This window comes from Notamacropus eugenii, chromosome 5 (assembly GCF_028372415.1).
Source record: "Notamacropus eugenii isolate mMacEug1 chromosome 5, mMacEug1.pri_v2, whole genome shotgun sequence".
Classification (NCBI taxonomy): domain Eukaryota; kingdom Metazoa; phylum Chordata; class Mammalia; order Diprotodontia; family Macropodidae; genus Notamacropus; species Notamacropus eugenii.
In genome coordinates this window covers 447,380,768-447,524,946 of record NC_092876.1, presented here as the reverse complement: position 1 = coordinate 447,524,946, position 144,179 = coordinate 447,380,768, and the positions used below count along the sequence as shown (strand labels likewise).

General features: G+C 36.4%; 1 long non-coding RNA gene across 1 annotated transcript; it reads left to right on the top strand.

Moving 5' to 3' along the window:
* Window positions 1-30,729: 30,729 nt before the first annotated feature.
* LOC140503125 (uncharacterized) lies at window positions 30,730-95,317 on the top strand. Its single transcript, XR_011966710.1, has 4 exons — window positions 30,730-30,882; window positions 80,946-81,002; window positions 92,805-92,890; window positions 94,600-95,317. It is a non-coding gene; the product is annotated as an uncharacterized lncRNA (long non-coding RNA).
* The last annotated feature ends 48,862 nt before the right edge of the window (window positions 95,318-144,179 follow it).

Genomic DNA, 144,179 nt, shown 5'->3' with positions numbered 1-144,179 from the left:
TACATATAATAATAACCAACATTTATATAACATTTACTATGTGCCAGGCACTGAGCTAAGCACTTTACAATTATTATTTCATTTGATCCTCGCAACACCCATGGGAGGAACCTACTATTGTCATCCCCATTTTACAGATGAGAAAAATGAGGCACACAGAGGTTAAATGATTTGCCCAGGGTCACATGGCTAAGTATGTATATGTATGTATATGTGTATACACATATGCATGTGTTTCGATTCATATATATTACATATATATGAGAAATGAAAAAAATAATAAATTCTATATGCCAAATTCTATGCTAAACATTAGGCATGCAAATACAAAAATTGAAATAGTCTTTTCTTCTGCAGGAGTTCATGATCTAATAGAAAGAAATAAATCAGGAAAAAGGTTTAGTGTCTGTCCAGATGGAAAGGCCTAGAAATCCTAAAGGGTCAGCGGAGGGGGGCATTAAAAAAAATCTCCCTACTGATATAACAAGGTATGCCAGTAGTTCAGATGCCAGTGGAAGGTTTCTGCAGGGCACTGATGTAGATTTCAAGCCTAATTGTCCTCCATACCTCTGGAGAATATAGAGTGGGTGACTCCTACCTTATCAAAACCCTGTAAGCAGTCAGTCAGGACAGATTCTAGGCTATATAAACAGGGAGAGTGGGTGAGAGGGGAGGGTGAGGGATGTGATCTTCACTATTGCTCTAGAAGCTAGGGACTTTGAGACCAGATCTTCTGTAAAAATGTCTTAACTTATTATCTGGATCTTTGAGGGATAGCAACTCCTTGAGTGCTTTTGTTCATATGAAAAGTACTGAGAATACTTGTTGCTTTGGTTTCATCCAGGAAGTTCTGAGTGGTACCTTAGATGACCCTTAGACGATAGCACCAGGGAAGCAGGATGCTGTGAGAGTTAGAAGGAAAGGGATTTTATGGTTAACACACTCTTTCTTCTACCCTCCAGAAGGGATCATGTAACTTTAATGCTTTCAGCAAAGGTAAAGGGATGGATCAGCCCTTGCCTACCTTGGTGTTATTGTGACTATTCTCTTGTGGGAACAAAATAAAAAGACCCCTCTGATTAAGCATGAGCCTGGATCTCTGATGGCCTTTTTCATTTGCATTTCCCTTCCTGAATATGTGACCAAGAATTAACTTAATAGGAGCCATGACTTATATGAGATCCTAAAAATTCAAGAGATTCAGAAGTTCTAGATATCTTGAATTAAACTTACTGGAGGTAGGGAGAGTTTCTTTACTGGAGATAATGACATTCAACAAGTAAAGAAGACTTAGTCCCTAGCCAGTATTGTTAGAAAGCTTTGAAGAAGACAGTACAGATGTAATCTTAGGTGAGATGTAAAGTGTTTCCTCAGTGGTCTTACAAAATGTTTATGTTCTGATGGGGATATTTTAGGGGGGGAAGGAAGGGGAAAGAGTCTGGGTCAGAGATGAAGAATGGAGCAAAGATTTCTGATGTTCCATGCCCAGTGGATATAGGTGATATATTTAAGAGAAAGGAGTGGGAGATTAGGTAGAATTGGTGGTTTGGTGGAAATAATGAAAGGTTTCATTTTCTTTATTATGAGCCTATGACAGCAGAAAATTATATTCAGAAGAATCTATTCAATGATGAAAGTAAATGTTTGCTTTCTTAAATACATTAAAAAGAAGTGACAAAGGAAAACTGTGAAGTCTAGGTTAAATGGGGTCTGAAGACATTTTGGACAACCAAAGAAAGATCTTTCCTGTTGACAGAGTAAGGAGGCATAGATAGTCCAATGGCTTACAGCTGGGCAGACCAAGAAAATCCTTGAGGTCTTGTTGTGGACAAAGCAGGAGGGATCTGCCACTAACCTGAGATCTTACATGTGAAGGGAAAGTTGTAAAGCAGATGTCATAAAGACTAAAACATTTTGCTAAATGAAATCCACTTCATCTTGATCTTGCATATGAACTCACGTGTAAAACAAAAGTTAAACCTTGAAAGATAGGAATTGATCTATCCAATAAATGAGGAATAGGAAAGAAAGATCAAGATATAGTTACTTGTATATGTAGGATGTGGAATAATTGCTATGAATTTGTAAATATTGTTATTTTGACATCTTGTATATTCTCTGCCATGCTTAATAAAGAAGCCTTAAAGAGAAATAAAATAAAACTTATGTTTTGTTTTCAGGGAGAGAAGGAATGTTGGCTGGTTAGGAATCCAGGGCAAAAGAAGTGATAAGAAGGAGGAAACATAAGTGAAACTAAGATGATGGAGTAGAAGAAGAGACTTGCTACAGCTCTCTCCCCAAAACCTAGCCAAATACCTGTAAAAATAACTCTAAACAAATTCTAGAGCTACAAAACCCACAGAATGAGGGAGTGAAGCAAATCTCCAACTCAAGACAGCCTCAAAGGTCAGCAGAAAGCATCTATCACACCAGGCTGGGAGCAGAGTACAGTCTAACATGGGCTGTGCTGGCAAAGACAGGACCTGAGCAAGCCTCAGGGGGACTGAATCTCTGGCATCTGTGGCATTTTCCAGACTTCACAACCCGAAACACTGAAGACAAATTGGAAGGTCAGGAAAAAAGCTTTCACACCTGTGTAGGAGAGTAGAGTGGTCTGGCCCAAGGCCCTGGGAGGTGGAGGGGTGGAGAATCCTGCAACAGCAGCAGAATCAGAAAAGGCAGTGACAGTGGCTATCTCAGGATCTCTAAGTCCACAGATTGTAAGGGAATCAAGGAGCTGACAACACACTCCCCTAACCCTACTGGAAGCTGGGAGCTACCTTGACAAAGAGCTCAAAAGTCAAGTAAACAAATGGGGACATGAGCAAAAACTGGGAAAAAAAATAAGACTATGGAATCTTCCTTTAGTGACAAGGAAGATCAAAATATACAAAGAGAAGAACACAACAAAGTCAATGCACCTACATCCAAAACCTCCAAGAAAAATATAAATTGTCTCAGGCCATGGAAGAGCTCTAAAAGGTTTTTGAAAATCAAGTAAGACAAGTAGAGGAAAAATTGGGAAGAGAAATGAGAATGATGCAAAAAAATCTTTAAAAAACTGTCAACTGCTTGCTAAAGGCGACCCAAAGAATGCTGAAGAAAAATAGTGCCTTAAAAATAGATTAAACCAAATGGCAAAAGAGATCCAAAAAGCCAATGAGGAGAAGAATGCCTTAAAAAAGCAGAATTGGCCAGATGGAAAAGGAGGTCTAAAAGTTCACTGAAAAAAAAGCAATTCCTTAAAGATTAGAATGGAGCAGATGGAAGCTGTTGACTTTATGAAAAACTCAAGAAATTATAAAATAAAAGCAGAGAAATAAAACAAAAGCAGCAGACAATGTAAAAAAAACAACTGACCTGGAAACTATATCCAGCAGAGACAATTTAAAAATTACTGGATTACCTGAAAGGCATGATGAAAAAAAGAGCCTAGACATCATTTTTCAAGAAATTATCAAGGAAAACTTCCCTGATATTCTAGAACCAAAGAGTAAAATAGATATTGAAAGAATCAAGTGACTGCCTCCTAAAAGAGATCACAAAAGGAAAATTCCTAGTAGTATTGTAGCCAAATTCTAGAATTCCCAGGTCAAGGAGAAAATACTTCAAGCAGCCAGAAATAAACAATTCCAGCTCAATCAGGATAACACAAGATCTAGCAACTTCTACATTAAGGGAGAGCAGGGCTTGGAATAGAATATTCCAGAGGTCAAGGGAGATAAGATTAAAACCAAGAAGCACCTACCTAGCAAGACTGAGTAAAATACTTCATGGGGGAAAATGGTCATTCAATGAAACGGATGACTATCAGGCATTCTTGAAAAAAGGAACAGAGTTGAACAGAAAATTGTACTTTCAAACACAAGAATCAAGAGAAGTATGAAAAGGTAAGCCAGAAAGAGAAATTGTAAGGGACTAATTAAAGTTGAACTGTTTACATTCCTACATGGAAAGAGGCCAAAGGGTGAACTGAATAGGAAGTGATACCTAAAAAGAACTAAAATTCAGAGGTGAGAGAGGAATATATTGGGAGAAGGAGAAAGGGAGAAATAGAATGGGATAAATGATGTCTCACATAAAAGAGGCAAGAAAAAGCTTTTTTCAATGGAGTAGAAGAAGGGGCAGGTGAGAGGGAAAAATAAACCTTATTCTCATCAGATGTGGCTTAAGGGGGGAATAAAATGCACACTCAATTTGGTATGAAAATACAGGAAAGTAGGGGAGAAGGGAATAAGTGGGGTTGGGGGATGATAGAAGGGAGGGCAAATGGGAAAAGGGGGGTTAATTAGAAGTAAATACTTTAATGAGGAACAGGGTCAAAAGAGAGAATAGAATAAATGTGGGGCAGGATAGGATGGAGGGAAATACAGTTAGTCTTTCATAACATGACTGTTATGGAAGTGTTTTGCATGACTACACTTGTAAAACCTATATCAAATTGGATTCCTTCTTAGTGGGGTTTGGTGGGGAGGGAGGAAGGGAGAGAAGTTGGAACTCAGAGTTTTAAAAATAAATGTTAAAAATTGTTTTTACATGCAACTGGGAAATAAAACATACAGGGAATGGGGTGTAGAAATCTATCTTGCCCTACAAGAAAATAGAGGGGAAGGAGATGAGAGAAAGGAGAGGTATGATAGATTGGGCAAAGGGGTAACCAGAATATATGAAGTCTTAGAGTGGGTGAAGGGGAGAGATGGGGAGAAAATTTGGAGCTCAAAATCTTGTAGAAATGAATGTTGAAAAGTAAAAATAAAAAAAAATTGAAAAAGAGGTAACATCCTAATTTCCTGGTTTCTCTCTCTTAGAGAAATACATGTGTTTGTAGGCTCTCACTGAAGAGGAGTCTTTGGCTAAAATGACTCCATGAAGAAGCTAGCATGTAAGAAGCCATCATTTCCATCATGTCCAAGCTTCCTGGAACTTTGGGGAATTTCCCACTGGGACAGATTGAGGATTTTCTTTCTTTGACTGGGCTGAAGTATCTCAGTGTCAGTGGAAGAGCTCATTCATTCTGTGTATTAACTGGAAAAGTGGCATACCTTGCATATTTGATAGCTGGAATTTGTCATTTTTAAACACTTCTCTGTCTCAGTATGGTAACAATCATGAATGAATAATAATGAATAATTAATTAAATTAAATTCATTATTATTTATTATTATTAATTAGTAATAATTATTATTAATTAAATGAATAATAATGTCCATATAATATAGCAATTGTATATATGAACTTTACATGTGTATACACACATATACACAATATGGTATGATCTATATAATCATACCAATGAAAAATAAAAATGCAAAAAAAAGAAATAATAAGAAGTGCTAAGAGCAAAATACCAGTAGGAGCAGCCAGAGTATCAGTGGGGGTCTAAGGGTGGAGGGGATGGAGTATGATCTTCAGTTAACCCATCTGGCCACAAAATATTTACCCTTCACCTAACACGAAAAATCATTTAAAACTTCCTATTTCTCAGTCTAACTGTGTTTTTAACTCTATCAGCTGGGTTTGTTTTTTATTAATTATTAACATTTTAGATCAATGTATGAATTTTCTTGACAGAATTGCTAGGTGTAATAGTGGATAGAGAGCCTGACCTGAGTTCAAATCCAGCCTTAGACATACTACTTGTGTGACCCTGGATAAGTCATTTAGCCCTGTTTACCTCCATTTTCTCATCTATAAAAGGAACTAAAGAAGGAAATAGCAAACCACTCCAGTATCTTTGCCAAGAAAACCTCCAATGGGGTCAACAAATGCATTTTCTTTCATTCTTGTAATATGTTGACTCACCTGGTACTTGTTGACTTTTTCTTCCTTTAATAGATATTTTGCTATCCTTTTCCACATTAGAGTTTGGATCTATAATTTCTTCTCTAACGCCTTTTATTATTCTGTGTTGGAGTCATCAGTGTAGAGATGGGAATTTTTTTTATAGGACTTTAAGTTCATGTGGATGATCATATTTGCCTTCTAACCCAAATTTATCATCTCTGTTTAACAGCCTTGTTCATGGTAACTTATAGCTAGTCAATGCTGTAGCCAGGATCCAAACATGTTTGCTCCTAATTATAAGTTCAGCAGTCTTACCACTACAACATCCTGCCTTCCATATATCCCTGTTAGACTTTTAGAATGTGTCACAGCCCCTGCTGGTCTAAAAACTCCAAAATACACTATCTTTTCAGAACTCTTTTATCCTCAATGCCTACCATAGCTGTCTAATTTTTTTTTTTTACTAGACCTATGATTTCATTGATGTCAGAAATTCTGTGTGAAGGAAGTCTTGATCAATGAAGATTTGCACCTTTTTACAATTAAAAAGTCCTAGATCTTTTGAGTTAAGTAACTTCCCAGAATTGGTCATTAGATAGAAGATATTTATTAAACATTCACTTATTCCAGTACTGTGCTAAGGACTTGAGATACAAAGAAAAACAAAGACTTTCCTTGACCTCAGAGAGCATGTACACTGATTGGGAGACAACTTATAAATAACTAGGTGTACATATACAAGATTTAACAAGTAAAGAACTCATATAGACAAGATAGATATGGACTAGGTAGAAAATAATCTGAAAAGGGATGATATTAGCTTCTGGAGGAGACAGAAAAGACTTCCTGCAAAAAGTGGGCTCTGAGCAGTCTTAAAAAAAAGCCAAGGGAATATGAGTCAGAAATAACAGGACAGAGAATTCTTGCAAGACATGAAATTGAATCCAGGTCCTTCTGTCTCTCATATTGATTATCTGATCATTACTCAGCCCTCTCTCTCCTGTCCCACATAGAGTAGATCGTTGATAGATGTCTGCTGAATTGAGCAGAATCAATTCAAATTTAATTCGCTGAGTATTTTGAAAACACAGTCAAGTATAAATAATATACTGTAGTTGAATGAAGTAAATTATTAGTGCAATCAATACTGATTTCAGGATCAGTAATGGCTGAGGTGACCACAGATTTCAGTATTGCAAACTTCTTCATACTTTGTAATATAAATTATTTTAATTAGAATCTGGTTCTACAACAGGGGAGTTGTTTTTAAAAGATATTCTCAATGAATCTGTTTCAATACACTGGGATGCTTCTTTGCTCTGCATTTTAGTGGATTTAAAGACATTCAAAAAAAGGATCTTTAGGCTTTACCAAACTGCCAAAAAGAATATTCGTGAGACACAAACAAAAGTGCCTTAAGAAACCTTGCTTTAGAGGAAGAAACATTATAGAAAGAAAAAGTGAACTGAAAATCACAAATAGGTCCCTTGCAGTATACATGATAAAATTCTTTTCTAAAGTGATGTGTACAGGAGAAATATGCCTAAGGGAGAGTAATCACTGAGTTTGTTTGCAGTGCTTAGATTCAGGCTGGGCATGGCCAGAAGCTTTGCTGAGTCTCATTATGATAACAAAAAAATGAGGCATTTCTTGAAAATATTCCATCAGTGTTCCTGTCCCTCCTGTCCTATTCACTTATCCACCTTCCTTAACTGCCTATACCATTTTCCAGACTCGTATTTGTCACTTTATTTTCTTTGAGTACTTTAGTCTATAGCAATCTCTCTCTTCTTAAATTTCTCTATTGTAATAGGCATTGTTGTAATCTGTCCTTTAGTCTACGAAGACCAATGATATCACATGGTGATATTTTGACTTGTATGTGAATTGAATTTAAGTGAGGCACAGTTGCACAAAGTTGTCAGCTTCCTGAGTCATGGAAGTCTGATGACAGGAGAAAAGTAAGGATGACCAATGATGGCACAGGATGTAATGGTCTTAAAATTCTCTCTAATTCTAACTCAGTGTCTTCTATATCTGAGCAAACTCTAAGTGCTCTACAACGCCTGCTTCAGTCACCTTCATGGTTTTTGAAACAAGTCGTTCTCATCTGCCCATTCCGTGAGGGAAGTCTTCACACACTTGGTATAGACACCCCCCACTAATTCAGCAATGGGTTTGTGATCCATTGATTACCCTCAACCTGGTTTGGCCTTTCTGCCAAGATGGTTTTACTGGGTGTAGATGCTGCCCATGCTAGAGCTTCTTAAAGTCACATGTGACTGTGACTGTGCCCGGGGACAACAAAAGTGAATGAGCAGCCCTGAAAAGGGCTTGGGCAACCCCTCTCACCAGAGGTGCTAGTCCTCCTTGAACACCTATATGCTTCTTCTTTGCTTTTCTCCCCCTTGCTCTGAGTGCCTTACTATTTCTGACTATCTGCCTCAGTCATCTCTTGTCCTAGACCTGAGTCTGTTTTACTTTTACTCAATCATTATGGTATTTTTTTATCCAAAACTTAATACCAGACTACATGCAGTCTTTTATTGCTTCCTATTTGCCTCTCTGTTAATCTTTCTCTCTGTAGAAGGAAGGAAAGAAGGAAGAAAAAATGAGAAGATAAGAGGAAGGAAAGGAGAGAGGGAGGATTTATTGTTTATTATGTACCAGAAACCAAGTTAAACGAAGCATTGGGGGAAAACATTATGTAAAAGGAAGCTGAAAAGCAAGAGAGGTGGGAATAAAGGGGGTGGTTGGGATATGGGAAACATGGAATGATTTTGAAATCCAGAAAGTCAGGAATAGGCCTGGGAAGAAAATGAAAGCAAGCTGGCCTGGTCTGTTTACAAAACTTTAGATTCAGGAGGAGTCCACTAAAAGAACTGAGGATGTGTTCTTCTAGGGCCTTGCTTAGAGATATTCCAGGTTGAAGAGACTGCAAAGTTGATTGATTGAATGTTCCAGGGCTGGTTGGCATTCCAGGGGGAGGCAGTCCAAATTTCTGAGGGAATTATAAATGGAATTCAGTATCCCTTAAGGGCAAGGACAATTTCTATACTTGTCCTTTCACATGCTACTGGCCATCTGGTAGGTGCGGAGTTAATATGTGTTGCATTTGCCTGAGAATCTATGCACTTGACTGGCTTACAGGAAAACAAAACTGAACTGACTGAAATAGATCAAGACTGACAGGAGCATTGGCTTTCCAACTTAGTAACCTGGAAGTAAGGTATTCTTGAGAGATAGGGTTAGGAACTATTTTTAAGAACCAAAGTTCTGTTGGTGGCTTCTGATCACAGGACTGCTAACTTGTTTTGTCAAATCTAATGTAGGTGGGGAGGAAGTGGCCAATTTGTTCTCCCTGATCTCACAGCATAATAACAATACCTTGGATTTTAATAGCATCTTTCCTTTAAAGTGTTCAATGTATTCTCACCGATAATTATCTCATTTCACATTATAACAGCCCTATGAGCAAAGACGGCTGGAAACAGGAAAGAGAAGTACTATTATTCTATTTTTATTAATGAAGAAACTGAGGTATGTAATGATTTCATAATTCTTTCAAAGCTTTTCAATCAAGTCCAATGGTGACCTTGATCTAGTATAAAAGCCAATAGCAACACGATAGACTTTATTCTGTAGGAAGGTCAAGGTTATTAAATGTGTGTATAATCATTCTAAGATGAAAAACAAATAACTGGAAATTGAGTAGTCAATGTCATTAGTCACTGAAAGCATTTATTAAGCACCTAGTGTTCTCCAGGCACTGAGTAATGCAAATAATAAAATAAAATATAACAAAAGAAAAAAATCAGCTTGGAAAATATATTTGAAGATCTCACCCATTCCCAGACAGTTTTTGTGATTATTTACATAAAATCCATATAGTAATAAAATATGCCCTTCTTAGTTTTCTTGGTCATTTTTGTCGCAGAAGTAATAATGACAATAATAATTAATAATAACAATAATATTTACATGGTGATTATCATGTACCCTGCACTGTGTAATATAAAAATTACGATTATTATCTCCGTGGATCCTCTTAGCAGCCCTGGGACTTAGATTATATTATCCTCAATTTACAAATGACGAATCCAAGGCCAACAGAGTTTCAATGATGGCCCCAGGTTAGGCAGCTAGTAAGTACCTGGGGTCACATTTGAATTCTGATCTTCCTCACTCTGGGTTTAGTGTCTATCCTTGAGCCACCTAGTTGCTCTTAAAGTCATCAAAGATTCCATTTCTTTTTCTATTTCAACTGTAACTCAGGGTTCTTTCCTTCTTACACCTCCCTAAGGGATCCTCTGAAATCACAGGATCCTTTTCTGAAGATGTCTTTGTTCACAAGTGTCCCTCAGGCATTCTGAGTCTTACAATGGGGAATCTGGGATAGGGAAAAGAACTAGAGCACTTCGGGCAGAATAGAGATCAAGATACTGGTTTAGAAGTCCAGCCCACTTCCCTACCCTATGTAATCTGTCAGTTTTTAACTCATCTAGCTCTATATTCACAAGGTACATTCTCTGATCAGAAGCACTGTGTCTTTTTGCAGAAAAACAAAACTTTGGATCTCAGTGCAAACGATTGCATATATAGCCTAAAAGGGTGCCTGAAATTTCATTCTTTGCCTGGTAACTTTTTCGCTTCCCTAAAATCAGATGGGATGACTCTTACTGAAGGAATTACTACTGAAGTTTATAAATATTGGAGCTCAAAGTCTCAGTCCAGTTTTAAGCTTTAACAGTGTTAGACTATACTAAGACTTTTGGGATACTGTATGACTGTATGCGTGTATAGGGGTGTTTGTATGCATATGCATATATGCATACATATATATTATGGCAAACACACGCACAGTAGCTAAATGGTACAGTAAATGGAGCATTGGACCTGAAATCAGGAAGATTCAGTTTCTTGAGTTCTAATCTGGCCTCAGACACTTACTTAGTTGTGTGACCTTGAGGAATCACTTAACCCTGGTTGCCTCAGTGTTCTCATCTGTAAAATGAGCTGGAGAAATAAATGACAAACCATTCCATTTTTTTTGTCAAGAAAACCTCAAATGGGTTCATGAAGAGTCAGACATGACTGGAAATTGACTGAACAACAAATACATAAAATATTCCTTGAAAAAATCTTTATATAAAATAATCATATAAAATATGTATTATAGAAGTGATGGATTTTGAAATAACTTCGTTAGTTTTGTTAATTTTACCATCACTTATCTTTTTATCTCTGCTCTTTTCTTACCATTCTTTTCTTCCCAATCTTCTAACTACAGGCATGATTATAAACTATACTAGGGTTCAACACAAGATAGATTTAAATGAAAGTTACTATTATTCATGCAATACAGTGCTGATCACCACAGCTCCTCCATGTATCATATGAAGCTGTAGCCTAAATAATTCATCGAAGACAAATAATCATACCCTGATGTCTGTCTTCTTTACCCAAAGTCATAAGCACCTACACAAATGAATATGTGTCCATGACAACTCTTAAGACCTACTAAAGCATTAGAGTATCTTGGTGTATGGTCCCATATCAGACATCCATGGACCAAAAGGTCACCAACAAACTTATGAGTACCCTGAGCCCTTCTAACCCATATCCTCACGCCTGTGTTGGGACCAAGTATGTCCGTTTACATCTTCCAGTTTGCCTAGGATAGTGCTTTGTTCATAGCAGGAGAAAAATAAATGTCTATTTAGTCATACCACTTTCTTTGAATTCTTAGGGAGATGTGGAACTACTACCCTCTAAATATCGTAGTTAAGGAACTAAGTCAGGGTTTATGATAATTGTTGAATGACCAAGCCTACCTATATCACACCATAATTCCCTAGGTGTCCCCAAGCAGTCACAGGGAAATACACACAAAGATATGGAAAGAAAGTGCCTTCAAATCCCTGCTGTATTATAACAAGCTGATGACAAAATGAAAACAAACCTAATCAAAACTATGGCATTCCTTTCCCTTGGAAAATACATCAGAGAGATGAGAAAGTTTAATATGGAGGGAGGGAGGGAGAGATGGAGGGCAGGAAGGAGAGATGGAGAGAAAGAGGAAGGAAGGAAGGAAGGAAGGAAGGAAGGAAGGAAGGAAGGAAGGAAGGAAGGAAGGAAGGAAGGAAGGAAGGAAGGAAGGAAGGAAAGAAGGAAGGAAGGAAGGAAGGAAGGAAAGATATTTTACTGTCGGTTTCTTTTTGTTTAGATTTTCTACCTGATTCAGTCTAAGATCCAGAAAGGACCAAAGTTTTCTCACATTCACAAGATAGATCATTATAACTTGTGAAGACAGAAGGGGAGAGAAAAACAGGAACATCATATGGTGCTTGGAGTCTGTACCTTCCTTGTTAAACAAGTTGTGAGTATTAGGTTGAATTGTAAGGGAACAGAAGAAATCCAAGAGCAGAGAAGATGTAGGATTTTTGTATAAACTATGTCAAGATTGACACAGAAGAAGTAAGGTGAGTGGGTGAGTAGCGGTAAAAAAGGTTTGTTTTGCTTAAGGTGAAGGTGTAGAGAGAGATTAGGGCAAAATGGACATCAAATGAAATTGTACTTTTAAGGTACCTGTGACCAGTGAATTGCTATGATCAAAGCAGAGGTAAGAAAACACTACTTTAGTAGGGTTGAAGGTGGATTTGAGTGGGGACACTATAGCCTCCGCCTAAAATGATCACCTTCCCATTTGCATCTTATCAAAATATACTCTTCAAGGCCCAACTCATACGTCAATACCTCAATGAAGTGTTTCCCCATCACCTCAGGGTAAATATAGCTTTTCTGTCTCTGAAATTCTGTCACCTTTATTTTCTCTACCTCTCAGATATCATTGACCGTATTATTCCTATTGATACACATCACTTCTGTATATTCCCTCTCTAGAGAAAGAATATCATCTCATATGTTGTTGCATCCCTTACGGTATCTTACACAAATAAGTGTTCAACAAATACCTTACCCATGAATAAAAAAGATTTCTTTAGTCCAAGCAAAAAGAATTCCAATCTAGGGATAGATTTTTGTTACATTTAACATGTTGCCTATGCAACATTTTAAAGCCAGTAAAATATTTAATAATTTTCTCATAGCGTAGTTTTGCATAATTGTATGAATTTTCATATCGTTCTAATACTGTTAACTCTTTTGCAAATATTTTTAGTATCATTATGAAAATGTCACAAAGTGAAAATTGTTATTTCCTCCTACACCTATAATTTCTAAACATGTTTAAAATTATAATTCTCCCTGATTTTAGATGACAGTCTGTTACAATTAAAATATTATTTCTGTTATAAAATAAAGTTCATAGCTTGAACTGAATACTGTATAAACATCATCCAGTAATGTTGTAATAATGTGATATATATATATATATATATATATATATATATATAATATATATATATATATATATATATATATATATATATATACATACAGAGAGAGAGAGAATCATCCATGATCTTTTTCAAATTAATGAGGCCAGGCCAGTATTCACTGTCCATTAACCCAAAACAGAAGAAGAGCTTATTAAAGTGACAGATGATTCTAGTGTTATAGACACGTATGTCTGCATTTCAGTAAGGCACTGTTAAAAAAAAGGCTCTCATACTATCCTTATTGACAAAATAAAGAAAATATGACAAGAAATGATAACATGGGGGAAACTAGGTGGCACCCTAGATAGAACACTGGTCCTAGGGTCAGAAAGACATGAGTTCAAACCTACTCTCAGACATTTACTAGCTGTGTCACTCCAGGCAAATCACTTAACCCCGATGAAAGAAAAAGAAAGAAAGGAGGAAAGAAAGAAAGAAAGAAAGAAAGAAAGAAAGAAAGAAAGAAAGAAAGAAAGAAAGAAAGAAAGAAAGAAAGAAAGAAAGAAAGAAGGAAGGAAGGAAGGAAGGAAGGAAGGAAGGAAGGAAGGAAGGAAGGAAGGAAGGAAGGAAGGAAAGAAAGAAAGAAAGAAAGAAAGAAAGAAAGAAAGAAAGAAAGAAAGAAAGAAAGAAAGAAAGAAAGAAAGAAAGGAGGAAAGAAAGAAAGAAGGAAAGAAAGAAAGAAAGAAAGAAGGAAAGAAAGAAAGGAGGAAAGAAAGAAAGGAGGAAAGAAAGAAAGAAAGAAAGAAAGAAGGAAAGAAAGAAAGAAAGAAAGGAGGAAAGAAAGAAAGAAGGAAAGAAAGAAAGAAAGAAAGAAAGAAAGAAAGAAAGAAAGAAAGAAAGAAAGAAAGAAAGAAAGAAAGAAAGAATTATAGTATGGCTGGGCAGATTTTTTTTTTGGTTAGACAAAAGTTGATTAAAGAAGCTATGTCAACCTGGAGGGAGGTTCCTCATAAAACTTCATAGATGTCTGGTCTTATTCTTGGCTTGGTCAAAAATATAAACCTCAAAGGCACGTGTGTCAAATTTACAAACTATTTGAAGCTGGAACGTGTATCTAATACGTTGAATGGCAGAATAGAGAATCTAAAAGTTTTCAAAAGACGGGTGATAGGCTGAAAACAAGAAGATGAAATTTCCAAAATGTAAATATAAATTGCCAGATTTAGGTTCAAATAATCAGTTGCATAGATACAGGGTAGGAGATAACTAGCTTAGCATCAATTCATGTCAAACAGGTATTAGGGGTTTTAGTTAACTAAATTCTTAATTCAAGACTAAGGTGCAATACCATTGCCAAAAAAGCTGCAGAGGCCGTAAGAATTATGGTATCAAAATCAAAGGATGTGAGCATCCTACTCTTCTCTTGATGGGATCAAATAATACCTGAATCCTTATGCTCAGTTCTGGGTTCCATTAATTATAAGGAAATTCCAAAAGAAAGGAACATAGATATTATGTAGGCAAATAAATCTATGATTAATAATTAAAAGTAGCAAATATGTTTAGTATAAAGAAGAGGCAAAAAGCAGAGGAGAAAATGATTTGAGGGGGACATTGTAGCCATCTTCAGATGGAAAATAAAGGAGATGAATTAAATGTATTACATTTGCTCCTATGAAGAGAATTATGATTAATAAGTAGAAACATGAAGGAAATAATCCATGGTATGAAACAAGGAGGAACTTTCTCACAACAATTTGTTGTGAGAATGGAATGGAACAAGCTGCCTAACAAAATGGCAAACATCATTGTTAATTGTATCTGTTAATTATGTCATGGAAGAAATTTCTGGACTAGGAGGCAGTATGAACTGAGCAATTTCAATGTACCTTCCAACACTGTTTCCATAATTCTTGAGGTAGCTCCTTACAGAAAGAACAGTTAATTTTATCTTACCAGTTCTGGGTTCCACTTTAGCCTCTGCCACTATCTAGCAATAGTAGTGGTCTTAGATATTATTGCTTCTCTCTAAGTCTCAGTCTCCCAATCTGAGATAAGGGACCTCCTAGATGTGTTCTGTTATTAACTAAATTTTATAGTTGAGGAAACTGAGGCAAACTCAAATTAAATGACTCACTCACATTCACAGAGCTAGTGTCTGGGTCTGGATTTGTATTCAGGTCATCCTGATTCTGAAAATATTAGACTTAATTAAATTGTAGAACTGAAGGACCGAAAAGTGGAAATTCAACCACTCTCCCAAGATGATCTCTAAATGCTCTTTAAAATGTGCAGAGAGCATTATGTCCCTTAGTGAGATATTCTCTGTTAGGTATCTCAAATTCAATTTTTTTTTTCTAATTCCAAACTAAATTCTTCCTATCACAGTCTTAGATTGTTTCATACTTCCTAAATAATTGAAGGAAAGTTTCTCCAATTTAAATGTTGTTCTCACATTCTGGCATTGTCACCTACTGCTTAAGATGATTTTTATTCATATAAACAAGCTTGTATTTATTTTATTGCAGAAGCAATGGGAAGAAAAGGTCTTTTAGAACAAAACATGTAATTACTTACCTCCATTTCTCAGGGAAAGTGTGAAATAGTAATTGTGTTGAAACAATTCACCTTACTTTAACCTGGTAGTTTTCATCAGTCACAGAGGTATTGCTGTCTGTTCTCAACACACAGCAGGATAAAGCACAGAAATTGTCAGGGGAGCAAAGTGAACAATTGCTCAGTTCTTCAAGAATCTGATCTTTCCCTCCCTTTTTATTCAATGAAAAAAACATTTATTTTCTCTCCATTCTGCATTTTTTTCTTTATTGGAAAAACAAAAACAAAACTTTTAACAAATAACCATAAAGAAGGAAAACAAAATCCCACATTGATCATGTCCAATAATGTGTATTTCAATTCAACATCTTAAGTCCATCACTTGTTTGTCAGGAGCATTCTTCATCATCAAACTTCTGAAATACTCGTTGGTCGTAGAATCAGATCTTTTATATAAACCTTCATTGATTTCCTTAAAGTTTCACAAATGCCTAAATCAAATGTTCATATTTAAAGGTAAGCTTCAAAAATCTTCTGAAACAATACAGTCTGTATCATTTAATTTTGCATTATTCATCTGTGATGACATGAATCATAACCTACGGAAAGGGGAGCCACCTTTGTGGTTCATTTATAGATTTTTGCCACCACTATCCTATATACATATGGGTAGCTAGATGACTCAGTGGTTAGAGTGGTAGCCTTGGAGTCAGGAGGAACTGAGTTCAAATTCAGACTCAGATATTTACTAGCTGTGTGAACTGTGTGAGAAATCACTTACCCTTGTTTGCCTCAGTTCCTCATCTGTAAAATGAGTTAGAGAAGGAAATGGCAAACCACTCCAGTATCTTAATCAAGAAAACCCGAAATGGGGGCATGGAGAGTTGAACAATATTGAAATAACTCTAAATACATTGTATTTTTCTCCTATAATATAAGCTGTTTTAGAGCAGGCACCAGTTTCACTTTTTATTTGTTTTCTCTACATATAAAAGTGTTTAGCATATAGTAAGAACTCAATCATTTTTTTCACTGACTGATTCTTTTAACTTCTCAAACCTTTATTTTCCCATGTGTAAAATGGGAAGAATACATGCCCTACCTCCCTCACATGGTTGTTGAGAGGAAAGTGCTTTGTAAACAATAATGACTATGTTTTGTTTTTATTAGGACAAACCATTTCAAGATGAGAAAAATGTGACTGAGAATAGGTTTTATTTTTCTGGATTAGGAATCAGAAGTCCCTGTTTCTCTTCTCTAAGTAACATTTTTTTTTCATATTTAAAATTGGGATAAAGATATCAGCCTTGACTCCATCAAAGGATTACTTGTTGATAGGAATAAATTAAAGTTGCAAGGGATTCAAAAACTATAAATGGATATATAAATATTAGCTGGTATTCTAATTATTTCAGGATTAGCTTGGAAGGTTTTACATGGCCTCTTTCCATTCCAGTAAGTTTCCATTTGTCCAAATCCAGTCAGCCCCTTTTCCCCCCATTGTGAAAATGGGGTAGGAAGGATAAATGAATTTTCATATGAGTTTCCTGTGGAAGAGAGAAAAGAAAAAACAAAGATAAGTCCATAAGAAATATTTCCTTCTTCCTTTCCCCTCCCTCCTCTCACTCACTCACTCATGGTTGCTATGAATCATACAGTGGAGTGGAAATAGGGACCAGCAAGCATAATGAAGTTGATATATTTCTCTGTCCTTCGTGATATCTAGGTGAGATTTCTCTGAACTAATAAGGAGCTCCTATTGATCAATTTTAAATGAAAAGAGTTTCTTCAAGCTTCTTAGACATTATTCTCTTACTTATGCCAAGATCATCCTTCATTTATTTACTTAAGCAATGCCTCATTAAGGTCCATTTTTGTCTTTAATATCCACAATCACAGCTCAATCTTATCATCATGCTTAAGAAGATTGAGTCCTACTCCATCTTTTACCTCTGTCCTTTGCATCTTCTAAGTGAATGACCCTATTCTCATTTCCACTGACTAGTGCCTTATTAATAGACACTCAGTTCACTAACTTATAAAGGTCAATTTCTTTTAACATAGTTAACCACAGTACTAGTCGCTGAAGATGTCATTAGGAAATTTAATAAGAAAGCTCTTCACTCTACTGATTCTTTTCAAATGGCATGAGGTGAAGTGCCACTCTTGATGGAAATACTACCATTAGATATAGCCCACTTCTCTTCAGACTGGGTTAGAGATTACTCCTCTTCAAGAGAAATCCTTTCTCTATGTGCTTAACTGGGTTGTTATTTTCCTAATTTTTCAATGAATTTTCATTTTGTAAGACAATCAACTTCCATATTAAAATAAAGCATGTATATCCTTTTCTTCTATTTGATCTATTAATCATTACTCTTTCATAGACGAAACTTAGATTTATCTGACAGCATTCATCTTTTTGATGAATGACACAGATTTCCATTTAAGACTCTATAATCATCAGATGTTTTTAAAATGTTCAGAATTTCATACATTTTATCTACTCTAATAAAAGCTCATGCTATGTGACCAGAGCCAAGATAGCAGAGTAAAAGCAAGGACCTCCCTAAGTTCTCCCCCAAAGGCCTTCAAATACCTGCAAAAAATAGCTCTAAAGAAATTCTCAAGTTACAGAACACACAAAACAACACAGTGAAACAAATTCCCAGTCCAAGACAATCTGGAAAGTAGACAGGAAGTGTCTTTCATACAAGTCAGGGAGCCAAGTGCAGTCCAGCATGGGCCACACCAGCACAGACTGGCTGGAGAAGGCCTCAGGGGACTGAATCACTGGCAGTTGTGATAGTTTCCAGACTTCTTAACCCAGAAATGGCAAAAAGATCAGTAGCAAAATTCTGTGGGACCTGAGTGAAAGAGCAGCACACAGTCTTGGAGGGTCAGGCCCCAGCCCCAGGGTAGTAGGGATGATGGCACCAGCAGCAGCAACAGAGTCTGCTTCTGGAGCTCTCAGCACATGGAGACAGTGGGGGGGGATCAAGTGACTAATACAAAATCTTTGAAGCTTGGTATAGTACACCCACCCTCAGTGGAAGCAGAATTTTACCTTGAGAAAGAGTTAGAAAGTTGAGTATTTGGCTGAGAAGATGAGCAAACACCATAAAAGAACTCAGACCATAGAATCTTATTTAGTGACCAGGAATATCAGGTCATACAACCAGAGGTGGAGCGGCTCAGAAAGGGTTTTGAAAATCAAGCAAAAGAAGTAGAAGAAAAATTGGGAAGAGAAATGAGAGAGATGCAAAAAAATCATGAAAAACAAGTCAACTGCTTGCTAAAGGGGACACAAAAAATACTGAAGAAAGTAACTCCTTAAAAAATAGACTAAACCAAATGGGGAAAAAAGCCCAAAAAACCAATGAGGAGAAGAATGTCTTAAGAAACAGAATTTGCCAAATGTAAAAAGAGGTCCAAAATCTCTCTGAAGAAAATAATTCCTCAAAATTAGAATGAAGCAAATGGAAGCTAATGATTTTGTGAGAAATTAAGAATTATAAAGTAAAACCAAAACAATGAAAAAACAGAAGACAATGTGAGATATCTCATTGGAAAAACAACTGACCTGAAAATAGATCCAGCTAAGAAAATTTAATTTGGACTACCTGAAAACCATTATCAAAAAAAGAGCCTAGACATCATCTTTCAAGAAATTATCAAGGAAAACTTCTCTGATATTCTAGAACCAGAGGGTAAAATATAAATGGAAAGAATCCACCGATCACCACTGGAAAGAGATCCTAAAAGTAAAACTCCTAGGAATATTGTAGCCAAATTCCAAAGTTTCTAGGCCAAGAAGAAAATTTTGCAAGCATCCAGAAAGAAACAATTCAAGTATTGTGGAAATGTAACCAGGATAACACAAGATCTAGCAGCTTCTAAATTGAGAGATTGAAGGGCTTGGAATATGATATTCTGTAGGTCAGAGGAGCTAGGATTAAAATCAAGAGTCACTTACCCAGAAAAACTGAGTATAATAGCGCAGGGGAAAAAATACATATTTAATGAAATAAAGGGCTTTTAATTATTCTTGATGAAAAGACCAGAGCTGAATATAAAATTTGGCTTTCAAATATAAGACTCAAGACAAACATGAAAAGGTAAACAGGAAAGAAAAACACTGAGACATTAAAGTTGAACTGGTTACATTCCTACATGGAAAGATGATATTTGTTATTCATGAGACCTTTCTCAGTATTAGGGTAGTTGGAGGAAATAGACAGAGAGAGAGAGAGAGAGAGAGAGAGAGAGAGAGAGAGAGAGAGAGAGAGAGAGAGACAGAGAGAGAGAGAGACAGAGAGAGACAGAGAGACAGAGAGACAGAGAGAGACAGAGAGACAGAGAGACAGACAGAGACAGACAGAGACAGACAGACAGACAGAGACAGAGACAAAGAGACAGAGACAGACAGAGACAGACAGAGATAGAGAGAGACAGAGACAGAGAGAGATGGCACAAGGTGAGTTGAATATGAAGGTGTGATATCTAAAAAATAACATTAAGGGGTGAGAGAGGCATATGTAGGGAGAAGGTGAAAGGGAGAAATAGAATGGAGTAAATTATCTCTCATAAAAGAGACAAGAAAAAGATTTCACAATGGAGGGGAATAGGGTGGACATGAGAAGGAATGAGTGAACCTTCTTCTATTCAGATTTGGTTTAAGGAGAGAATAGCATCTTACCCTAAAGGGAAGCAGGGGGAAAGGGGATAAAGAGGGATGCTAAAAGGGTGGGCAGATTGGAGTAGGGGGTAGTCAGAAGCAAATAATGGAGGGAAATACAGTTAGTCTTTCACAACATGACTGTTATGAAAGTGTTTTGCATAACTACACATGTATAACCTATATTGAATTGTTTGCCTTCTGAACAGAAGTGGAGGGAAGAAGGAAGAGAACTGGGAACTCAAACTTTTAAAAACAAATGTTAAGAAATTTGTTTTTACAAGCAACTGGGAAATAAGATATACAAGCAACGGGGTGTAGAAATCTATCTTGCCCTTCAACAAAGTAAAGAGGAAGGGGATAAGAGGGGGGGACTATAAAAGGGAGGGCAGACTAGGAGAAAGGGTAATCAGAATGCATGACCTCTTGGAGGGGAGGGGAAAGATGGGGAGAAAATTTGGAACTCAAAATCTTGTGGAAATGAATGTTGAAAACTAAACATATAAATAAATTTAAATCTAAAAAAAGTTTATTCTAGAGTATGTTGTTAATGTATAGCTCTGACATTTCAATTAAGTATAAAAATGATTTTGAAGAGAGAAATTCAAATTTCTATCCATACAGATTGCAACTTAAGTCCATATTCCTCACTTACACCTACATTATTCATAGTCACAAACTTGGTATTGTCATTCATAACCAACTTTGAAAATATATTGGTATTTCTTATCATGTTAATTATTTGCTGTCAACAAATTTACCTTGTAGATTATAATGTTTCATTTTGAATTGTCAAGTGACCTGAGTTGGAATGATAGGTAAGGAATATAAGGATCAAAAATAACAGAATTATAAGCTATTAGAAATAGAAGGAACAAAGTAAATCATTAGTCTAACAATTTCATTTTACAGAAGAGGAAACTAAGCCACAAAATGATATTGATTTGTTTTAGGTCAAAATACATAGTAAGTGGTATATCTCAAATTTAAATCTAAATCTTCTGCCTTTAAATTCAATTATATATGTATATATGTGTGCATATACATATACACATATATATGAACAGATATATACAAACACACACATATATGTAATAACTAGAATTCATATCACCTCCTATCTATTATTGATAGACACTGTGCTAAGCTCAATGCTTTACAAATATTATCTCAGTTGATCCTCACAACAGCCTTTGGAGATAAGTGCTACTATAATGCCCATTTTATAGATAGGAAAACTGAGGTACACAGGTTAAGTGGCTTGCCCAAGGACATGCATTAGGCTGGATTTGGGGGTATGTATGCATGTGTGCATGTGTGTGTGCAAATACACATATATGTATGTATATATACACATATGTACATACACATATGCTTTTACAACTTTTACTAAGCTTAAAGAATAAATCATAATTTCTATATCCAGGTCTGGAATCATTATAACTTTTATTGTAGCAAGAGACCTATATCTTTCAGTAATTCTTTCATTGTGCATTTTATAATGGTCAATATATTATTATAAGGCACAAGATTACAAGATTAAATATCATTACCGTCTTAGTTTTGAGGAATTTATAATGTACTTAGCTATATGGTATAAACATGTGATGTAAGACACTTTCTCATATTTAATTAAATAACAACCATAAAAGAATCTTACATTTAAATAAGGTTTTAAAGTTTGCAATTTACTTTACATATTCTCTAATTTGATTTACACAACAGCATTGTACGGTAGGAGCTATACATTTTGGACATATGGAGTTTAAGATGTCTACTGGACATCTAGTTCAACCATGTCTGAAGACAGTTGGAGATGTGAGATTGGAGGTTTGCAGAGAGATTGCCATAGCAAAGGTTCAATTTGAGAATTATCAGCATAGAGATGGTAATTACATCCATGAGAACTGATGAGATCACCATGTAAAGTAGTGTAAATGAAGGAGACAAGAGGGCCCAGGACAGAACCCTGAAAGCAACTTATGGTTAAAGCACATGTTCTGAAGAAGGAGCCAAGAAAGGAAATACAAAAGGAGTGATCAGATAGGTAGGAAGAAAATCAGGGAAGAGTAGCATTCTGAAAACCTATATTTATATGTCATATCAAATTATTAAATAATCATTAATTAAATTAAATAATAGTTAAATCAATATTAATATTCAAAACTATAATAGCTAATAAATTGTCTTAAATGCAATAAGAATAGGTTACACTTATATCACGTATTATATGCCCCATATTGTGCTTGAATTTTACATTTATTATCTCCTTTGGTGCTTACCAAAACCGTAGGAAGTAGGAGCTATTAGTATCCTCATTGGACAGATAAGGAAAATGAAGTTGTGACTTACCTATGGTCATACAACTGGTAAGTGTCTGGAACTAAATTTGAACTCAGGTCTTTGTGACTCAGGACTCAGTTCTCTATCTACTAAACCACCTAGCTGTTCTGATTTGATTATTGTTAGAGAATTGAAAATCAGGGAGGTTAGGAGGTTGGGGAAAGTGGGGAGGTGGGAAAATGACCTTGAGTAGATAGTAAAGTGAAGGCAGCCTGCAATGTCAGGACAGCAAAGGTGGAAGTTACAGAGCTGAAAGGTTTAATACCTTCAGTAAAAGGTCTCTTATCTCTCCAGTCAAAGTAGCCAGCAAGAAGAGAGCCAGAGACTAAGAGTGCAACAATAAGTGACTGCTGCCACCATAGAAGAGGAAAAGTGAAAGGAAATAAATAGAAAGGGGAATAAAGTTGCCAAAATATTTATGCATTGAAATTAATTTAAATGCAAAAAGCTACTAAATGGGTTTAATTAGTTGTATTGATGTTAAATATCAAGTTTTTAATAAATTTTAAATGTTCCCAATTTTCTGTTTCTATAATGAGCTCTGTTCATAATCAATGACAATGGGAGTACCACATTTGGACTCTAGCACTTCAGGTTTCAATTCAACCCATATGAAAGTCAAAATGGCACTTAAGAAAATGAAGTCAAAATAAACAGTAGTTCAGAATGAGCACACACAGTAATTCAAGGCTGGATATGAAAAGTACATAAGAAATAGCCAAACCAAGAGGAGAAGCTATGCAGTGCAAAGTATGCTCAGCTTGACTTCAGGAAACCCTGTTTTCAGTACTTGCTACATCTATACATGGGAAAAGGAACTTTAACTTCTTCATTTGTAAATACAGAAAAAAATGCCTTACTGATGACTACACGAGGTTGTTATGAGAAAAGCCTTTTGTAAACCTTATTGAGCTATACAATTGTGAGTTATTGTTTGTATTCAAGGAAAAATATTATATCTAAAGTTAGCGGGAAGCTCAGAGGCCATAAAATATAGTTGTGCTGATTTTACAGAGGAAGAGACTAAGGCAAAGGAAGATTAAGTAAAAGGAGGATTTGAACTCATATACTTTAACTTTAGATCCTCATCCCTTTGTACTGTATCACATTATAACATGGAAAACACTGGGAAAGCTTCATGGAAGATGTGGCATTTGAGCTAGGTCTAGAGATTGGGTAAGATTTCAATAGGAAAAAAAAAAAGATGGGGTAGGCAGAGGTGAGCTAAAACCAGCTCTAACTGGTTTGCAATATTAAATTTTCACTATAAGCATTTATACCTCAGAAACAGGCAACCACTTCAAATTAGAGCTTGATTTGCTATTTTGGTCAATTCTTCTTTTCAGAAGTGTTAGTGATGCTTATTAAAAGTATGTGTGGATATCTCTTCTTCCAGAGAGCCTGGCTGTTAAATATTTACCACCATACCCTATATTGCTCTATAAAAATTATTTGAGGTGAGCAGAATCACAGAAAACTAATCAGGGAATGATCCCATCACAAGTCTAGCAATGGCAGGCTACTACTACTACTAATATAACTTTTTATATAGCACTTCTAGATTTACAAAGTACTTTAATCTATTATCTCATTTGAATCCCTAGAAACCCTATTTTTCAATGTATGTGGTGTGGTGTGAGTAAATATATTCCGAGTGAAGGAGAGTTAAGGCTGAAAAGGTAAGTTGTAATGAGTCTTTGCTCCCTTTCCTCTCTAATTTCCTTGTATATATTTAGCTGTTGTATGTATTTAGCTGTGTACATGTTGAACTCTTCCCTCAGTTGCAAAATAGAGCATAATTTCTCATAGACAAACATTTTTAAAAATAATATCCTCAGTGAATAACAAAGTTTCCCTTGCACCTTTTATTAAATTAGACCTGTGGTTTTTACAGTATAATTGGAGAAACACCCTCTGCCAATGTAAATGAACAATTGCTTTGCAAATTAAAGTTTAGCAGTTGTCTCCAGCTTTGAGAAGTCATTTTTGTTGAGCCACACAGCCAATACAGTAAGTATCAGAGAGAGAAGGTAAATTCATGCCTTTCTGGCTTCCTTGAAATTTACACATAGCACATGATTAACTCTGTGTGTTTTACTAGGGTACCCTGCACCATCTTGTATTAGTGTTCTTTTCAGGTGTATGTCTTATCTCTCCAACTTTATTATAAGCTCATTTATAGCTTAGCACAATGCTTCCACAAAAGTAGGCACTCAAAACTATTTATTTAGATTTCATTAGCTGTGAATCAAGGTATGTGGGTTATTGACTCTCCCACTAATTAGCTGTGAACTTGGATGCCACATAATATTTATGAGTGTCAATTTCTTCATCTGTAACTGAAGGACTTTAACTAGATTAGCTCTAAGTTACCTTTCAGCTCCAAGGAGCAGCACTGCAGGGTGATAATAACAATAATGTCCTTGAAGCCAAACTCACCATCCATGCTATAGGGAGCAGAGAATGAACAATGCCTAAGTAAGGGAATGCCAGTCAGAGTGATGTATAATAGGAATTTTGCATGTCTTGAGACCACTAGGAGAGTAAAGAAGATCCAGCAAGAATCCTGAAATTATGACACATTGTGTTCTGAATGAACACCCTGGAAAGCATAATTCAGTTATTCCAAAAGTTGAAAAAATGTGGTAACATAGGATAACCCAGATCAGAGACATATGATAATAAGTGGACTGCAGGGAGCAGTGCCTGCTTCATGCTCTAATATCCCAAGAAGAAAAGACAAACTTGAACAACCAAAAAAAATCAATATCCCACTTTTCTGCAGATGATACTGATCACCAATAAGGGCACACCTTGGGGTTATATGAAATGAAATGAACATAGGAATGCTCTCATTATGAGTCAGTATTCTATCATAACAAAAATAGAAACAGATATTACTAGCTATGCACAATGACTTTATAGTACATTTATTCAACATGACCCCAGGCTCAAAGTCCCACAGCAACATAGAACAGACGATTATTGATTCAGTGACTATAAAACAAGGTATTCAAAAGTGCAATAAAATGTATATTGCCTTTACTTAATATCATTGAATCATTGGTTCATTTCCATACTCATTGTTTATTCACTATATAAAATAAACCAAATATTCTAAGAATAAAGTTGATGACCACATAGAACATCACTTGTTCTACTTAAGATATTCTACCAGGCATCTGGTTAAGGTAGACATGTGAAAGGTTACAGAGAAATCCAATTCTCCAATGTAAACCCTAAGAAATATCTTTATCACGAAGGCAAAATTCACAGCACCAACAGGGACTATGAATATGCTGGCATAGTTCTGAAATGCAAAGTATACCAGAATCTCCATATAGAAGGAAGAAAAAAAGAATTTAGTTAGACACTGGAAAACCAAATCCCAACACCAGAAAGCCAAATCATAGTAACCAAGAAGTCAATATACATTATCACTGCAGGGGACAATGCCATTCCCAAACCTTCCCCCCACTTGCTGGGGCCTTCTCACAAGCAAAACCTCACAACTCTAGTTGTCTACCTACCTTTGTCTTCTCTCTTCCACTCTAATGGCTCTCACTAACTTCCTCTCAGCTCTGCTCTACCCTTCCTGTTTCACCCTTTCAACAAGTTCTTCCCACCACATATGACTTAGGCTTCCATATTATTTAAGCAAGTCACATGGATGTATTAATGGGTGGGAAGGATTTTCAAATTAAGCAAAAATACATTAACAATACAATACCTGAAAAGTTTTCAAGAGAGATTAATGATAAAATATTCCAAAAAAGAAATAGAAGTGCTTTTGTTCAAAGCAGAATTGCATAAAAAGACTGCAAAAGTTAGAAAAGGTGCTTCACCAAGGAAAGCAGAGTCAAGCTCAGATGAACATGGAAGTCATTAGTCAGGAAAAAGGCAACAGAGGGGAGTTAGTATAAGTTTCTATACCTGAGCACAGGGCAGGGCCTAATACCAGCCATGGGTATTAAGCAGGGATAACACCCAGACTACAGAAGGTACAGGATTAAAATTACCAACCCTTTTATTTAAGATTTCTGGAAGGGATTGACTCAAGCCAAAAGACAATCTATGAACTAAGGATGAAAATATGAGCAAATGAAAACCAAACAAAAAACCCATTAAACATAATGGGGGGGGGGGGGGTGGAATGAAGTATTAAAATAAACTGAAGAGATAAATCCAAAATAAGAGAGTAATTCCACAAGAACCACAAGCAAAACCATAGAAAGAAAAAAAGAAATCTTGATCATAAATCCTAGAAGAGTGGCTAGAAAAAATAAATCAAGTCACAAAAGCAAAATTAGGGAGGAAATGATATTTGGAGTAAAAGGAGAATAAACATCTTAGAGGAGATAGGGAAACCTATGAAGATAGTTGAAAATATAATAGAATGAATGGAACTGAATGAATGCAGAAGACAATAAGAAATATTAGAACAATGTCAAAAGACTGATAATAAAAAAAATACTCTTCTATCAAAAATAAACACCCAGAAAACAGATTAAGAAGATTTGTTGAAAATCATGACCAAACAAAAAAAAACTTACACCAAATTTCAAGAAATCATAATATATCTCATGGCACCCTCATGGCACCCCTAAAATTCCGAAGGGGAAGATTTTGTTGGCCTTATTCTGGAAGAAGGGAGTCTATAACTACAGAGTCAGATAACAGAATGAAAATAGGGGGAAAATCTGCTTGTGACAGCCTCAAAGAAACTCTAAAATGAAAACTAAGAATTTGATATCCAAAATAAATATTTTAAAAGTCAAAGAAAATATTTAAGCAATTAAAATGAAAAAAAAATAAAGTATGAAAGAACTATGATCAAGACAATATGAGATTTAGCAGCAATCATTATAAATGAGGGAAATTTTTAGAAAACAATACTCCAAAAGGTAAAAGACAAAGTCGTACATTCATGAATAACCAACTGTACAAACTGGGCATTATTCCAAAGTGGGGACTGACTTTTAATACAAAACAAACAACAATAAAAAAATGCCAGAATTTTTAAACATTACTGATGAGTACACATTTTGAAATGCAAGCACAGGAATCAAGAGAAACTTTAGAAGATAAATGCAGTTGCATAATAGGAAGGAGCTGAATGATAAAGATCTATTACTGTAATAGGAGGGGAAAAGTCAAATATCTTCAAAATTCTAATGTCTTCTAGGGTCAGAGACAGCATCAAAGAAGACAGAGAAAGTGAGTGTGGTTTTATTTTCTTTTCTTGGTTTTAAGAGAAAAAAAAGGAAAGAAATTTTAAAATCTTGGGAAAAATGCATAAGAAAGGGAAGGAATTTATAATTTCCCATAAACAGACTAGGTTAAACATGAATTTAAGAGGAATAACGCTATGTAGAAACTGTTTGAAGTTTGAGCCTCCTCTCCTCAGGGACCCAGGTGGAATAAAGGAGAGTGTTCACTCCAGGTATTGATAGAAAACGTTTGTACTTCTGTTCTTGCTGTATGTCTGTGAAAGATGTGCCCTTTGTAAAAGCTAATTGATGTTAATTTGTTAAATGGAAATGGAACACTAATCATGGGCGGTTGACAGTGGGAATGACATATAATGGAGCTTCAAACCAATAGAATTATGAGGATATTTCCAACCCCTTAGGGTACCCCTAAAATCCTGAAGGGAAGATGTATCTGGCCTCATTCTGAGAGAAGGGAGGTTAGATTACTAAGGAAGAAAAACAAAATAGAGAAATGGGAGGAAATATCTTTTACAACTAAGGGCAGAGAAAAAGTTCTGGGGAGACAAAGGAGACAGGATCATAGAAAAACACTTTAAATCAACATTTGTGATTACTTAAAACATTAAATATAAAGTAATAATAGCAGGATAGGAGCTTCTGCCAGGGTTATTTCTATTTAAACTACCTCAAAGAAGATGAGAAGATTAAGATGGTTATTATTGTTAATAACAAGATAATCAGCTTACATTTACGTAGCACTTAACGTGCATTAATTAGATACTCCTACACATACCCTTATTAAGTAAGTATTGTCATTACGCCATGTTGATCATCCTATTTAATATGCTGTCTCTTAGAACCTATAGCCAGATTCATGTTCCACGTCCAAAAACATACTGGTTGTGTAATTTTAGGAAAGTTAATTAGGCTCTCTGATCCTCAGGTTTTTCATCTGCAAAACCAGACGTTGATCTTTGTACTAGTTATCTCACATGAACATTAGAGAGTATTTATAAACTTTTTTTGATAAATTATTGTATGGTTGGTGTGAACTACATATATTATCCAGGGGAAAGAGCGTTAGTGCTAGAGTCAACGGACCTCTGTTCAATTTGTTGCCTGTGTGACCCTAAGTGAATCATTTAATGCCCATAGATTTGTATTTTCTCATCTTTAAAATGGGATAGAGGCTGAACTAGAGGGTTCTAAGCTCCCTTCCAGCTCTAGATACATAATACTATGTCAATGCTGAGACATTAAAAATGATTGGTAAAAATTCTGCCTTGAAAACGGTCTATGGTCCAGTCTGTGGAACAGTACTTAAACTGTCTTTATATGAATAATTCCAAGTGCTCACGGTATAGTGCAAAGCCAGAGGCCTGGGTTCGTGTTCTGGCTTTGTTCCTTACTAGTCCCAAGACCTTTGGTAAGTCACTTAACGTCTCCTGTCCTCACCTTACTCATCTATCAAATGAGAATAGTAACATATTCCCTTCCTCTCTACATGGGTTCTAAAATCACTTCCAATTTTAAATCCCTTCACACAAAATATGAAATGTTTCACCAAAAAGCACAGTAACTTGCCCATGAACTGCTAAGACTTGGCTTAATCCTCAAAGATTGTTTACTCCACTGCCACACACATGAGTGCACACACACACACACACACACACACCTTTGAATTACTATCAAGTGAACAAACTCACTTTCCAAACTTTGGAAATCCCTTTGATGGTGGTGGGACATCCGTGTTACTTCCAGGTCCTGCTGGATCCTGGAAGTGTAGCTACAACAGAAGTAACAGTAGCTCACAATTATAAAACACCTTCACATTTATAAGGCACTTTATTTTCCTTATCTCATTTCATTCTCACAACAGCCCTGTGAAGGAAGCACTACGTTTATACTCATTTTATAGAGGAAACTAAGATGTAGTGAGGTTAAAGAATTTCCCTAGGGTCACCTAGCTCATGAGTGTCTTCGGCAAGATTGAATTCAAGTCTTCCTGACTTTAAGACCAGCATTCTAGTACATTACACCAGACTGCCTCTTAGGAGTATCTTCATACTTCCATGATTAATATCTCCCCAACCACAAAATGTGATTATTTATTGGTCCTACCAGAAATTGACTACATTAGTTTACCTCTATTACATTATTGGGTTTGGACAGCAGGATTGTAATGTAAGATTAAAAGTGGAGTTCTTTAATATAAGACCTGACAGATGGCTATTTCCTGGATGCATATCATTTCTCCCATGCTTCCATTTTTGTGAAGATTGATTCTCACTTCCAGTTAGCAACAAATTAATACAGTGCCTCTGCCCTCAAAGATATCTCCCATTCTTTTAGACTCCATGAGCTCAGTGTGATTCTTTAATTCAATCAGTTTACATTAAATAAGACTGCCAAGTTCACCAGTAATGCTATTTCAAAGGAGCAGTTGTCAGTCACCACAATCTTTGAGAACAGTAAATAAGCCAAAAACATCAACAAAAAGAAAAACACACAAACCACCCAAAAAACTCTTAGAAAAATGCCTACTCAAAGCAACTGTATCTATACTCTTCTGTTTGTAAAGTAATTAATTTCCAGAATCATCAGCCTATTCAAGGACACATAGCTCAAAATACTGATCACTCAAGTTCAGATGTGAGAGCGATAATGGGAGTTAAAAATCTTCCCCACCTATTGATAGGCCACAGGTGGGGCTATTGAGGAAGGCTTGATTAGGGGAGGCTAATTCTTATGAAAGTCTACACCTTTTGCTGATTGCTAATGAGTTACTGGGTCATGAGGGGTCATGCCCTCTCATTCTGAGAAGAGTATATATACTCTGAAAGGAGGTTTTCCTTTCTGGTTTAGTTTTGGAAGAAGGCTTGCGTGCTAGGTGAGACTCTGGAAAGCCACTAAACAGCCCTCAAGCTTTGAAAACCCAGACGTTGGTGCTTCCTACTCTGGTAACTATGTATGTATGCAATGGTCTGAAAATTGGAAGCCTGTCTACTGGTCTTTATTTCTTTTCTTGTATTTTTCTATATTGGTGAATGACACATGTGCTTGACCAAAGTGATTGTTAACCCCTCCAAAGTTGCCTTTTCTTTAGAAAAACACATCAAAGAACCTGTGATAGGCATTCCAGGGTATGTCAGGGTGCTTGCTGATACAAGAGCCAAATAAGACAATCTCTCAGATAACTTGCCACGGAAGGAAGGGATCTCTTAAATACCAAGGAGCTAATGGGAGCATTGAGAAAGATCATTGCCATAAGAAGAGATTTATTTCAGAAAGCCACAAGTGGAGTTTCAATTCAGCCATTCCTTTTAAATGTAATCTCAGGAAAAAGGGGAAAAAATGAGAGTGAAATTAGTATCCTCAGATTAAAGATAAAAATTGTTGCCTGAGAGACAGATTCCTAATTGAAAAAAATAACCACAGTATTTCTATGCATAGGAATTCAGTATGGGAATATAGCTATTTATATTAAAGTAGGTTTGTTGTTTTAATTATGCCTTCATTCAGCAGTAACTTTGCAAGTAATAGGAAAAATGGTATCCCTTTTTCTGTTACATAATTATGACATCTGATATAACAGCATTTTTCAAAGGAAAATTGGCACAAATTCTGAAAAACTCATTTAGACTGCAGCATAAAGATAGTTAGTCTGAGCTCAAATAAGATTTTTTAGTTCTGAGACCCTGTTTTCATAGTTTCCTCAGAAGAATGTAAGATCTTTGACAATGGGGACTATTGTAATTTTGTCTTTGTATCTCTGGTAACTCACACAGTTCCTGGCACATATAAGTCCTTCCAAAATGTTTGTTGATTCATTCATTGATGTATGTACTCCTTCCACTGGTACAGATTGAAAAGTCTCCATGTCTTAATTGGCCATCTTCATGAGTTACCATGGCTGAGAAATGTCCCATCTGATGGTCAGTTTTCTAGTCATTAATTTTTAAAATTTGATTAATAAATAAATTTAGTTCTCAACAAGCACAAACATTTTAGTATACAAAGAAAAAATTAAAGATTGTATATGAGCTCCTAAACTTCTGTAACATATGCATCCTAATTCCCAACCAAGCTGGGAAATTGGGGAAGGCCAGCCCTATTCTGTAGCCTTGGAACATGACAGGGAAGAGAATGAAGTGTTCAAGAGCTTTTGACATAAGAAACATTCTCTTTTCCCACTATAGTAGATAACAGTTATCTAGTTCCTAACTTTCTCAGGGACCAGCTAGATACCTATGAAGAGAGAGATCAGCTTTGAAAGGCAAATACATGGGCTGAATATAGATTCTCAATATATCCAGCTAGATTTCCTAAAAGCTTCAAGCAATTTTCCTTTGGATGAGATCAAGGCCTCTCTTTTGGTTGAACTTATATATCTCACTACCTGTGAAAAAGCTCATTGACCAAGGGTATTCTCTGATATATTCAAAGGAATTTGCCATTTGCTTAGATCAATGGATTTGCTCACTATTAATTATTTGTGCTAGATTTTTGTGTAATTGGCATGTGGTGTCAAGTGGATATAAACTTGGGGCTCCTTCCTTTAAGGGATAGCAAACAGGGAAATAAGAGATTCCTTTGGCCTTTCAATTTAAAAAATCATGTCACTAAAACAATATTTAGGGTGGCAGATACATATATATATGCATATATATAGGCACACACAAAAATATATTATGTGTATATCTATACACATAAACACACAATACACACATATATATTATATGTAACACATACATACACATGCATATATATATATATATGTTATATGTGTATATAGATATATATTTTTTTTTCTTCTGGTATCCCCCTTAGAATAGAAGAGAGCAGATTGGATTATAATTTGAGGCCAATGAGGGAAATAACCTAAAAAAAATCTCTATCACTGTCCATTCACTCACTCTCCTATAAAGACTTCCCTTTACCTTATTACAAACAAGCATTAACATAGAAATCAACGAGAATTAGGGAGGGAGGCAGGAGCGAGGGAGAGGGAAAAGAATACTAAAAACTGGGGGAACAGGAATGGCTTTCAATGAGATATGGCTCTTGAAATGAATTCTGAAGCAAATAAGGATTCAAGAGATCTATGATTTCAAAATTGTGGGTACTCTTCGACATTTTGGTTCAAATCAGAACCTAAAATGTTTGTTTCATTTGGTGGGAATCTTGTCCCTCTCCTCTCTTGGAGCCTACAGAGTGTCCACCCAGTGTGCTGGGGCTTTCTCCTTGATCTTTTGGTATTATGTAGATATCGCTGTAGTGAATGCTCTGTGGCTCACCTATACTACATAACTAAGTCTCTTTTTTGCATACATCCCTGAGACAATTCTTTATATGTCATTCCTTGTGTACTTCACTCATAATATGATTTCCCTAAGTCTTACCCCTTATACACCTTTCACAATACTCTTTTCCACAAGATGCCACAGAGCAATAGCATCCCTAGAATAACATTGACATTAAAATTTGAGATTTTCAGTCATTCAATCAATGCACATTTACTAATTCCCACTATGTATATGTCAGGCATTAAGCTAAGTGCACTATTTCTACTTGTTCATGTAGGACATTAGATCCTGTGATTCTAGAGTAAAAATGTGGTATTTCCACTGATATTAATGGAAAAATTAATTTGTTACATTAATCATGCCAAGGTTTTTCCCTTTTTTTGTGTGTTAGCTCTCTTCCTTCCTGTTTCATATGGCGGTGATGTGATTGGACTGGCTCTTTAGGAAAATCAGTGGGAAGGGGGAGGGAAGACATTTAAAGCAGACAAACTCACCAATGGGCTGTTGTGGTAGTCCAGGAGTGAGATGATGAGGGTCTAAGCTGTAGTGGTGGCAGCATCAGAGGAGAGAAGGGGTCATATCTGATGGATATTGTAAAGATAAAATGGACAGGTCTTTGTGACATATAATTTAACTCAAATTTCTCATTTTAAAGATCAGGAAATTAAGGCCAAGAAAAGTTTTACTATTTCTTAATGGTCATAAATGCTAGTAAGTGGCAAGCTATGGGTTTGAACCCAGATCTTCTCAGTCCATATTCTGTGGTTTTTATCCTACACAGTTCTTAGTCAATTATCTTCTTCAGTGTCTAAATCTTTGTTTCTTTTTGTACCATCTCTACTTTATCGTGAAGAAAATGAGGAGCTGTGGTGTTAGAGGAAAAATGATGTATTTTCATTACAATTGAAAGGAAAATCAATTTATTGTGGTAATCTCAGCAGCTTTTCCCTCACTTTTTTGTGTTTGCTCTCCTTCCTGTTTTATCCTTAAAGTATCTGATAATATAATCAATTGTCATTACATCTTATGCTCAAATTCATGGAAACATATGACCCTTCTTTGCTTCTTATTGCTTTATTAGGTGAAATTGCTCATAATCTTACATCAATTTCTTACTTTAAATTTTGTGACTGTTTATATTCTAAACCAATATTGCCCTTGACTGCTAATTCACAAAACTTCAAAGCTAGGTTGGACTTCAGAAATCATCTAGACAAGTACACACCTATAAAACAAATCCTCTCAACAACATATTCACAAAAAGTGACTTAAAAATACTGAAAGTCCTAGAACAGGAAAACGTTATTTTCCCAAAACAGCCTGTTCCAAATTTATTAAGTGAAAATTAATTTAAAAGCATTTACTAATGTAATGATCAACCACAATTCCAGAGAAAATATGATTAAACATGCTACTCACCTCCTGACAGAAGTGATGGACTCAAGAAACAGAATTAGGCATATGTTTTTCTACATAGTCAATGTGGGAATTTGTTTATTAGGCTATGTATATTTGTTATAAGGTATTTTTTCCTCTTTTTTTTTCTTTTCTTCAATGGAAGGGGAAAGTACGTAAGAAAAATATGCTTATTTTCAAATTTAAAACATTTATAAAGTTTTTCTTTTGTGCTAGGTGCTGAAGATACAAATAGAAAAGCAATATAGTCCCAAATCTCAAGGGTTCTCACATTCAAATTGAGAGCAGCAACACCTTGAGAGCAGCTAAGATGTAAAGCAGATAGAAAGACCCAGGGGTCCTTTGGGGAAAGTGAAAGCATAGAAGACAAAATCCATCGTTCTACCTTCTCACCAGAAAGATAATTGTTGGTGAATTATTTTGACTCACTGAATTGGTTTGCGTTGCTATGCCTACCACAATATTGAGTTACTAGAGGAGCCCTAGCCTACAAACTGTTGGGAAGGATACAGTTGACTCAAGGATCAAAGTAGAGTGGACTCCCTGTGGGAAAGGAGGAATCAGGAGTTGGAGTCTTTTCAAGGGACAAAAGAAAAAGAGAATGTTGACGTGAAGATTAAACATGGCAAAACTTGGGTAGGAGACGACTTGGAACAAGAGAAAAGGATTCAACAACCTATCCTAATGGAATTTCTAATAACTAGAACTATGTGGGCAAGGATAGGGCTGAGATATTGTGAAGGAAGGGAGGGAGAGTCCTTATAATAAGTTTAAATTTTATCTCTCTTGAAATGTCCACTTCTGCCATATGAGACCTAGTGAAACAAATTTAATTTCCCTCCCATGTGAAAATACTTCAAATGACACATGAATCTCTATGTTAAACTCTGTCATTTTCTTTATATGAAAGAATCATATGGCATTAATGTAAGATCTTTCAAACTATATATATATATATTCTGCTGCAGGTTGACCAGGGCAGAGCAGAGTGAGACTATTATTTCCCTGATAATTTTCTGGCAAAAAGAGCTTATACTTGATGTCTAAAGTGGCTTCTGAGCTTCTTCAGTTTCATCATTGTAGTGATTGTATTAAATTATATAAATTTTCTTTTAGAAATATGAAAACCTATGTCAATGCCTGTTCGTTTATTCCCCTGCATTTTTTTTCTGTTCCAATATCTCATTCAACTAGGTCAAATTAGGGTTGTTATTGTACCCCATATCTTCTTTTCCAATTAGGGATTGATTTTTATATTTAGCAAATTTATAACCTGACAGACCATAGTTTATTTAGAAATGTCTGCCATGTGATTTCCTGTCAGTCATTTCCTGTCTGGTAAAATATAAGTGACTTCATTTTGTTGATGTTACTTGGTCCTCCAGTACAACCACCACATTTATACTCTAACATCAGAGCTCCAGATGTTTGCAAAGGAAGGATAAAAATGTAATTAATGATAAAAAAGACAAGAAAAACAACTGGATTGGAATAAGTGTATATGGGGGAGATCTATACTGTCAGGGAATAAGATTGTGAGAGTTTTAAGTTATTGATATATAAACTATATGAAAATATTAAAGTCATGGGAAAAAACTCAGATAATTTAAAAAACACCCTCCCCATAAAAAGCACATTAGGAAATGCCATTTTAAATGCCTACTCACATAGCTTTACAAAATATTTGTGCATGTCATCTATGTGTGATTTGAAGACGTGGTTAATGAGGGTAATTAGGAAACAATTAGTCATTCACAGGTGATATTAAACAATGCACTACATCTCAACCATTCTGTGATTGATCACAACGTGGAAAGAATTTGAGATCTTGTTAGGCTTATTGTTTGCCGATTGTGTAACAGTATTTGATTGTGTAGAGCAAAATGCTGATTTAAAAGCTCTTTTCTAACAGGATTCATACAAGATTCCTTGAAAGACATTGCAAGAAGCAATTGTGTTCATCTGCCCTTTGATAGGAAAAGAGGCATAAAACAGGGAGAGGTACAGTTTGCAAAAGTTTTTATCACTGTGATAGAGGAGATACTATGCCAAATCCAAGCTGAAAAGGATCTCTCTATGGCTAGTGAAATTCTCTAGATGCTCTTTTTTGGGGAAGACATTGCCAGGTTGTGTTAAGCTCTGGAATATTGGAGAAAATATATGATTCAATTCATATCATATATGGCCATCCACACAAAAAAGAAAAGAACAAATGCAGAATATAAATAGGACAAATTATGAAATCACCAAGTTAGATGGTCAATTTGTCCACTGCTAAAATATATAGGACAGACATACAGATGGTTAACGAATTGAGCACAAATTTGAAAAGGAGGAACATATTTCCTTTGAGAAAGTGAAGATCTCTTGTAATGGTAAGCTTCACCTGGAAACAATTTTTCAATTCCAACTGATTATGAATGGCAGTAGAAATTAAGCAATCTCCAAAGAAATGGAGAGTGATGCATTAAAGATAGGTGTAGGCTGCAACATATAACCAAGGAGGAAACAACAACAATGAAAAACAATAAAAGAGTTGGCTTTTATGTAGCACCTAAAGGTTTGCAGAATACTTCACACTTATGTCATTTCACCTTCATAAAAACCTTGAGAAGTAGGTGTTATTATCTCTGTTATAGTTGAGAAAACTGAGGCTGAAAAGTTACGTGACTGGCCAATAGTCATAGATAGTAAATATCTGAATCAACATTTGAATGACCTTTTGATGAAAGAGTAGAAGAGTTGTTCACATAAAAGAGCATCCGAGGTGTTTTTACTGGAACCTTCACAATGCTAGGAGGAAACAAGAAGTTTGGGGCATACCTCCCTACGAAGAACTCATGATACTTCACGGACAAAAGTCATAAAATGGGCAAAGATGGAGGGGTTACAACATGCATCATTGGAGGGGAACTCTCAAATCAGTATAATTATTTAAGTATTCAAGTGTTCCATTCCCACCTAAATAGCACTCCTTAATTCTATGATTTAGGGCAGCTAGGTGGTACAGTAAAAAAGTAAAAAAAATCAAATCTTCCTGAGTTCGAATCTAGTCTCATACACTTGCTAGCTATGTGACCCTGGGCAAGTCAGTTAACCCCCTTTGCCTCAGTTTCCTCATCAGTCAAAGGAGCTGGAAAAGGAAATGACAAATCACTCCAGTATCTTTGTCAGGAAAACCCCAAATGGGGTCACAAAGAGTTGGACACAACTGAAAAAACTGAACAAGAAGTATTCATGATAAATAGATGTTTGATTTCAGTATAGCTTAAATGCCTATGGCCTATATTTTCTTTCTTTTTTAATAGTATTTTACTTTTCTTCCCAATTACATGTCAAGACAATTTCTAACATTCATTTTTACAAGATTTTGAGTTCCAAATTTTTCTCCCTCCCCTTCCCTCTTCTGAAAATGGTAGGCAGTTTGAAATGGGTGGTGTGTGCTCTATCACGTAAAACATATTTTCGTATTAGTCATAGTTGTGAAATAAGAAACAGACCCAAAGGAATTAAAACCATGAAAAAGAATAAATTAAGTGAAAAATATATGATTTGATCTGCATTCAAAGCCCATCAGTTCATTATGTGAATGTGGCATTTTCCATCTTGAGTCTTTTGTACTTGGCTCATTGTGTTGCTGTGAAGCACTGCACAGCTGATCATCATAAAATGTTGCTCATACTGTATACAATATTTTCCTGATTCTCCTTTTTCCCTTTGCATCAGCTTTTATAAGTCCTTCAAAGTTTTTCTGAAATATGCCTGTTCATAATTTCTTTTTTCACAATACTATTCCATTACATTCATATACCATACTTTGTTCAGCAATTCCCCAATTGATAGACATCCCCTCAATTTCCAATGTGTTGCACCATGAGAATGGCTGCTATGAATATTTTTGTATGTGTAGGTCTTTTACTCCTTTTTATGATTTCTCTGGGATACAGACTTAGTGGTGGTATTGTTGGATCAAAGGGTATGCATAGTTTGGTTGCCCTTTGGGCATAGTTTTAAATTGCTCTCCAGAATGGTTGGATCAGTTCACAACTCCACCAACAGTGCATTAGTATTCCTATTTTCCCACATCTTCTTGAACATTTATTATTTTCCTTTTTATCATATTAGTCAATCTGATAGGTGTGAGGAGGTACCTCAGAGTTATTTTAATTTACATTTCTCTAATCAAAAGTGATTTAGAGCACTTGTACAATATGACTATAGATAGCTTTGATTTCTTCATCTGAAAATTGCCTGTTCTTATCCTTTGACCACTTATCAGTTGGAGAATGTTTTTTTCTTAAAATTTAACTCAGTTTTCTGTGTACTTGAGAAATGAGGCCTTTATCAGAGACATATCGTGTAAAGATCATTTCCAGTTTTCTGCTTCCCTTCTAATTTTGACCACATTAGTTTTATTTGTACAAAATCTTTTTAATTTAATAGAATCAAAATTATCTCTTTTACATTCTGTAATGCTCTTTATCTCTTGTTTGATCATGAATTCTTCCCCTCCCCAGATATCTGACATTTATACTATTCTGTGCTCTTCTCATTTACTTATGGTGCCACCTTTTATGTCTTAATCATTTGACCTTGACTTGATATATGGTGTGAGATGTGGATCTATAGCTAGTGTATTTTCCCAACAGCTTCTGACAAATAGTGAATTCTTATCTCGAAGGCTGGAGTTTTGGGGTTTATCAAACACAAGGTCACTATGGCCATTGACTTCAGCATGTATACCTAATCTATTCCACTCATCCACCACTCTGTTTCTTAGCACCAAATAGTTTTGATGATTACTACTTTATAATATTGTTTGTTATATGATCTTGCAAAGCCAACTTCCTTTGAATTTTTTCATTAATTCCCTTGATATTCTTGACTTTTTGTTCTTGCAGATGAATTTTATTATTTTTTCTAACTCTATGAAATAATTTTTAGTAGTTTGATTTGTATGGCACATTACAATGTAAAATGAAAAAGGATTCCATGCCTTGTTTCTTGTTAATCTGGAGTGTACAATAAATCCAACTGTATAAACTCCTATCTTTAAATTCTTTAGAGAACCCAAGACCTCTCTTTCAATTCAGCCAAAACTTCCATATAACTTTTGGTTTTGTATATAGTAAAGCTGTCAGTATTAATCAGATTGAGTTCCTATTGATGCATGCCAACTTGTTGGTCACTGGATAAGGATTTCATATTTAGAGTACCAATAGGTTTCGTTTTCTAGATGGACTGGAAATAGTGATTCATAGCATCCTCCCTACCCTTTGTCTCAGTACTCTGAAAACATCACTTTAGGAGCAAAATGAATGCATAGAACTTTGGATAATATTATATTTTCCTCTGTTTCACGTGTTGTCATGGTCAGAGATTTCATCACTTAGAGAGGAGTCCATTAGGAACAAAACCATTTTTACTTAGCTAGGACCATCCTCAGATATACAAACATGATAGAATCTGTCAGAGCCTATGTTCAAAGAAAACAATGTTTGTAAAGTGCTTTTCATTGTGCCTAGCACAGAGTAGGTACTTAATAAATGCTTATTCCCATCCCAATATTTCTCTTAATTGAAAAAAAAATCCAGGCTCACTCACCTTCATACTACAATGAGGCATCAGAACGGAACTTTTGTGGAAATTTTTAATAGAAATGTAAAGGATCAGTATCACTGGTAGTGAATTTTGGTCAAGAATTCTCACTAGTTTTAGATTCATGACATTGATAAGATGAGTAGGTTTAGAAAATGAGCTGTCTATACAGTATATGGAAAGGATCCCAGAAGTTCAAGTAAAAAATCTCAGGGTTTAATCCTAGATCTGTCATAAATTAACTGTGTGACCTGAGGCTATTCTGTTTTCCTCTGGGCTTCAATTTACTCATTTTTAAAACAAAGGGATGGTACTAGATGACCTATATGATTCCTTTCAGCTCTAATGTTCTATGACCCTATGTTTTGTTTTTTTAACCGTTCTGTTCATCTGCTTATTTGGGGGTTTAGAAATATCCCCATGACCTGAAATGAAAGTGATAAATCAATTAGTATTCATTTGGATGTAGTTCATTCTGGGTAATGTTTTTGTCAGACCTCTTTCAAAATCAAGCTGCTAGTAAAGAACCCATATATGTTGGTAATACGTGGTACAAAAGGTCATCATTACTAAGATTTTCACTGAAAATGCCCTAAAAACATCAAAACAATTCTTTTTTTTTTTTTTTTGCTCTTCCCTTTCAAGCATTTTAAACTCCTATAAGAGCTGATATGGTAGAACCTAGAGGAAAAAAAAAGTGTAGAGTTGCCTAAAAATAGCTTTAGCTTCTGTGAACAAAAAAGAAAAAAGAGAGAGAACTAGACCTAAGCCCAATCATATTAGGAAATGGGCATATTTCCTTTGAAAGAGCTGAAAAAGGACAACAAGAACTGCTAGGGAAAATGGTATGGAGATTAAATGAGAAAAATGTTTGCACTAGAAAATTATGGAAAGCTGCCCACTTAAACATCATATTCAGTCTTGATTTTCTTTAATGTGTCTCCACACACACACACATACACACACACACACACACACACACACACACACACCATACAAATATCTTTAAATACAGATGCTACAGAGCATTTTATGTACCAGCTTCTCTAAGGACAATGAAGGAATCATTGTTTATTACCTAATCCTATATTTAGATGCAGAAAGACTCAAGATGGATTTAATTCCAACCCTATGTGAAGCATGAATATTCTCCTAAATATGAGATAGTATATAGTAATGGAAAGATCATTGAATTTGGAGGCAGATGACCTGGGTTTGAAATCTGTCTACAGCTTATTTTCAGTGTGACCTTGGGCATATCACTGAACTTTTCTAGATCTCTCTGGGTATCAGTTATTTCATTTATAACATAAGGGGTTTAAACTGGATGATCTCTAAGGTCTTCATAGCTCTAAGTTCTATTACTCCAAATAAGTAACCATTCAAACTCTGCTAGGATTTATCTATAGCAATGTTAAATTCACTATCTACCAGGGCAAGCTGATCTATTTTGGAAGAACTCTAATTATTAGGAAGTTTTAAGAAAAAAAAAACACTTCAAAAGTAAAGTTTTATTGAGTGTTATCTATAAATTCCAGCCAGTTATCCAGTGAGTTTTGCTCACTGGATTCAAGAAGAATTAAAATAATTGCCTTTAAATACATCTATCAATGAAATATTTAAATAAGGTTTATCTTTTGGTCTCCTAATTCAATTCAACAAATATACGTTAAGTGCTCCTCTCTGTACCAGGGGATTAATGAGTAAAATGTGTTAAGAGAGCCTACCCTCAAATAGCTTACATTCTACTGAGTAGCTATAAGAAACTTCTACAAATCTATCATTAAGTTTGTAAAGCAACAGTAGAGTACTATATCATTTGATGCTCATAATAACTCTGGCAGGTAGGTGTTATTATTATCATCAGCTTTTTATAGATACAGAAACTGAGGCAGACTGTGGTCACGTACCTTGGCCAGGCTCAGACTGCTATTAAGTATTGGAAGCCAAATTTGAACTCTGGTTTTCCTAACTCCAGCCATGTTCATTTCTCTGTCCCCTGCACCACCAAGGTGTATCATAAGGAATGAGTACATTCAAGATCTTTCACCTTTATGGTAACCAACCCTGTGGGGACCTCATCTTGTCAATCTCCTTTCTATAATTTGGCACTCAGAACTGAAAGTGGAATGATTGATTTACATTTAAGGAAGAGAGGCAAAGCTCATGCTGAGTTTTGCTTTATTCGTATTAAAACAAGAGCTTCTGTAAGCAAATGTACCAGTCTGTGGCACTGACATCTGGGTGCTGTTTGTCCCAATTTGGGATATGTCACAACATCAGAAGCTAGTCAGCTCTACCAGGACCAGCAACTGACCTGATTGGCTCCTGCACACTGGGACTTACTCTGATTTATTCTTAGGAATAAACCACAGAAGTTAGTGACTTTTATAAATACATGAATAGAGGGTAAGCAGATGTTTGACATCTTTGAATAAAAGAGTTCTGACTAAGCTATATATACAGGCATACTGGGTTGGGGAAATTTCCTTTATGGTAAATTTCCTTTAGTGTTCCATGGATTCATCAGTCTTGTAGCTATTTCTCTCTACCCATTCTCTGCCCTTGGGGGAAAAGGTCTAACCAGACTGCCTCAGAACTCAGCCCTCCAGATGTGATCTAGCAAGGGCAAAGTGCAGCAGGTCTCTCACCTTCCTCAATTTTTATTAATAGTGTCCAAGATTGTATTAGCTTTTTCAACTGATGCATCATACTGTTAAATATTAGACACAGCAGCACAAAGATGTATGATATATTTTCTACTGTTCTCAGGGTCACTTGGGAATAACAAATACCATGGTGCTGATGCAGAATTCTAACAGTCCAGCACGTCTTATATTCTTATCTGAAAATAAGAGCAGGAAGAACCAGGATATGTAGAGTTGACTGGTCACAAAGCAGACACATTGTCCTCTCAACCTTTTTCATCAGTGAATTTTGCTTAGTGATTTTGCTCTAGAGGGACATGAAAACAAAAATTGAAAGACTAATTATCAGTTTTATTCCTCCTCAATTTTTACCCCCAGTGACTTTTCCAGTAGCAAATTCCCATGTTGTAGAACTATTAAATGGGATCCATGATCACTCATAAAACACTGGTCTAACTACCCACAAAACACAAACTAAGTGGACAAAAAATGACTACTTTTCAGAGAAAAATGTGATTTGATGGACTATCTGCAGAGCTCACCCATTAATTTGTGTGTGTGTATGTGTGTATATATATATATGTATGTATTTATAACTCATACTCTCTGTCTACATATACATACATACACACATATACATACACACAGACATGTTCTCACATGGCATGACAATTACATATGTGTGCACGCATATGTAACATGCCTATATGCACATAACATATATGTTGTACATATACACATAACAATGTGACAGTGTATGATGTGGCAGTTGAAAAAGTTAATATGATTCTGTACTCTGTAATAATGAAAGTTCAATAGATTACACTAACAAATTTCCAATGTCAGGTGAAAGAGAGGGAGGCCATCAACAGCTTAAAGGAAGACTTGGGCAGAGACAAGATGGCAGAGTAGGACTGACCAACTCTAAGTCTCCCCCCAAAAACCATAAAATAGCTGTAAAAATTACTCCAAACAAATTCTAGAGAAGCAGAAGTTACAAAACGACAAAGTACAAGAGATTTCCAGCCCAAGACAGGCTGCAAGGCTGACAAGAAAGGTCTTTCGTATTGAACTCAGAGTGGAGCACAACCCAGCCTTGGCCACACAGTATCATCTAGACAGGACTGTATCAGGCTACAGGTAATGGAATCCCTAGCATCAGCTGTGGTTCCCAGATTGCTCAACCCACAAATGCCAAAGACAGCTTCAAAGGTTAGTGAGAAAGCTCTTTCATCTAGGTGAGAAGGGAGCAGGGTCTGGGCCTAGCCCTGGCCTCAAGGTGGCCACAGCCACTGGGACAGCAGAGCACTCTGCCTAAAGACCCTGGAGAAACGGAGTGGTTGATATTGGATCTCAGCCCTGTGAGGTGGTCCTGGGGTGAGGAGGAGTGCTGGTGTGGTGGAGCTGGTGGAGTCTCTGCAGAGAAAATTCTACTCACAGATCCTGGGCAGAAAAGCTTATTTTTGCTTCCAGACCAGAGTGGAGGCCAGGAGAGGAGTAAACTCTTTTCTGTTGATTGTGCCACCTTGGAAGAACTGAGAAATTACAGGTCCCTAAAGTATACTCTCCACTTGACACAGGAATCAAAAGTCAAGTAACTGGCTGGGAAAATGCCCAAAAAGGGGGAAAAATAAGACTATAGAAGGTTACTTACTTGGCAAACAGGTATTTTCTTCCATCCTTTTGGATGAGGAAGAACAATGCATACCATCACAGGAAGACATAAAAGTCAAGGCTTCTGCAACCAAAAACTCAAAAATAAATATGCAGTGGTCTCATGCCATGGCAGAGCTCAAAAAGGATTTTGAAAATCAAGTAAGACAGGTGGAGAAAAAATTGGGAAGAGAAATGAGTGATACAAGAAAATCACAAAAAGTGAATCAACAGCTTGCTAAAGGAGACCCCAAAAAAAAAATGCTGAAGAAAATAGCACCCTTGGGGAGGAGCCAAAATGATGGACTAGACAGATACACATATGCTAGCTCCAAACCCATAGCCCATAAAATACCTGTAAAGAAGAACTCCTAACAAATTCTGGAGCAGCAGAAGCCACAGAACAACAGAGTGGAGATTTCTGTTCCAGAGAGGCCTGAAAAACTGACCCAAAAGATCTGTCGCACACCAGACTCAGAGCAGAGCCCAGCCCTGCCTTGGCTGTGCAGTACCAAGAGGAGCAGATCGGAGCAGGCTTCAGGGATGGAATTTCCAGTGGCCATGCAGGTGCCTCCACACACAAGAAGCAAAGGTCAGTGAGAGAGTCTCTTTGGCTCGCCAAGAGGGGAGCAGGGTGTCCCCATGACTCAGGCCCCCTCAAGAGACAGCAGCGGAGGCAGCAGCAGACAAGGGCTCCCAAAGCAGGCAGCATCTTGGATCCATTGTTGAAGGTCTCCACACAAACCCCCTGAGGGAACTGAGCCTTGTGTAGTGTCTCTGTTCCCACCTGAGCACCTGAACTTAATCTCACACTGAATAGCAGCCCTGCCCTCCCTCCCCCCTCCCCCCCCCCCCCCCCCCCCCGAAAGCCCTGTGGCTGACAAGCAGCATTTGAATCTCAGACCCCAAGCGCTGGCTGGGCAGGCTCTGGAGGCCAGATGGGTGTGGAGAGGACACTCAGAAGTCAAGTATGTGGCTGGGAAAATGCCCAGAAAAGGGGTAAAAAAAAAAATAAGACCATAGAAGGTTACTTTCTTGGTGAACAGATATCTCCTCCCATAGTTTCGGGTGAGGAAGAACAATGCTTACCATCAGGGAAAGACATAAATATCAAGGCTTCTGGATCCCAAACATCCAAAATAAATATTCAGTGGGCTCAGGCCATGGAAGAGCTCAAAAAGGATTTTGAAAATCAAGTTAGAGAGGTGGAGGAAAAACTGGGAAGAGAAATGAAAGTGATGCAAGAAAATAGCACCCTTAAAAATAGATTAAGCCAAATGGCAAAAGAGGTCCCAAAAGCCAATAAGGAGAAGAATGCTTTAAAAAACAGAATTAGCCAGATGGAAAAGGAGGTTCAAAAGCTCATGGAAGGAAATAGTTCTTTAAAAATTAGAATGGAGTAGGTGGAAACTAATGACTTTATGATAAACCAAGCAATTACAAAACCAAACCAAAAGAATAAAAAAATAGATGACAATGTGAAATATCTCATTGGAAAAACAACTGACTGGGAAAATAGATCCAGGAGAGACAATTTAAAAACAATTGGACTACCAGAAAGTTATGATGAAAAACAGAGTCTAGCCATCATCTTTCATGAAATTATCAAGGAAAACTGCCCAGATATTCTAGAAGCAGAGGGTAAAATAAATATTGAAAGAATCCACTGATCACCTCCTGAAAGACATCCAAAAAGAAAAACTCCTAGTAATATTTTACCCAAATTCCAAATTTCCCATGTCAAGAAGAAATTGCAAGCAGCCAGAAAGAAACCATTTGAGTATTGTGGAAATACAATCAGGATAACACAAGATCCAGCAACTTCTACATTAAGGGATTGTAGGTCTTGGAATATGATGTTCCAGAAGTCAAAGAACTAGGATTAAAACCAAGAAACACCTACCCAGCAAAACTGAGTATAACACTTCAGGGGAAAATGGTCATTCAATGAAATAAGACTTTCAAGCATTCTTGATGAAAAGACCAGAGCTGAATAGAAAACTTGATTTTCAAACATGAGAATCAAGAGAAGCATGAAAAGGTAAACAGGAAAGAGAAATCATAATGAACTTACTAAAGTAGAACTGTTTACATTCCTACATGGAAAGATAATATTTATAACACTTGAAACTTTTCTCAGTATTTGGGTAGTTGCAGAGATTATATACATACATACATACATACATACATACATACATACACACATATTTTATATATATATATATATATGGAGAGAGACATACAGACAGACAGACACAGGGCATAGGGTAAGTTGAATAGGAAGAGATGATATCTAAAAAAAGTAAAAAGTAAAATTAAGGGGTGAGAGAGAAATATATTGGGAGGGAAAAGGGAGAAATGCAATGGGGCAAATTATCTCTCATAAAAGAGGCAAGAAAAAGCTTTTTCAATAGAGGGGAAAAGGGGAGAGGTGAGAAGGAAAAATTGTACTTACTCTCATCACATTTGGCTTAAAGAGGAAATAACATGCACACTAATTTGGTATGAAAATCTGTCTTACACTATAGGAAAGTAGCAGAGAAGGGGATAAGTGCAGTGTGAGGGAATGATAGAAGGGAGGGCAAATGGGAGGAGGGAGTAATTGGAAGTAAATATGTTTGGGGAGGGACAAGATCAAAACAGAGAACAGAATAAATGGAGGGCAGGATAGGATAGAGGGAAATATTGTTAGTCTTTCACAACATGACTGTTATGGAAATCTTTGGCATAACTACACATGTATAGCCTATATTGAATTGCTTGCCTTCTAAGTGGGGATGGGTGGGGAGGGAGGAAGGGAGAGAAGTTGGAACTCAAAGTTTTAGAAACGTATGTTGAAAATTGTTTTTCATGCAATTGGGAAATAAGAAATACAGGTAAGGGGGTATAGAAATCTATCTTGCCCTACAAGAAAAGATAGAAGATGGGGATAAGAGAAGGGAGGGGTGTGATAGAAGGGAGGACAGATTGGGGGAGGGGGTAATAAGTGGTGTCTTGGAGAGGGAGGAGGGGAGAGGTGGGGAGAAAATTTGGAACCCAAAATCTTGTGGAAATGAATGTTGAAAACTAAAAACAAATAATATTTTTTAAGAAAAGGAAGACATGAAAGAAATACACAGGTATTCAGGCACAAATGGATTGTCATCTACATATTTTTTTGGTATGAACTGGAGATTTTATTGGTATGGAGAACTCTCAGTAAAGAAACAACTTCTAGCAGTACAAATGCTATGCAACTTATAGTTTTAGTTTCTTATGACACTGAGAATTTGACCAACTTGCCTAAGATCATACAGCTACAATATATACAGATTATGATGTTAACTTAGGTTTTTCTTACTTCTAAATTGGTGCTCTATGAATTATTCCATGCTGCCTCTCAGGACCTGCATTATTGGATTATCCAAATTAGTGATATCACAGAACCTTTGCAATTGTGAAGTATATAGAATTTGAATTTTCAAAATATCTCAATATAGTATCATACTTACATATGCAACATTCACTTTTAAGCATCTTTAATTGAAAAATATCAATTTAAATTATGTGTATATATATATATGTACATATATATGTATATATAGTATGTGTTAAAAAGGGAACATAATATGTTGTGTAGAACTAGTGACCAGTGACTATTTTTTTTCCTCAGTGATGAATGTATGTTCCTACTATGCAACTTCTAATTATCTCTCCAAAGTTTTCCTCTGCCTTTCTCATCCCTTGTCAATTCCAAAACCTTTTTCAGTCTATACCAGTACAAGGGTATGTAATTTCTTGTCTCCATGTTTTAGAATAAAGTTGAACAGTGGTCTGTGGAAGGGGCTGCTGATTTATTTTTTCTGTTTGTAACTTAAAAGTACTCTCTTATTGGTAAGGTAGAGAGTTTTTCTTTTCGTTTTGTTTTCTTTTTTCTTTTCTTTTTTTCTTTTGTTGTTTTTTGATTCATGGTAACAATGTAGAGAAGTCTGATTAATTTTGCCATAAGGGCATCATCGATAATTATAGAAAAAACTATTACCTAATTGTTGAAAGGGGTTACTGTGTTTGTAATAAAAGGCTTGTGCATGTAGTCCTTAAACACCAGAACTGAGTCACTGAACTGGAGTTTTTCTAGAGACCTAATAAGACAATGTGGAAAAAACACTCTGCTGAGGGAAAATTGTGAGAAAAGAAAGGAGGAGATAGACTCAGTGAGAGCAGACAAGGGCAGCGAGGGAGCAAAAGAACGGAGGAAGATAGAGAAGTAATATAGATAGGAGCAAAGTGATAGTGAGGTTGGGAGATGAGGGCAAAAAGTTTCTATTTTATTTGAGAGGCAATGAGAAGAGGTTAAGTGATTTGCCAACGGTCACACACTGAGTCAGTGGCAATACTTCTTTCAACCTTCTTATTTTGGGTTTCTTCTCTAATTCCTTGTATCTACACAGAAATAGACATTCTATCGTAAATCTTTTATACTTTAAGTCAGGAAGCCGTGTTTAGAGTTTTGTGTAGGTGGCTGTTTTTAATGCTGGATGTTTTTTTTTTACTTTTTGAGAAAACTGCTGGTATAGAAGGCTTCCTTGACTCAGAAGTGAGGCAAATAAAAGGCAAATGTCTTATTCTACTGAGGCTGTTGAAATGAAAGTTTGCTTTGAAATAGGATAGTAGAATACATATGAGATAGTATTGTTCTTGTCATAAGAGCTGGCAACAGAGCTTTCTGTACTTCAGCAGAAAGACTGACAAGTTAACAGAGACAAAGTCAGAATAAGGAAGAGAGAGATTAAAGAAGAAGAAAAAGCATCACTGACTCAACCTATGACCGGCAAAGGACAAATACTAATGGTACAGAGTAAATTCCCACTCTGGGAAGTATTGGCACAAATGTCAAATTAGTATGGCTGAATTTTGGGGACTTAGGATGTTATCCATGGTCAAAACTTTTGTATCTGTATGTAGCTAATTTGTTTAGGACACAAATTAATCAGTACAGTTGGGTACATCTAAATGCATTAGGATCAGACAAAATGTTTTTTGTCATTTCATACTGTGGTGTGAATGACTTAATAGTCAGATGGTTAAAATGTGTATTTCTAAGTTCTCTGAGGATAGAGAAAAGATGGGGGTAGCCTTGGAAAAAGATGTTACACAATGACTAAAACAATGAAATAAAAAACAACAGCAGCAAAAGAAATTGATAATTGCAATCATAATGAAAAATAATGAGTCAAGAAAAGAAATGAGGAATGGTACTGTCTTCCTTTCATTGAGAAGTGGATAACTGTGGGTATGGAATATTATACATACTGTCAGACATAGTTGATATGTTGGTTAGTTTTGTTCAGTTTATTTTTTTACCTTTTGTATTTAAATTTGACGCAAGGACTGGCTTCCGTATTAGAGAAGAGAGAAGAAATGAATGTGATGGAAAAAAAGGTAATGAAAACAAAATGATTTTTAAAGAGTTCTAGATTTTTCTCTCAGACTTGATTAGACTTTAGGTATGCATATAATTGACATGAATCCCAAGGCTTAATTGAGGAAACTTTCAAAGGTAAGTGAATGGGAAATAAAGTTTTGAGTAGAGAAAAAATGTATGACAAAGCTAAAATGAGGAAAGTTTCCAACAAAGAATATATGATTATTCCTATTTAATCAATATTTCTACATCTTTTATCTTGGTATCTATTAGAAGTCAAATTCTTTTAAGTAAAATCCCACAATTGTTAAATTATGACTTAGGAGAAAAACTACTAACATTACTTCAGATACTATGAAGGACTGGCCACAGGTCACTGGTTGCCAAACCAACTCAAAACAGTTGCCCTTCAAACTAGGAAGAGTAAAGAGAGCAAAGATGAGAACCATGAATTCTTCCCACTTTCACCGACCACAAATCCAAAGTTAGGACAAATTTTTAAAAAGCTTAACAAGATGGTAACCGTGATCAGGAAAGAAAAAGTTCTGAACATATAAAGTAAATCCCGAATCAGGAAAACAATATTTGCAACCCTGGAGAATTTTAACTTAAGCCCCTAATTCACAAGATCATACAGAGTTCCCTGCATTCCATGGGAAATGATGGCAGTATGTAGATTTCCTGCTATTTCAGGGTTTGCAGGAATCTCATAGGTGCAGACAACACCAAACTGTACATATTATAAAGGAAGTGGAGAAAAGAACAGAAATCAAGTTGCTCAAATGTGCCTTTCCCCATTATCCCACTATAAGTATGACTATTAGCAAGGAGAGTCACTCTGGAACCTAATTTCACAAGTACAAAATGAAGAGTTTGACCTAAGTGTTTTCTATAGTGGAGGCTGATCAAGGAAGCCCCTGATCAATTTGGTGAGCATCCCCCTAATCAACTTAACATTACAGGTCAGACTGTTCTCAAATATCATCACAGCATCACAGAGTCACAAATTTAGAGTTGGAAAGATCCTTAGAGTTCCTAGAGTCTAACCTGATTCTACAAATGAAGATACTGAGGTCTCCAACTGTTCAGAAACTTGCTAGTCACATAGTTGGTAAGTATTAAAGAAAGGATTTGAACCCTCTGTCATAACTCAAAATCCCTGCTCTTGTCACAGTATCATAACGCCTAGATTATGAGGCAAATGGAAGGAATTTCTTACAGAGTTGAACTTGTATGGTCACATTTTACTGAATGGGCTTTAGAGATTGGGGAAGTCTCGGATGATTGGTTGATTGGAGGTTCAATAGAACTCTCATGTTAAAAGATCTGCCCCTTCCATTGTCTAGAAGAGCTTAGCCCCTTTAAACCTTTCTCTCCCTCTCCCACCCCTTCTCACTCTTGATCTCTAGATAACAGAACATCAAAGAATTGAAAGAGATTTTTTTTCAGCCCTCCCTCTTGTCCCCTCCTGTAGGAACCAGAAAATGGTGACTTGCAAGAGAATCCCATAGCAAGGCACTTATACTTGCCCACACAGGCCAGAGAGGGGATTTCCTTTGAATCTACTATTCTGAACCTCTAAACCCTTGAGGTCTTCTTCTGCCATTCTTTTATTTCCTTTTCTGAGCACAGGTGAGATACTATTCATCTTGAGAATGCACGTTTTGATTCTGAATAGTATCTTAAATTGAATACTAAGTTAAAAAATTCCCAAAGTTCATGAGTTTCTGAGTTTGAGAGAGGTACCAGCCTCTGAATGGAGACTGTATTAATTTTGAATTTATGAATCGAGAAAAGAAACTGTAAGCTAAAGACCGAATCTATATCATGGAGAGCCAGGAAACCTAGACTCCATGAGATGGTGATGAGTAGCTCAGGCAGGGCAGGTCTCAGATAGAAAGGAAATATTTGTTCAGCATTTCTACAGAGTTCTACCTTTTGAGGAAATTTAATGAGCCTAATGGACTGTTTGAGTCTTTCATATTTCTGTGGTAGATTTTTGAAAAATTAATAAATTATCCCAAACTTAATACCTGCATTGAAAACCTTTGTCTTAGGGTACCTTTTTACTCACATTTGGGGCAATGTGTACTCAACCACGTTTAATCTTTCTTTTAGCGATTTCTCTGAGTGCTCCCCTGGGATGGAGGCGTAATGAAACAGAAAGAAACTGGCCACATGGGTCTACTCTTTACTAACCCCAAGAATTGAATCAAAGTTCTTGGAAAGCCAGTCCTTGGATAGACCTAGGCTACACTTGGTATTATTATCTATCCCAGATCTAAAATTCTGCCATTTTATATTTCTAAGTTATTCTAGATTTATGGCCAAACATCTGTAGCATCTAGACACCTTGGGGATGAATGCTACTTTTAGCTCAGGGAGACACATATTGGCTCTATTTTAGCCTCAGGTACTAATTTACTACTTGTCTTGGACGCATCAATTATCTTCTCTGTATCTAAGATGTTTATATATATATATATATATATATATATGTATGTATGTATGTATGTATGTATGTATGTATGTATATTCGCTAAATGAAATGGAACAACCAAGCAAAAAAGCACTCTTACTAGTTCACAGAAAGACAGTAGAGATGAATAACATAAAAAAAAAATGTGGGAGAGCTTTGTACCTCTTGGCAGAAAGTAACATTAGAAATCAAATGATTGCGATTTTTTTCTGTCAGTTATGCACAAAACAATGTCTGCAAAGCTTTGGAGGAAAGGGGATATTCTGAAGAATTGGACTTGGGGAAAAAAAGAAAACCTCAAATTTTGTGGCATTCCTATTTTCGTATCCTGAGAAATGATCAAGTATGTGATAGCAATGCTTGATGAAGTATTCATTCCCCGTACCCTCAATAAATAACCTTCCTTTTACAGAAAGATACTCAGTGTTCCTAAACTTTTAAAAAGGAGGCCATTAAAAGGTATGGGCAAAATTAATAAATGTCGTTTACTGACTTATGAAGTTCATGAGTCTGAAAGGGATTACTGAGATTGTTATTTTACAGAACACAGAATAGATCTAGAAGTGACTCTGGAGTCAGTCTTGAAACAGCTAGATGATCCAGTAGGCAGGGTGCTTGGACTTAGAGTTAGTAATACTAGTGTTCAAATCTCGTATCATATGCTTCCTAGCTGTGATATCCTGGGTAAGTCACTTAACATCTTTCAGCCTCAGTTTCCTCATCGGTAAAATAGTGATAATAATCGTACCTGCCCTCAAGGGTGAGGATAAAGCATTTTACAAAACTTTAAATCCTTTATGAATGTTAGTTATTATTATCTGTGCCAAACCCCTAATTTTAATTATTTTACGTACATACAACATTGTAGGAAGGCAAGGTGACTTGTCCAAGTACATAAAGTAGCTTACAACTATTAGTACTTACTACTATTACTGATAAGTTCCTAATTCCAGAGTCATCCCCCTTTCAGCTATAATGTACTGCTTCTCAGAATTCCCCATTGATGGCAAGGTGCTCTAACTGCTTCTTTTAAAAGATGATATACTGACAGCAAGCCACAGAATGCTATACAGCCTGCTCTGTTGTGTGGTGTGGATTTGAAGTCAGAGGACTGAGTTCACATCCTGGCTCTCCCACTCTCTATCTACGGGACTTTAGGCAAGTTGCTGACTCTGTCTACTCCTCAGCTTCCTCCCTCCTTGAAAAAGGGAAGGTGTGCATTAGGTAGCCTCTAAGATCCCATCCTGCTCTAAGTCTATGTTACTATGAATCCACACTCAAAAGAGGTTAGGCTAGCTACACAAAGTGGCAAAACAATGCTGATGAGAATTTCATACAGCCTTTAAGCTATCTAAGCATTAATATAATGGTTTAAGGCTCACAAAGAATTTGTGTATGTATATGTATATGTATATATATATATAGAGAGAGAGAGAGAGATGTATATATAGTTATATGTATAACTACATATATATATATGTGTGTATATATATACATATATATATATATATATAAAATCTCATTTGATCCCCAAAATAATATCTAATTTACAAATGAGGGAACTAAGGGTATGAAAGTCTGAGGCACTTGCCTAAAGTTTCTAAGTTAGTGTCTGAGGCACAATTTGAATTCAAGTCTCCCTGACTACAGGGTCAGCATTCTATCCACTGAGTCATCTAGCTACCCTATTTCGATCACAGGCGAATCCAAACTGTAACCAAAAAAAAAAAAAAAAAAAGGAAGATCTATGGTGGGTATAAGTTCATTGCTCCACATGACTAGCGTTATTTCTGGGTAAAAAAATTGTGTAAGAGTCATCCCTAGGGACATAAGAATGTGGACCTGGTTATCGACTTCAAAGGGAACTCAATGGACCATCTAACATAAACTCCTCATGTTACAGATACTAAACCTGAGGTACTTAAGTGACTTGTAAAAGGTCATATAGGTAGTATCAGAGGCAGGATTTGAATCTAGGACCCCCAGCTTCAAAATCATTGCACTTTCTACCATAGCACCATGTTTTCTCTGTGTCCCAAAAGGACTGTGGGCAGCACATATATTGAGAATGCGGGAAGAGAGATTCGAAGCCAGCATTAACTCCTCTGGTACATTAAAAGGTTCATTAGATGGATCCCCTGCTAGATTTCTTAAAATGTGTGAATAAGAACCTCACAGATCATGAAACTGTAAGAGGCCAACGATCATAATGATAAGATAATGACCTGATTAGGTTAAACCATGGATCCATGCATCAGAATTTTTTGTATTTCCTTATCAATAGATACACACTCATACATACACACTCACACACAAATACATATACATGTATACACACACACACACACACACACGGAGAGAGACAACACCATACATAAACTCTTGAAAATTATAATTTAGAGTAAAGGTAACAATCTGCATTAGAAGAGGGAGTTCATCACTAGGGACTTTCTTTATCAATCAAATCATGGATCTGGTTTAATACACATATAAATAAACACGTAATATGTATAAAGTATATGTATGTTGTCTAATATGTATATTACATAATAAAGTACTTGGTAATAGATTGTGTAATATAGACAGATAATGACCACCTGGTCATTGTCTATGTATATTACATAATAAAGTACTTGGTAATAGATTGTGTAATATAGACAGATAATGACCACCTGGTCATTGTTTGGGCCCCAATGGTTCAGAGTAAATGTGAATAGCAGCTATTTCTGTTTTGGCTGAGAATCTTCCCCTCCCAGATTGATTTTCTTTGGACTAATTAACAGAGGCCATCCTTTGCTTCATTTCTCACCTAGCCTCAGTCTGAGAACTGGGAAAGGCCTTAGCTCAAAAAGGCCAAAGTCGCCATTGCATCCAGGGCCATCTCCAGTCATCCTGATCTATATCTTGCCACTAGGCCCAGATGGCTCTAGAGGAGAAAGTGAGGCTGATGACTGCACAACCCTCCCTCACTGAAATCAAATTTATTTACATCATGCCATGTTCATCTTCAAGAAAGCATGACAAACAACTATCTGTGAGTAGCATGAACTGCCCCACTGGGAACCCAACTGTCCAGTTCTAGTTAGACAACACAACTCCTTCTACTCTCTCCCCTCCCTCTGTCCACATAATGTATCATACCCTTACCCGGCAGGTGCTCTGCCCAAAGGAACCTCAAGAAACATCCTATGGCTTTAAGGACTATGCCTTAAACCTAAATCACTATGCCTCTCATTGATCAGCCAACAATATATCCTAGCACAAGCCAGGGAGTCATTGCTTGACTCCTGATTGCTCAGAGTGTATATGAATAAGACTTATTTTTGTTTTGGCCAGAAACCCTGACAGTCTTCACTTCCCAGAATGATACTTTTTTTTTTTTTTGGACTAGGTATAAGAGGTCATTCTTGCCTCATTTCTTACGTAGCCTTAATCACTGAATGGGTATTGAGACAGCCAAACTGAAACCTAGGCAAAACCTTAGCTTAAAAAGCCAATGTCTCTCACTGCATTCTGGACTATCTACAGCATCCTGATCCATATCTTACCTCTGGGCCCAGATGGCTGCAGAGGATAAAATCAGGTTGGTGACTTTGCACAGCCCTCTCTAATTCAAATCCAATTTACTTGCAAGTCATGGCATCATCTTCCTGATGTCAAGGTCTTCTTCAAGAACAAGGACAAATAATAAGTATGTCATAGATAGATACATATAACATATAAATATATAATGCAATATAATATGCACTATATATGAGTGTTCTTATCAAACTAGGCCAGTGATTTTATTGGTAAAAAGAGCCCCTAGTGATGAACTTCCACCAAAAAAACACTTTGCCACGATTGCTGTAAATTTTAATTTTAGAGAGTTGTCTAGGGTGACATTGAGAGGCCAAGAGATCCACCAAAGAGTATATGTCAGAAATATATATGTGGGTAGATACATGCATATATGTGTATGTATGTATATGTGTATGTATATGTGTGAATACATGCATACATTCGTATACCTCTTACTCTATATGTATGCTATACATCTGTAAAGTATATGGGGTGTTCCAGGAAGACTAACACCTCTCCTGTGAGGGCTTGCTGAACCTTTTTCAGGGCTGCTTATCTACCTTTGGTGTCCAACTGGTAGCTCCAAGAAAGTGTAGCATGTGCAGAGGCTACAGATAGCATCTCAACAGACAGATAAAATCTGGTTAACGGAATTTGACAGGTTTCACAAGTTTCAGTGAATTAGGGGAATGTTTACCCCAAACATTCAAGATTTTCCCCAGGTAGAATGGGCAGATGGGAACAATTTGTTCTAATGAATATGAAGGCAACTGAAGCAGGTGCTGGGTAGCACTTCAAACTTGGTCAGATATCACAGATACCAAGGTCATTCACTGTAGCTCGGGTCATTAGTAGTCACCCTGATTTTTGTCTTGCCACTGGAGTATGGTGACTCTGGAAGAGGGAGTGAGGTTGACAGTTTTGTGCAACTCTGTCTCACTTAAAACCAATTCACACACTAGTCAGTATATCACCTTGTAATTTCATTAGTCTTCTCCAAAAATAAAAAACAAACAACAGTTACATAGGCTTTATATACATACATGAAGACAAATGAATGCAGATAAATGCATATCTGAATGTGTTAACGCAAGGGTTTATGCATATGTGTTGTTGTTTAGCTGTTGCAGTCACATCTGACTCTTCATGATGCCATTTGAGGTTTTCTTAGGAAAGATACTGGAGCAATTTACTGTTTATTTCTCCTACTGATGAGGAAACTGAAGCAAGCAAGGTTAAGTGCCTTGCCCAGGGTGTAATAGTAATTTAAATGGGAAGAGCTTTCCCATTCATTTATAGTCCCATGTGATCTACCTAGGTCACAAGGAAGTCGGAGTCACATGGAGGCTGTGGTGAGAGGAATTTGCTGGGTGGGTGGAATAGAAAGGGTGGTACAGGAAGAGGTGGAGCTAGAGCAGAGCTGAGAGGAAATTGGTCAGACTCTAATCAGAGCTAGGAAGGATTCAGGTAATCAGACTGCTGGCTATCATGAATGAAAGAGCTTGTTTGTGATTTTGTTTAAGAGAGCCTGCTTGTGATTTATATAATGGAGCTGGTTTGTGGGAAGCCTAGCAGGAGAAAGACTTGGGAATGGTGTTATCCTCTGTTTTCTTATTGTGTATAGATTTTTGTTACTATGGTGGATTTGGTTTTCTGGTGTCTGGATAAATGTTTTGGTTCTGTCTTCCATATGGAGAATCTGTTGTATTTCACAATCAGAAAATTGTGCCATGAATATTGCTTTGGAACTACAAATGGTGAGGAGGATGGGATTGTGAAATATCAAACCTCTATTTGGAGACAGAAAGGCTTTGGACAAAGAAATGGATGTCCCAGGGTAGGAGGGTTTGCCTTATTTCTCCCTAGCAAGAGAATGAGCTAAAGGCATAGGGCTCTGTGAAAACTGGGAACCAAAACAATAGAAGGGAGAGCCCAAAGATTTAGAAAGATGTTTGCAGGGAATACCAATAGAACCAGGGAACGAGGATGGAGGTTGTTAACAAGCAATCAAATTATATGTAAACAGAGACAAGCTGCTGGATGAGAAAGCTCAGATGGAAAAGGAGTTAGCTGATTTGCAAGAGAAGCTTTCTATGCTGAATCCTCTTTTAGAAGAGCAAGTTAATCATTACAATTCTTCTACACAGCATGACTATAGTGAAAATGTATTTAATAGGATTAGGATGTGTAGATCCTATATAAAATTATATTCCATCTCAGACAGGGAGGGGGGAGGTAAGAGGGAGATTGGGGAAAAATCTAAGTTATATGGTAGTGATTGTGGAACACTAAAATTAAATAAAATTAATATAAAAAAAAAAGAAGAGCAAGTTAAAAAGTATCAGATGGTGAGAGAAAAAGTTGTTATTGGTTTGGTTCATAGAAGGAGGTGAAAAGTGAACAACAGGAAACTGAATGGAGCCCTTGCACAGGCTGAGCTTCATTGGGGCTCAAACACAGATCAGGAGGATGTGTGGGAGGACAATGAAATAAATGAGGAGGTTGAAGTTTGACCAGTACTAAGAAGGGAGCAGTTCTTGGAAGAGGGTTCATGTACCAGTGGAGACTCTGGGCAGCCATTTTAAGAAATCCTCCAGCTTTGAAAACCTAGATGTTGGTGCTTCTCTCTCTAGTAATGATGCATATATTGCCTATAGTCAGACATTTGGAAGCCCTGTCTGTTGGTTCTGCTTGTATTTTCCCTGCTGCTATGTGTGTTTGATTAAAATGATTGTTGACCCCTCAAAAGTTGTTTTCCTTTTAGAAAAACAGATCTAAGAACATGTGTAGCAAGCTCTCTTGTGTATGCCTGGGTGCTTACTGCTACACAGGATCACATGACAAATAATTGTCTGAGGCCAGATTTGAACTCAGGATGATGACTCTTCCTGACTCCAGTCCTTGCATTCTATCCATTGCATGTCATTATAAGTGCATATATGCAGGTAGAGGGTGGGGAGAGGTAGAGGATACTTATGCTTTCCACAGGCTTATAGAATCAAGTAATGCTGGAGCTGGGAGGGAGTTATGATAATAATAATAATATAATAATTATTATTTTTATTAATAATAAGCCCATCTATGGGACTGATTAAAAAACAAACAAACAAACAAACAAAAAAACCTAAAACAAAACACTGAGAACCAGAAAGGTCAATGTAATGCAGGTAGTTAGGTTCAAGATCAAAACCAGAACTAAGATCACCTGATATCTACTTCCCTTTTTTCTGCTCTACTATCCTGTCCCTAAGAATATTAAATCCTAAAAGAGATTAAAGAAGAATTCTTGGTTATTTGGTGATTACCCCAATTGTAAAGGAGATATGATTAACACCAAGTTGAGATTCCAAAAAAGAGGGTACTCTTTGATCACTTATATATGGAAATTTTGTCTACTGAGAGTCATTTTTTTTTTCTGAGAAGTAATGGTGTTGATAGAAGCATTTTTAAATGGCTATAGGGGAGCTTCTGGGAGTTAAGATGGGAGAATAAATCACTGTAACCCTCCTATATTCACCTCCAAATAAACATAAAATAGTGCCTAAAAATGAATCCTGAAACAGCAAAATGAACAAAAGACAGGGTGAAACAATCTTTTAGCCCAAGAAACTTAGAAGATTGTCAAGGAAGGTCTATCTCACTTGGGTAAAGGAGGAACACAGTGAAAACACAAGAAATATCTCTGCAGGCCCTTCATTCTCAAAGAGGACCATGACAACAAGATGATGGCATGACTTGCAGTTGATATTGATTTACATGTGGGAGAGTTGTGCAAGGTCACTAATAGCACTTTCTTCTAATGAACCATCTGGGTCCAGTGGCCTGATATTCATCAGGACAACTGGAGATGGCCCAGGATGCAATGTGAGACCCTGGCCCTTTCAGACTAAGGTCTTATCACATTCTCATTTTGAGTGAGATAAACCTCTTCAATGAATAAGCTTCTTTAAGTAGTTACTCAAGGGATGACCCCTTTTAATAATGGAAAAAAATCAAACGGGAGCGGGGAGAGAGAAGACCCTCAGGGATCTTAAAAAGAAAAAAAGTAAAAGAAAAACAGTTACCATTTAGTATTTAAGCTCATCCTGCTTAACCTAACCTTGGATTGTCAAAATAAGGTACAAAAACCCACTGAAGAAAACAATTCCTTAAAAGGTATAATTGGTCAAATGGAAAAGGAAATAATAAAGTTAAATGATGAAAACAATTCCTTAAAAGTTAGAATTGGGCAAGTGGAAGCGAATGACTCTATACATAAAGAATCAGTCAAAAAAATTCAAAAGAATAAAAAAAAATAGAAGAAAATATAAACTACCTAACTGGAAAAAACTGACCTGGAAAATAGATCCAGGAGAGACAATGTCAGAATGATTGAACTACCTGAAAGTCGTAATCAAAAGGAGGACCTGGAAGGCATCATTTAAGAAATTACCAAGGAAAACTTACCTGATATCCTGGAACTATAGGACACAATAGGCACTGAAAGACTCCACCAATCAACTCAGGAAAGAGATCCCCAAATCAAAACTCCAAGGAGCATTATAGTCAAATTACAGAACTATCAAATCAAGGAGAAAATATTGTGACTGATCAGAAAGAAACAATTCAAACACTGGGGAGCCGCAATCAGGATTACACAGGAATTAACAGCTGCAACATTAAAGAATCACACATCATGGAACATGATATTTCAGAAGGCATCAGAGCTTGGACTACAACCAAGATTCACCTACCTGGTGAAATTAAACATAATACTCCCCAGGAAAAAAAATGGTCATTCAATGAAATGAGATTTCAAACTTTCCAAAGTAGATGAAAATTGAACAAAACATTCAATATACAACATCAAGACCAAGAAGAAGCCTGAAAAAGGGAAAAGAAAATAAGAAAATGGTACCTGTAATTTTTAAAAATTTTACCGCTAATAGTACAGACAGAAGGAATATACATAGAAGGTACTGGTATAAGATGAATCTGAAGGAATGATATGATAAAGATAATTAAGGGATTAGAAAGAGGAGTACACTAGATGCAGAAGGGAGAGGTAGAATGGGGTAATTTATTCTAATGAAACGGAAAACCTAATAAAGTGGAGGGTAAGATGGGAGAGTGAGCAATGGACATCACTGGAAACTTACTCTCATCAATATTGGTCCAAAGAGGGAATAATAGATACAAGCAGTTGAATATAGAAATCGATCTTACTTGACAGGAAAGTAGGAGGAGAGAAGATAAGTTGAGTTGAGTTGGGATGGATAGAAGAGAGGGTAGACCAGGGGAGGTAGTAGACAGAAGTAGAACACTGTTGAGGAGGAAAAAAGGGTGAAAGAAGAGAAGGGAGAAACAAGAGGATAAACTGGAGGGGAAAAAACAGTTAACATTCATAACTGTGCATGCAAATGGGATAAACTCTCCCATAAATGGAATCAGATAACAGAGTGGATCAAAAATCAGAATTTTGCAATATGTTGTGTACAAGAAACACACTTGAGGTAGGGAGATATACATGGAATAAAGCTAAGGCTGCAGCAGAGTCTATTCAACTGAAGTAAAAAGAAAAAGAGTAGCAATCCTGATCTCAGACAAAGCCAATGCAAAAAACAAACAGATCTAATTAAAAGAGATAAGGAAAGAAATTACATCTTGCTAAAGGGTACCACACACAACGAAGTAATATCAATGCTAAATTTATATGCATCAAGTGGTAGAGCATCCACATTCTTTTTTAAAAAAATAATTTAGTTAGTTTTCAACATTTATTTTTTTTAAGATTTTGAAATCTAAATTTTCCTCCTCCCTCCATGCCCCCTCCCCAAGACAGCATGCAATTAGATATAGGCTATATATGTATGATCAAATTAAACATATTTCCACATGAGTTATGTTGTGAAAGAAGAATCAGAACAAAAGGGAAAAACCATGAGGAAGAAAAAACAAAAAATAGCTAAAGAATGAGAAAACAGTATGCTTCAATCTGCATTCAGACTCTCTAATTCTTTCTCTGGACATTGATGGCATTTCCTCTAATGAGTCTTTTGGAACTGTCTTAGATCATTGCATTACTCTGAAAAGCTAAGTCTAACAAAATTGGTCATCACACAATGTTGCTGTTACTGCGTACAGTGCTCTGGTTCTGCTCACTTCACTCTGCATCAGTTCATGCAAGCCTTTCCAGGTTTTTCTGAAGTCCACTTCCTCACCATTTCTTATGGAGCAACAGTATTTCATTGAATTTATATACTACAGCTTGTTCAGTCATTTCCCTATGGATGGGCATCCGCTGAATTGTCCATTCTTTGCCACTACAAAAAGAGTTGTTATAAATATTTTTGTACGTGTGTCCTTTTTACTTCTTTTATAATCCCTTTGGGATACAGATCTAGTAGTGGTATTGCTGGAACAAAGGGTATGCACAGTTTTACAGCCCTTTGGGAATAGTTCCAAATTGTTTTCCAGAATGGTTGGATCAGTTCACAAGTCTACCAATAATGTATTCATGTTCCAATTTTTCCATTTTTTCTCCAACGTGTATTATTTTTCTCTTTCGTCATGTTAGCCAATCCACATTCTTAAAGCATCCACATTCTTAAGGGAGAAGTGAGTTACAGGTTCATGACCAAACATGAGATGGAAAGTATTACAAAATGCAAAACAGATCATTTTGATTGTATCAAACAAAACCAATACAGCCACGATTAGAAAGAAAGCTGGGAAACAATCTTTACAGAAGGTATTTCTGATAAAGGCCTCATTTCTCAAACATACAGAGAATTGAGTCAAATTTATAAAACGTCATTCCCCAATTGATAAATGATCAAAGATGTGAATAAGCAATTTAAATAAAGAAATAAAAGCTATCTATAGTTATATGAAGTGTGTTAAATCACTTTTAGAGAAGTATAAACTGAAACAACTCTGAGATACCACCTCACACCTATAAGATTGGCTAATATGACAAAAAAAGGAAATTGGTAAATGGAGAAGATGGGGGAAATTGAGACTAATGCATTGTTGGTGGAGTTGTGAACTGATCCAATCATTCTAGAGAGTAATTTTGAACTATATCCAAAGGACTATAGAATTGTACATACTCTTGGACCCAACAATACTACTAGTAGGTCTGTATTCCAAAGACATCATAAAAAAGGGGGAAAAGACTTATTTGTGCAAATATTTTCATAGCGCCCCTTTTTGGTTGCCAAAATATTGGAAATCATGGGAATGTCCATCAATTTGGGAATGGCTAAGCTAGCTGTGGTATATGAATGTAACAAAATACTACTGTGCAAAATGATGAGCAGGCATATTTCAGAAAAAAAAACTTTGAAAGACTCGTACAAACTAACGCAAAGTGAAAAGAGCAGAACCAGGAAAACAGTTTACACAGTACCAGCAACATCATGTGATGATCAACTATGAAAGACTCAGTTTTTCTCAGCAACACAATAATCCAAGACAAGTACAAAGGACTGGGAAAGGAAAATGCTATCCACATCCAGATAAAGAACTGATAGACTCTGAATGCAGATTGAAGCATACTTTTTTTTTCACTTACTTTATTGAAATATTTTACATGATAGCATATGTATAACCTATATCAAATTGCCTATCATTTTGAAAAGAGGAGAGGGGAGAAGGAGAAGGGAGGGACGGAGAAAAAATTGGAACTCAGAATCTTGTAAAAATGGATACTGAAAATTCTCTTTACAGGTAATTGGGAAAAAATAGAATACTACTTTAAAAAATCTGAAGGGAAAAAATTAAAAAGAATGCTTTAATCTGGTTTGTTATGATTGATTTATTATATTACCCTAAAATAGAGGATACTCAAAGGTAATGACTGTTTATAAATCAGGACTGATGGGATGATCACAATATTAAAAAGACTATTTGGAGTTTGTGCGGTGAGATGAGATTCTAAACCTTGTCTATCTAAGACTAGGCTAGGAATCATGAACAGGGATGGTAGGGGATTAATAAAAGTTTATTGACTGATCATCTTACTAATTGGCAGTGCAGGATTCAACATGACCGGTGTTTCTGATGTGGTACCTCTGATACATTAAAAGATATAGAAGGGTAGTAATGTTACCGGTGCCTTTCGCAAGGCATACTTTTTCTGGTATTTGTAAAAATAGAGAAACAGCTAATGCACATCACCAAAATTAGATAGCATGGAATTATATACATAATAAAATCAGTTATCCATATATGGATAATTCATTGCAATGATTTAATTTTTTGCTACCTGCTTCCTTCTACCAAAAATACTTACAATCCAGTTCTTGTTTCCATCGATTTAGGCTGAAGAAATGCTAAATAATTGTAATATGCAAAACAGGATTAGAATTTTAAATCTACTAACCAACAAGAGAAATTTATTTCAGCCTAATATAGTCCAAAATCAATATATAAATTGTATTTAATTATCTTGGCTTTATATTATTTATGCTGTCACCGCTCCTAAAGTAGCAGTATAATTTTAAAATGGGCTGTATTATATTTCCTTGTGTACTATTATAAACCAGCCCTATAGATATAATCTTTCTGATGAATCATAAACTTATTTTTGACACTTCCCTTCCAGAAATAGAACTTGTCAAAAGAGATACTCCATCTCTCCATAAAAATATCAAATTAATTATGAATCTTTTTCAGTGTTTCAAACAAATACCTTTAGTTTATATCTTCATGACATTCATTGTTCCTTAAGAACACCATCATTTTGTGTGTGTGTGTGTGTGTGTGTGTGTGTGTGTGTGTATGTGTATGGGTATGGGTATGTGTGTATTCATCCTTCGTTGCCAAAGAAGACCATGCCATCAGGGAAATAACAACATGACTTGCACTTGACTTTGTTTTGAGTGAGGGAGGGCTGTGCAGGTCACCAGCCTCACCTCTCCTCCAGAGCCATCTGAATCCAGTGACCAGATATTCATCAGGATGACTGGAGATGACCCAGGATGACGCAGTTGGGGTTAAGTGACTTGCCCAAGGTCACACAGCTAATGAGTGTTAACAAATGTTTATCATCTCTATACTATAAGACAGACACCTAGGTGGCGCATTGAGCTGGGAATCTCATCTCCCTGAGTACACACCCGACCTTAGACACTAACTTGAAGACACCCATCATATCTATTCCAAATCATCTCCTCTTCAGGCTACTCATTCCCAGTTAGCTTTACTCTATCCTCTTGTGACATATTCTTTAGTCCTCTTACCATTCTTATTGGCTCTTATGAGCAACTTTTGTCTTGTCTATATCCTTCTTAAAATTTGATGTAAAGAAATGAAAATAAAATATGAGGTATGACCTGATTAGGGCAGCTTATGATAAACTATTATCTCCCTTGTTCTGGAAACTATCCCTGTCTCAAAGTGATCTAGTTTAACATTATCTTTTGAGACTACCATGTCCTACTTTAAACTCCCCAATTTTTTCAGCATGTATATAGTCCAGACCTGATAGCCCAATCCTTTTTACGCTTGATGTTTTCGAACCTAATGGCGAAATTTTTGCATTTATTTTTACCCAATTTTATCATACTCAAACAGTTTCTTGTTTCTACCTTTTCAGTATTTTATTTTTAAATCTGTCTTTGTCAACTCATATAATTGCTATTCTGTGAAGCTTCATGTCACCTACAACTCTGACAAGAATTTTATGTGTCTTCCCTGAAATCATGCAGCTAGGTGGACACTGGCTACAGCATTACCCCTGGAGTCAGGAACACCTGAGTTTAAATCTAACTTCAGATACTTCTAGGTGACCTTGGGCAAATCACTTTACCTTTCTCAGCCTCAGTTTCTTCGTCTGTAAAAGGAGGATAATAATAGCGTCTGCCTCCCAGGGTGGTTGCAAGGATCAAATGGTAAAATATTTGTAAAGCACCATCCATATGTTAGCTATTATTATCATTGTTAATCATATGTAAAAATGTTTGCCATCATAAGATCAAGAACATGGACGTAAGACATATCAGTAGAAATCTTCCTCTAAGTAGTCCTCAGCCCATTGGTGAGAATGTAATGTAATGTAGTATGAAGCACTGGATTTTAGGGTCGGAGGATATGGTTTTAAATTTTAGCTCTGTCAGTAACCACCTATGTGACCTTGGATAAGTAATTTCAAGCTCTCTGTTTCTATTTCCACACTTATTAAAAGAGTCATTTGAGCTATAGGGTCTCAAAGCTCATTTTTATCTCTAAATCCATGATCCTATAAGACTAATAACGCTCCTCTGTGCCTGATACAACCACGAAGGCAAAAAATCCCTTTGGAAAATTCCTTTATTTTATGTCATGAAATAAACAAATATTTTCATAAAGTTGCCACTTACTTGGCAATATTCCTAACCTATTCTAAATAGCTCCTCATCCTATAGAAGATATCTTGGCAAGGCCCTAAAGCCAAAATGATCATCCCACAAGCAAAGCAATAGGAAATGACAAAATAAAATATCTGAAACCAAATTAATTAACTAATAAGCATTTAATTAAACACCTATGAGGCACTGAATTTTAATGATAAGAACAAAAATTAAATAATTCCACTCGGAGGGGATTATATTCAACAATAAAAGAAAGTATATACATTTATGAATATTTATAAAATAAATACAAGACTACTTTGGAGAAAAACCACAAGCCTTTGAGGGATCCCTCAAGTAAAAAGTAAGAAAGATTCATTATAGAAGCAAGTATTAGGGTTAACTAAATACTGACAATAATATTCAGTTAATTGTACTTTGAACCCTGTAGGGAACATTATTTTTTCTTCACCTAGAATTTATGGATACATTGGCACTTCCATCTATAAGAAGTTGTGACTCCCCATAGAAACACTAAATAAGAAGGGAGAGCATGAAATGAAAAGACTGTATGATAGCTAAAGTCGCTCTAGAAACTACTGTAGTGCATAGGGAAATTAGATTATATTCTATTATATTTAACCTTTAATGTAACAACTTCCAAATTCAGTATGACACAATAGTGACTCATTAAAAGGTTCAGTTGTCAGGTTTCCATACCTACACACTGCTCAGTATCTAACTTTTCTCGTTGTTAGAGATACAATACTTGATCATAATAAGTAGTGAAGTTCTCTGGGCATCCATAGCTTGACATCAGAATCTCTTTGCTATATAAAATTATCCTTGAGATCCATGACAGTGGACTGCCTTATAATGTTTTTGTTTGTTTTTTTTAACAGTAATTTTAACAGGTTAGCATGGCATGAAGGATAAACACTTGTCCTCATGTACGAAGAAGCCTGGGTTCTAGTACTGCCTTTGATACATGATAGCTGCATAACCCTAGACAAGTTCCTTAATTTCAGTGCCCCAAATAATTTTCTAAGACTAGGTTATATGCTAGTTTTCATTCTGAATTGATAGAGGTAGCTTCTCCATTGGTAGTTCCCTATGTCAATGAAATTAGAGACCAAAAAAAATTGCAGATCCAAAAAAGAAGAAGGAAGGAAGGAAAGAAGGAAAAAGAAAGAAAAAAAAGAAAAAGGAAAAAAAAAGAAGCAAAAAATATAAGTCCCTTTACCAAACTTGCTTATAATGGGGGTGCCCACAGGCCTAACTTCTGCTAAAGTTGACTCCTTAATGATTAATTTGGTTCTAAAAGGAATTTCTCTCTCTCTGTCTCTCTGTCTCTCTCTTATATTTAATATGAACATTTCTCTATAACTGAGAGCCAGCTGTGTAAGGACTTTTAGGACGTTGTGTCTATAAGTCAGAGTCATTGCCATTAGGGGGTGATGTTTTCTTAGGAAGTCATGACCTATGACGTCTTTCACTTCCTAGTGACCAATAGAATGCCAAAAGATTTGCATTTTTCTGTACTATCAAAATATTTGAGAAAAGTTCAGTAAAGAAAATAAATCTTTTCAAAACACAAGAAATGGCATCTATTAAGAATGTAGAGAGATCACAGATCTTTTGAAAAGATGAATTTATGAAGAAAGCATTTATTACATGCAAATGTCTGTGCTAAGCCTTGAGGATAAAAATAGAGAAGACATTGTTCTCAAGCATCTCACATTCTAATGGGAAAGACAATACATATGGAAAATGTCAGCTGTAATTCAGGTAGAAAGGTCCCATGTTTCTCAGGGTACAGATGGTAATACTTCATTTTTCATTTCATTTTGATTGATAAAATATCAGTTTCTGATGTTGAACCATGAAACAGTGTCAAGGACTTTGGGGCAAGAATTTTCTTTTGCAGATCTTCAATAGTTTTGACTGTTGTACCTACTGCATCAGTTCCTAGGCTGCATCCCCATGGGGGTTGTTCCCCAAGATGATGGCTGAGGACACTGCTCTGAAAGCAATGCTCTTTCCATGGCTCTCCGGTTCAGTTTCCTGGGCTGTCACTATCACTATTTGAGGTGACATGGTGACCAAAGTGGTTGTGGTTTGATTTGCCTGGCACAAGCTGCCTCCTCTCTCTCCCTCAGGGTTCTTCTTACTTTTAACTATATTCCATATAAGAATCTCTTATTTGCCTTGACATAGGATTGCATGCCTTTCCTACATATATGCATCTTTCTAGAAGGTTTCCCGGTTTGATAAGTTATGGCCAGCTACCAAGACACATTTATTACTGTTAGTTTTGAAGTGTCAGAAGCAACTACAAAGTTAATACCAAATTAGCTGCTGTTCTGAACCACACATTGACTCATAGTGAGGCTGTTCATGCCCAAAGAAGTTCAGGTATTTAATTATAGTTAAAATTGAACTAAATTCCAAGGTAAAAATAAGTAGGTTGTCCCACTTCTTTCCTATCCCAGCAACATTCCTGCAACTATATTCTTCCCAATAAAAAGAAAATTGAACTTTTTTTTTAATGTAGGTCCCTGTAATTTCCTTGGCTTTTAAAAAGTATTGGATTGTTTGGTTTTTTCCTTCACATATTCTTGTACTTTTTTTCCTGCTAGCTCCTTCTTTCAACCAAGAAGCTCAAGTCAGTGTTATCTACAACAGACTATTATTTTTTAATTATTAGAGGATCATGATTGTTTGAGAAGTGTCAAAGTATTCTGGGGCTCAATACAATGGGGACAATATCATTCACATATTACTGTTTATTCTTTGTTTTTGAAAAGGTTTAGTGACCTCACAAAGTGACTTTTGTGTAATTGAGATTTAAGTGAGGCAGAGTTAGTCAAAGTCATCAGCCTCACTCTCTCTTCCTGTCAATGAAGTCAAATGGGGAAACTAAAGTCAGGAAACTTGGAAATGGCCCCAAATGCAGTGGATAACTTTGGCATCTTTGATGTGTTTGACTGAGCTCTAAGCAGTCCAAGGTGCCTGTTTCAGCCACCTTCATGGCCATTGGAATGGCCATGTGGAACAGATTGTTCTCAGTCACCCATTCACATAATTGGAGTAGGCATCCCTTTCACTCACTGATAAGTTTGATACCTGTTGTTACCCTTAGCCTGGTTTAGCCCATCTACCGAGACAGTTTTACTGGAGTGTGATTACTGCCTTTGGTATAGATTCTTGGAGCCACAGGCGAGAGTGCGGTGAAAGGTAGATTCCAAAGTTGTATAAAAGGGCTCAGCAAATGCTCACACCAGAGGTGCTAGTTCTCCCTGAATACTCCATGTAAATATTTCACTATCCATAGGAAATCTCTATTATGCTTATATTCTACTTTGGATGACCTTCACGATAGTGATAACCGTATTTGATGAGCATTATATCTTTCTGTTTTCTTTCTCATTGTTTATTAATGATCAGAGAGTTGTCAAATAAGACTATGTCTGTCTTCATTCCTTCCAAGAAATCTTGCTTTATTTTGAAACATGCACTGGGGACATTTTGTTGGAAGAGGTGATAGGCAGCCAGTAGTACAGGGGACAGAACGCTGGACCTGGAGTAAGGAAGATCAGAGATCAAATCCCAACTCAGAAACTCATTAGACTGGCTATGTGTCCTTGGGCAAGTAATTTAGTCTGTCAGTCTCAGTTTCCTTACCTGTAAAATGGAGATAATAGTGCCTACCTCCCAGGGATGTTGAGAGGATCAAATGAAATCATGTGTGTTATAGTGTTATTATTCCAGGAAAGATGTTAAGATAGTATTCTGCTCTACTGAGGCAAATATTTTTAATAATCAATAAATAGTAAACACATCTAATGTTTTCTACATCTTTTCAGTTTGGTTTAACTTCATAAGATTATTAAGAAGAGTCGGATAGAGAGAAACTTTGGGAAACAGCAGAGTTCTTTTCAGGACTCCAAGCTTCTTCCTGAAACAAAGGACCATCTTTTAGAGACCAATATACTTCTGGGGATATGATGTTGTAGAGCTATGAGTCATAGAGCACTAGTATTCAAAGCACTGAAACTGAAGATAATTCAAAGGACAGTGTAGAAGCACTTGATGTATGTGAATAGACTTTAAATCTCCATACTTAGCACGCAGTGCTCTGTTAATAGATGTTTATTGAATTGACTTGAATCTGTTCTCTGGCCTCTTCTATTCAGTTTGTTTTTGTTGTTGACAGTTTGAATCAAATTTCCAGATGACACACACAATCAAGATGCAAAAAGTCCCCACACTGGAATAAAAGATTGAATCTAGCACAATGAAATTAAATAGATCTAAATAGGTATGTGGTTAAAAAATTTAAAGTTTTTTAAATTTTATTTTATTTCAGTTCCTCTCTCAGTGCCCCCCCCCATTGAAAAAAAAAAGAAAGTAAAGAAGGGAGGGACTCATAACAAATATGCATAGTCAAGTGAAATATGGATAAATGTGGCATTTGGTGTTTTGTCAAATGCCCCCTGTAATGTAGCACCAGAAATGCTGCATATGTGAGTTTCAGAAACAAGATGGGGATATTAAAAACAATAATAATAACTCCACTACGTGGGACTCCCACATGTCTCATTTAAGAATAAAAGACATTCCTCTCTTTCTCTGAATTTGGTTCACTCACCCTAACCTATTCTTATACTAGCAGATTCAGCCAGAGATAAGCCATCACCACATGATTTCACCCAAAGTCTCTCAGGATCCTAGAGGTAATCTTGTTATGGGGAAATACAGATTTCCCTATTTATCACTCTCCCTCTTGAATCCAATGAATATTTTATCTATACAACTAGTCACTCACAAGGTAATGCACCACACAGTGTGTGATATTGATATAAGCAACCACTCAACAATAATGACACTTTTAGATCTTAAACTTGACCCAATATTTAATAATATCACAAAAGAAATATCTTATAAATGGTAATAAATATTAGAAAATGCATAAATAATAAAGATTATAATAAACATATAAAGTCAGATTACAATCTTCTATTCATTGAGATGTACTCAGTAACTATGATGAAGAGTAAATACACACTTACAGAACTTTTCAGGGAAGCACTTGAGGAAGTTCTCATGCATAGAGTAGCTGAAAACTTTGGATGGCAGATTTCAATATTTTCTGTACATTGGTGCATTAAGGAACATCCACACCAGCAAAACAAACAAGCAAAACTGCTCCTTTGGTCACCACTCTTCAACCAGGGAAATTTCTCTCTTGTATTTAAAAAGAAAACCTTTATAGCTTTTTCAATTAGTCAATAACCAAAACTGGCATTTAGAAAGAATTGACTCGAAATGTGAAAGGTAGTTCTCTTTAAATTAAAAACTGCAAAGCTCATTAAACTGACTGTCTCTGTCAAGCCAGTTATTCTTTCTCTGAGATGTCAGCTAGAAGGGAGCTTATGGCAATACTGCCTAGGTTGACTGTATAAGACAACTCACCAAGATATCTTTATTATTTGTCCTTCATTCTCAAAGAGGACCATGATTTCAGAGAGGTGATGCCATGATATAAAAGTGAATTGGATTTAAGTGAGGGAGGGCTGTGCAAAGTCACCAGCCTCACTTTCTCCTCCAGAGCCATCTGGGTTCAGTGGCAAAATATAAATCAGGAGAACTGGAGATGTCCTTGGATGGAGTGGGAGACCTTGGCCATTTTAAGCTAAGGTCTTTTACAGATCTCAATTTGACTGGGGCAATGTCCAATCAGTGATTAAGGCTAGGTAAGAAATGAGGCAGAGAATGACCTCTTTCACATAAAAATCCCACACTCTGGGAGAGGAAGACCCTCAGAGTTTCTAACTAAAATAGAAGCAATTGCTATTTACATTCCCAATCAGGGCCCAAAAAGTGACCAAGTTGGGCTTGGCCTGCTGTTGGTGAATCACAACTCAGAGCCAAGATATCAAAACATTTGCAAAGTCCTCTCAGCTTTTCTTTCTCAAGCCAGAAGCAGAGAACATCAAGCCTTAAGAAAAACTTGACCTTTTTCTGCCTCTTGGTGGTGCTGAAGAGGAATGGTTTTCTCTGACCAATTAAGACTAATTCAGCTAAAGTCTCTCATGAATTGACTCATCTCAACTCTGAACAACTTGTCAGTCTCCTGCTATAAGTAATTCATCTGCTGTGATTCCTACTTCTCTTCTGCTGCTATTTTACCTTCATTGATTGAAATGAAAGTCTCTTGACTCTCACCTTTTAAAGTCATAATTGCCCTAATTTTCACCATCAAATTGAAATTCCTTTTTAAATCATACATCAGAATCCAAATGTTTAAATGGCTTCTCATTTTCTTAGTTTTACACTATTTTAAAACAGGAATATGACAATTAACTGATTCACAACACAGTTCTCCATTTCTTTGGTGGCCCTGAAACTTTCTTTAAACTCATATTTCTCTAGTTTGTAATGAATAAAAGATCTCTTTCTGTCTCTTTATTAACATTAAGCTGTTCTCACACAGGCAAAGCATCCCTCTTCGTGGACAAATGAGGTCCAAGATCCGACACTTACACTACAGATATTATCCTCTCCACACAGTCCAAATCCCATCTGAAAGTTGTGTTCCTTCACAGACATGTATCAGCAGTGCGTACTGAAACAAATTCCAGTTCTTTGTGCTAAAGGGTCTTTTACCAGTCATTGCCCTGAAAAACCCTTACTACGTACTTTTGGAGAACTGACCCTTGACTCAACCTTATAGAAGTTGTTTGGGAAATGTTTACGGTAATCCCCTTTTTCATATCAATTCCTTCACCTTAAAGACATTCAAAACTACTCAGTTTCTGTTCCTGGTATCACTCACACTCAAAGGCCAATAGGAACCAGACATTAGATTTTATTTCTCATGTATTTGATATCAGGGAGATAAAAGCCTTTACTATAAGGTTGTACTGAATGCATAGTTTTCTATTAGCCTCATGAATTAGAAATGTGAATGAAATGCTGAATAACCTAGTTTCTCCTATGTGATTTTATTGAGAGGAGGCCACATGATCTACTACAAGAGTTCTTAATCTGTAGTATATAAAATTTTAAAATATAGATATGTAGATAGATAACTTTATTTCAATAATACTATGTATTCTACTTTATGTATTTAAAAACACTATTTTGAAAATGGGTTTATAGGTTTCACCAGAGGTCGTAGAAGTCCATGTCATAATAAAGGTAAAGAATGTCTTGTCTATTACAACATCCTAGATTTAGAAAATAATTGAAAGTTCATATCCAGGCTCTGCTACTTACTATGTGAACTTGTACAAGTCATTCACCTTTCTGGGCCTCAGTGTCCTTATCTGTTAAATGACAGGGTTGAATTAGATCTCTAAGGTATCTTCCAGCTTACAGTTCTTGTTGCATTTTTTCCAGTACTTTCTCTGAATCTGATTCAAGCATTTTCAGTGGTAATATTCCCTTCCTTTTCCTTCAGTCAGTGTTCCATTGCATAATGAAAGTGACCTCATGTAACATATATTGGTAAAAGAAACTCTCTTCAATAACAAAGTTCTTTTTCAGTTTATCATTTTACCAAAATAAAATCACACTATTGCTTTGGACACTGTTCTAACACATGGATGACATAAAGCATCCTCTAAGTCAGCACAGTGATAGAAGCATCATTTTTTCAGATTTAAAAGATCCGGTAATTTTTCGACACTACAATCAGATAATGAAACAATTTGAGAGGGCGTTTAGAGCTCCAGTCTTTCTACCTTTTGTAGGCAGTGTTGTATTTTGCTGAATTAGATCAGAAGTGAAACCAAGGGATTGTAGGATTCTGAAAACGGGATCATGGGATCTAGAGCTGGGAAGGACCCAAAAAGTCACTTAATCCAACCCCATCATTTTCCATGTTGGGAGACAGAAGCTCTTCCTAAGGCCACAATATAGCTCTAAAGAAATAAAAGGCTGATCTCTGTTATAAGAGACTGATCGTTGCTCAAACTTAGGGATTGCAAAGGAAAGCCCTTCTCTTAGTTGGAAGTCATTCCTCCTGGCATTTTTTAGTTGCATGTGATGACTTTACTGCTGAAATATATGCATGATTAAAGTGGGAATCCTGTGCAAGGTGAGTGAGAATAACTATGCCTCCCTAGCTTACCTTTTATTAAAGATCAAATTAATTTGTACTTTATAACAAAGAATATCTAACTCAAAGAGAGAGTTATAACAGAAGACTGATCTTGGCCCATATCTAGGGATTATGAAGAAAAGCCCTTGCATTATCTGGAAACTGCTGTGTCTGGCATCTTTGAGTTGGATATGACTGCTTTCTTGCTTTATTTTGGCCAGCAAAAAACTTCAGTCTCTACACACAGAAGAGGATACTAAGGTCTAGAAAAGTAGAGGCATTTTCCCCAGGTCAAACAACTATAAAGTAGGATAACCAGGATTGGAAGCTACCTTTTCTTATTCCAAGTTCAAGTTGTTCTTCCTCCCCCCACCCCATTACATTGTGCTTATGGTTATTCTATAAGGATAATGGTTTGATGTTTTATCTTAAGCAAAAAATTAACATGCCTGATAGCTATACTTCAAAAATGAACTGAAAAATAATTTAAAGCCAGGTGGGATGAGTGTCTTAAGGAAGGAAGGAAGGAAGGAAGGAAGGAAGGAAGGAAGGAAGGAAGGAAGGAAGGAAGGAAAGAAGGAAGGAAGGAAGGGAAAGAAAAGAGAATAAAAGGGATAAGAAAAAAGAAAGACCGAAAGAAAGAAACCTTGTAGTCAGAAGTCCTTGGCTTGAGTTTTGCCTTGGAAAGATCATTTTAACGCACAGAGCCTCAGTTTCCTATCTACAAATTGAGGGAGTTAAATTAGAGTAACTCTAAGGTCCATTTCAGCTCTAAGGCTCTGCAATTCTAAGATTCTATGAAAATCTTTATAGACCAGTGGGAAGAATCAGAGTGGAGACAACTTCCCAGAATACCATTGCTGTCAGGGATAAATGAGTTCCATTGGAACATAATCTAAAAGCTGTCACTGTCTTATGGCAGAGAAGCACACAGCCCGAAACCTTAGGTGGAGAAATAGCACTTACTCAGGGGAGGAAAAGGGTATGGAGAAGGATATGTAAATCAATCAGCTATTAGCAAAGCATTTTATGGAGTCTTTGACTTGGGTGTTGTGACTTTAACATCTTTGTGAGGTTCTCTGCTGGCAGTCAACACTTGTCACCCAATAGATATCTGGGCACTAAAGTTTCCCAAGAGTATTTGGTACAATACTGTCTGAAGTTCTTTAAAGGAAATGCCTTAGGCTACTCACCATTTCACAGATTTCTCAGATTTATTCTGACATGAAACTTAGAAAGACATTTTGCTACATTTCTCCAGGAATTATTCCAGTTTAATATCATACCTACATTAGCACCACTTCTGCCTTGCCTGCATCAACCTCACTCAGAGAGCAAAGTTTCAATGCCAGAAAATATTACTTTTAAGGTCATGTTTTGCATTTTAAAATAACTAGGCACATACTGCCTAGAATGAATGAATTTGGAAATAAAATGTGACTTGCAGACTATTCCCTTAGGTGATACCTCTAATTAATTAGACCTCCACTTCTGAAAATGTTGGATTCTCTTATCTAGATTACATTAAAATATAAAATCTTCTGTGATTAATAAGGAGATGATTTGTGGGAAAATTCATATATTTGCTTATGACTATTCAGTTACAAAATTGTGTGACACAGATAACAGTGATAGCAGATGTGTATGTGATATTCCCCTTCCCCAGCTCCATTCTATCTTTAAAAATTCTGTCTTTAGAAGCAGAGTTAACTCTCTTGGACAACTGGTGTTCGATTTAGTGCATGTTTCATCTCTAAAAATATGAAACAATAACAGAGGTAATGTGGCCTAATGGATAGAGAACTGGTATCAAAATCAAGAACACTAGTTTTCACATCCCACCTATGACACACTGAAAGGTGACCCTGGGCAAGTCACAACCTCTTTGAGCTTGAAACAGTTCTCTTGCAGAGAAAATACTCATTTATATTGGTAGAGGGAGTTTCTACATATGAACTTCTCTAAAAAAAAATAAGTTCAGTTACATGCAGACACATACAGACATTGATATATCTATATCTATATCTATATATATGTTTGTATGTATATATGTACAACAATGAAACTTATGTAATCCGAAATACACCTATGTATATTACACTGTACTTGAAATTCTTAAAAGTCTACAATTGGTACAATATAGAGATAAAAAGTCCAACGGTAATAAACTATGTCCACGGAAAAGATAGAAAGCTTAAATGGAAAAGAAGTGCTTCTCTGTGATGAATGTAAATATAAGTAGGATTTCATTAATTTTTTTTCTTCTGCATATAGTGCCAATTCCAGATTCTCCACTTTGGCTATTTCAAAAGTGCTATTTAAGAAGGTGAGAGGAAGCACAGATAGAGAATAGAACTGGCTTCTGAGCCAGGATGACCTGGATTGAGTCCCACTTCTGGCACATATAAACAGTATGACCATAGAAAAGTTATAACCTCTCAGTTGCAACAAATAACTCTCTGAGATTATGAATTGCAGAACAATTTGATTTACATTCATATAGGAAGATTCCTCACAAGAAACTTCCTAAAATGATGATATCTCACTTCTAAACCAAAAATAACTAAATAAAAATTTAAAAAAGGAAAAGGATGAAATAATCCAGTTAGTAGTTCAGCATTTTGAACATAACAAGACCAAAGAGTAACACCAAAAATAAATATACCTAACAGTGATTGAACTTAAAAGTAGTGTCTCTGCTACTTCAATATTCCAGTGGATATGTGATGTTATTGATTTGGGTAATCTTAAAAATAGTGTAAATCACAACCATCCATGCTTGCCCATCTGGAAATCCTTAATCTATGTTCTTCCTTAAATTCATCACAAACATGCTACCCAAAATGCTGTAATCGTTCCTTGAATTATTTTCATACTGCCTGAAAACTTTTGTAAACTTTTGAAAAGTTTGAAAAAAGAAAATTTTTTTTCTCATGACCAGTCATCATTTTTTATGATTATATATTTCTCTGATGACCTCCATTATACCAATTCTCCTTCATAATTCATTGTTTCTAATATGTCCCAGCTTGCTCACCCTCTTTATATAACTCCCAGTTACTTTTTAGGTGATCCACAGCTTACATACTTTGAGGATTGTAGTGTTTATCATCTCTTAACCATATACAATTGTCAGAAGAAACTGATGTTAAGAAGATGAGCCTTTGTTTTAGAAATCTGTGGGATGCAGGCAAAGCAATACTTAGGAGAACTTGTATATCTCTAAACATGTATATCAACAGACGAGAAAAAGAGCAGATCATTCAATTGGGCATATAACTACCAAAAGACATAAAGAACAAATTAAAACTTAAATTAATCATGTCTAATTGAGCACAAAATTAGAATTCCTGAAAATCAAAGGAAAAAATGAATAAAACTGTAAGTAAAAATTTGAAATAATAAATAGAACTTGGGGCCAATTTTATAAAATAACAATACAATAGATAATCTGTGGTCAATATGGCTGTAAAAATGAAAAAAAAATTCTGGTATCAAAAATGAAAATGGTGAATATACCAAAATAAAGATCAAATTAAAATAATGATTAGAAGGTATTTTGCTCAATTATATACCAATAAAAATGACAAGCTAAATAAAATGGGTGAATATCTATCAAAAAAATTGCTCATATTAATAAGAGCAGAAATGGAAAAAAAATTGTATTAAGTGGGGGAAGGACTAGATTGATTTACAAGTGACTGAAACTGTATAAACTTTTGAAAAAAATATGTAAAGAAGAAGGACCAACAAATACCTTTAATGGCACAATTTTTTTTAATACTTAAGCCAGGAAGAGCAAAAACAGAAAGCCACAGACAAATTTTCATAATTGATGCAAAATTTTTAAATAAAATCTAATGAAAAGAACTCAGCAATATATCACATAGATCATACACTATGATCAGGTGGGACTTAAATAGGAATTCAGGATGAGTTCAACGTTAGGAACACTATTGACATAATTAACCATATCATTTTTTTAAAAATTTGATTATATCAATAGATTCTGGTAAAGCTTTTGACAAAATACACCAATTGCTAATACCAGACTAGAAAAACACTAGAAAGTAAAGGATTAAATAATGCTTTTCTTAAAATAGTAAGTAATATCTGCCCCAAATCGGGAGCAAACATTATTTGTAATAGGGCTAGATTAGAAACCTTCCCCCCCCCAAAAAAAGTGAAGCAAGGATGTCCATTTTCACCTTTATTATCCAATTTTATACTAGAAATATTAGCTATAGCAACAAGGCAAGAAAAAGAAATGGAAGAAATAAGTATAGACAATGGAGAATCAAAACAATCATTTGGCAGATGCTAAGATCGTATGAAAATCACCTAAAAATCAATGGAAACAATGAACAACTTTAGCAAAGTCGCAGGATATAAAATATATCTCCATGAGGCTTTAGCATGTCTGTGTACTACCAACAAAACCCAACAGGAAGAGACAGAAAAAACCTCATTTAAAATAACTGGAGACAATATAAAAGGCGCCAGAGTTTGCCAGTTAAGATGACACAAAAACTTATAAAATTATACGCAAAGGAAGACAAATTCTAACAATTAAAAGAATATTAATTGCTCATGGGCAGGCTGAACCAATGTAATAAAATTATAATACTACCTCAATTAATTTATATATTCAATGCAATACTAATGAAACTATGAAAGAATTATTTTATAAAACTAGGAAAGATAATAAACAAAATTCATACAGAAGAACAAAAAGTTCAAGGGAATAAAAAAAATGAAGACTAGAAGCCTACCACAATCAAATCTCAAATGACTCTATAGAATAGCAAATATCAAGACAATCTGGTATTAGATAAGCAAGTCGTTAGTCAGTGAAATAACGTATACAGTATATAGAAGTAAATGACCATGGTAGCCTAGTGTTTGATAAACCCTAAGATTCAAGCTTTGGTGGCAATAACTCACCATTTGACCAAAATTGCTTGGAAAACTGCAAAGTAGTTTGGCAGAAACGAGGCACAAACCAGCTTCTCATACCGTACACCAAGATAAGTTCAAATCAGGTACCATATATAAATGGTGACATCACAAGCAATGATAAAGTGAAAGGATGGTTTTGATTAGTTGAAATTTAAAAATTTTAGCACAAAGAAAACCAATGCAGCCAAAATTGGAAGGCAAATAGAAAACTAGAAGAAAATGCTACAGCAAGTTTGTATGTTCAAGGTTTCATTTCTCAAAGATATAAGGAGCTGATCCAAATTTATAAAGATAAGAGCCATTTTCCAATTGATAAATGATCAAAGGATATGAACAGGTAGTTTTCAGAAGAAGGAATCAGTGCTATTGATAGACATACAAAAATGCTCTAAATCACCAATAATTAGAGAAATGCAAATTAAAACAACTCTGAGGTACCATCTCACACCTATCATATTGGCTAATATGAAGGAAAAGGAAAATGAATGCTGGAAGGGATGTGTGAAAATAGGAATATTAATGTACTGTTGGTGGATTTATAAAGTAGTCCAACTAATCTGGTGAACAATTTGGAACTATGGGCAAAGAGCTATAAAATTGTACAAACTTGGATCCCAAATAAATCAAACAAAGGGGAAAAGGACCCATGTACAAAACCATTTATAACAACTCTGTTTGTATTGGCAAAGAACTGGAAATTGAAGAGATGCACATCAATTGGGAAATGGCTGAATAAGTTGTGATGTATAATTGAAATGGAATACAATTTTGCTTTAAGATTCATATGGGAAGATTTATATGAACTGATGCAGAGTAAAGTGATAAGACCCAAAACATCGTACACAGTGACGATAATATTGTAATAATGATCAACTGTGACTGAGCTATTCTGACCAATACAATGAACACAGATAATTCCAAAGAATTCATGATGAAAAACTTCTCATTTTCAGAGGGGGGGGGGGGAACTGATAAACTCTGACTATAGATTAAAGAATATTTTCCACTATCTTTTTTTTTGCTTTTTTGTCACAATATGGCTAATGTGAAAACATGTTCTGCATGACTTCACATGTGTAATGAGTCTATCTTATGTACCTTCTTAAAGGGTGGGGCTGGAGAGAGTAAGAAAATTTGGTACTCAAATTTTTAATAATTAAGGGTATTTTTTTATTCTAAAAAAAAGAATAATGTTTTCTCTCTTGGCAATAACATGATGGTTCCAAGATGCTGGATGAGACATAGAGTTTTTTAGATGAACAATATGGGAAAACGTTTTTTCTGACTATATTTTTTTACAGGAGTTTGTTTCAAGTTTGTTAAATGAACGTTTGTTACAAGTTTTGTTTCCCTTTTTATTTTAAATCATGGAAGTGAAGTGGAATGGAACAGAGATTAAATAAATTTTTATTTCAATACAAAAGAAATGATTTTTTTAGAAAAGTATTTGAGCTTATTTTGCCAGCCAGCAACAATATAGTAGTGAAATTTCTCCTAAATTATTTGTAATCCTCAATAATTTACTAAAACTTGAGAAAGATATACAGGAATTTTCACTGATTCATTTCTTTTTCCCTCTCCAAATAGGTGGGGCCCTACTTCCCTCAGATGTAGAACAGCTGACCTACATCCTTATCTTATAAGGTAAGGTGTGTAACTGTAATGCAATGTATGGGTAGTCTATGCTATTTCACTTTACTCCCCTTTATGCAATATAATTTCTAGTCAAATTGAACTACTCTCTGTTTTTCTTTAGGACATTCCAGTTCCTGCCTCTGTGCCCTTTCATGTTTGCAGTGTCTGGATTGCTCTCCCTCCCTTTGTCATTAGCCCTCTTCAAGCCTCAGCTAGGGTGGGACCACCTGCAAAAGGCCTTCCCTGATTCTCCAGTGGCTACTGCTCCTTCCCAATACTTTATATTTATTTTGTTTTAGTATATGTCTTTTTCATCTGCGTACATGTTGTCCTTTCTACACACACCCCTAGTAAAATGCAAGCTTTCTGAGCACAGGAATGTTTTCTTCTTCTTTTACCCCCAGGGCTGCCACATAGTAGGTAATTGTTAACAGTTGTTGAATTGAATCAAATCTGAGAGTGGAGAGAATATAAATTTCTTGGGTCCAGGGTCTGTTTGATTTTTTGTCTTTGTATTCCCAAGACTTAAAGCTTCAGTGTTTGGCACATGGCAGGAATTTTTTAAATGCTTAGCCAACTGAATGGTATTATTGTACTGAGAACATGAAAAATATTAAAAATTATTCTCCAAAAATGCCAAATCATGAATACATTAGATGTTAAGAAAGTCAGGGACAAGCTTGCTGGGACAACCTTGTTATTGGTACCAGGATTTAAGTGGCAAAATGAAAGACTAACATTGGATTCGAATTGCTGATCAAGCCTGTCATCTAAAGGCACAAGTCCCAACTGATTCTTCACATCTTCAGCAATCAACCAAGCAAGGAAGAAAAGACCCCCCAGCATCAGATTTGAGATCCTGTAAGATGCTACCCTATTTAAGCCCAATTGCTACTGAGACATGATAATAACAAGTTAAGAGGTTACTTCTGAAGGAGGGAAAATAACGTTGAGGCAATGAGTAAGAGAGGCTTTAATTTTGGAGAGAACGGGAATGCTGTTAATACAAACTATTTTAGGGGAATCTGTGAACTGCAACCAGTAAAGCTAATTTGATAGGATGCAGAGTATTGAATATTGAGAACTGCAAAAAGCTTAGCCTGACACCAGAGTTAAGTGCTAAGCAGAATAGAAAAGCTCAGAAGCTATTATTAGGCAAGTGAAAAAGCAGATTAACCATAAGGGAAAAAAATTTTTTAAACTAGCTTTACATAAAAGGTACTAGGTATATGTCAAACAGAAATCAACAGATCCAGATCACCACCTTCAGGGGCAAAAAAAACTAGACCATATAGAGAACATGCAAGACCCTCTCAATTTGTTCTCTAAATGTCCATTTTCTGGTTATTAGGATTTGTTACGATTCAACCAAGGTGGGAGGGAGGAAGAAATGTTCTCAAGGACCCTATTAAAATTAAATCATCCATATTTTAAATATTTGGCTTTTTATAACACTTTTTACTTGGTAGTCCAGAAAGAACTGTTCCTATAACCTTGCCTCAGGGGGGAAAAATCTTTTTTGGTGTAAGTGAACTCAGCAATTTTATGACAAAAAAAAAGAGTTCAACACAAATCACATCTCCCCATCTGTGCAGATCTGCTGTGTTGATGCGGATAGGGTTGGGATTTCTCACAAATATATATAACATTGAATATATTTCACATTGAACATTTTGTGAACATGAATTTGTTAAAATAAAGATGGATGCTATTTGCCCCAAGCAGGGCTCTGTTCACAGACCTTAAATGTGACCTGCAGCCTTAGGAAGAGAGCAGTTTTTCTTTTGTGGTCTAGTTGAGGAAATAAATTCCCCCTCAGCTTTCAGGCTTGTATTTTATTCCCTAGGGTACACTAATGCATTCAGATTATTTATTCCAATTTAACAGACGTGATGGAGAGGACAACATGTCTTCATCCAAAATTTATTTTTACCTTTTCCCCTCCTTGTTTCCTTCTCTCCCCTGCCAATTCCCCACTAAGTCCTGTTTCGTTAGGGAGACAAAGTCTCAAATAGGCCAGAATATTTGTAGCAGCATTTTTAGAGTTAGGGGAAAATTGCAACTGGAAATAAAGTCAATGCTCACCAAATTGGAACAGCTGAACAAATTGTGGTATATGAAAATAATGGAATATCATTTCATCATAAAAATAGTAACCATAAGGAATTCAGAGAGGGAATAGAGAGACAATATCTCAGTCAGGGGAATCTGGGTTCAAGACAAAGTTCATATCACATAATAGCATCGTGACCATAGACAAACAACACAGGAAACTTTTTAAGAGTTGGAGAACAGTTACTGTCCTTCATTGAGAGAAATTCCTTGGTTTGGCTCTCCCTATGTCTCTTGAATCACAGAGAGAAAGAAATAAAGATAAGAAACGAAGGAAGGAAATAAAAAAGAGAGAAAGGAAGGAAGGAAGGAAAGAAGGAGGGAGGGAGGAAAAGAGGGAAAAAAGAAGAAGGAGGGATGGGGGAATAAAGGCAGTTCAATTCATAGTGCCCATGTTGTGGGTGAACTGGACATTCAACCTCTATGACAGAAGCAAAAGAGGGAGTGTCCCAGACTTATTATTTTAAAGATCAAATCTGATTAGTCTCCGAAGCCTACTGAAAGAAAATACTCACATCCATATGTATGATATAGAAATGTAGAATATCTTTTCTTAAAAACAGATCCTTGACATGTCCTATGTGGCTGCCCCCATCTTAGGTGATTTGGACATGCCATAAAACCTTGTTGCATGTGTATGTTTTTTGTTTTTTTGTTTTTTGGTTTTTGTTTTTTTTTTTGCGGACAAAGCAACTTATGAACATCATCTACTAAGGAAAGTGGGATAAAATTCTGTTTTCACAGATCAATGAAGTCACAAGTCTTTGCAATATAAATATGCAGCAAAATTCAAAGTACTCAAAAGTTCTGTGTCTAGTTCTATGATCCTCTGTTTTTATTTATTTCAAAACTCTATTCATGTAATATTGAATGAATTATCTATATTATAAAAGATATACAAAAATTTAAGCTAAAGATGAGATTCAAATGAAGTACACAATGGTTTAAAATTAATTTGATTCCTTTTAATGATACAAACCCTTTTTACTCATATGGAGATTATTAATTTTTAGTTAGTAATGTGATTGAATATGCCTCAGTTTTAAGTCTTGTCTTTTTCCTTGGAAGCTCTGATTCTAAGTTCAGTTTTTTAAAAAAAAATTTGTTTTTATGGCTGTCTAGTTGAAACAGATATCTCATAAAGATACATATGGAAGAAGAAGAAATATTGTTATTTCTACATACCAAATCTTGATATTCATTTTTCAGTCTCACCAACCAATCATCCAAATTCGCCATAGAGGAAAGAGTAAGGTCCAGGACTGAGAAACATCTGAGTTCAGTCTCAGTCATATAACCTCTGTTTGCCTCAGTTTCCTAATCTTTAAAATGAGGATAATAGCACCTACCTCTCAGGGTTGTTGGGAGGATCAACTGAGATAATAATTGTAAAACATTTAGCACAATGCTTTAATGTTAACTATTATTTTATTGCTGTTAACAGTAACTGTAGTAGTATAAGTAGTTAATTTTTATCTCACCTGATCTCAGGGAGTGGGTCATGCTCTCTGGATGTCAGATGATGAAAATGGGTCAATAGGCAGGTGAATAGGAAGATGCCAAGATGGGCTCTGTTTTCATGGTTATAGATGTCTTTATTCTTTTCCTTCCAGTTTTTTAGTGGGGACAGTTCTTCAGGAGCAGGGTTGCTGTCCTTAGAGAGGTCTATTTTTTCACCCACAGTACACTGACAGCAATTATCATTTCACATTTACAATTTTTGCTGGCAATGCTTGGTTCTCTATGGTGTAGCTTCTCTCTCATTCTCCTTGATAGAAGGGGAAAGAAGGATCTCTAAATTTTGGAATTATTCATGGGAGTAGTGCCTTCTCAAGAAAATATAAGTATGCTAACATGGTGGTGGGAACCAGAAGAAGGAAGATAGTTTTGGTAGTAAAAGACAGGGTTTTGGAGGTTAAATAACTGTCTGCCTGACTTGCCTATTCACCTTGCTGAGGAGAAATAATCATGGCTGATTATCCTTGACTCTCACCTGTATCCTAGCTCTTACCCTCAGGTAGGTCCTAGCTCTTCGCCAGTGAAAGTTCTGCGAAACTTGTCATACATATACCACCACCACTACCTCCACCACCACCAGAATTGCCATGCCTTGTCATTGGCCTTTCACCTCTGGCTTCTTGTAGGAAATGCCAAAAGAGTGATTACAAATGTGACCAACTGTGGAACTAATATTGGAGGAAAGGGTCTTCCAATATTTTTTATGGGCCAAGTTTAGTAAGGATAGGGTCTAATTCTAAGTCTCACTAGGTCCTCAGCCTCCACAGTTATGAAACTGACTCATCCCATTGTGTAAGGGTAGGGAGAGGGGGAATATAGGAAGCATATCATGACTCAAGTCATGATCTAAAAGGGTAAGCATAATGCCATGCCACACTCAAGTCAAACAGTTCACTGGAATTAAACAAATGCAGAGTGTAGGCAGGATTCAAGATTGGTTATAATAAGAACCCAAATGAAGAATTCAATACTGACTGTCACAAGCAAAATGCATTGGAAAAAGTAGCATCAGAAGTCAGTAATTATGTCTCATTCTTGACCCTGAAAAAATACTCTTTTGTGTTAATGGCATGCTAGACACAGACTCCTCCTTGCTTAGCTGAATCCATGCTGCTATGGACACAGCCACGATGGTGAGTCTGAAGTAGCAATTCCATCTAATAGGACCAGATAAAGAAAACTAACTCAGATTTCAAAGTCACCTTAGAGACAACTGAGTTCAATCCTCTCTTTTTAAAGGTAAGGAAACAGAGGCTCAGAGAGCTTAAGTGATTTGCTCAGGGTCACATACGCATCTTTCTGATCCCAAATCCAGTGTTCTGTTCACTATACCACCTAGCTGTCTCTTAGGTGTAGGTGAGTTTAGGTTTCATTAAGTGAGGAATAATATCCTGAACTAGAGAGCCAGTAATCTGGCACTACTTCGTTCTTGTCGGTCCACATCTAGAGGATCATTTTCAGTCGTGGGTACCACATTTTAGGAAGAATATTAATCATCTAGCGAACATCCAAGGGCAGTTTCTTTTACACATAATACCTCACACTCTTGTTCTAGAGACCAAGAAAAAAAATTTTTTTAATTTAGTACCTATTAAGAAGACCACATCCTATGAGGATAAGTTGAAGGAATGGGAGAATTGAGCCTGGAGAAGAGATTTAGGAGGGAATGATCTGAAAGGCTGTCAAGTTCAAAATAGATCTGATGTATTCTGTTTGAGCCCATAAGGTAGACCTAAGAATTTGTAAAGACTATGTCAATCAGTGAGAAGCAAATTTGGGGTTGATGTTAGGAGAGCCTTCTTACCAGTGGGTTGATTTCAGAGGTAATGGTTTCCCCTAACTAGGAATCTTCAAGCTAAGGGACAAAGATCTTTGTATTCCGTAGAAGTACTTTGAGGTAGGAATCAGACTTGATAGCTTCTGAGGCTCTTCCAACTCTGAAAGTATGTGATTCTGTAACACAATTAGAAACATTACTTGTGTTAGAAACACTATTTTGGTATAGATAATGGTTTGAGGAGACTTGAGAATGCTTGGAAGCAGGAATTCAATTAATAGATTTAAACAGTTGTCCAGGTATAAAGTGTTGAACTAAAGTAATGGCTAGATGATTAGAGAGAAGTGAACTAATGAGAGATGTTTAATAGAAATAGAACCGGTAGAACTTTGCAAAAATTTGGAGAAGGGGAAGGGAGAAGGAAGAGTCAAGGGAGAAAGTAGAGATAAGAGCAGCAAAATAAGAATTTTATGCCAAAATAATGAAGCCAGAAGCCAAGTGACGTGGGGTTACCATCAGCGGACTATAATAAGTGCTTAGTATATATTCCTGTTACTGCTACTTATTTTCTAATTATAACAACCTAAGGGTGTATTTTTAAGCACTCCCTAACCCCTCAGAGTAAAGGTCTTTAATGAGCCTTGGAGCAACAGTTAGTTAATATAAATGTAATGAAACACTGACCAAACAAAAGCAGTAAAGAAAGGGTTTTTTTGATTGGCTCTAAGCCAGAACTACGTATGCATACAGAAGATCTGGGGATTTTCCCAATAGCCATCAAGGAAAGTACCGCTGGAAATCTCCAGATGGAGAGAGGTGATACAACTAGGTGAAATATAAGTGCAACCACTGGAATGTTTTATGGAGAAATATTGTTGAATCTCTTTCCTGATGGGTCTGTACAAAGTTGGTAAATCTTCATTTTCCTGAGATAATCTGGGACATGTTACCTAAAGACACAGGGAATACAGGGAAAGCAGAATGCCTCCATGTTAGGCAATCTGGGAAACTGCTAACTTTTACCAGAAAAACTTAGTTGCTCAATATAGTGATAATTGCTATTTATATAGCCACTTAAAATTTAAAAGACGTTATATAAACTTTTGTCTCACTGTCCCTTGAAGTAGGTAACAGTATATCATCTTTACAAATTAGGTAACTGAGGTTCAGAGAGATTAAGTGATTTATCCACAGTCACACAGCTAACAGAAGAATGTTTCAAAACTTGGTGCCTCCTTGTTTCCGTGTGCTATACTTAATCCATTACTGCATGATGCCTAGGACAACATAGCTTCAGGGAGTGCTATATTATGGAAAGAGCTATGACTCAAGCATAGTAGGATCTAGGCTCAAATCCTTTTTAGTATATACTTACTACTTGTATGCCCTGGGAAGTCGGTTTAATCTCTTTAGACCTCAAATTCTTGTTATAAAATGAGAGGACTGGAATGGATGGTCTATGAATTCACTCAGAGTTCCATGGAGAAGATCCCAAGACTTCCTAAGGAAATAAAAACTCTAGCAAAAATTTAAACCACTTTAAGGTGTTTTAAAATATTCTTTGGTGAGTTTTGGGGGGGCAATAGACTAAATTTAAAGAATATTCTTTGGCTTAAGGAAGAGGGTTGATTTTTATTTTCCTCTTTTTGCTGGTGCCAAATTCTAGCAATAGTTTGTGCTAAATCCCACAAGCCCTATTTTGAAGGAAACTGAGGGCCTGAAGGCAAGAATTCAAACTTTTGGTTTTTGCTGTCATTGTTGTTCAGTCCAGTCAGACTTTTGTGACGCCATTTAAGGTTTTCTTGGTTAAAGATAATGGAGTGGTTTGCTATTTTCCTCTCCAGCCCATTTTACAGATGTCAAAGTTGGTTAAGTGATTTGTCCAGGGTCACACAGTTAGTGTCTGAGGCTAGATTTGAACTCAGGTCTTCCTGACTTCAAGCCCACTGCTCTATCCACTTTACAACCTAGCTGCCCATGCTTTTAGTAAGGTGGCCATAGATAAAATTAAGAATGGGACATGAGTTTTTGCCCTTCTATCTTGCTTTCACTTTTTCTTTACACATTCAGCTTTACCTTTTCTTACTTGTCTGTGTCTCCTTAAGTTCCCATCCCCAAAGATTCTTTTGCAATGAATGAAAATGTTTGGGTGAACTAACTCAGGTTAAATTCTTCCCAGGGAGAGAATCTGCTGTTAGTGGGAAAGGATGACATTGATGAGAACACAAATGCTTTAAAGTGTAGAAGTATTTAATTAGTTATTGATAATAGTTTGTAGCTGTTAAGTTGTTTTTCAGTCCTTCGAGACTCTCCATGATCCCATTTGGGGCTTTCTTGGCTGATATACTAGAGTAGTTTGCCATTTCCTTCTCCAACTCATTTTACAAATGAGGAACACACTAACAGGGATTAAGTGACCTGCCCAGGGGCATGCAGCTAGTAAGTGTCTGAAGACAGATTTGAACTCACAAAGATGATCTTCCTGACTCCAGGCCTAGCATTCTATCCACTGTGCCACCCAAGCTGATGATAGCTTACTTATTTCTATTTGAATTTGTTCATTTTGTTTCTGATCAGGAAAAAGTTTTCATTGGAATAGAGATTGCCCAAGGAACAAATTCTATCATGTTTATTCAGTCATTCAATTAGCACTTATTAAAATTTTGATACTTGCCAGGTATTATGCTAAGTGATGGAGATACAAAGAAATGCAAAAGACAATCGCTGCTCTCATAGAGCTTGCCCTGTAATGGGAGAGAAAATATGAAAACTAAGAAGAGAAAAAAATATTTGGGAAAGCATTAAGAAGGAATATGAAAGACATATTGCGGTTAGTCAAGTATATATTAAAGGTCAACTATGTGCCAGATACTGTGTTAAGAGCTGAGCATACAATGAAAGCCAAAAGACAGTTGCTGCCCTAGAAGAGGTCAGCTAGGCGGTGAAGGGGACAAGGCACCATATCATTCAGGATGATCTGAGTTCAAATCAGGTCTCAAACATTTACTACTCTGTGACCCTAGGAAAGTCATTTAACCCTCTTTGACAAAGTTTTCTTATCAGTAATATGAACTGGAGAAGGAATGGCAAACCACTCTAGTGTCTTTGGCACAAAAACCCCAGAGAGGGTCATGGAGAATGTGGTAGGACTGAAGAAGAAAAACAACAGACCTAGAGGAGCTCACAATCTGAGGAGGGAGAAAAAGAGAACATAAATATATGCAAATAAGCTGTATACAAAATAGTTAATAGCAAAGGGAAAGTACTAGAATTAAAATGGATTAGAAAAGGTTTCCTATAGAAGATGTTATTTATTTGAGATCTGAAAGAAGTCAGGAGATAGAGCAATGGAGAGAAAGTATTCCATTCATGGAGGACAAAGAAAGTTCCTGGACAAAGAGGTGGAATATTTTATTCTAGAAACCCAAAGGAAACTAGTGTCACTAGATCAAAAAGTACATGAAAGATATGAAGTATAAGAAGACTAGAATGGGGGGGGGGAGGGTGAATAGGTTATGAATGTTTTGAAAGTCAAATAGAGAATTGATCCAACCATACTGGAGAGCAATTTAAAACTATTCCCAAAAGGCTATAAAACCATGCACACCCTTTGACCTAGCAATACTACTGCTGGGTCTGTATCACCAAGAGTTTAAAAAAAAAAAGGAAAAGGATCTATACATACAAAATATTTATAGCAGCTCTTTTTGTGGTAGCAAAGAATGGAAAATTGAAAGGATGCTTATCCGTTGGGGAAAGGTTGAACAAGTGGTGGTATATGATTGTGATGGAGTACTATTGTGTTATAAGAACTGCTGAGCAGGATCCTTTCAGAAAAACCTGAAAATATTTACATGAATTGCTGATAAAAAAAAAAAAAACTGAGCAGAACAAGATAAACGTCATATACAATAACAAACAATATTGCACAATGATCAGCTGGAAATGACTTAGCTATCCCAAAGTTCTATGACAATTCTGAAAGATTTATGTTGAAAAATCCTATCTACCTCCAGAGAAAGAACTGATATAATCTGAAAGAAGATCAAAGCATACTTTTTAAAAAAAGACAACTTTTTCTTGGGGTATTTTTTGTCTATGTCTTTTTTTTCATAACATAACTAATTTAAAAATATGTTTTCCGTGAAGGCATATGCATAACCTTTGTCAAATTGCTTGCCTCCTTCTATGATGAGGGAAGAAAGAGAAGGAATTGGGGGTCTCCAAATTGTTTTTAAAAAGTTAATTCTTTAAGATGAAAGGATTTTTTTTTGCCTATGGAAAAGCATTCCAAAGGGCACAGCAGAAGGAGTAGGTAGCACTTGGGGAAGACTTTGAGGTGCGACTAGAAGAAGAAATCACATGTAAGGGATGGGGAATGGGGTTTGGATGGTGATCTACAGGGGTTCTGAATCATTGAGCTGTGTGTCAAGCTCAGACCTGAAAAAAGTCATAGAAGATAGGAGATGAAACAGAAGGTGGAGTTTCAGACATGGAGAACAGCCTGGAATATTCAAATTTATACAGAACAGCAGCAGCACCTGATTTACAACTTTTACACTTTATGAGTTCCCTGATGACACAGAGACCTTAAGTGACTTGCTCAGCATTATACATCCTTTAGATGTTAGAAGATACATTTTTTTTCATTTTGAAAGACTTAATCCAATAGAGATGGTAGGGTGTGCCTACACAACCATTGAAGCTTCTTTCCAGACTCAGTAGTTGATTCATTTATAATCTATCTATATAGATTAGCAAATTAGTATCAGAAGTATGTTCTTGAGGTAAAAGCAATTGGGATATTGCAAAAGGGTGGGGCAGGGAGGAGGAGAGTAAGAGAGAGCAGAAAGTCTTCTAGGAAGGTAACCTCTGAGCTGTGTTTCAGAGGAAGATATATTTAATGAGGAAGGACATTTCTGGACTGGGAGAGAGAGATAGAGGGTTTAATATGGAGCCAGGGTCTAAGGGCTTGATTTTTACCTCTATCAATTCTGTGACCTAATCTAATTTCCTTGAATCTAATCTACCAAAGCAGGAGACTTGGCCAGGTGAGCTCAAAAATCCCCATCAAATCTATTATCCTTACTTTAGACCAGGTCAAGTATTAGGAAGATTTAACTCAAAAGGATAAATATGCCATAGTAGAATTTCAGGTGGCAAGGTAATGATATGGACTAGGTATTTAGAGGTTGTGTGTATTCATCCTTCATTGCCAAAGAAGACCATGCCATCAGAGAAATAATGACATGACTTGCTCTTGACTTTGTTTTGAGTGAGGGAGGGCTGTCTGTGCAGGTCACCAGCCTCACTTCTCCTCCAGAGCCATCTCAATCTAGTGACCAGATATTCATCAAGATGACTGGAGATGACCCAGGATGAAGCAGTTGGGGTTAAGAGACTTGCCCAAGGTCACACAGCTAGTGAGTGTCAAGTGTCTGAAGTGAGATTTGAATTCAGGTTCTCCTGACTCCTGCACTGGTGCTCTATCCACTGCACCACCTAGCTGCCCATTTAGAGGTTAAGATCTAATTAAAACTCTTTAAACACATATAGCCAAATAATTTTTAGTAATTCACCTCTGACTTCTAGAACAATGGAAATGTTGCATCTTTTAAGGAACTCAAGGAGAGACAGGTTATGGAAAATAAGCAATTCTGTTCCTTTTAATATTTCCTCTTTTCTTCACACCAAATACTGCAGCTACTGAGCAAATAGGAAGTTTTAGATGTGTCAACTGAGAAAAAAAAAATCACAAAAAGACTCAGTTTTTTCTCCCTGACCTGTCCTTCCTCTACAATGACCCAGCATAGCCTGAAGCAGTTTCCAAGCCTTGTCTAATCCCTGTGTGCAGCCCCTAAGGCAAACCTAATGCCTCTCAGCTGTTCTATAAACTGTTAAAATAATGATCAGGAATGAGAACAACCAGCTTCTCTTTCCGAACTTCAGAGTGAGTGTTCTTAGACTTAGATGCTAGGACAGTCTCTTTCAGTTCTTCTCTTTGGAAATTGACTAGTTCATGGCTACATTCTCTTCTGGGCTGAAATTGGGTATTTTTTGGAATCTCAAAGGCATAGGATTTTAAAAATGCTAAATGACTGAATGTACTTTTGAGGCTTGGAATTTTACATCCGTTGGAAATTGTCAACAATATTCACTGATAAACATTTCTCTACAGACAAAAGAGTAAGGGTGAGATTGAGGTGTGGTGATGATAATAATATTATGTAATGAGGTCTTTAGATTCCAAATCACCTAATATATCATCACCCCTAAAGGACCTTACCTGGGCATGCCCAGGTCACCTAATATGGAGACACTCTTAGTCCTCTACCACATGGATGGGTGTGGCCTCCTTTAATTAGCTAAATAATCAGAATGGCTATTTTTTCTGCTTTATCTAGAGTGTGAAGATTGCAATTCATCCAAAGCTCAGAAATTATGAACTGGAAAGGAAAGAAGGAAAGACCTTTGAAGCCAGGATGCCTGGGTGAGGGTATGGAGTGGGAATAGTTTGGCTTGGAAGTGGGACCATGTGTTCTAAAGGAACTGAAGTAAGCTGTGAACCTAATCCCCTTACCCTCTTCAGATAATGAGGTGGTGGCAGGGAGGGGAGGAGGATTAAGTTTCCCATAAAATATATACATATGATTATTCCTTTGAAGTAAATATTCTTCTGTAAATTTTAATCTGACTGTTGGTGGCTAAATGGAATTGGCATACAGGGAAGAACTACTCCTGGAAGAACATCATTGGTGGAGACTGGAGTCAATAGCAGAGAGTCTTCCAGGGGTGGAGAGCCTGTGGCCTCAAGGTCACATGTGGCCCTCTAGATCCTCAAGTGCAACACTTGGACTGAATTCAAACTTCGGAGAACAAATCCCCTTAATAAAAGGATTTATTCTGTAAAACTTGGACTCAGTCAAAAGGCTGCATTCAAGGACCTAGAAATCCACAGGTGGCCCTGAGGTTGCAGATTCTCTACTCCTGGCTCTGGACACTTACAATTGCCTTAAGCATCCTGTAAAAATGGGTAAAAGAGAAGGATGAAAACGTAAGGAGTGAGGACTGGGGTAGAAGAGCTACAAATGATTGTAGCTATCATTAATATAGTTTTTTAACAGTAGAGAGATAAAGAGAAAGAAAAACAGAGATAAACGGAGACAGGGACAAAGGCACAGAGAGAGAGACAGAGAGAGAGGGAAAGAGGGAGAGAAAGAGAGAGAGAGAGAGAGAGAGAGAGAGAGAAGGAGGGAGGGAGGGAGGGATAGGGAGGTAGAACAGAGAGAAAGAAATAGAGACAGATAGAATGGGTAGAGGAATGAAATAGTTAGACCCTGTGTTTTAGAAGTATCCCTTTGACAGCTGAGTAGAGGATAGATTAGAGGGGAAGAGATTTCTGACATTGAAATCAAACAGCAGATTTTTGCAATAATCCAGGTGGGAGGTGATTAGGACCTATTCCAGGGTAGTGGAGGTGTCAGAGGAGAGAAGGAAGCACATGTGAGAAATGTTACAAGGGTAAAATGGACAGGACTTGGCAATGGTTTGGATGAGGAGGGTGAGAAAGAGTGAGGAGTTGAGTATGACATCTAGAGTACAAGACTGGGTGACTGAAGGAGGGTTGATACCTTCAATGATAATAGGAAACTTAGGAAGAAGGGAGAGTTTGAGAGGAAGAAATGAATTGTTTTAGACATAAAGAGTTTAATATGTCTAGAGGACATCCAGTTCAAAATGTCTAATAGAGAGCTGGAGATGTGAAACTAAAGGTCAGCCGAGAAGCTAGAGCTGGATAAGTAGATCTGAGAATCACTAGCATGTCAATTGAATCTATGTGAGCTGATGAGATGACCAAGTGAAATAGTTTGAGGGAGAAGTGAAAAAGTTTATAGAACAGAGCACATTGAGATATCCAAGGTTAGTGAGGAAAGCCTGAAAGAAAATCCAGCAAAGGAGACTGTAGAGTAGTCAGATAGGAGGAGAATGAAGAAATAGTAATGTCACAAAAGCCTAGAGAGAAAAGAATGTCAAGGAGAAGTATGAAATCAAATGCTGCAAAAAAATCAAGAAGGCTAAGCCAAGAAGTGTTACAAAAATTTCAAAAAAACAACTAATGAAACCAAGTCACATATAATATGATAGCTCAAGGACTAGAAGGCCTACAAGTCATCTAATATTATCCCCCTCTTTTTATAGATGAGGAACCTGGGGCCCCGTGATGTTAAAGGAGCTGTCCAAGGTCACAGAAATATTCGTCTGAGGCCAGATTGCACACAAATGTTATTATTCTAGACCCAGTGTCCTTTCTACTGTATCATGAATCTTCTAACAGTATATAGAAAATTCCATGCCCATAATCCCCATATCTGTGGAGAAGAGAGGGAGGTATATTTGTTTTTTCTGCTATTTCTAGGTCTAAGCCAAGTCATGATGTTTATACAGGATTCCGTTTTGTTGGTTTGTTCTTTGCATTTCCATTATTGCAGTCATTGTGTATGTTGTTTACCTATTTCTATTTCACTCTGCATAATTTCATATGACTCTTCTTTGATTCTCTGTATACTTCACAGCCATTGTTTTGTATACATAACACATACTGTATTCCAAGATATTCATGTACTACCATATGTTTAAGTCATTCTCAAGTTGATGAGAATCTCCTTGGTTTCTAGTTATTTGCTACCACAAAAATGTATAGCTACAGGCACTTAGTTGTATATGACTTTTTGTTTTAGCATCTTTGACCTCCTCTCAATGACATCTCTCAGGCAGAAGACAAGGGAATTTTAGTTACTTTTGCTTTGCAAAATTCCAAATTGGTTTCCAAAATGTCTGGACCAATTCTCAATCCCTCCAAAATTAACTATTTAACAAATAAATTAAAGAATGAATTGTAAAGCATTTATTGACAAAATACTGTGTGCCAAGCACTGTATTAAGATCTGGCGAAATAAATACAAAGTGAGATAGCTCTTGCACTCAGGTGGTTCACATATAAAAGAAGATTCAACTGCAAATCAGATAAAAACGCTAGTGATCTGAAGGACTTATCATGACAAGGCCCAGGACTCCTTAGGATATATCAACAGTAAAAAGGAAAAACCTGAGGATGTTTAGTGACAGGCATATGAGAAAGACTGGTGGCTGTCCATCTTACTGGAAGTTGTTGTCTTTCATTCTTGAAGAGGACTATGAGATCAGAGAGGTAAATTCATATTTAGTGAATCCCTACTTATTTAATTAATATGAATGATCATATCTTTTACTCTGTATGTATTTGAGGGAAAAGGGTGTTGTATGGTTAGTATCTCATTCTCTTCATCTGTGAAATGAAAGTGTAGACTGGATAAATCCCAGAGTTAAACCTACCAATTCTAAATCTATGAACCTAAGACCTTAGAAATCACAAAAAATGTGGTATATTGAAGTTTGAAAAGAGATATAAGAGAAAGTAAAAGAGTAGGCAACAGAGAAGATGAGGTTATGTTATTAATTACTATTATTATTATTATCTTAATGTGTTATGTTAGCACCCCTTGTCCCCTCTTGGAGTAGAAGGAAGAAGAGATGTAGACTAGTTGGGTTTTTTTCCCCTCTTTTACTGCTTTCTAATGGTCATGGTGTCTGGCAATAGAGCAGCTCTACCAATAGGAGATAAAATTTTTTAGCAGTGACACTGCAATTGCAGCAGAAAGACACCATGGAGGGGAGAGGAAGAGAGGGAATATGATATATAGAACTCAACTAAAAAATTCTAGCTATGAATTCTTTCATCAAGGGTCTCAGTGGAAAGGGGCAGGAAAAAAGAAGGCACCCATCTCCAAGCCTGTTCCATGAGATATCCTCCAGCCAGAAGCAATTGTGTAGGGTAGAAAGTAGGGGGAGGAGTTGCCTTGATTATGTTCATTATAATTGTGTGAATACACACATTTGTATATATAGATACATATGTATGTATCTATATATACACATATTTATGTGCACACATTAAATACATATATTTATCTCTTTATATATATGCATACACACACACACATATATATATGTACACATACATATACACATATGTGTTTTCCCTACTAATAGAAATTAAGATCCTTGAGAGCAGAGACATTTTTGTATTTTTGTCTCTAGCACCCAACACAGTTCAGGCATATAGTAGGGACTTAATAAGTGTTTCTTGATTGATTGCTTGATATATCTCTGATGTGTCTCAGCACCTTTATATAAACTTAAGAAATCACATAATTTTTCATTTTTCCTTTTTAAAAAATATTCATTTATTTTTAAGGGTTTTTTTTAGTTTTCAGTTCCAAATTCTCTCCTTCCCTCCAGTCCCTCTTCTCCTCTTTAAGAAGACAAGCATTATCATTTCTATTTTACATATGGAACCATGCAAAGCTTGTTTCCATATTAGCCATGTTGAAAAAAAAGCAAGAAAAATAAAGTGCAAACATTATTCTTCTATATACTACTATATTGAACTGAGAGTTCATCAGTTCTCTCTCTGGAACTGAATAACATTTTTCATCATGAGTCCTTCAGAATTGTCTGGATCATTGCATTGATCTTAGCTGTTAAGTCTTGCACAGTTGATCATCATTACCATATTGTTGTCACTATGTACATTAATATAAGGCTTCTCAGGTTTTTCTGAAATCATTGCCATCATTTCTTACAGCCCAATTATTTTCTGTCAAAATCATCTATCACAGCTTCTTCAGTCATTCCCCAACTGATGAGCATCCCCTCAATTTCCAATTCTTTCTGCCACCAAAAAAAAGCTGCTATAAAAGTGTGTGCCCACACATACATACACATACACCTATAAATAAATATATTTTTATATGTGTGTGTATATATCTATGTGCATGTGCGTGTGTCCTTTTTCTCTTTCTTTTATCTTTTGGGAATAGGGATTTAGTAGTGGTATTTCTGGGTCAAAGGGTTTTTATAGTTCTTAGGCCACGGTTCCAAATTGTTCTCCAGGAAGATGGAATCACTTTATAGCTCCACCAACAGTGCATTAGTGTACATATTTTTTCCTTAATCTCCCTCCCCCCACCACCATTTGTCTTTTTCCTATTCTGTCCTATTAGTCAATCTGATAGGTTTGTAGTGGTACTCAGAGTTATTTTAATTTGCAATTCTCACTCAAGAGTGATTTAGGGCAATTTTTTTTTTTCATATGGCTATAGATAGCACTGATTTCTTCTTCTGAAAATGACTTCTGAAAATTCTGAAAATAAAAAATTTAACCATTTATCAGTTAGAAAAAGATTCTTTTTTTAAAAACTTGGTTCAGTTCCCTATTTATCTGAGAAAGCTTTATAATTTTGGCTGCTTTTGGTTGTGTTTGTGCAAAAATGTGTAAATTTCTTTTCTTCAAAATTATCCATTTGACCTCTTGTAATCCTCTCGGTCTCTTATTTATTCATAAATTCTTCTTTCATTCATAGATCTGGACAGATAAATTTTTCCATACTGCTTTAATTTTCTTTTAATATTACCCTTTATGTCTAAATCATGTACCCATTTTGACTTTATTTTGATAGACTGTGTGAAATGTTTGTGGATGCCAGTTTTACAATCATTTTTCAGTCCTGTTTGACTCTTTATGACCTCATTTGGGGTTATCATAGTGAAGATAACTGGAGTGATTTTCCATTCCCTTCTCCAGCTCATTTTGCAGATGAGAAAACTGAAGTCACCAGGGTTAAGTCATTTGCCCAGAGTCCCAAAGTTCGTGTCTGAGACCAGACTTGAACTCAGGAAGATGCATCTTCCTGTCTCCTTACCTGATGCTCTGCCTAGTTTTTGTCAAATTAGCTCCTGTTTTCCTGGCAGTTTTTTTTTTTTTCAAACAGTGAGTTCTTTCTCCCCAAGTTCAGATCTTTAGGTTTATCAAACATTAGATCACTGTAGTCATTTCCTACTGTGTATTGTATATATAACATATTCCATTGACTCATCACTCTGTTTCTTGGTCAGTACTAGATTATTTTTGAAGATAATGTTTTGTAGTCTAGTTTGAGATCTAATGCAGCTAGGTCACTTTACTTCGCTTTTTTCGTCTGTTGTACACATGTCTTTTTCTTCACTCATTCAGTCACCACTTTAGATAGACTATTCGTCACATCATCCTTGACTATTTCAGTAGCTTTCTGGTTGACAACCCTACTTTAGGTCTTTTCTTACCCCAGTCTATTTTCTACTCAGCTCCAGAAGTGCTTTTCCTAAAGTGAAAGTGTTATCATATCATCCTTCTACTCAATAAACTCTAGTGTACCATGTTGCTTGCAAGAAAAAATACAAAATCCTGTTTGGCATTTAAATCTTTCATAATTTTGCCTCTTTCTGTACTACCAGTCTTCTTATACCTACTCTGTGGCAACACCTGTGTTTCTCCTGTTCCTCAAGCATAAAACTTTATCTCCCAATTTTGTGTCTTTTCATTTTCGTACATGGAGTATTCTCCCTCATTAACTTTGTATGCTGACTTTTTTCAAGATTGAACTAGAATCCAAATTTCTTCAGGACTTCTCTATTGGTCCTCATACATTTAATGCCTTCTGTCTGAGAAGGTGCAGTGGATACACTACCAGCCCAGGAGTCAGGAGGACCTGAGTTCAAATCTCACCTCAGACACTTGATACTCACTAGCTGTGTGACCTTGGGCAAGTCACTTAACCCCAATTGCCTCATTCTGGGTCATCTCCAGTCATCCTGATGAACATCTGGTCACTGGATTCAGATGGCTCTGGAGGAGAAGTGAGGCTGGTGACCTGCACAGCCCTCCCTCACTCAAAACAAAGTCAAGTGCAAGTCATGTCATCATTTCTCTGATGGCATGAAGGACGAACACACACCTTCCATTTAAGATAAATAATTTGTGCAAAGTTGTTTTCATAGTGTTTCTATGATAAAAATATGAGTTCTTTCAAGGCAGAAACTATGAGTTTGCCTTTCTTCATGTGCCCAGTGTTTGTAGAATGTTTAGAGCATGCCACGTGCTTAATCGATGCTTCTTGGCTTGACACAAAGCTGTTTGCAGTATTACTAATTGCGAATTTTATAGTTCATTTTCATTTGGCAATCTCTTTACAATTCTGCTGATTAAACAGACTTGGGCCTGTATTCTTGTCACTGTCAGGTTTCTCTAATCCAGAAGTTTCTCCTTCTACAGACTACCTTCACTCCAGTTGGACCCAATGCATCCAGACTTTTTGATCTTACAAGGTCTCTTCCAAGGCTTGGCAAATCCATTTCAGGTGTCTGTTTGCCTAGATTTAGGGGTGTGTTGGGGGGAACGCAAGAGTCAAAGATAGTCAAAAGAACAAGAGAAAGTTTGTCAAGACACAACATGGGCTTATACACACAGAGAGACTAAATGGGAGAAAGGGACAATTGCCGAAACAGTCCTGATACACCAGGAAGGAAGAGATAGAAGGTGGGATGATCGTCCTGTACGTCTACTGAGTCAATCAGGGGAACTCTCATCATATCACAGTACAAGCTCCCTCAGCAATGAATAAGTCACACATGTCCAAAAGCTGACCTCAAGCTCCCATTCCATTTGTTGGATCGAGGAAGGATATTTCTGAGTCCTTGCACCATGTTTTGATTGGATAGGGTTTGATTGAATATAGTATCCATTTTTAAAAATATATTTCTATATTTTAAAAAATTTGAATGAAGACTAACATTATAATATTCTGTTAATATATAATGTGTATTAATTAAGGAAGTTATATTTATTTAGTGCCTCTTATGCTGATCTAAATGAGTTTCAAGTTGCTAATGTCTCCAAACTCAAAATCCTAAAAACTGTTTCATTGAAAGGAAAAACACAAATATATAATTCTCACAAAACAACCTTCTGTTGAATGTGTTGAGAAAGTAACATTATAAAACAAAGGAAATGTCAAATATTCACCTGTTTTATGGCATGTATAATTTTCTTCTTTAAAAAAAAGTCATACGAAAAGAAAGCTACTCAGAGATTTGTAAGCACAAACATAAATTCTATTTTATTCAGCTTTCTATAACTAAAATGCCTAAGTGAATTTCCTATTCAGCAACTATAAATCTTTCTCTATATAAACATGCACGCAATTTTATTCCCATGTTGCCTCCCCACTTGCTACTTGTAGAATGAATAATAAGAACATAGTTACCTTTTATTTTACTTTTATTTATTATATTTTATTCTTTTAATTACATATAAACATTTTAAATATTTCCTTTTTAAAAAATTTCAGTTCCAAATTCTTTCCTTGCCTCTTCCCCCTCCTAGAGAAAGCAATCAATTGAATTTAGATTATACATGTTGTCATGCAAAACATATCTCCATATTAGTCATGTTGAAAAAGGAAAACACAAGAATTAAAACAAGAAAAATAAAGTATGCTTCAATCTGCATTCAGACTGAATCACTTCTTTCTCTGGTAGTAGAATTGATTTTTCATCATAAGTTCTTCAAAATTGTCTTGGTTCATTTTATTGTACAGAATAACTATATGTTTTAGAGTTGACCAATGTACAACGGTGCTATTATTGTGCACAATGATATGGTCCTGTTGACTTTGTGTCAGTTCATATCAGTCTTGCCAGGTTTTTCTGAAACCATCCTAGTCATCATTTTTTATTTATTTTTGTCTTTTTTTTTTAATTTCTCCAACTACATATATAAACAATTATTAACATTTTAAAAAATTGAGTTACAAAGTTTCCCTTTCCCTTCCTCTCTTACTTTTCCCCCTTGAGATGGTAAGCAATTTGATATAGGTTGCACATGTTCAATCATGCAAAACATATTTCCATATTAGTCATGTTGTGGGGAAAAAAGCAAAGACACCACCCTCAATGAAAAAAAGAAAGCGAATAATTATATGTTTCAATCTACATTCAGATTCCTTCAGTTCTTTCTCTGGAGATGTGTAACATTTTTCACCACATAGCATGGAAATGTTTTGGATCTCTGTATTGCTGAGAATAGCAAAGTCGTTCACAGTTAATCACTGTACAATTTTGTTATTACTGAACAATTGATCTCATTTCACACACCAGCAAGGTTATGCTTATAATTCTGCAAGCTAGGCTTCAGCAAAATGTGAAGCAGGAACTACCAGCAGTGGAGGCTGATTTTCAAAGAGGAAGAGGAATTAGAAGCCAAATTGCCAACATTTGCTGACTTATTGAGAAAGCAATGGAGTGTGAAAAAAATAAAACCTACTTCCATCTCATTTACTTCACTGAAGTTTTGACTTTGTGGGTCAAAACAAAATGTGGCAAGTCCTCAAAGAAATGAGAGTTCCAGATTATTTTACGTGTCTGCTAAGGAACCTGTATGAGCATCATGGAGCAACTGTTAAAACCCAACATGGGATAATTGGTTGGTTTAAGATTTGGAAATGAGTAGGACAAGGCTGCATATTTTCACTTTATTGACTTAATCTACATACAGAATACATCATACAAAATGACACATTGAATGAATCAAAAAATTGAACTAAGAGAAACATCAGCAATCCCAGATATGCAGATTACACTACTCTGAGGGCAAAAAGTGAAGAAGAAATAAAAAGTCTCCTGACAAGGGTGAAAGAGAAGAGTGTAAAAGTTGGCTTGAAACAACATTAAAAAACTGTAGATCATGGCAGCTGTTCCCCTCATATCCTGGAAGATCAAGGGAAAAGAAGTGAAAGCAAGGTCAGATTTTATCTTCTTGTTTTCAAAGACCATGCAGACCATGAAATTAAATGACACTTGCTCCTTGGGAGGAAAACCATGGCAAATCTGGATAGCATACTAAAAAGCAGAGATATCACCTTGCTAATGAATATCCATATAGTAAATCTATGATTTGTTATTTTTTTATTGATATAGTTAATTATGCTTTCAGTTTTCTAAATATTGAACCGGCTGTACATTACAAGTATAAATCCCACCTGATCATAGCATATGATCTTTGTCATTTTTTGCTTCAATTTCCATATTAGTATTTTATTTAAAATGTTTTTATCTGTATTAATTAGGGAAATTGGTGTTTAGTTTTCTTTCACTGTTTTGCTCTTCCAGGTTTGGGTATGAGCCACATTTGTTTTATAAAAGGAATTTGTTAGGACTCATTTTTTGCCTATTTTTTGGAATTTTTATGTAGCATTGGAATTAATTGTTCTTTAAATGTTTAGTAGAATTCACTTGTGAATACATCTGGTCATGATTACTTTTTAGTGATCTTACTTATAGTTTGTCCAATATTCTTAAAAGAGGATTATTTAAGTAATTCTATTTCCTTTTCTATTAATCTGGAAAATTTATGTTTTTGTAAATATTTATCTATTTCATTTAGAATGTTAGATATATTGGCATGAAATTTGGTGAAATAGTTCCAAATAATTGCTTTAATTTCATCTTCATTGTTGCAAATTCACTTTTGTGTTTTTTGTTTTTGATACTGATAATTTTATTTTTTCTTTTTAAAAATTACATTAACCAATGGTTTAACTTTTTTATTTTTTCATAAAATCAATTTCTAGCATATTGATTAGTTCAATGGTTTTCTTACTCTCTCTTTTGATTTTCATGATTTTCAAATTGGTATGCAATTGGAGATTATAAATTTGTCCTTTTCTAGTTTTTTTTTTTTTTACTTTCATGTCCAGTTCTGCTCAATCTCTATTTTATTAATGCAAGGAGTTAGAGATAAAAAGTTTCCCCTAAGAAGTACTTTGGCTGTACCCCAAAAGTTTTGCTATGCTGTCCCATTCATGCCATTTTCTTTAAAGAAATTATTTATTTTTTCTATGATTTGTTCTTTGACCTGCTCATTCTTTAGGATTAGATTATTTAGCTTCTAATAAATTTTTAATCTGTGTTTTCACAGCTCTTTATTGAATGTAATTTTTATAGCATTATGGTTTGAAAAAAATGGATTTAAAATTTCTGCTTTTCTGCATTTGACTGTAAAGTTTTTATGCCCTAATACATGGTCAATTTTTGTGAGAGTGCCATGGACAGCTGAGGAAATAGCTTGCTCCTTTCTATTCCCATTGAGTTTTCTCTTACCTGACCTTTCTATAATTCTATTTATCTCTCTAACTTCTTTCTTCTTTATTTTATGTTAAATTTTCTAGTTCTTAGAGGGGAAAGTTGAGGTCCCCCAGGAGTATTGTTGTAATATTTATTTTCTCCTGTAACTAATGTAATTTTGCCTTTAACAATTTGGAGTCTATGCTATTTGGTGCTTATATGTTTAGTTTTGCTATTACTTCTTTGTCTATGGTACCTTTTAACAAAATACAGTTCTCCTTATCTCTTTTAATTAGAATTATTTTTGCTTTTGCATTATCTGAGATCATGACTGCTACTCCTGCTTATTTTAACCTCAGATAATGCATAATAGATTCTGTTTTGACCTTTTGTTTTTACTGTGTGTGTGTGTGTGTGTGTGTGTGTGTGCTTTAAGTATGTTTCTTATAAACAATGTATTGTTTTATCCTTGTTTTAAATCCATTCTACAATTGACTTTTGACTTTATGGGTGAGATCATGTCATGCACTTTCATAATTATGATTAGCGTACTTAACTCTGTTTTGTTCTCTCTCTCTCTCTCTCTCTCTCTTTCTTTCTCTTTCTTTCTTTCTTGCTGTTTATTGCTGTCATATGTGTGTGTGTATGTGTTGCTACTACTACTGCTGCTGTTTTATGACCTAATTCTGGAGTCTGTAAGTTTTCAGTGTTTCTAGAGTGGCATTAAGGATTTGTGGGTTCACTGCTCTCCTGGCATGTGCTCTGGTCTTTACCTAGGAAGAGATATTTTTCCTCTGCAGCTACAACTACTGGAACTCCTCTATAAATTTGCTTTTTTCTAGTTTTTTTGGAACTATGGAATTGTGACTGGGTCACCTTCTCTCTCAGAGCAGTTCACACAAGTGTTTCTTTCTGCCTTGGAACTGAGACAAACGCTCCTACGGCCTTATGACCAACCACTAGCCCTCTTTTGTACGTTGGAACTGTGACCAAAGCCCCTGCTCCTCTAAGTGCACAAAGGCTGCCACTTTTATTGGCCCTGGGAATGTGACTTGGACCCTGACTCCCCTGCAGCTGTTTCTCTTTATCCTTGAACCTGGAATTGCTTCTGGGAAATGCAACAGGATTCTGAATCTAGCACCTGCAAAGGGTCCCCTGTAATCTCTTTTCAACCATTTGTCAGACCCCCTTTCTGTCTGTGTGCTGAGTTGTTGAAACTGCTGCTGCTGCTTCTGCTGCATTCACCTACAAGGTTTGAGCTGGACCTATCACCACCCAGTGGGACAAATCTTTCCCGCTAAGCTCCTATGTTGTCTTGGGCTGGGAAATTGTTTCACCCTGACATTTTGTTGCTTCTGCTACTGCAGAATTAGATTTCAGATGTTATTTCAAAGTTGTTTGAAGGGGAATTGAAATTTGACAGACTTATATTTGGTATAATTTTTGTATATCAATTTAAAGGGAAATTTTAAAAATTTATTTTCTTAGTGGATATATATATATATATATATATATATATATATATATATATATATATATATATATATATATATATATATATATATATATATATATATATATATATATATATACACACACAAACATATGGTGGGGGTTTAATTTCTATTATGTTTCCTGTTCAATCTGAAAATAGTTTATTTTAATCTAGCTAAGGGGATATGATAAAAAGTGACTATGTATTCTATGCAAGTCATGGGCATTTTTACTTGCCCCATAGGAGAAAGAGTACATGGTCATGTGGTGTGTAATTTCAAGGATATAGGAGCTTCAGATCACCCTGACTAATCACAGGAATTAGAGTTGGGAAGACCTTAAACATTTTCCTTATACAGAACAGACCCAAGCTCAGAGATTAACCATTGTTAGCATCATCCCTCTTGTGGTGTTTGTCCTTTGTTCTCGAAGAGGACATGACATCATGATGATGACATGACTTGCAGTTGACTTTGAGTGAGGGATGGCTGTGCAAGGTCACCAACCTCACCTTCTTCTCCTGAGCCACCTGAGTTCAGGGGCCAGTTATTCGTCAAGATGACTGGAGATGATTCAGGATACAATGTGAGACCCTGACCATTGTAGGCTAAGGTCTTCCCTATTCTCACTTTGAATGAGATACACCCATTCAATGAATAGGCTTCTTTAAGTAGTTACTCAAGGGAATAGCCCCTTTAATAAAAAAAATAAAATAAAATAAACTTGGAGGGGAAAGCTCTCAGGGTTCCTGGACAAAAGAGAAACAGTTACTATTTAGTATTTAAACTCATCCTGCTTAACCTAACCTTGGATAGTCAAACACTTCCTAACTCCCTCCACCTTCTCTTCCCTCTGATTAGACAATAGAAAACCAAATTCCTCCACTTTTCTTTATGAAAAAAAAATGCAGGACTCTGGACTTCCCACTTTCCCTCTATACCTGTGCTTAGCTTGAACTCCATGAAACAAAATGCTCCCATCTGGTAGCCTTGTTGTCAGCCTCCCATTCCCCATCCCTTTCTTGCTTCCTTATGTTTGTTTCCTTCCTTCACTACTCTTAAGATCCTTGAGGGAAGTGATTACCTTTTCCTTATTTGTAGAGCCAGCACTTAGCACTATGCCTGGCAAGTAGGAGACATTTAATAAATGTTCGTTGAGTTAAATTATTGATATAGGTTTTTGAGCATTTTCTATGTGAAGGTCACTGTACAAGGTCTGATGTCTACAATCCTTTTAACAGGGTAAAAACATTCCATTCCACAATTTGAGATAAGGTTTAAAGTGAAAATAACTCTGGATTTGCCTGTGGCAATTTTCATGGAATTGAATTCACAGGAAGGTCTAAATGATTGCTGTCCTCCTAAAAGTAAATTTTGATTGGCAGGTATGGAGGATAGAAGATGACCCTCCATCTTGGGACACCTGAAGTCTACCTGGAGTTGGAGAGAAACAAAAGGAAAAAAAAAAGAAAGCACTACAGATGAAACAAATGTACACTAGAAAGTGACAATGGGTTTCCTAAAACAAACTTTGACTACTTCATTAATGTACCTAGGACAAACCCTGCAAGAAGAGTGTCCTGCTGTATTATCAGCGAGGAATGACAACTTTGCCAACGCATTTTTCTCTTTGAGGACTAAAGGTTACACCTTTCTTTGATATTCTGTCCATAACCTCTGACTATAACTGACTTTACTCATAACGGAGGACATCAACTATTCTTTGCTTTGGTTTGTATATACAATAACATACTCTCACAACTTCCTCCTAGGAGAATGTCCCAGAGGGCAGGGACTTGGGTTATTTTTTCTATTCTGTATAAGGAGAGACTTAACTGCACTATACTGACAGAGGTGGAGGGAATAGTTAGCAAGGACAACAGTCTTTCAACTTGCTGAAGTTAGCACTGCCTTTTCCACTTAGAGAAGAGTAGAGGAGCACAGTAGGAGGAGGGTAAAACAATTGCCTTATCAAATATCACTAGGAACTTTTATAGTTAGAAAAACGAGAATTGTAAGAATAGTTATCCCAATCATGGGATTAAAATTATATTGTAAAGAAAAGATGAGGAGGAGTCAAGATGGTGGAGTAGAAAGATACACATATGCTAGCTCTGAACCCACAGCCCATAAATTACCTGTAAAGAAGAACTCCCAACAAATTCTGGAGCAGCAGAAGCCACAGAACAATGGAACAGAGGACATTTCTGTTCCAGAGAGCCCTGAAAAAACAACTCAAAAAGTCCGTAGGGCCCCGGACCTGCAGCAGAGCCCAGCCCTACCTTGGCCTCATAGCACCAAGGGGAGCAGATCCAAGCAGGCTTCAGGGACAGAATCTCCAGCGGCCACACAGGTCCGTCCACCTACAAGAGCCAAACGTCAATGAGAGAGTCTTTTTGACTTGCCGAGAGGGGAGTGGGGTGTCCCCATAACTCAGGCCCCCTCGAGAGGCAGCAGTGGAGGGAGGCAGCAGCAGATAGGGGCTCCCAAAGCAGGCAGGAGCTGGGATCCATTATTGAAGGCCTCCACATAAACCCCCTGAGGAAGCTGAGCCCCTTGAGGTGGCCCTGCCCCCACCTGAGCACCTAAACTTAATCTCATACTAAATGGCAGCCCTGCCCCTCCAAAGCCCTAAGGCTGGGAAGCAGCATTTGAATCTCAGACCCCAAGTGCTAGCTGGGCAGATTTGGAGGCAAGATGGGTGCGGAAAGGAAACTCAGAAGTCAAGTTACTGGCTGGGAAAATGCCCAGAAAAGGGGAAAAAATTAAGACCATAGAAGGTTACTTTCTTGGTGAACAGATCCTCCCATCCTTTTTGATGAGGAAGAACAATGCTTACCATCAGGGAAAGACATAAACGTCAAGGCTTCCATATCCCAAGAATCCAAAATAAATATTCAATGGTTTCAGGCCATGGAAGAGCTCAAAAAGGATTTTGAAAATCAAATTAGAGAGGTGGAGGAAAAACTGGGAAGAGAAATGAGAGAGATGCAAGAAAAGCATAAAAAGCAGGTCAACACCCTGCTAAAGGAGACTCCCCAAAAAATGCTGAAGAAAATAACACCTTGAAAAATAGGCTAACTCAATTGGCAAAAGAGGTTCAAAAAGCCAATGAGGAGAAGAATGCTTTAAAAAGCAGAATTAGCCAAATGGAAAAGGAGATTCAAAAGCTCACTGAAGAAAATAGTTCTTTCAAAATTAGAATGGAGCAGATGGAGGCTAATGATTTTATGAGAAACCCAGAAATCACAAAACAAAACCAAAAGAATGAAAAAAGTGGAAGATAATGTGAAATATCTCATTGGAAAAACAACTGACCTGGAAAATAGATCCAGGAGAGACAATTTATAAATTATGGGCCTACCTGAAAGCCATGATCAAAAAAAGAGCCTAGACATCATCTTTCATGAAATTATCAAGGAAAACTGCCCTGATATTCCAGAACTAGAGGACAAAATAAGTATTCAAGGACTCCACAGATCACCGCCTGAAAGAGATTCAAAAAGAGAAACTCCTAGGAACATTGTGGCCAAATTCCAGAGTTCCCTGGTCAAGGAGAAAACATTGCAAGCAGCTAGAAAGAAACAATTCAAGTATTGTGGAAATACAATCAGGATAACACAAGATCTAGCAGCTTCTACATTAAGGGATCAAAGGGCATGGAATATGATATTCCAGAAGTCAAAGGAACTAGGACTAAAACCAAGAATCCCCTACCCAGCAAAACTGAGTATAATACTTCAGGGGAAAAGATGGACTTTCAATGAAATAGAGGACTTTCAAGCATTCTTGATGGAAAGACCAGAGCTGAAAAGAAAATTTGACTTTTAGACACAAGAAGGAAGAGAAGCATGAAAAGGTAAACAGCAAAGAGAAGTCATAGGGGACTTACTAAAGTTGAAATATTTACATTCCTACATGGGAAGACAATATTTGTAACTCTTGAAACTTTTCAGTATCTGGGTAGTGGGTAGGATTTCACACACACACACACACACACACACACACACACACACACATGCACGCACGCGCATGCACACACACACAGAGACAGCACAGAATGAATTGAATAGGATGGGATCATATCTTAAAAAATGAAATGAGAGAGAAATATATTGGGAGGAGAAAGGGAGAAATGGAATGGGGAAAATTATCTCTCATAAAAGAGGCAAGCAAAAGACTTTTTAGTGGAGGGAAAAAGAGGGGAGGTAAGAGAAAAATATGAAGCTTACTCATCACATTCGACTAAAGGAAGGAATAAAATGCACGCTCATTTTGGTATGAAAACCTATCTTACAATACAGGAAAGTGGGGGAGAAGGGGATAAGCAGGGTGGGGAGGATGATGGAAGGAAGGGCAATGGGAGGAGGGAGCAATTAGAAGTCAACACTCTTGGGGAGAGACAGCATCAAAAGAGAGAATAGAAGCAATGGGGGGGGCAGGATAGGATGGAGGGAAATATAGTTAGTCTTACACAACACGACTATTATGGAAGTCATTTGCAAAACTACACAGATATGGCCTATATTGAATTGCTTGCCTTCCCAAGGGGAATGGGTGGGGAGGCAGGGGTGAAGAGAAGTTGGATCTCAAAATTTTAGGAACAACTGTAGAATACTGTTCTTGCTACTAGGAAATAAGAAATACAGGTAATGGAGTATAGAAAGTGATCTGGCCCTACAGGACAAAAGAAAAGATGGGGACAAGGGAAAGGAGGGATGATAGAAGAGAGGGCAGATTTGTAATAGGGGCAATTAGAATGCTTGGCATTTTGGGTTGGGGGGAGGGGACAAATGGGGAGAAAATTTTTAACCCAAAATTTTGTGAAAATGAATGTTAAAAGTTAAATAAATGAATTTGAAAAAAAAAGAAAAGATGATAAATGAACTGTGAGACTTAAGGGAGATCATTATAGATAAGACAGTTAACAGAATAAAAATCACCAAGATCTAAGAAGTTTCTAAGGGAGTCAGCCATTTCAAACCTTGGAACCTTCTCATGAATCCTCCTTTAGAGTAAAAACTTCTTGAAGGGGGCGGAGCCAAGATGGCGTAGTAGAAAGACGCACATACACATAGCTCCGAACCCACAACCCATAGAACAACTAAAAAGAAGTAACTCATGGCGAATTCTGCACCCAGAGGCCACAGAACATTGGAGCGAGGGAGATTTCTGTTCCGGAGAGACCTGCAAACCTCTCGTAAAAGGTCCTTCGTGCTGCGGACTGGGCGCCGGGACTGGGAGCTGAGTACAGCCCTGCCGTGGCCGCGGCACCAAGAGGAACAGATCCGAACGGGCTTCAGGGACGGGATCTCCAGCGGCCGCACAAGTACCTCCACCCACAGGTGACGGGGGTCTGTGAGAGAGTCCCTTTGGTGGGTCGAGGGGGGAGTGGGGTGCCCCCATGGCTCGGGCCCCCTCGGGAGACAGAAGCTGAGGGGCAGCGGCAGACCAGGGCTCTCCAAGCAGGCAGGAGCCTGGATCCATTGTTGAAGGTCTGTGCATAAACTCCCTGAGGGAACTGAGCCTGAGAGGCAGCCCTGCCCTCACCTGAGCATCTGAATTTAATCTCACACTGAATAGCAGCCCTGCCCCCGCCCAAAGCCCTGAGGCTGGAAGCAGCATTTGAATCTCAGACCCCAAACACTGGCTGGGAGGATCAGGAGGTGAGGTGGGTGTGAGGAAAATATTCAGAGGTCAAGTCACTGGCTGGGAAAATGCCCAGAAAAGGGAAAAGAAATAAGACTATAGAAGGTTACTTTCTTGGTGAACAGGCATTTCCTCCCCTCCTTTCTGATGAGGAAGAGGAATGCTTACCATCAGGCAAAGACACAGAAATCAAGGCTTCTGTGTCCCAGCCCACTCAATGGGCACAGGCCATGGAAGAGCTCAAAAAGAATTTTGAAAATCAGGTTAGAGAGGTGGAGGAAAAGCTGGGAAGAGAAATGAGAGACATGAAAGAAAAGCATGAAAAGCAGATCAGCTCCCTGCTAAAGGAGACCCAAAAAAATGTTGAAGAAAATAACACCTTGAAAACTAGCCTAACTCAATTGGCAAAAGAGGTTCAAAAAGCCAATGAAGAGAAGAATGCTTTCAAAAGCAGAATTAGCCAAATGGAAAAGGAGATTCAAAAGCTCACTGAAGAAAATAGTTCTTTCAAAATTAGAATGGAACAGATGGAGGCTAATGACTTTATGAGAAACCAAGAAATCACAAAACAAAACCAAAAGAATGAAAAAATGGAAGATAATGTGAAATATCTCATTGGAAAAACAACTGACCTGGAAAATAGAGCCAGGAGAGACAATTTAAAAATTGTGGGCCTACCTGAAAGCCATGATCAAAAAAAGAGCCTAGACATCATCTTTCATGAAATTATCAATGAAAACTGCCCTGAGATTCTAGAACCAGAGGGCAAAATAAATATTCAAGGAATCCACAGAACACCGCCTGAAAGAGATCCAAAAAGAGAAACTCCTAGGAACATTGTGGCCAAATTCCAGAACTCCCAGGTGAAAGAGAAAATATTGCAAGCAGCTAGAAAGAAACAATTCAAGTATTGTGGAAATACAATCAGGATAACACAAGATCTAGCACCCTCTACATTAAGGGATCGAAGGGAATGGAATAGGATATTCCAGAAGTCAAAGGAACTAGGACTAAAACCAAGAATCACCTACCCAGCAAAACTGAGTATAATACTTCAGGAGAAAAAATGGTCTTTCAATGAAATAGAGGATTTTCAAATTTTCTTGATGAAAAGACCAGAGCTGAAAAGAAAATTTGACTTTCAAACACAAGAATGAAGAGAACCATGAAAAGATGAACAGCAAAGAGAAGTCATAAGGGACTTACTAAAGTTGAACTGTTTACATTCCTACATGGAAAGACAATATTTGTAACTCTTGAAACAGTTCAGTATCTGGGTACTGGGTGGGATTACACACACACACATGCACACACGCACACACACATAGAGACAGAGTGCACAGAGTGAATTGAAGAGGATGGGATCATATCTTAAAAAAAAAATGAAATCAAGCAGTGAGAGAGAAAGATATTGGGAGGAGAAAGGGAGAATTGAATGGGGCAAATTATCTCTCATAAAAGAGGCAAGCAAAAGACTCATTAGTGGAGGGATAAAGAGGGGAGGTGAGAGAAAAACATGAAGTCTACTCTCATCACATTCCACTAAAGGAAAGAATAAAATGCCTACTCATTTTGGTATGAAAACCTATCTTACAATACAGGAAAGTGGAGGATAAGGGGATAAGCAGAGTGGGGGGGGGGGATGATAGAAGGGAGGGCATGGGGAGGAGAGTGCAATTTGAGGTCAACACTCATGGGGAGGGATAGGATCAAAAGAGAATAGAAGTAATGGGGGACAGGATAGGATGGAGGGAAATATAGTTAGTCCTATACAACACAACTATTATGGAAGTCATTTGCAAAACTACACAGATTTGGCCTATATTGAATTGCTTGCCTTCCAAAGGGAAGGGGTGGAGAGGGAGGGAGCTAAAGAAGTTGGAACTCAAAGTGTTAGGATCAGCTGTAAGGTTCTTACCACTAGGAAATAAGAAATACAGGTAAAGGGGTATAGAAAGCTATCTGGCCCTACAGGACAAAAGAGAAGACAGAGACAAGGGCAGAGAGGGATGATAGAAGAGAGAGCAGATTGGTCATAGGGGCAATTAGAATGCTTGGCGTTTGGGGGGGAGGGGAGAAAAGGGGAAAAATTTGAAACCCAAAATTTTGTGAAAATGAATGTTAAAAGCTAAATAAAAAAAAAAATAAAAAATAAAAAATAAAAAAAATAAAAAAAAAAAAAACTTCTTAAACCCACATGGTTAGCTTCTTAGCATTCAATAAATGCCTGTTGAATTGAGCTGAATTGAATTTAATTGGCTGAAAGCTGACTGACTGATTCAATGAGTGAAAAACATTCTTTACTTATTTATTATGTGCCAAACATTGTACTATATACTGTGTATACAAAAAGAAAAATTGAAATAGTCCTTGCTCTTAAAGAACTCAGATCCCGATTGTCAGAAAAATATATATAAAATAAATTTCAGCTGTAGGGTAGATGGAAAAGCCCAGGTTGCATCAGTAAGTAAGATGACAGTGCTAAAATTCTCTGGGGTATAAAAACAGGGCACACTGTAAGACCTAGGTGTCCTTTTCAGAAGGAGTAGATGACTCCTATCTCATTCAAATCTTGTGAGCATTCAAGAAATCCAAGTGAGTTAGCACTGAGAGAAGGAGAAGGTGTAAGAAAGGAAGCCATGTCCAGGTATAAGTAGATCTCCTTGTGTGACCATTTCAGTAGGATCTGTAACTGGGAAAACTAAAAAGAACTTACATCCTTTATCTAAGATGGCTGTCATACAAAGGTTATGAAGAATTTCATAACCCTTGGTTGAGAATAACGGATGACGATATCTGTAGTCTTTCCATGCAGACTTAACAAGCACAGCACCTTGTTGAAGAAACAAATGTGAATATGAAACTGTATTTTAAGTACAAGTCCTCAAGAAACATTTTTCATTATTAATTTAACATTATTTGAAATCTTAGAATTCCTAACTTGCAGAGAAATGTCCAAATTAACATAGTACTTCCCACACCCTAAGGAATTTCTTTAACAAAAGACAGTATGAAATAACGCATAAGAATCTAGAATAAGGAAAAGGTCACAATATGATAAAATAATGTTTTAATTTAACATTCTTCTTCATGTAACAAAACAATAGTCACCTAATCTCCTAAAAATACTAAACTTCTCTTTTGATTGTTACATGAAAGCATTCTCCTAGAGAAAAAGGGACCATCTTCCCAGTGGTAAGTACCCTAATCACTTCTCAATGGGAAAGATGTTACTGCCCCTGCATAGGTGTTCACTCATCCCTTCAGGGAATGGGGATACTTCTTTTTTCTAAGTTTACTTTCTAATCTTAATCCATTTTTCATTTTCTTATCTTTTATTCTTGACATTTTACACTTTTCTGAAGGAAAAACTAAAAAGGTCTTTAGACTACAGATATATTTATTTCTTAATATTTTTGGTTAAAGTAGAAAAATTTTAATATGTGTCCATGACCTCTAATTGATAGAGAACTGAATAAGAGTTGGCTCTGAAGAGCGCACTTCCTCTGAGAATTATAACTAAGGCATGGTGGAAAACTAGAAAAAGCAGATTTACAAAGCAATCTAAAAGAATTATAGTCCTCCTTTTAGCAGGATGAAAGAGTTTGAGCCCTCTCTGCAGGAGAGAGGCTTCCTAACCATGGCATTAGTGCCTAAATAGATGGTGGAGGTGGTTGAAAGAGTTATATAATAGAGGAACTAGAACATGAATTCAGAGTAGGGGACGTGCCAAGAGAGAAGAAGTTGAAACAGAATTTGTTGCAGGGAACAGAAGCGAGTGACAGATATAATAGAAAGCAGTATAATAAATTTATTTGGTGAGATAGGCACCTTTATAGTGTTACGGGAATAAGCTACTTTTCCATATGTGGGCCCTGGTTATCCATGTTACCCAAATGTGATTGTCTAATGTCTGGTGGCTGTACATCTACTGTACAGTAAATATCTGTATAGTACAGAACATGTCTATGACTAAAGGAAAGTTAGCTTAATATGTATGAGGATAATATTTTTCTATTATTGCTATCATATTCCTATCTAATTAAAATCTGCTTTTTGGAGAGACAACATGTTTTAATGAATAGAGAGTAAATTTTTGAATCATAAATACCTATATCCAGGTTCAACGTTGACATGTATTGGCTATATGACTCTGGGGAAGATCATTTAGCCTCGCAAGGGTGTTGTAAGGCTCCAAATGGATAGAAAGCACTTTGGAAGCTTCAAAGAGCTATGTAAATGCCTGCTGTTCTTGGTACTAAGACACTCTCAGTTGGCCTCTAGTTTGTGGATGACTTCATTTCCTAAACGTTCTACCCTATTCTTTCTTATGTCAAGAAATGTTTATAGAGGAATACAGGGGGTGTGATAAAACAATACATTGAATCTTGATTTATATGAATTGGATTTTGAATATGTAAATAAATGGTCACATTGAAAATTCAACAATGGGCTCTCACAAGTCAGTTGGTAGCACATGCCTGCCCTGAGTGCTTTAGGCAATGCTTTAAGACTATAAGCTACAGAGAAGATGCTAATCTGTATTTGTAGAGGGTAATCCCCCTTTCCAGAGATACTTATTATCAGTGAAATTCCAGTCTTAGTTCAATCTCTAACCCTTGTTATTTTTGAAACATATCATCTGTCTGACTGGAACAGTGACTGGTCATAAGCAATAACTTCGAAAAGATTCTGACAAAGTGCCCATGGGTAGGGAACCTGTGGCCTCAGGGCCACATGTGGCACTCTAGGTCCTGAAGTGTGGTCCTTTGAATCCAAACATCACTGAACCAATCCCCTTAATAAAAGGATTTGTCTTGTAAAACTTGAACTCAATCAAAGGCTGCACCCAAGAATCTAGAAGGCCACATGTGGCCTTGAGGACACAAGTTCCCCACCCTTGCTCTAACCCTACAAAATAACTAATTAGGAGCTTATAAATGAGCATGGCCCCAGGGAAAACATCTTTATCCCCAATATGTAACTCAGTACCTTAAACAGAATACCCACTTGTAGCAGCAAGCACCCTGATATACACAGAAGGGCCTCATGGACAGGTTCTTAGATCTGCTTTTCTAAAAGGAAAGCAACTTTTGAGGGGTCAATAATCTTCTTTAATTACATTCACAACAGAAAAAATACAAGCAGAAAAATTAAGACCAACAGGGCTTCTGGCTGACCATAACCAATACATACATCACAAATCAATAGACAGACCCAACTGTGTGACCATTACATACATACATAGTTACCAGAGAGAGAAGCACCAGCATCTGGGTTTACAATGTGAGGGGGTGGGGGGGGGGATAGGGATGGCAGGGTGGTGGCATAGCTACCCAGAGTCTCATATGGCACATGAACCTTCTTCTAAGACCCTAAAGCAAAACTTCACCTCAAAGTTATATACACTTTTCAGAGCCACAGGTCACAACCCTCCTGACCCAATGCCTCATTAACAATTAATAAAAGGTATGAGCCTTCCTTCAAAACAAACCTACCTCAGTCTGAGACCCATTAATGGGCATGGGAGATCTTTCATTAACACAAATCTCATTAACTTTACACCACTTAATATTTATTGAAGTCTATAATCTTCTACCATATTTTTAATGATTAAAATGTATGTATGTATATACATTCCATCACTTTCCAATCTCCTTAGCTGGACTCTTATAGACTGCCGGTGGATAAGAGAGGTGCCATTTCATCTCCATCATGTACCAGTCTCATCATCTGGCTTATTCCTGACTAAAGGAGATGGAGAGACACCCAATTCTATCAACTACTCCAATTTTTCCCCTCACCTAAGACTCCTAATGTTCTTAGAGGGCCCCACAAACTACTAGGAATGCTGATAAAATGTAGGTACTTACTCCTCAAAGATTAGTAAACTTCCACCTGGTCAAACCTTCCCTCTCCCAGTGATTTTGAAACCCAGACTCATCGTTCAAACTCCATTCTCCATCTGCCACTGCCCCTTGTTCCTATCTCTCCCTTATTCTTATTCCTATCAATCTCCCCCTCCTCACTCACAACCCCAGCAATGTCTCATGCGAGAACAACCCGCCCTTCCCACTGTGCTCTGTGGAATGCCTCATCTATAGGTATCAAAATTATTTTCATCTTAATTTTTTTTTCTGTCCCACTCTTTCTGTCTTTTGGTTCCAATTGAGACTCAGATCCCTCCTAACGTTATAACCTCCTTGGTCACCATGTCCAGCACTGATTACACTTTTATTTGTTTCTTTCAGATTTACTGGTCAATATGAGAAAATTGTAACACTCTTGCCATTTCTGGACTGCCTCTCCTATAAACACTCAGTAATTTCTACTCTTTTGAGTTTCATTCCTTCCACAGCTTCCAGCCAATTAAAATTCTAGTCATTGCTATCTACCAACCTCCAAGATATTCAACTTCTCTCCTTAATGAGTTACATGACTGGTTCACAGTCTTTCCTCCACAACTTCTTCCTTCCTACAAGGAGACTTCAACATACATTTTTATGCTTCCTCAAGCACCCTGACCTCTCAGTTCTTCCACTTCCTTATTTCACCTTTGATCTTGTCATCACCCGCAAAAGTCCCACCTTCATGTTCATGAATTCTGAAATTCTCTTATCTGATCACAATCTATTTTCCTTCTGCCATTTCCTCTGCCTTGAAAATTCTAGCCCTGCTCTTTATCACCATGACCATCAATACCTCAATCCCTGAGGCCATCATCCCTGTACTGACTACACCAACTTCTCTTCCCATATTAACTCTTTGGTGAACAAGTTCAGCTCTATGCTGTCCTCGGAAGTTCCTTATCCTCTTATTTCACTGATAATCTTTCAGCCTGAGATTGTTCCTAAAAATGCTATATTCACTCCTACTCACATACTGCTGAATGAAACTGGAGAAAATCATGAAGTAATACTGACTGGATTCACTACAAATTTATGCTACATGATCTCAACTGGGCTCTCCTTATGGCAAGACTTTACATTTTATACCACAATGATTAGCTCACTATACCACTTACCACAATGATTTGTCCAATCTTTTTCATCTCACCTCAAAATTCCCCAAACTCTTCCTTCACTTAACCTCTCATCTGAGAAACTTATCTCATCTTTACTGGAAATTCAAGTTCATTCACTGAAAGAACTCTCTTATCCCTATCATGCAAATAACTTCTCCTGTGACTTCCTTCGCTCCTGTCTTACATGATAAAATGGCCTTTCTTACTAAGACAAATCCCTCTGCATACATAAGTGATCCCATTTCATTTTATTCTCCAGTAGTTTGTTTCATCAGTCAGCCCCACTCTCTCACTTATTTTCAATCTCCCACTTTCTCCTGCCTGCTTCTCTGCTGCCCACAAACATGTTCATGTCTCTCCATTTTCCAAAAAACCTCCTTGACATGTAACTATCCAACTATTATAATTCCAGGTCTCTCTTCCCCTCTGTCAGTAATCCAGTCAATAAGTATTTATTAAGATCTTACTAAGTGCTGGACATACTACTAAAACTTGAGGAAACAAAGAAAGGAAAAAGACAGTCCTGGTTTTAGAGGAGAACTTTCCTTTCCTTTCCTTTCCTTTCCTTTCCTTTCCTTTCCTTTCCTTTCCTTTCCTTTCCTTTCCTTTCCTTTCCTTTCCTTTCCTTCCCTTCCCTTCCCTTCCCTTCCCTTCCCTTCCCTTCCCTTCCCTTCCCTTCCCTTCCCTTCCCTTTCCTTTCCTTTCCTTTCCTTTCCTTTCCTTTCCTTTCCTTTCCTTTCCTTTCCTTTCCTTTCCTTTCCTTTCCTTTCCCCTCCTTTCCCCTCCTTTCCCCTCCTTTCCTTTCCCCTTTCCTTTCCTTTCCCCTTTCCTTTTCCCTTTCCTTTCCTTTCCCCTTTCCTTTTCCCTTTCCTTTCCTTTCCTTTCCCCTTTTCTTTCCCCTTCCCTTCTCTTCCCTTTCTTTTCCTTTCCTTTTTCCTTTACTTTCCTTTCCTCTGTCCTGTTCTGTCCTCTCCCCAAACCTTAAACCTACTGCACCCTGAAACTGGGACTCAAATGGCCCCTGACTAAGTCCTCCTCTGGACCCTCCTAGCTTTAGAGTGATTATCAATACTAACTGTTGCTGTTTCCCACCCAGCCTCATGTCTTTCTTTTCCTGACCTCATTAAAGAAGCCATGCCCTGGCTACTTCTTAAATAGGCCTATTCAACGAATGGGCATTGCCTCACCCTAAGTGAGTGGCTACCTGTAAAGATATTGGCCTAAAGGGCCCAAGGTTTCCCAGTGCATACTGGGTCATCTCCAGTCATCCTGATGAATATCTGGTCACTGAATTCAGATAGCTCAGGAGAAGAAGTGAGGCTGGTGACCTGCACAACACTCCCTCCATCGTAACAAAGTCAAGGGCAAGTCATGTCCTCATTTCTCTGATGGCATGGTCTTCTTCAGCAATGAAGGATGAACACAAACTCAGCCACAAAATTGATTTTTCTAAAAAGAAAAAAAAGGTCTGATCATGTCACCCCACTATTCAATGACCTACAGAATCAAACATAAAAATCTTTTGTTTCATATTCAATGTCCTTCATAATCTGTCCCCATCTTCAGTATCCAGTATTCTTATACACACGTTCCCATGTAATCTGTGATTCAGTGACACTGATCTTTCTGCTCTTTCCAGAACTAGATACTCCATCTTCCACCTGCAAGCATTTTTACCTGCTGTTCCTTATACCTAAAATTTCCTAGGTCATCATCTTTGCATCTTGGATTCCCTGCCTTCTTTAAGTCTTAGGCAAAATCCCTTCTTCTACAAAAATGCTTTTTCCTTCCCTTTGTTATCTCCAGTTTACTCTGTATAGTTATTTTCATGTTGTCTCTCCTGTTGGTCTATGAATTCCTTATAAAAAGAGACTTCCTTTTGATTTTCTTTGTATCTCCAAAGCATAGCACAGAGCCTGGGCACATGATATGCACTTAATAAATGATTGTTCACTGACTGACTTTTCATAACTTTTCTTTCCATTATCTTATCTCTCATTAGTCTTCATAATGCATCTACTGCATCAGAAAGACTGGTGACCTTATTATCCTACAAAAAGTCTTTTCTTATCCTTGCCTTTGCATCTCTGTTCATGTCATTTCCAATATACAGTCCCATGATCCATCATGCCCCAAGACCCAATAAGTCTCATTTCTCATGCCTTGTCAGTACCCTCTGCGCCTCTGATTGGAGGGTGGAAACTTATGCTGATCCATTTAATCAGAGAGAACAGAGAAGATATCGCCTTGCATATTGCCTCATTTCCCACCTGGCTCTCTTATTTTGGACTTTCTTGCTTTCTCTCCCATTTTCTCGTATGGGATCCTTCCATTCTCTAACCCTGGCTTTTTAGCTTTCTTTTATACATCATCTTCCCCCCTTAGACTGCAAACTCCTTGAAGGCAAAGATTACATTCATTTTTATTTTTGTATCTCCAATTATACCATAAAGTATGGCACACAGTATGCACTTAATGAATGTTTATTGACTATTGAGAGCTGGAGAGGGCCTGAGCGATCATTTACGTCAACTACTGCATTTTACAGTTGAGGAAACCGATCCTAAAGTGGAAGGTATTTGCCTATCACACAGCTATTAAGTAGTAGTGTCAGGATTTGAGTTCTGATCCTCTGACTCCTTATCCTATACTCATTCTGTTATAATATGGCTGCCTCTAAGTGATTTACCTACTTATTAGCTGGGATTTAAGTCCCTTTCCACTATGTTCCACCTTTCCTGTGCATCATTCTTCTTCTCCTCTTCTGCCCCCTCCTCTCCTGTCCTCTCTTTTTTTCTCCTCTCTTCTCTCCTGTCTCTCATATTCTATCTATTCCTTGGAGTTGAATTCATATCCAATATCTGTAATGAAGTCCTCCCTGATTTCTTTCTTATATGAAGTCCTAAAGCACTTTAAGCTATACACAACTTACTATTTGCATTCTATCTTATCTTGCTTCATGTGTTTTTGTCTTGCCTATAAAGGTCATGGTTTGTGCTTCTTAGTCTCCTGCACAACATCTAGGAGGCATCGGGTAGAGCAATGGATGGAATATTATGCCTTGAGACAAGAAGACCTTAGTTCAAATGGAGTCTCAGACACTCACTAACTGTGGGATGCTGGACAAGTCATCAGACCTTTGTTTGTGGCAGTTTCTTATACCACAGAATGGAAATAATAATGATCCATATATCACAGGGTTTTTATGATGAGTAAATGAGAAAATATTTGTAAAAATTGCTTAGCATAGAGTCTATCTAGCACATAGCAGGTACTGTAAAAATGCTTATTTCCTTTTCTACTTTTCACTATAGGGCTTAAAAATTATAGAGCAGTAGAATCATAAATTAATAAGAACCTGGTGATCTTATAATTAATTCAAACCTAGTCCCTTTATTTTTAACAAAGGAAGAACCTATATCCTAAAGAGGTAAATTGACTTACCTAAGGTCATAAAGAAATTGAGGGATAAACCAGGACTAAAACCTCATATTCCTAACTCTCACAGTTTTTTTTTAATGTTTCCTCCCCTCTGTCTCCTTTATTGTTAGTTGTCATTGCATTCATAATCTTTAAAAAAAAATTTTAATACACTTTATTCTAACATTACAATTAATGCATTTTTTCTTACCTTGCATTCTTCCTGTAAATTCTCTCACCTCTCAAATCTTGATGATCCTTCTCTTGTAACAAATCAAAACAGTTCAACAACTCCAAGTGGTACAGCAATCCCATCTGACAACACACAGGATGTTTCACAAACATATTCCTTCGTGTCTCCAGTGAAAAGAGGAACTTGCATTTCCTTACCTCTTCTCCTGGGCTAAGACTGACCATTATAATTGTATATAACTTCCATTCAATTAATGTTAACATCATTAGCTTTTTTGAGTTGACTTAAGAAACGTGTGCATATAATCTTTCAATGGAACCATTTTAGCAAAGTAAATATTTAAATAAAGTAAAACAAATTTCAATTAAGTCACACTTGATAATAGGACATCTGTAGAACTACACTTTTTTAAAAGTACTTTAGTCAAGAAGCAAACATTGGTAAAGAATGAGATAGGACCACAGAAGAATATAAGGAGGAGTGTGTATGAATATTACAGAGCACGCACTTTCACTCAGAGAGGATTTCTCATCCTACAGGATGCAAATTTGAACATTTTTGTTAATCACAAAGAGCATCTCGATAAGAAGCTGAGACAGCTGCTTATCCTTTCTCCCTGGACAGGATCTGTCACAGTAGCCATGCTACTATCATCAAACATGAATGCAGTGTGTTCCAAAGTCGTGTTGTAAAAAGAGAGCAAGTGTGTGTCAACAGGACAGATTTTCCCCAGTGAAAAGGAAAAAGGTAGGGAAAGATAGAGGGAAATCTTTCATCCTGCCAATGCCTCTTCATCAAAATTCTTATCACATGGCCTTCCTTTCAGACCTCTCCATACTCTTCCAATTTTATTCTTCCTTTCCTTCCTCCTTTTGCCCCAATACATCCATCTACACTGTTCATTTCTCCTTTCTTTGTGCCAGTCATTTCCTATGATTCCAGTGCTACTGTGCCACCACAATTACTTTTTGCAAAGTGACTGTTCTATGAGAAAGAGGCAAAAGAAATTGACATTTTAGAGTCAAAAACGCAAAGTATCAATGCATCTGAGAGATACCCTTCAACTCAGACCTACAGTGCAGGATTTCCAGGGGCTAGTATGGATATTCAAGTTTTGCCTCTACCTACAAAGAGGATAGTAAAACAGCAACATGTTAATGGAGAACATTTAATTGGAATGACGCCTCTTATCAAAAATGAAGCCTCAGAATCTCTACTTCAGATTGAAGGTGTTCTCGTGCTTCAGGTACACTTCAAATGATAACTCACAGATCCCATAGATGTATTTACTTTTTCTTTAATTATCTACCAACATGATAAAAAATGTCCTACATTCCTAATAACAATAGAAGTGTAAATTAAAACTCTAGGGTTCAGTCTCACACCCATCCTATTGACCAAGATGACAAAAATTGCAAATGGCAATTGTTGAAGAAGCTATGGGAGGACAGGAGCACTAATGCACTATCAGTGGAACTGTGAAATGATTCATGTACTCTAGAAATCAATAATTCTCAAAAAATCACAAAACCATGCATACCTTTTGAGTCAGTGGTACTACAGTTAGGCACATAGTAACAAATCAAAGGATGAAGGATATTCCAAAATGCTTATTGCGTGCTTTTCTTTGTGTAACATGGAATGGAAAACAAAATGAGTATCTGTCTCCTAGGGAATGGATGGACAAGTGATGATATGTTAATATAATGAAATGTTATTGGGTTAAAATATGTGAAGGAAATTGTTCATTAATAGAAAGTTGATTAGACTCGTATGAGTGAGTGCACAAAGTAGTGAAAACCACACAAAAATGATGTATTCAATAGCCATAGCACTGAAAGGATAAAAACAGTGAAAGACTTAAGAACTATGATCAATGCTATAAACTGAGCACAACAACAAAAGACTGATGACAAATCATATTTCCCACCTCTTCATGCAGCATATGAAATACATTTTCAGATATGAGAAAGTCATGGATTTGTTTTGATTGATAATATTTGCTTATTACAAGGGAGGTCTATTAGATTTCTTTTGAGTAGGGAGATGTATTGGGGAGAAGGGAATTTTAATTGGTAATGGTACCAAAAAGGGAGAAGAGAGGAGAGGAGAAGAGAGGAGAGGAGAAGAGAGGGGAGACGAGGGAAGGGGAGAGGAGGGGAAGGGAGAAGAGGAGAGAGGAGAGGAGGGGAAGGGAAGGGAGGGGAGGGGAGGGGAAGACAGGAGAGGGGAAGACAGGGGAGGGGAAGACAGGAGAGTGGAAGACAGGGGAGGGGAAGACAGGAGAGGGGAGAGGAGGGGAGGGGAAGAGAGGAGAGGAGAAGAGAGGGGAGAGGAGGGGAGGAGTAAAAGATAATTAAGCATTGCATTTAAATCCTCAGAAAAAAGCAGAAGAAAGTTAAAAAGAGAGTATAGACAAGTTAAATTTAATATATTTTCCAAAAACAGTGTACATTATAGAGATTCACATTGTTATATAAAGGATATAAGAATGCAATCGTGTTTGAAGAGAAAAAAAAGGCAAAGTTTTAAAGAGAATTTAAATCCAACCTCAGACACTTACTGTATGTGTGACCCTGGGCAAGTCACTTAGCTCTGTTTGTTTCAGCTTCCTCCTTTGTAAAATGTGCTAGAGAGGGAAATGGCAAACTACTTCAGATTTTTCCCAAGAAATCCCCAAAAGGGGTCATAGAGTCAGAAATGACTGGTGAGCGACTGAACAACAAGACCGATGTTTGCTGTGATCTTTGCTGTCATATTTGAGCAGCCTCAAATGCTGCTAGCGGTAGACAGAGGGAGACACCATTGCTAACATTTCTTCTTTATAAGAAGGCCAAGGGACAGCTATAATAGTCCCCAACCACAGATATAAAAGAGAGAAGAGGAATGATAATAGAAGTCATTTCAAGTCCATAGAAGGGGTAAATCATACTGCTCAGTGGCCACTGCTCTTGGACACAGCCTCTCATCACAGTCTGGCACATGAAGTCTGAGGCCTTTAGTTGTGAATGCTGTTTATCAAGAGGTCCAAATTTAACTTGCTGAAATTGTCCTGGATATAAGTTTATCACTCTATGGTAAGTGGCCCAACTGAAGCATGTTATTAGAAAAGGCCAGGGGATCTCAACGTAATTTACACATATGGTATAGAGTATGTACTAGCCAAAACAAGTGAGGAGAGGTCCCCTTATGACCACATTTCCATATGTAACTGTTTATTCTACATTAGATTATAAACTACTTAGATAAGGTCCTGATCATATATATCTTATCTCTTCTAACAGCTAGCTCAATCCTTTGCATATCATAAATGTCTAGATGGGTAATTTTTCCAAGGGTAACACACAGGGAACTTTTGAACTCTGATATATTCCCCAAAAGGAAAGAACAGAAGACAGTAGTTTGTTAGGATGATGTTATAAATGTTAAAGAGACGAGCATTTAATTATCCAGATGTTAGGCCATGGTAAATTACATTAAAGTAGCTTTGTTTCAGAGAATAACTCAGACATTTATCATTTTCTGGAAATTTTTTTAGAACTTTATGAATCTATTCCCAGGAACTCTTTTCTTAACCTGCAAACACACTGAAGTGGATCCCAAATCATTATTTGAAAATTGATGTGAAATAACTATATTTCAAACATACTTTAAAATTTTTTTAAAAGATTAGAAATTTTTAAAGGATAAGAGAAGCTAATTAAGAATCATTTTAAAAATCCTTTATTTCAAAAAAAGGCTTTCTTTTTAAATCAGTAAACATGTATTGCAGTATTTGTATTTATTTGAATTGTGAATGCTCACCAAGTAGTTAGCAGCAGATGGGCTGACTTAAGTTTGTCACATTAAATATGGAATTGCCTATTCTAAGCTAATGCATAAAAATAATCTGAGAGATTTAGCCATAAAGACAGTTACAGAGAGCTAACAGGAGCCAGTCTAGATGAAGAAAATGGGACTTGTTCAAGATCACACAGGTATGAGATAAATGAAGAGATCAAGAAACAGTTTCTGAGTAATTAATAATCAATTTATTAATTCAGCTAGCTCATAATCTTAATTATAAATTGATGGTCAGTGGTTTTTCTCAGCAACCGAAAATGAAACCGTGGAGATCACTGAATCTTTAAATACTTTGGGAAAAGGAGTTTCCCTAACAGGTGAAAATCAACTTTGATAGGTGAACAATTAATAAGGGCTTTCAAATGAGGAGGTGGATTGAAAACCTTCAGCTCCCCCTGCTGAGAACATGGCTTGATCATGAGTCTGAGCCATCTCCAACAATCTGTACAAAGGAATCCATCTCTAACCAGATCACTCTGCTTGGCTTTTTTCCTTCATGAGCTGGGTTATCCTAAATTCCAGTGGAAGGGTACAAGTATTCCAGATTAGGGTTTTCTGACTGGAATTCATTAGATTCTGTTTACCCTCTGAACAAAAGTAACTTCTTCCAGTTGGGTGGGTTCTTGCACAAGATTGAGGAGCACATTCCAGGAGGATTTGGGCAATCTTGTGTACGAGATCTTTCCCACCCATTAATAGCCCCATATGACCTGCTTAAATCACATGGAAGTCTAAGTCACATGTGATGGGAGGAATTTTCTGAACTGGTGGAATAGGAAGAATGGAGCAGAACTAGGAGGCAGTTGGTGAGAGCAGTTAGGGCAGGGCAGAGGGAGAAGAGTGTACAGGCAGACATAACTGGTCTTGTGAGTGCTTGTGAGAAGGCCCCAGAAGGGGATAGAGAGGGGAGGCTTGGAAAGGCTTTGTCCCCTGCAGTGTTAATGTGTATGAATTTCTTTGTTCCTATGATGGATTTGGCTTTCTGGCATTGGGATTTGACTTTCTGGTATTTGAACAAATGTTTTGATTCTGTCTTCCACATGGAGAGTCTGGTATATTTTGTGATTCAGCACTGTGCTGGCATATTCATAGACGCTGTAGATGTTGTGAATATTTCATTGGTGCTACACCTTGTCCTCTAGAGACTGGCTGAATGACCTACAAGGGCTGGTCCCTAAATGAGGAAATAAAAAGAAAAAACCTTAATTCTAATTTAATAATTGGTATTAACATAATAGAAAAATAATCACTTTTCTCAGGTGCTGAATGACAGAGGTGGGATTCAAGCTAAAGCCCGGTGATTCCAAGTTCAACATTCCAAATTTAGAACTTCTTGTATTTGAATGAGATAACCTGGTTAGGATTAAGAGATCCCTGAACTTAAATCTTACATCCTGTATTTACTAGCTGTGTAACTATTTAACCTCTACTCATCTATAAAATAAGAAAAGTGCTGTTTGGAGTGTCTCACCTCTGCCTTTCAGAATACTTCTTGAAAACTCTACTGAAGAGCCACCTTCTCTATTATTTTTAGCCTTTACTCATCCTCCCAGATAAACATCTTTCCCTTCCTCATATTTTTTTCTAAAATTCTTTCTCTGCCTCTTCCCTTTGCCCCAGTTGATACCTACTTTATATTTCACAGACTGAAAGAGTTCAAAAGGATCTCAGAGGACATTTAATACAAAATGAACCTGAAGAGCATTCTTGACAAGTGAACACCCAGCTTCTGCTTGAAGACTTCTAGTAAAGGTGAACTCATTATTTCCTGAGCAATCCATTTCATTTTGGCAAAGTGCAAATTAGTAGAAAGCTTTTTCAAATGTCAAATCTAAATCTACTTCTCAGTTCTGTTGACCTATCACTCCTAGTTTTGTCTTCTGAGATGAAGCGAAGGGGGAAAAAATCTCATTCTTACACTGGGACAGTTATTCAAATTACTCTACGTGCTTCCTTCTCTTGATTAGTTGCCTCCTTGTTATTTAAAGCAATTTTCAAATAGTAATGTCTTTGGGCCCTTCAACATCATGGCCATCCCCTTTGGACATTCTTTGTTACCAATGTTCTGCCAGTGTAGACCCCAGAACTGAACATAATACTCCAGTTATATAGCCTAAGATTCCTCTAGGGTTTTGGCTGCCATGTCATACTGTGGACTTATAATGAGATGGCAGCCCACTAAAAATACTTGACATGGCAAATTTTAGATTATTTTCAAGTGAATTGCACCTAGTCATGCCCAACTTATCCTATACCATGAAAGATTTTTGTTTAAGAACCCTACTATAAGACTCTACATTTATCAATATTTAGCTTAACCTTTCTGACCAGTCAATATTTTTAGATGCTGATTCTGTTATCTATTGCGTCACCTAGCCTTCTTGGATTTGGCTTATCTAAAATTTAACAATTATATGTCATCTATGTCTTTTTACAAGCCATTGATGAAATTGTGAAATGGCCTCTTACCAAGAAGAGATCCTTAAGAAGCTGCACTAGACAATTCTGCCAAGTTGATAATTAACCTAAAATGGGTGCAGTGATTCAATGTCTTCTAAATAAGCATAACTGAAATGTCATGTAGCCCGTATCTTTCTATCTTTGCCACAAGAATAGCATGGGAGTTTATCAAATGATTTTCTAAAATATTTAAACTCCATTTACTTCTTTTTGGAAAATGCTCTTCTTTGCATCTCTCCAGTAAAATGTAAGATTTAAGAATGGAGATTGTGTTGATTCAATTTAATATGCTAAAAAGTAGCAAATGTCAGATAATGTGTCAAATATTCTGCTAAGTAATGGGAATATAAATTAAGTAGTCAATCAACAAACTTCTATTAAGCAACTACTATGCACCAGGCATTGGGAATACAAAGAAAAAAGTGAAAAAAATCACCTACCTTAAGGGGCGTATAGTAGAGGGAGAGTAGACAACATTGCGCAAATATAGTTATGTACAAAATATTGGGAGGAACACATTAGGAATCAGGAGATCAGAAAAAGGTTTGATGTAAATGGTGACACTTCAGTCAAACCTTGATGAAAGTCATGGATGCCAAGAGCTAGAGGTGACAAGGGATGTCATTGCTGGCATGGGGAACAGCCAGTGAAAATCCATGGAAGACAGAGATGAAGTGCCATGTATGACAAACCAAGAAAGTTGGTTCAGATGGATTTGCAAAGTGCTACGTGAACCCAAGATTAGTTTTTGTAAATGCTTCTTTTTGTTGCTGTTACTGCTGCTATTGCTGCGATCACAGAGAGAATGAAAGGAAGTAATGTGTAATAAAATGGGAAATTTCAAATTGAGCCCATTGGTAAATGAGTGAAAGAAGAAAACAGGCATTTGCTAAATACCTTTTGAGTACCAGGCACTGTGTTAATGAACACATTTGAATACCCAAAACAAAGGAGTTTATGGTTATTCTTAAATATGAAGTGACTCTAATGGTTATGCCCACCTTTACACACACACACACACACACACACACACACACACACACGCACAAAATATGCATATGTATGTATATTTTATTTATAATTATATATTTTATATGTGTAGAACATTAAAAGATATGTTCACTTATTTTAGAATTTTCTATCTTCTCATCTTTTATATCAGAGGCTAATAAGTTGCAATTATTTTCATGATGATGTTCTGGAGGTGGGCTATATGTACTATGTAACTACATTTCTTGTTGCCCTTGGAAACACAATAAAATCAAATCTGCCAACTCTTTTATTTACCTCTATAAGGATAATATGTGAGCTATACTTCCATTACAATGAAACCTTTGTTTGTCTTCTGGTTTCATTTACAGTGACAATATGAAGATTTATATGTTTCAGTTTCCCCAGTAACATATCTATTATTTGATACTAAATAATTTTAGGTAAGTAAGGACTTGAGGAGAAGTTCTCAGTAGAAGGAAAAGAAGAAAGTAGTTGACAAAGCAAGGGGAGTAAGGAAAAGGTATGTAGAACATCGGTAAAGTAAATACCTAAGTTTTTTAAATGGCAAAATAAATGGGAGAAGGAAATAAATTGGTGAACTGCATTTGTTAGGGAAGGAAAATGACATTTGGTGTGGTTGATAAGTTTCTAAGATGTGATAAAAAACTATAAAGTTCATAGTGAGATGCTATGGAAGCAAAATATAAATACTTCCAAGCAGTTTAAGAAATGCCTGAGAATTGCAATGAATATAAGAAGCTTAGAAATCTTTGGAATAATTTTCATTGAGAGTGTGGTCCTTTTATTTTGACTATAGCCAGATAGCTATTATCAACGTTCCAAATACTGTCTGGTTTGCCTCCTAAAAAGATGCAGTATAGGGGCTTAAGTGTTTCTACATACTCCCAGTTATGCATCTTCATTATAGGTTGTTGTTATTGCTTGTATTTTATTCTTGAAGAGGACCATGGCATCAGGAAGATGATGGCATGATTTGCAAGTGAATTGGATTTAAGTGAGAGAGGTCTGTGCAAAGTCACCAGTCCCATTTTCTCCCCCAGGGCCATCTGGATCCAGTGGTAAGATATGTCAGAAGTGTAAAACAAGTGGTTATGGAGTGCAACCAGAACAAAATTAAGAAACTGGGAAATATTGGACAAAATAAATATTCAATAGAACAGAAATAATGTGAATATATGGTTTGCTAAGTAAAATTGTGACCTGCAAGGATCCTTATGTATGGCTTATTGCCTCCCCATTTTATTGGAATTTGATTCTCTAGGTTATCCATTATAAGAGACTCATTCTTGAAGCATTTTTAAAAGAAGTTGGCTTTAATGGGGAAAAAATAAATTAATAAAGAAGGATTTATTAAATGCCTATTATGTGGCAGGTATTGTGGATGAAAACACAATGAACAAAACAATTCTTGCAATGAACTTACATTGCTTAGTACATGTTAAGAAGAAGAAGAGGAAAGTAGGAGTGCTTTGTGACTTCTTCCTCAGAAATATCGAAAGATAAGCTGTCCATTGTCTACTTGGGACATATATCCAAGACATGTTTGAGAACCGACCAAGAACAGGAGGTGATTCGGTCCCAAAATACAGAGTTTATGGTATGAATTATAAGAAGAGTATGCAAATGAGAATTTTATTACATAGCAGTAACAAAATGAGGCACCTGATGGACTGTGAAGGGTGACTGAGAATGCAACAGCCAGCAAAGTAGGATTTTTGGCTGCTTTTTTTTTCTGGACTGAGTTTTAAGTAATCCAGTACCTTGGATTGAGTCTTTTGCCTTTGACTGAATCAATCAAGAGTCTTTGCTTAGAAACAGTATATATATATATATAATATATACATATATAAAATATATGTATATATTATATATATACACAGATATGTATATATATATACACAGATATACACACACATCTGTATATATATATATACACACACATATATATATACACACATACACATACATACATACATATATACATATTGTATTGCTGAGAGAAAGAAGCAGAACTGAGAAAGAGAAATGATCACAAGTGGGCTAGGGGGACTTGCTTGTGGGGAGCCCTAACAGAAAGAATGTTTGTGTTGTTGGTGCTCTGTCTGTTGATCTATGTTGATTTCTCAGACAGAAGCCTGTCTGTTGGTCTCTATGAGTGAATTATGATGAAGGCACTGGTAATGTGTATAGAAATTGTTATGGCCCTGTTAAGTTTTGTTTTCCTCAAAACAGAAGCTGTGGGTAGGAGATCCTAGAGCCTGCTGAAAGGCAGAAGAAGGAAGAGTTTGGAATGGAGTAGTCCCCATGAGCTGAGACAAGGAGCAGGAGCAGAGAGGTGCCTGAGTGTGAACCCAAAAGAGCTGGGAGCAGTCAGCTCATGACAGAGTAGCCATGGGGTTTAGAAGTCACCTTTGAGTCGAGATGAGAGAGGACTTTACTTGTACATTGTGTATTGATTAATCAGATTGTTGTTACAGTGACCTAGGGGTGGATGGTGTGGTATTCTCTGCTACCCCTTAAGGATTCATCATGCTGGGGAAGACCCTAGCCTGGGACCCCGGACGTTGGGGATACTGTGATATATGCTATGTGTCATATGACATACTGAGTGTTATGACATGCATATATGTACTAAATGCTATATTTTGCTTTGAACATTATGCTTTACTTTATTGAACAATGTCTAGTTTATTGTTGAATAAACAGAGAGTTCATTATACTCTGCAATGAGACCCTTAAAGTTATTCACAGTAGCAGGCCTCAGGTGTGTTACCTTGTTGGGCTTTACACCTGATAACTGAATAAAAGATGGTATCTTCAACTGAAATAAAGAAGTTATGAGGAGAGGGAGGTAGAGAAAAATAAAATAATTTAAGTTTCAGATACCATGATTTTGAGATAATAGTGAAATTTCCAGCTGAAGATGTTTAGACTTGAAAAAAGACTTTCCTTCCTAAAGGCACTTACGTACACTACCATAATGTTGAGCAGACTGAAGATGACAGAGGCCCTAGATGTGAGAATGGTCTATATGAAGGATAAGTTGTAGAAAGATCAACCTTAAGAAAATACAGGTTCTAGATGACCCAGTAAAGTTTTATGGAGTACAGTAGATGGAGAGAACTGATATGATTCTGGACTCAATTTGGAGCAAGTTCCTCATACTCAAGTCCCAAAAACCTAAAAGGGAAACTTAGGTATTTATTTGGACTCTTCGGATTTTGGAGAACCCATATTTCTCACTTAAGTATCATGGTAGCTCCCATGTACTGAATCTTCTATAAGTCTGGATCTTTATAATGGGGACCTGATCAAATCCAAATCAGGCCATCCATCAATCTTTCTCTTGCCCTATTAGGCCCACATTTTTGGAGCTCTCTATCTATAAATATTAGACTGAGCAGTGCCTTTGGATTGCACATGGTGTGGCCAGTCCCAATGACCATTAGACTTATTAGCTCCTCAAAGTAGCTACTTGCATTATCATTTCTGAAAATCAGTTAATCACCAGCTATTGGATTCTGGTTGTTATACTGGGTCACAACCTGCCTCTTTGTCTAGACTTGCCTATTATTAAATGGGTTATAGCAGATGATCTCTCTAACAAGTTCAGTAGGACATAGGAGGCCTTTATGGTTAAGTAGAAATAGTACATTCAGTACTGGGCACACATAGATCCACGGTTATGGCTAGGTAAACTTTTTGTTAACTGTAAGATGACCTGTAAGAAGCACAGTTCATTCTAATATCAAACCTGAACTGCCAGAATGGACTTAGTCATGCTCAGCCTACACCATAAAGGAGGTAAGCAAACAAAATTGCCAAGGGAAACAGGGTAGAAAGGAGGGGGTGAGGGAGAGGATCCAGGAAAGAGTCCTGAGGGATAATCAGCAAAAGCAGGCAGGAGAAGTCATATTTTAACATTTTATCCTATGCAGTAGATACTTAACAGCTATTTGTTGAATTGAATGGAATGGAATTCCAACCACTTTTCCACAGGGAGATTGGCACTCTAAAACTGAGCAGCTGCTAACACCTCAGGGTGGAATTACTTGTATCGGCACTTTTAATTCCAGTTGTCCATTTCGCCATCCTATGAAAAGGAATAATCATATTTCCAGTTCCTGCCTCATAGAGTTCTTAAGAGGAAAATGCTTTCTGAACCTTAAAGGGCTATATAAACACAAAAACTGTTAATATTGTTATTATTTCTTTAACTATTTTAAAAATGAAGTTAAAATAGGAGAAATGAAAATTTGAAACTACTAAGCATGAACTCAGATTGTTCTTTTCCCACATAAAAATCAGCTAATTCCTTATGTTCTTGAAGGGGGAAAGAGGGTTGTACTATGTAAATACAATTTCTTGTTTTCTTCAGGTTTCATAAACTAGGAATATTTTAATTCTGCCCTACCCCCACCTACTCCTCAACCATTTGATGTAGCAACTGTCATTGGCATTTTAAAAAGGAAAATATCAGAAAGTGGTCTACTTGAAGTCTAAAGGAAAGGCATAACGAGGAGTTTACTCCATGACACCTAAGTCCAGTGAGAGGTACTCCCTTGCACTTTTACTGTCTTTCATTGTTTTATAGTTTGTAAATAAACCCAATACTTTACCTAACTCCAAGTTGTCATCAATAGAATTTTCTTGGAATGGTACCTTTCCCACTCCCTATACCTTAGTTCTCACAGGGGAACTAACTAAGCTTTCTTGGGTAACTAGTTGCAAGATGTCCCTCTACAACTTTACTTTACACTACTTTGTAGTGAGAGAGAAAAAAATAAGAGTACCAACAGTAATAATAAGCTTGTATTTATATTGTAATCCAAAGCCCTTTTGGCATATTACCTCACCCAATCCTCACAATAATTCTGAAAAAGTCATTATTTTTCTCTTTTTTGAAGATGAGGTACTTGAGGCTCTGAGAGGTCAGAGAGACTCACTTCAGGTTATCCACCTAGTGGTAGAGTCAAGATTGAAACCCATGCTCTCTGACTCCAACCAAGTTCAGTACTTTTTCCAATCAGTATACAAACATTTCTTCAGGAAATAGGAATTTTTACTCTGAAGTTCTGGTCAGATTCCAGTGTGTGTGTGTTTGTGTATATATGTGTGTGAATGTGTGTGTTTGTGTGTGTGCATGTGTTTTATCTACCTGAAATATTCCAGTGGGTTTTTATTTAAACTGGTTGTCAGCATAGAATGACTGCTGCATTCTACTCTGGAAGTGGGTGAATTTCCATGGTAAGCAATTCCTCTATATACGGTTTGCAAATCATTTTGGGATTCTTCCAAATGAAAGGAACTGTATAAATATACCCTCCCACCAGCAGCCAGCCGTCTTTCCACGGGGGATGCATTTGCATCGCTTATGTACATAGTGTTTCATTTTGGGCATTACTTTTATTTTTATGACCACAAAAGAAATATTCACAGTAAGAACAATACTGTAAACTGCATTCAAGAAGATATATATTTGTATATTTTTATGATTCAAAACTTAGAAATCTGAAATAAAGGCAGGCAAAGCATTTTTCCTTCCTGTTGTTGTTTGTTTTTTCATATCATTCATTATTACTCTTGAACTTTATGGCACAATTTTGCTGAAACGCCCAGGATTTCCTTCTCTATGCCTGAACCACATAGAAGGATATGTGTAGTCTCCCTATTGCCCCTAGGACAAAACCCACACTCCCTTGTTAAAGTCTTTCCCACTCTGGATCCTGATCTATCTATCCAGACTGGTAATGTATTACTGCCACTCTGTTCCAACTATACTGACTTACCTGGTGACTCTCTGTGCACAGTGGTGTCTTAGCGCAGGCTCTCCTCCAAGCCTGCCGTTCTCTCTTCTGAGATCAGGAGCTAAAAGGGACTTCAGAAGATCTTCGGTCAACTACCCCCCCACTCACTTTTTTTCTACATTAGGAAACTGAAGCACAGGACAGTTAAATGACTTACTCAAGGTCACAAAGGTTAAAAAAAAGTGACAGGTGTGATTTGAACTGAAGCGTTTTGACTCCAATGTCAGGGTTCTTTCCGGGGTCAGTGCCAGCTAATTCCATTCAAATTCTCATAAATAGCAGGGCACATTTTCTGATTTCCCCAATTTTTATTGCTTTACTCTACACATAAATAAAATTACTTTTATTTGGTTTGTATCTTTTTGTATTTATTCATCTGTACACAGATTGTTTTACCCTAGGATGTTTTACTTAGGATGAGGTAAGTTTCTTGAAGTAAGAAGAATTACATTTTTTATCTTTAGATCCCCAACACCTCACACAGTAATATAACATGAATTTAATGAGTGTGTTGAATTGAACTGAATTCAATTGCACTGAATATTCCTAATATAAAACACTTGGAAAAGTCAGGTCCTTAATTTTGCCTTTTTCTAAATAATATTTTATTATTTTAAATCAACAAAAATCTGTATTTCTACACTTTCATCCTAATTCCCCCTCTAACTAAGACAAGAAAAACAAAACCTATTAAAAACATTAGTAGTTATTAAAAACAAATTTCACATTTGCCATGTCTAAAAAGAAAAAAGAAGTTTCATTCTGCACTTAGAAACCTTCACTTTTACAACCAGAGTTAGGTAGCAGGTTTCTTCAGTAGTCCTCTGGAATTGTGGTTGTTCAGTATGCTGAAAAGAGTTCCTACTTCTTTCAAAGTAGTTTGTCTTTACCATGTTTTTATCATTTTATAGCTTATTTTGTTTCTGTTCTCTTCCTTGCAGAGACAGATGATGGTATAGCAGATAGAGGGTTGGACCTGGAATCAGGAAATCTCAGTTCTAATCTGGTCTTAGACATTTACTATTTTCATGACACTGGGCATTTAACTTCTGTTTTGCTCCAAGATAAAATGGGAATAATAATAGCTTCTGCCTTGTGGGGTTATTGTGAAGATCAAGTGAGATAATATTTGTAAAAAAGCACTTAACATAGTACCTGACATATAGTGCGAACTAGATAAAAGCTAATCCCTACCCCTCTGTGTTCACTTCATTCTGCTTTAGTTTATACAATCCTGTCCATGTTTCTCTGAAGGCTTCTCCTTTATAATTTCTTACAGAAAGATAATATTCCTTCACAATTATATATGATAACTTGTTCATCCATATTTCAATGTATAGGCACCAACTAACATTCTCATTCTTTGTATTTTTTATTGTTTAGGATTAATCTCTCTCTTAATCTACCCTCCATTTAATTTCCCCTCCTCCTTTCTCCCCTTTCCCTTCTACTTTCCTGTTGAGTGAAATGCATTTCAGCATCCAATTCTCTCTCTCCCTCTCCCTCTCCCTCTCCCCTACCTTCCTTTGACCATTTCAGATGACAGTTAGGTTAAAATATCAGCTGCTCCCTTTACCCCCTCCTCCTTGTTTGTACAGATGTGTACTTACACATCCTGATTGTGTGAGATAATATTCCCTTTCTGCCTTACTTCCTGCCCCAACCCATCTGCTTCAGTGAATTCCTGTTTCCATCTGTTTTCATTCCTCTCTTAAGATTACCAAGAATCACTCCAAGGTCTTATGTATGTAAACACCAGAGAATGACTCCAAAATATCTATAAACATGATAATCTTTGATAATCATAGGATTCATTTGGGGAAAATTATCATTTCCCCCATTAGAATATAAGTAGTTTATCCTTATTTAGTTGCTTCTCATTGTTCCTTCATGTTTCCTTTTTTAAATTTTTCTCTTCACTCCTGCGCTGAGCCTCAAGATTTCTACAAAGTTCTGGTCTTTTCATCAGGAATGCTTGGAAGTCTTCTATTTCATTAAAGATCCATTTTCCTGGAGAAAGGGGGAAAAGAGTATGCATAGTTTTATAGCCCTTTGGCATAGTTCCAAATTGTTCTCCAGAACAGTTGAATTAGTTTGCAACTCCATCAACAATGCATTAGTTTTCCAGTTTTCCCACATCTCCAACATTTGTCATTTTCCTGTTTTGTCACATTAGCCAATCTGATAGGTGTGATGCTGTACCACAGAGTTGTTTTAATTTGAATTGCTTTAATCAATAGTGATTGCAAACATTTTTTATATGCTTACAGATAGCTTTAATTTCTTCCTCTGAAAACTGCCTGTTCCTATCCTTTTACCATTAATCAATTGAGGAATGACCTATATTCTTATAAATTGGACTCAGTTCTCTATATATTTTAGAAATGAAGCCTTTATCAGAGATATTGGCTGTAAAAATTGTTTCCCAGCTTTCTGCTTCTCTTCTAACCTTAGTTCCATTGGCTTTGTTTGTGCTACAACTTTTTAATTCAACAAAATAAAAATGATCCCTTTTGCATTTCATAATGCTCTCTCTCTTGTTTGGTGATAAATTCTTCACTTCTCCATAGATCTATTCTACTCTCCTAATTTGTTTATAGTTTCATCCTTTATATCTAAATCTTGTAACCATTTATAATCTTATCTTGGTATATGATATAAAATGTACCATAAAATGACCTACTTTCTGCCATACTGTTTTCCAGTTTTCCCAGTAGTTTTTATCATATAGGGAGGTTTTTTTGAGAAGTTAGAGTCTTTGTATTTATCAAATGGTAGATGACTATGGTCACATACTACCGTGTTTTGGGTACCTAACCTACTTTCTTAGCCAGTACCAAGTAGTTTTGATAATTACTGTTTTATATACATATTTAGATCTGGTGCAGCTGTCACCTTCCCTAGCATTTCTTTTCATTACTTCCCTTAATATTCTGAAACTTTTGTTCTTTCAAATGAATTTTACTACTTGTTTCTAGATGTACAAAATAATTTTTTGATAGTTTGATTACTATGGTACTAAATACATAAATTAGTTTAGATATAATTGTCATTGTTATTATGTTAGCTCAGTCTACCCATGAAATTTTTTCCATTTATTTAGATCTGAATTTATTTGTGTGAAAAGTGTTTTGTAATTGTGCTCATAGAGTTTCTGGGTTTTTCTTAGCAGGTGGACTCCCAAATATTTTATATTGTCCACAGTTACTTTAAATAGAATTTCTGTTTCTATCTCTTACCATTGGGCTTTGTTAGTAATGTACAGAAATGCCAAGGATTTATGTGAGTTTATTTTATGTCCTGTGACTTTACTAAAGTTGCTAATTATTTGTAGCAGTTTTTTATTTATTCTCTAGGATTCTCTAAGTATACCATCATATCATCTGCAAAGAGTGAAAGTTTTCTTTCCTCATTGCCTATTCTAATTCCTACAATCTCTTTTTCTTCTCTTATAACTAAAGCTAAAATTTCTAGTACAATATTTAATAACAATGGTGATAATGGATGTCCTTTTTTCATTCCCCGTTTCTTGAGCTTACTGGAAATGCTTCCAGCTCATCATCATTACATATAATGTTTGCTGATAGTTTCAGATAGATGCAACTTATTCTTTTAAGGAAAAGTTTTATTCCTATGCTCTCCAATGTTTTTTAATAGGAATGGATGTTGTATTTTGTCAAAAGCTTTTTCTGCATTTATTGAGATAATCATGAGATTTCTGTTAATTTTGTTATTGATGTTGTCAATTATGCTGATAGTTTTCCTAATATTGAACCCACCCCACATTCCTGGTATAAATCCTACCTTGTCATAGTGTATTATCCTTATGATAAGTTACTGTATTCTCTTGGGTGAAATTTTATTAGAATTTTTGCATCTATGTTCATTAGGGAGGCTGGTCTATAATTTTTATTCTTTGTTTTGGTTTTTCTCAGGTTAGGTACCAGCATCATATTTTTATCATAAAAAGGGTTTAGTAGGACTCATTCTTCACCTATTTTTCCAAATAGTTTATATACTATTAGAATTAATTATTATTTAAATGTTGGATAGAATTTCCTTCTAAATCCAACTGGCCTTGGAGAATTTTTTCATAGAGAGTTCATTGATGGCTTATTCAATTTCTTTCTTTTTCTGAAAAGGACTTATTTAAGTATTGTATTTCCTCTTCTGCTAATCTGAGCAACTGATATTTTTGTGAATATTCATCCATTTCACTAAGACTGTCAAATTTATTGTCATTAAGTTGGGCAAAATAACTCCTAATTTTTGTTTTAATTTCTTCTTCATTGGTGGTAAATTCACCCTTTTCATGTTTGATACTACTAATTAGGGTTTCTTCTTTCTTTTTTAAATTCAAATTAGCCAAAGGTTAATCTATTTTATTGCTTTGTTTTCATAAAATCAGCACTCAGTTTTTTTTTATTAATTCAATAGTGTTCATAATTTCAATTTTATTAATTTCTCCTTTGGTTTTCAGAATTTCTAATTTGATATTTAATTGGGAATTTTAAATTTATTCTTCATCCACCTTTTTTACTTATATGACCAATTCATTAATCTCTTCTTCCTCTGTTTTATTCACATAAGCTTTCAGAGATATAAAATTGCCCCAAAGAACCACTTTGACTGCATCTCATAGGCTGTGGTATGATGTCTCGTTATTGTCATTCTCTTTGGTGAAGTTATTGATTGTTTCTGTGATTTGTTTTTTAGCCCACTCATTCACTTATTCCTTTTGATTAGGTTATTTAGTTTCCAATTAATTTTCAGTATATCTTTCTATGGACCTTTATTAGAAGTAATTTTTATTTCATCATGATCTTAAAACAATGCATTTAATATTTCTGTCTTTCTGCATTGCACTGTGAGGTTTTATGTCCTAGTACATGATCAGTTTTTGTGTAGGTGCCATGTACTGCAGAAAAATCACAAACACAAACGCACCCAAACACACACACACACACACACACACACACACACACACACACACACACATTCCTTTCTATCTTCCTTCAATTTTTCCCAGAGGTCTACCATACCTAACTTTTCTGAAATTCTATTCACTTCCTTAACTTCTTTCTTGTTAATTTTGGGGTTAGATTTATCTAACTCTGTGGGGAGGAGTTTGAGTTCCTCCTAATATAGTTTTGATGTCTATTTCTTAGTGTAGTTCACTTAACTTTTCCTCTAAGAAATGGTATGCTATACCACTTGATGCATATATGTTTAGTATTGATATTACTTCCTTGTCTATGGTACCTTTTAGCAGCATATAATTTCCTTCCTTATCTCTTTTGTTTAGAAGTCTCTGTCTTTCTTTTCTTATTTTTATCTAAGTTTCAATGTTTAAGTTTATAATATGTTTCATTATAATTTTCTTATTGAGTATGTCAGTTTCAGTAATCGAAAACAAAAAAAAAGTGAGAATGTCCTATGACCTTAGTTTTGAAAACCTCAGATATTCTTTGAATAAAGAGGTTCAGCTTAAAGATCCATTTTCTTCTCTGTAATGTTATAGTTGGTTTTGCTGTGTAAGTTATTCTTCCTCTAAGCCTGTATCCTTTGTCTTCTAGAATATTTTATTTCAGGTTCTCCAATCCTGATGCTTATTAATTCATGTATAATCCTGAATGTGGCTCCTCCATACTTATTGTTTTTCTTTCTGTCTATTTGCCATATTTGTTCCTTTAAAATGGAATTTTTGAATTTAGTACCCATTGTTCCTGCCAATTTTCATTTTCTTTTCAGGATGTAACCAATGTATTGTTCCTGTTTCCACTTTGCCTTCTGGTCCTAAGTAGACTGAGTTTTCTTTAAAGATTTCTTGAAATGTGATATGTAGGCTTTTTCATTTGTTTTTTTTTTTTGTCCTGACATTCAGGTAGTCCAGTGATTATTTTAAAAAAGTTTATCTTTGATCTGTTTTCCAGATCAGTTGTTTTTGCAAAGAGATATCTTTATTTTCTTCTATGTTTTCAGTCTTTTGACTATAATATCTCTTGTTACCTCATATTCATTGACTTTTGTTTGAGCCATTCTGATTTTCAGGAAGTTTATTGTTTAGGTGAAGTTTTATGCCCCTTGGATCAAGCTGTTAATTTCGTTTTCCATTCTTTCTTTCATTGTTCTATTTGCTTTTTTTTTCCCCTTAAGCATTCTCATCTCATTTATAAAGTCATTTTTAACTCTTTTAAAAATTTTTGCTTCTTGAACTTCTGGGAGCCAACATGACAGAGTAAACTTTAAGTGTTATTACCCTCCCCTGTTGACCTTGACAAACTCAGAGAATATTGCCTAAGAAAAATGTGGGAATAGTGGAGCTAACAGAAGGGGTACATCAGTCTTTTGGCTTAGGATGCTGAGGAGATTGACAGGAAGGGTCCCTCTTGCTGGGGCTGAAGGGGACTAGTGCAGGACTGGAGGCATCCCAACAAGCTCCACCTCAGCAGAACAGCAGGAGATCCGGAACCCCAGGGAGATGGAGCTGTTAAGCACCAACACCAGGACTCCAAGCATGCCTTAGCCCAGCTTGGAGAATTGGCAGACTCTAGCACAGACAGAGTTCACCAGCTGCTGAGCCTGCTCATGTTCTAGTGCAGCCCAGGGGAGGAAGAGACCTGTAGCAGCCAGAATAGCCCTCCCACACACCTCATACTGTGAGCTTCATTGTAATCCCAAGGAAACTCAGATAGTCTTCAACTAGTCTCAGCCTTGGCACACACCAGTCAGCTCAGCACCAGGTAAGCTGCAACATTATAAAACTTCTATTTGAAAGAAACAGGGGCCACAGCACACAAACCCAGTAACCAGACCCCTCAATCCCAGCACAAGAAAAGTAGTACAGAACTCCCTGGGCCCCAGCAGTAGAGATCCACTTTAAAAGCCAGGATAAAGGCAATCACCATGAGTCAGAAGCAAATTAGAAATGCAAAGACCATAGAAACTTATTGCAGGGACAGGGCAGATCAAAATATGAATTCAGAAGATGACAGCATTGACATTACACCCACAATCTAAATCTTCAGAAAGGAGTTTGAACTCATCTCAGACCCAAAGATCATTGTTGGAAGAGATCAAGAAAAAAAAAATTAAAGCCAAGAGGTCGCAGAGAAATTGACAAGTGATTTTAAAAATACAATCAGCTCCTTCAAAAGTAAAATTGGTCAAATGGATAAGGAGGAACAAAACCTAACTGGAGAAAACAACTCCTCAAAAGGAGCAATTGGATGAATGGAAAAGGAGATAAAAAAGCTAACTGAATAAAACAATTCATTAAAAATTAGAATTGGTCAAGGAGAAGTGAATGACTCTATAGGGCATCAAGACTCAGTCAAACAAAATCTAAAGAACAAAAAAGAAAAGAAAAGAAAACAGAAAATAATTCATTAGAAAAACTGACCTGGAAAATAGATCCAGGAGAGAAAACCTAAAAATCACTGGAAAGCAATGATGAAAAAAAGAATCTGGACAGTATCTTCCAAGAAATCATCCAGGAAAAGTACCCTGAGGTCCTAGATTCAGAGGGCAAAATAGTCATTGAAAGAATCCAATGATCACCTCCTGAAAGATATCCAAAATTGAAAACACCAAGGAGTATTTTTGCCAAATTCCAAAATCAAGAATCAAATCCAGGTCAAGAAGAAAATACTGCAAACAATCAGAAAGAAACAACTCAAATATCAAGGAACTACAGTCAGCATCATATAGGAACTTGCAGCTTCTACATTAAAAGATCAGAGAGATTGGAATATGATATTCCATAAGGCAAAGGAACTTGGACTACAACTGAGGATCAGTTACTAGCAAAATTGAACATAATCTTTCAGGCATTGAGATGGATATTCAGTGAAATAAGGGATTTCCAGATCTTCCTGATGAAAAGGCCAGAGCTCAATAAAAAATTTGATCTTCAGATACAAGACTCAAGAGAGATATAAAAAAGTAAACAAGAAAAAAAAAGAAAAAACTTGTTATTTAATATGAATAAGCTGTTGACATCCCTAAATGTGAGGATGATGCTTTAATCTTGAGAATTATATATTTATTTTGACATTTTAAAAGGATATACATAGATAGAGGGTGTGGGCATAAATTAACTGATGTGATGATAAAAAACCTAATTAAAGGATGCAAATGGAGAAGAGGAAAGGAGGAGGCAGAAAAGGGTAAATTATATCAAATGATGAGGCACAAAATCATATTAGAGTAGAGGAAAGGAAGGGAGCAAGATGAACATTGTTGAGCTTTACTCTCATTGGTTTTCGTTCAAGGAGGGAATAATATACTAAGTTAAGTATGGAAATCTAACTTTCCTTACAGGCAGTAGGAGGGGAAATGGTGAAGAAAAGGGTGGGGTGGTTAGGAGAGAGGGAAGAAGTAGTAAGGGAAAAGGTAAAGAAAAGGAAAGGGGGCTGATAGAAGGGAGGGAAGATTGAGAAAGGTGGTGATCAAAAGTTAAAGTCTCTTAAGTAGGGGAAGGGAAAAGGAAGAAATAAAAGTATAAATGGGGAAGAGGAATAGGATGGAGAGAGACACAGATAGTAATCATAACTGTGAATGTGAATGAGATGAATTTTTCCATAAAACAAGCAGTTAGCAGAATGGATTAAAAACCATAATCCTACAATATGTTGTTTACATATTTACAAAAGAAACACATTTGAAATAAGGGGATTCACACAGGGTAAAGGTAAAAGACTAGAGTACAATATATAATGCTTCATCTGAAGTTAAAAAAAAAAGTAGGGGTAGAAATCCCAATTTCAGACAAAGCAAAAGCAAAAATAGATCTAATCAAAAAAAAAATAAGGAAGGAAAGTATATCCTGATAAAAGGGACCATAGACAATGAAGTAATATCATTAGTAAACAAATATGCACCAGATTCTTGGAGAAGTTAAGGGAGTTATAGGAAGAAATAGACAGCAGAACTATACTAGTGGGGGGACTTCAACTTCTCCCTCTCTGAACTTGATAAATCTAACCTCAAAATAAGCAAGAAAGAAGTTAAGGAGGTGAATAGAATTCTGGAAAAGGTAGATAAGATAGACAGACCTCTGGAAAAAACAGAATGAGGATAGAAAAGAATATACCTTCTTCTCATTGGGACATGGCATATACACAACAATTGACCTTGTATTACGACATAAAACCCTCACAATCCAGTTCAGAAAGGCAGAAAAAGTCAATGCATCCTTTTCAGATTATGATGCAATAAAAATTTTATGTAATAAAGGGCCATTGAAAGATAAACAAATAATTAATTGGAAACTAAATAATCTAATCCTAAAGAATAAGTGGGTCAAACAACAAATCATAAAACAATCAGTAGCTTCATTCAAAAATGAATAGCAATAATGAGACAACCTAACTTTTTTCCAGCTCAAAAAATAATGGCTTTTTTTTAGCATAACACTGAATAAATAAATTTCAGTGGAATTGTCTTTTTTAATATATTAGCTTGACCTACCCACAAGCAACTAATGTTTTTGTAGTTATTTAAATCTGACTTTATTTGCACAAAATGTCTTTCACAATTGTGTTCATATATTCCTTGGGGTTGTTTTGGCAGGTAAACTCCCAAATATTTTGTAGTGTCTACAGTAATTTCAATGGGATTTCTCTTTCTATCTCTTGCTGTTGGGCTTTCTTAGTAACATATAGAAATGCAGATGATTTATGTGGGTTTATTTTGTATCTTGCAACTTTGCTGAAGTTGTTTATAATTTCAAGTAGTTTTTTTTACTTGAATCCCTAGAATTTCTAAGTAGATAATCTGCAGAGTGACAACTTCAGTTTTTTCTTTTTGTATTCTAATTCCTTCTAGTTCTTTTTCTT